Source organism: Medicago sativa, chromosome 4 (assembly GCF_051527215.1).
Source record: "Medicago sativa cultivar Bolivia chromosome 4, Bolivia_mono, whole genome shotgun sequence".
NCBI lineage: Eukaryota > Viridiplantae > Streptophyta > Magnoliopsida > Fabales > Fabaceae > Medicago > Medicago sativa.
The window spans coordinates 8,036,895-8,173,229 of NC_140752.1; the positions used below are offsets into that span (position 1 = coordinate 8,036,895).

At 34.1% G+C, this 136,335-nt stretch overlaps 10 protein-coding genes and 1 long non-coding RNA gene across 24 annotated transcripts; 1 reads left to right on the forward strand and 10 right to left on the reverse strand.

Moving 5' to 3' along the window:
• Positions 1-33,765: 33,765 nt before the first annotated feature.
• LOC146925977 (uncharacterized) lies at positions 33,766-37,640 on the reverse strand. Of its 13 annotated transcripts, none has more exons than XR_015033997.1 (6): positions 37,266-37,628; positions 36,317-36,462; positions 36,128-36,200; positions 35,472-35,521; positions 35,303-35,318; positions 34,567-35,191 (listed from the first exon to the last, which is right to left on the reverse strand). XR_015033997.1 is itself a non-coding variant. In XM_085758416.1 (5 exons), exons 1-3 carry the CDS (start codon positions 37,348-37,350, stop codon positions 36,129-36,131), a joined length of 303 nt encoding a protein of 100 aa, XP_085614542.1. In that variant the 5' UTR covers positions 37,351-37,628; the 3' UTR covers positions 34,567-35,191; positions 35,303-35,315; position 36,128. The 13 variants fall into 13 exon arrangements, 7 of the variants coding, with proteins under 7 accessions (XP_085614536.1, XP_085614542.1, XP_085614543.1 ...); XR_015033996.1 differs by having other exon boundaries at positions 34,567-35,196; XR_015033994.1 differs by having other exon boundaries at positions 34,567-35,318.
• Positions 37,641-38,274: 634 nt separating this feature from the next.
• LOC146925978 (DEAD-box ATP-dependent RNA helicase 15) lies at positions 38,275-45,592 on the forward strand. Of its 2 annotated transcripts, none has more exons than XM_085758420.1 (12): positions 38,275-38,353; positions 38,443-38,562; positions 40,111-40,211; positions 41,067-41,370; positions 41,527-41,758; positions 41,857-41,975; positions 42,665-42,721; positions 42,807-42,991; positions 44,331-44,475; positions 44,620-44,703; positions 44,817-44,880; positions 45,170-45,592. In XM_085758420.1, the coding sequence occupies exons 4-12, from the start codon at positions 41,233-41,235 to the stop codon at positions 45,178-45,180; spliced, it is 1,035 nt and encodes a 344-aa protein (XP_085614546.1). In that variant the 5' UTR covers positions 38,275-38,353; positions 38,443-38,562; positions 40,111-40,211; positions 41,067-41,232; the 3' UTR covers positions 45,181-45,592. The 2 variants fall into 2 exon arrangements, with proteins under 2 accessions (XP_085614546.1, XP_085614545.1); XM_085758419.1 differs by having other exon boundaries at positions 41,198-41,370.
• A 767-nt stretch (positions 45,593-46,359) lies between these two features.
• LOC146925979 (uncharacterized) lies at positions 46,360-46,810 on the reverse strand. Its single transcript, XR_015008100.1, has 3 exons — positions 46,773-46,810; positions 46,599-46,676; positions 46,360-46,437 (listed from the first exon to the last, which is right to left on the reverse strand). It is a non-coding gene; the product is annotated as an uncharacterized LOC146925979 (long non-coding RNA).
• Positions 46,811-51,317: 4,507 nt separating this feature from the next.
• LOC146925980 (uncharacterized) lies at positions 51,318-52,268 on the reverse strand. Its single transcript, XM_085705381.1, has one exon. It carries the CDS (start codon positions 52,266-52,268, stop codon positions 51,444-51,446), a length of 825 nt encoding a protein of 274 aa, XP_085561507.1. The 3' UTR covers positions 51,318-51,443.
• Positions 52,269-55,859: 3,591 nt separating this feature from the next.
• Positions 55,860-56,889, reverse strand: LOC146925981 (uncharacterized). Its single transcript, XM_085708061.1, has one exon. It carries the CDS (start codon positions 56,837-56,839, stop codon positions 56,018-56,020), a length of 822 nt encoding a protein of 273 aa, XP_085564187.1. The 5' UTR covers positions 56,840-56,889; the 3' UTR covers positions 55,860-56,017.
• Positions 56,890-59,309: 2,420 nt separating this feature from the next.
• LOC146925982 (uncharacterized) lies at positions 59,310-61,216 on the reverse strand. The gene is made up of 8 exons (XM_085758418.1): positions 61,063-61,216; positions 60,544-60,766; positions 60,367-60,454; positions 60,221-60,256; positions 60,011-60,115; positions 59,865-59,900; positions 59,723-59,770; positions 59,310-59,629 (listed from the first exon to the last, which is right to left on the reverse strand). Exons 2-8 carry the CDS (start codon positions 60,747-60,749, stop codon positions 59,531-59,533), a joined length of 618 nt encoding a protein of 205 aa, XP_085614544.1. The 5' UTR covers positions 60,750-60,766; positions 61,063-61,216; the 3' UTR covers positions 59,310-59,530.
• An 8,007-nt stretch (positions 61,217-69,223) lies between these two features.
• LOC146925983 (F-box/LRR-repeat protein 16-like) lies at positions 69,224-69,907 on the reverse strand. Its single transcript, XM_085705434.1, has one exon. It carries the CDS (start codon positions 69,905-69,907, stop codon positions 69,224-69,226), a length of 684 nt encoding a protein of 227 aa, XP_085561560.1.
• A 4,711-nt stretch (positions 69,908-74,618) lies between these two features.
• On the reverse strand, positions 74,619-75,532 carry LOC146925984 (uncharacterized). Its single transcript, XM_085705478.1, has 2 exons — positions 74,738-75,532; positions 74,619-74,648 (listed from the first exon to the last, which is right to left on the reverse strand). The coding sequence occupies exons 1-2, from the start codon at positions 75,530-75,532 to the stop codon at positions 74,619-74,621; spliced, it is 825 nt and encodes a 274-aa protein (XP_085561604.1).
• A 12,863-nt stretch (positions 75,533-88,395) lies between these two features.
• LOC146925985 (uncharacterized) lies at positions 88,396-89,582 on the reverse strand. The gene has a single exon (XM_085708062.1). The coding sequence runs from the start codon at positions 89,569-89,571 to the stop codon at positions 88,735-88,737; it is 837 nt and encodes a 278-aa protein (XP_085564188.1). The 5' UTR covers positions 89,572-89,582; the 3' UTR covers positions 88,396-88,734.
• A 30,291-nt stretch (positions 89,583-119,873) lies between these two features.
• LOC146925986 (uncharacterized) lies at positions 119,874-120,875 on the reverse strand. The gene has a single exon (XM_085705659.1). It carries the CDS (start codon positions 120,873-120,875, stop codon positions 119,982-119,984), a length of 894 nt encoding a protein of 297 aa, XP_085561785.1. The 3' UTR covers positions 119,874-119,981.
• A 6,269-nt stretch (positions 120,876-127,144) lies between these two features.
• Positions 127,145-128,143, reverse strand: LOC146925987 (uncharacterized). The gene has a single exon (XM_085708063.1). The coding sequence runs from the start codon at positions 128,079-128,081 to the stop codon at positions 127,266-127,268; it is 816 nt and encodes a 271-aa protein (XP_085564189.1). The 5' UTR covers positions 128,082-128,143; the 3' UTR covers positions 127,145-127,265.
• Positions 128,144-136,335: the final 8,192 nt, after the last annotated feature.

The window sequence follows — 136,335 nt, forward strand, 5'->3', positions numbered from 1 at the left end:
AAAAAAGAGCAAGTGAAAGAAATAGAAGGCGTATATTTTCTACCCTCCAAATTGAAAGCCCTCTTATCTCCTCTAAACTCTCAAACAAAGTCTAAAGGAATAAGTTCAAATCCCTATTTACGAATGTATGGCCTAGGAATGTCAATAGGTACATATGAGGATGGAATGTATGCCTGTCTCATATTTGTGTGCATAATCTTAGTAGAGTTTTAAACTTATTTAGTGATATCACTTGGTATTACCTCACAATTAAAACACAATTGGGGATTTCAATGGATCCCTCGTTGTCATCCTTAGGAAAAAAAATTCTCATCAAGGATCTCAAAAAGAGCAGTCTTGTGGCGATCCCAAACTTTTTTTTAATTGACATCTCTTTGATTTGAACTTTTTTTTACATGAAAAAATTATATTCACTTATTTAAATTGATAGTATATAGAATACAACCACAAATTCAACATGTAAGCGATTCACATGTGTCAGCATGTGTTTGTCACACGCATGCGCCTTCCCTTCCATAGTCAAACTCTCAATCCGCGTGCTCCATAATGAGGGAAGATTTTCAAAATTAAGAATAGTCTTAAGAGTATAGTTACTTCGATAATTTTTCTCCCTTCAGAATTAAGAGTATTCTTAAGACCATAAATCCCTTCTGAAATATATTGTCCCTTCAGAACTAAGAATAGTCTCTTTTGATATTTTCTTCCCTTAGAAGTTAAAGGTTAGCATGGTGGTATAAGCATATTTGAGTGGTCACGGTACCATTGTAGAATGGTCATAGTACCACATTCGAGTGTTTTGAATTTGAGTGGTCTTGGTATCATATTGAAGACGCATTTCTAGAATGGGTCCTAGTATATTGTAATACAACTATGTATATTGTAATTGAACTATTTTATATTGGGAACGTCGTAGTTGATAGTTTGCTTGCACAATTTTAGATAATAACACAAAACTTACGACTTAATTCGCGACTCATCTCAATAACCTCTTCGATGACTGAAAAATATTTTGAAATTGTTTTTAGCTATTGTTACAACAACATCATTGAGTTTTCGAATATAAGTAATTCATTCACTTTTTTGTTTGTTTGAATCCTTCCACAAATTCTAAGTACTTTACTATATAGCAAGAGATTGAACTTTTCACTCCAACTTAAAACTCACTCTACTTTTATCACTTAAATTAACCATTTTATTTAAGTAACCCTGCTATATATGTAGATGGCAACTGTGCTTCTTTGTGACCTCATGATAACGTGAGTAGCATTAATTTTGAATTTATGAAGAGTACTAGTAACTCTCAAGTGATAAACACAGAGGCTGAAAATCCGAGAGGTAAAATAAATCTTCTGAACAAAAAAGTGAAAAACAGTCATCCATGTTGGTAGACATAACTATATGCAAAGTGTATAATAGGTTGGCGACTGTCCTTTTCCATTGGCTCAGTTCACAGTTATTTGGAAGTGAATGTCACATAAATCGAGGTGGCAGCCGTTAGAAGAATACTATCAATGTATCCTTTATTCTATATACCAGACTGGTAAAGCTACAGTCTACAATCCTCATGAAAATGGTAACAAAAAACTAGTACAACCAATTTTAATATATAACTCATATAGACCGACCCTATTTAGATTTTTGCTATTAGCGTTTATCATATAAGAACTTTATGTATGGTCTTGCTAACCAGTGCCCTAAGGGCATTGGTTAAGGAATCCATAAGTAGAAGTTTTCTCTTGGAAATGTAGGCTGCAACATTTGACCAAGTAATGATTGCACTATTTTTTTATTAAAAACTTACTTGATTTAGTTGCTTAACCAATGCCCCTAACTGGTTAGCATTCTCCAAGTTAGTTTTATTACAAAAGATAAAGTTAAGTCAAAATGTTTTCATAAGCTATGGTGGATAGTTTATGGAGGAAAGCTTAAAACAACTAATGGATATGTCATATTTAAGTTATTTTTATAAGTCATTTAAACAGTTTTACAAGAAATTAGCTTCGAGGGGTCAACAAGAGCAAACCCTAATTTCTACTATTTCCCTTCTCATGAGAGATACAAAAACGACGAACAAATCGTCCGCAATTTTTCACTAAGAACAATCCCCGGTTTCTCTCATTTCCTCTCTCAAACCACTTTCTTTATAATCACTCAAGAACTCACTAGAGAAAGCTTTAAATATTTTCCCTAATGATTTCTAACTAATCAAGGTATTTAAAATGTGTTTCCCAACTTTATAATCCTACTCCAAAAGTTTCCTCCTAAAATAATAGAATCCACGCCAAAAAAAAACTAATGTTTGTGTTTTATTTGTTAAGTATTTGATATTTTAATTATTGTTCCCATAAACTGAAAATTTATATCATAAGAAGAGTTTCTCTCATGAATTTTAAAGAAATAAATGTGCAAATGCATTTGAGATGAAATTTTGAATGATTTTTTTCACATGCAAATAGATATATTTTTTATAGTGTTGAAAATGAATAAAATTCTACGAAACTTTTTCAAATATAAAGACACATAAAGAGCAATTTTAATTTATAGCTATTAAGAAATCTTTAATTTTTCTAATATATAATAGTATAAAGTTTATAATCTCAAGTATTTTTCTCGACGATAATGATGCTATCATTTTATCACTAAATATGCTATATAAGGTCTGCAGAGGCTAAATAGATAATATATCCAAAAAAAAATTAAAATTGTGGGGGACAATACTCATATAAGGTCTTTTTCTTTGAGGTCATATATAAGGTCTATTGAGCACTAATATTACACAGCTAATATGTGAAGAATGTACATAATATTGAAAAATATCAAAATCCGAGTAAGGGCAAATTTGCCATCAACGTGGTGATAACAAATCCATGTATTTTTTTTAATTTATTTTTTAACTATGTTATCGGTGTGAAGTAAATACTAATATAGTATTTTCTCCAACACGTTTCTTCTATCTACAAAGTTAAAATTCGATACCTTAATTGATGGATCCGAGCAATCCAGAAATTTTAACTTGTAGGGGCATAAATTTATATAACAAATATTTATATAAAATTTTACAAATGTGTAAGTGATAAAATAATAGCATCATCTTATATAGCATATTTAGTGCATTATGAAAAAAGATAAAATAAAATAATCTTAAGCATGGAATTTCTTAAGGCTGCATTATCTCCCAAAACACTATGTATAAAAGGGCATACAAAGATGCATGACTGACCCCATTATAAATCCTTGATGCAAAAAGCAGAATTTCCATGTGTTTTTTAAGTCTGCAATTGGCTCTGTTTGGTAAAATTAGCTGATAGCTGATAGCTTTTAGCTGATAAGCTAGTTGAAGTGTTTGGTAAAATTAGCTGATAGTTTTTGCTTTGAATAATAAGGGTAAATATGGAAGAAAAAATGAGAAGCTAAAAGTTATAAGCTCAAAAGCTACTTGAAGTAGCTTCTGAAAAATAGCTTATAAGCTCCTGAAATAAGCTATAAGCTCGTTGTACCAAACAGAGCTAAAGTGTTACCAAACAGAGCTTTTTTTGTCAAATGAGCTTATAAGCTAAAAGCTAAGAGCTAAAAGCTCTTTTTTTGGGTTTACCAAACAGAGCCCACGTTCTATTGAAAAGCTATTTTCATTCTACATCAATTAGATCTTACTCCCTCCGTCTCTTAATGTAACCCTCTTTGCATTTTTCACATTTCTTAAGAAAAATTGTCAGTGTAATTAATGTGTCTGTTTTGTGTATTAATATTACCAAATTGTCCTTTGTTTGTATGTGTATTAAATTTGACTATTCATATTTAAAGACAAGTTAGTAGTATTAATTAGGGGTATGTTTAGGAAAAAAGTAATAAATGCATCTAGTAATTTGAAAAGGGGGTTACATTTAGGGACAAAAATAAAATCAAATGGGTGGTTACATTAAGGGACGGAGGGAGTATTAATTATTAAACTTAGATGTTACTATGCTTGACATTGAACTAATTTAGTTTCACCTTTTCAGTCATCAGTACACAAATTTTTCTTGCTTTCTTGTAAAAGAAAATGAAGTCCACAGAAAGCAATGCAGAGACATGAAAACTTGTTTGTTTTTTCTTGGGAAAATCCAGTACAAATACTCACAATAGTAGACAATGAGATTATAGCATGTGAATATGTCATGAAATTAATTCCAATGTGATTTTGATGCAAATTTGAAGATGGTATGATTTTGATGCATTAGTATTAGTAATTAAAATCAATGTCAATAATAAAGAGGACCCTTCAATTTTGGAAGTATATATCGACTAGTAGATTACATTGCTACAAATATTGAATTTATTTAAAATTTTGTGAGTTTAATTATTTATATAATACAACATTAATTAACGATAGATTGGTGAAATTCAATATTTATAATAAGATAATAAGCTGAATAGTTCAGCTTAAAATTATTCTTAAAAGTAACTTGGTCCACACACTTAATTGTAAAATGCTCAAACAGTAGAAATAGAACAGTTTCACTTATGAAAATTATTGAACATGTTTGCAAATATTCTCAATTTTTGTCTTTTTACGCTCATTTTGTCTTGTAATAGAACAAAACAGTGGTCCTGTTACATAAAACTAGCATGTTATGTAGCAAGGTTAGTATCCTCAAAATGTGTAAATACCTAACTAAGTTGAAAGCATTGTGTGACTGTTTTTCATGGTAATAGAAAATCTAACAGCTCATTTGATGTAACTATGGACTCACCAAAGTACAAATTAGTATTACATTTCCTTGTGGTATCGTTATTTTAGCTAGAGGGGTATAGAACATCTCTAATGTAACGTGTATGGTTCCTAAAAGCTACCATGCTATGTGCAATGAATTTATTACAGGTTGGGTTAACATTACACATTTGCACATTTTGCACATGTTTGTGGAGGACTTTACTTGAATAAAGAGTATACTCCTTCCATTTTAAATAAAAGCAATAAAAAGTCTAACTTTGGATTCATGTAACAATTTATTCTCATGAAACAAATTTAGATGAAGGATAATGTTTTTGTTTTAAGAGAGATGATGATGTAGAGAATGTAGTTATTATAATTTAAGGAAATCAAAAAATTAAATGATGCTAATTATTTTTTAAAGGTTGAGATAGTTTTTTGTTTATGAAAAACTATTCAATTAATTTAGAACTTAAGATTCTAGTAACAATTTATTCTCACAAAATAAATTTAGATGAAGGATAATGTAGAGTCTGTAGTTATTATTTTTTAGTGAAATCAACAACTTAAATTATGCTAACTATTTTTTAAAGATTGAGGTAGTTTTTTTTGTTTATATTCAAGATCAAAGAGAGTACGGAGTAACCCAAAAGAGCTTAGATGAGATTGTGCGGGTCTTTTATCTTAACCAAGATCTTGCGTTTGAATTTAGTCTTGGACATGCAGCAACGTTACAATTTTTAGGGAGAGTTTACCGCTCATTTGGATCCTACAAGACTCGAGTAATTAATTTCTGCAGTTGCACGCAGAGGATACTTCATTTACGTCCAAAAAAGAGAGTACGGAGTACAAATTGTATGGTAATAAAACATTGAGCAAAACTTATGAATGCTTATAAAGAATGGTGACTATGTAAGCACTTTCTCTATTAATTTTTTCGTATTCCCTGCTTAATAAATAATATTACAAAAATATTAGTTTTGTTGAAATATAATAATGTAAAGTTATTAATAAAATTCATCTAATAATCTTTTTTGAGGTGTTGGGCTAGAGAAGTTAAGGGCTTGTCAAACTAAAATTATTAAATGACTAATATGTACATATATCAATCTCAATTAAGCACTTTGAGCTTCATTGTTGATATAGGATGTATTTTTTACCAATCAAAACAACATCCGTTTACCTCCAAGCTTAATTGATACTTTCAATTTAAATAACATTAGCAACACATTCTTTCACATATACTCCCTCCGGTCACATTTATAAGCAAAAAATGACTTTTTAGATACATTGAATAAATAATGTATTCAGTCACATTTATGGGTTAGATATATTAATTATTAGATGTACCTAAAAAATTGTTTTTTGCTTATAAATGTGACCGGAGGGAGTATTATTTTATATTATGGGCAAAAATTACACAGGATCCGTTAAATCATGTGGATCTCATGTAAATTGAGTAGACTACTTGTGAATTTTAACAAATTTGAAGAAAGTGTGTTAAAAAGTCTATTACACCTCAATCTCATCCATTTTTGAAAAAAAAAAAACACCTCCTTCCATTTATCTATGAGGTGAGAAGGTTATTCACGTTCTCTATCAACCACCTAGACACATACCCTGTCATTTTACTTATTAAGCACACCATACAAATACAAAGTATGTATAGTAAATGAAGAGTTAAGAATTAATTGTTTAGGGTCATTGCTTGGGTGGACAATCTTTGCCAAACACTTTGCCTTGTCTAAATTTTGATGGATGACTCGGACAGGTATCTTCCACTACCCACTTGATCTTAACAATCTCAAGTGGAAAAAAAATTCTATTAAATTACACCATGCCAATTCTTCACCCCCTTTGTTTTTATAACTTTGGAAAAGTTACTTGGCAGTACTAATATAGGACATGGATAAAAAAGTTGTCCTATTCAATTTCTAACATCAGTCTTGTTTGATCATTGTGAATTGGCTATGACATCATGTCCTTTCCACTAATACGTGCATTGCCACTCGATGAAAATGACTAGAGTTTGGGTAGAGTAGTACCACAATTTTTACTTGAATCCATATCAAGCATGTGTAGCAAATTTAATATTTGTATTATCAATTGTTAAGAAAGTTCCAACACGAACTCAAATTATAGCAACAACATGTTCTTGTGAAGGGGGAGCCCACAGTGATGATTTGAGTCAAGTTGAATTATGATGGTAGGTCATTGGCTAATCCAAGTCTATTCGGGTTTGGCAATGTCTTAAGGTTGGCTAAATATTGACATAAAAGTAGATGTAGTTCATTCTATTTATAAATTGCCAATAAATATAATTTTTTTATCACATTGTTTGATTGTATCAAAAATGGTGATTATTAGTGAACTTAAAAGTTAAGGGTTGGCGTCATATGGGAGAGAGGTTAAAAATCATCAAAAGATGAGATCCATTGAAAACTTTAAAGACTAAGCTCCTCTTTGCTTTTACGGTGGATACAACATTAACGTGTGTTTTTCTCTAAAGCTATAAAATATACTCCCTCCGATCACATTTATAAGCAAAAAAACATTTTTTTAGATTCATTCAATGCTTAATGTATTTGGTCAATATAGAGACCAAATACATTATGTATTCAATGAATCTAGAAAGTACATTTTTGCTTATAAATGTGACCGAATGGAGTAGCTTCTTCATTTTCATGTTAAATATGCTTCGGGACGCGAGAAATACTAGTCTACCCCTATTTCAAACAAGCAATTAGGGTGGGTGTCTTTTTGAAGATAGACCAAGAATCGTTAAATAGATGAAACTTTTAGGAAAACTTAACCACTAAGGGTGTAAAGCTTTTGGAGTGAGAATTTGGGGTTGAAAGATACATCTAAATATCTTGGGTTGGGAGTTTTATAAATAGGAGGGATTTAGGCTTTTTCTCTCTTGTCTTCTTGGAAGATTTTTTGTGGGTTGAGAGAAGAATATAAAGGGTAGAAATTGTTGTTTATTGTTGAATTTAATTTCTTGTAATTTATTTGTATCTTTTGTAAAGACTCATTAAAGATGGATTGAAGAGTTGCTCTCTCACTCAAATATTAAACCGAACTGGGTAAATAATCTTGGTGTGTTTGTTCCTTAATCTTTTTATCTTTACTATATGCTTAGAGTGTTCCTCTACCCTCTCCCACAACCATTCGATTTAATCAAGCACATCAACACACCAATATCAATAGAACAGTAATTCAATTTTAATAAATCATAACAACCTATGATCGTATCTAAACACATTTTAATTCTTAAGAATTAATCAATTAATTACTAAAAAGGCTAAAACATTTGCAAGCCCGAGACAAAAGTGAGAAACATGACATTCTTGTTTGTCCTACACAAAAGTGAGATACATCCCTTAACTTAATTACTGATAAAATCTACACAAAAAAGAAATCTTTGGTCTGACATTTTTTTAGGGAAGTTTTTGGTCTGACTTATTACCATCATTACTCTTTGCATTGATAAACTAATTTTAAAACTTATCATATTATGTCTCTATGATAAGTTTCAAAATTAATTTACGATATATATCATGATGTCTTATTAGAAACTGAAATTAGTATGATACAAGATATGATACGATTATCGTATCATGTCTCTTATCATGTTTTTTTTTTTTAGTCAACGAAGAAATATATTAAAATAATACAGAGATACATAGACTAGGGTATAGATCTGACTCAGGTACAAAAGAATCATGTGGATCAAACTTAACAAAAACCAACTCATCACGTGCGCAACTTAGAGATTGAAACAACCCCAAGGGGGTGTGGACGTGGCGCGGAGGAGGAGCCTCATCGCACCACCATCTGTCGAATCTACATCGGAAGCGAAAGGATTTGGATATGGTGAGGGAGAGCTACAACAGTGATGGAGTTTTGGAGAGAGGTTATTGAAGATTTTTTTTTCTTAGAGAGAGAAGGCGTTCGGTCTACCTGGTTAGTCTCTTATCATGATAAACATAGATACTAATAAAGATATGGAATGGAGGAAGTAGTTGTACCATAACTCTTGAGACTTTTAGCCGCATAGTTTTTTGGGTTAGTTAAGTAAATGATCTCTATAAATATTTAAAAATTTGTTTTAAGTCCCTACAAAACAAAATCATGGATTACAAACGAAAATGCACGATTTGTTTTTTGTAGGGATTACAATCGAAATCCTGGATTGAGACTAACACTAGTTTAATTCAGTATAGTGTTAATGAATTTTACTAAAAGGGAAATGTTAACGAGTACCCCCAGGGCACTCTTTAAGCACCTAAAGTAGTAAGATTTTATGAAAGTTTGTGCATTCATTGCATTGGAAATTGAAGTCTTTAATTTTTTGAAAGAATAATTTCTTCATAAGGAATGCTTAAAGAGTGCCCCAGGGGCACTCGTTAACAATATCATTACTAAAAAGTGTGATTATATCCCTTACTTAATTAACTCTAGTTTTTTTCGGTCGTAAAGCAGGCTAGTGCTAGAATTTCTCTTTTAAGATGAATAAGTGGAGAATTTGATATTAAAACCTCGACCCTTACATATATAATATAATGTCTTTGTCAATTGAGTTATGCTCACATGTCACGATGAATAAGCTGCATAGTTTTGATTTCATTAAGAAAAAAACAATTTAAGTTTATAATTCTTTACTCCTAAAAAAGCTTATAAATCTACTCCCTCCGGTCACATTTATAACCAAAAAAGCACTTATTAGATTCATTCAATACTTAATGTATTTGGTCAATATATAGACCAAATACATTATGTATTCAATGAACCTAAAAAGAACATTTTTGCTTATAAATGTGAACAGGGGGAGTATAATTTATCGCGTCATATTTTTTAAGTCCTCGATTATTATTTTAATATAATTAGTAGTATTAATTTTATTGAAATTAATAAATTTATGTCACATTCCCTCAAAAAAAAATTATGTCACATAGTATAAATTTACTCGTTAATTTTTTTGTAATTGATATTATAAAAATAATCAATTTTGTGAATATATTTCATATTTAATTATAAGAAAAAATATTTAATATTTTATCTTGTGTTGTTTAACATTTTATTTTAAAAAGTAATTAAACTTAAAAATGTATCAAATTTTAATGTTGTTAGTTTTCAATGGCCTAATTTCAAATTTTGTCTTAGGCCTCAAATTTTTGTGTGCCAACTGCCAACCGTGATTGATGTTTCATGGTTTTAAGATAATAATTAAACGTGTTTAGATCTCAATTTACTAGCTAGTCATAAACATTTATTTTTAATTCATTAATATATATATATATATATATATATATATATATATATATATATATATATATATATATATATAGGGTTTGCTAGGATACACCCACTAGTTTTTATTAAGGTGTGTTCTAGTAAAGATATAACTAAAAAGTTGTTAAATACTCTCTCCGTCCCATATTACTTGACCTATTTAGAATATTTGCACTATTCATGTAACATGTTTTGACTCTATTTTTCTACTAATATATAAAAACAAAATATAGCATATAAGATGTTGTTAGATTCGTCTCGATTAATATTTTCAAAATATCAAGTTTTCGTAATTTTTTCTACTAGATTATTAAAGAAATTTAAGTTTAAAATTGTGCATTGGCATACATGACAGAGTCAACTAGGTCAAGTAATATGGGACAGAGGGAGTACACCTTAAGGTGAATGTTGTTAAAACACTCCTTCTAAAAAATTAGTGGGTGTATGTTAGCAACTCCTATAGGCATTTGCGAGAATACACCCACTTATTTTTTAGAATGTGTGTTTTAGCAAGTTATAACTAAAAAGTAGTTAAATACATCCTAATGTATAGTTTGCTAAAACACTCCGACATAAAAACTAGTGGGTGTGTTCTAGCAAATCCCATATAATATATATATTAATATTAATACACATAAAGGCTATTATATCTAGACCCATGACTATAACTAGCTAGTAGCACCAAGTTTCCCTAAATACCCAAAGTTATTTTTTTTACAAGCATTAGCACCAAAGTTAATCATATAACTTGTCAAAATTAAAGAAACAATTGTTTTATCTTGGTTTTTCGGGTGTCAAACATTTATTACGTTTGAACCTTTTTAACCTTTGATATCTCATTTTTTCTTGGGAAGGGAAAAAATAAGCAAAACCCTTGAGAATCGAGGTCCGGGAGTTGTTTTCGCTACGGGAAGGTGTTAGGCACCCATAACGACTATAGTATCCTATAGGAACCATCTTTATTTTCTACGCGCGCGCTTTATTTTTAAATGCTATTTGAAAAATGATATTTACACCTAAGAGTTTACTAAGTGAAGAATTGGAGGGAGAAGAAAGCGTTTGAATTTTTATTTTAATTGAATTGAAGGTATTTTGATTCCTTGCCTACGTACCCTTTTAAGGGATCAAATCCACCGTAGTTCTCTTCCAAAAAATGTTTTTGTTTTTGTTGGTTGATTTTAAGTTTGAAATTTGGAATTTTGAAGAATGAGGGAGAGAGGCCTCAAGGGCTTAAGATTGTGAAATTGTGAGGTTGAATTAGTTATTTTGCAAAAGAAAGTCTAAGTATTATTAAGATTCATTAAAATTTTATTTAAGAAAAGAAAAGGAAAATACAATGGGATTTTGATCCCAAGGTTTATTTAGAGAATGATTTGAGTGATGTTGTTCATATTTTTTGGAAAAGAGAATTTTTCTAAGTATCGCGATTCCTAAGCATACATCTAAACATACATTCCCTAGGCATACATCTAAAGTAACCATGTGGTGTGTGTGCATGTGTCGGTGTTTGTGTCGGTGTACATCATTAGAGTCCATTGTCCTTTACATCATTGGCCTAAATACAAACTACTTCCCTTGTGAGAACTTAATCTCACATAAAATGAATAAATTGCAACAAAGGAAAAAAACAAGAGAAAGGAAAAAGAGAGAGAAAAGAAGGTGATGAAGTATGCTTATGAAACAATGAACAAATGGTTAGTGATAAAAGGCATAGTATAGTAGAAAAATTGGCAAAGAAATAAGGCATAATAACATGGTAAAATGGCAAGAAAAAGTGGCAAAAATGCACTTAATAGAATACCAAAATCCCAAAGCAAGCAAGAGACCCATAACTCTCACATTTTGACATTTTTCAAAGGGTTTTATGTTCAGCCCCAATGTGAGAGTTATGAGAAACACAAGTCAAGGACTATGACATTTTATTAAGCCTATTTTGCACTAATTCACATGTTAAAGAATCAAGTAACTTGCCATATAAGGAATCAATTATCACATATCACAAACCAGCACCAAAACACCAAATCAATCAACAAACAATACTCCAAAATTATTCAACAAACCACAATTATTATGAACCAAACAATTGGAATTAAAACATGCGAAAAACTTCACAAAATTGGACAAAATAACACAAAATTCAAACAATTTCTCCATGTATTTTCTCTAACAATTTTCAGCATACAAAATTAACAAGAAACAATCCTAAATCATTCAACAAAAATGCAATACAATTCACAAGATTTTTACAAGTTTTCTTAGCAAGATTCTTCAACAAAAAAGTAAAAGAAAAAGCATTAAACCAAGGCAAAATAATTTTCTAGTATTTCTTGATCAATCTTGACATGCAATATATCAAAATTGATCAAAATATACTAGAAAAATTATAGGAATTTTCTTAGAATTTTTCAAAGAGATTTTAGGCATGCAAAGGTGTATTCAGCAAGAAATAGTGTAGTAAACAGCAAGAAAATAAGGAGAAAGTAGTAACAAAAGTCTAGGCCCAAACGCACAAGATCCACATCCAAACAGAAAGCATCAGGGACCGTAGGATTGATCCAATTGGATCAACCCTTGATCCAACGATCAAGAAGGCAAAGGAACATGGAATGAATGTGGTCATGCATGCATAGGATAAAACAACACAACAAGTAGTGACTAGAAAATGCTTTTCACGTGAAACAACAAGCACAACACCAAAAACTTTCTCTCTCTAAAGCCAAAGCCTACATAAACTCTCTCTTCTCTCTCTTAAATGTTCATCTTCAACCTCATGAATGTCACCGGAAAGTTCAACAAACTCGCCAGAATCTTCAAAGGTTCGCTGGAAAATTCATAACTCCGGCGACACTTCCGGATTCCGGCGAGCTCCGATTCGAATTTTTTTTACACTTTTAAAACCGGATCGTTATCCTCTTTTCGAATATGAACTCGGAAACATTCAAAACACAATAAATCCACCTACATCTAACACATGCAGCCTCGCAAATTGGAGGAAAAAGAGTGGAATAAAAAGCTTGGATCAAGAACAATACCTTGATGCTTGATGAAGCTTTGAATGGCTCCGGATTCTTCTTATGTATTCGAATTTGGTGTTGTTTCTCTTCTTCCTTTGCTTCGATTGGATTCCTTTCCTTCGTCCGATTCCGGTTCATCGTTAATGGAATTGATTGAAGGTTGTTGTTTATGGATGTGATTTTTGTGGAATTGAAGGTTTGTGATGATGAGTGTTCTTGATGAATCCGTGAATTTGGTAATGGATTTGTGGAGGTTTGAAGTTAATTGTGGTAGTTGAAGTTTGTTAGAGATGAAGATTGTGGTGGTTATGGAGGTTTTGTGGTGAGTTTTAATGGTGGATGTTGTTGATGATGATGGTGGAGGAAGAAGATTGTGGTGGTTAGAGAGAGGTTGAAGAAGAAGTTGTGGTGGTAGAAGTTAGTTAGGGTGGTTAGAGGTGGTGAAAAGAGTTTGTTATGGAGGTTGTTGTGGTGGAAAAAGTTTGTTATGGGGGTTGTGGTTGATGCTTGCGATTTGGAGAAGAAAGAGGGAAAAGAAAATTGATTTTTTGTGATTTTTGTGTATTTGTGAAAAATGATTAGTGTGTTGACTCATTGACCATGGGACCCATTATATAGGTGATGTGTGAATCTTTGGACCAATGGGAGTAGGACATGTGGCGTAACTAACTTCTTGGACAAAAAATGAATTAAAATGCAATTTTAATAACTTGAGGACTAAAATGCAAAAATTAACTAAAGTTGTATTTAAAAAGTAATTTGAAAATTAACGTAAAGCGAAACGATTAAAAATAACAAAACGGGCTAAAATGAATCGACTACTAAATGAGGTACTTTAAAGTAACCTCTCTCCGTCAAAATTTTGTGTGAAATGACCAAAATGCCCCTAGGGACTAAAATGACTCGAAATGACCCCTATGCAATTTTAAAATGGTTTTTTAACAGGGAATTAAAGCAAGAATTTATACAAGCAAATTAAAAGACTCAGAGACAATTTTTTTAGGAATTAAAAAGAATTTTAACACATGAAATGACTAAAATGCCCCTAGGGGCTAAACTGACTCAAAGACTTCAAATGTGATTTTTGAAATGGATTTTAACATGGAATTAAACAAAAATTCATTCAAACCAATTGAAAGGACTCAGGGACAACTTTTCAAAGATTGAAAGAAATTTTATCATAGGAAATGACTAAAATGCCCCTAGGGGCTAAACTGACTCAAAATGACTTCGAATGTAATTTTTTGAAATGGATTTTAACATGAGAGTGAAACAAGGACTTATACAAACCAAATGAAAAGACACAAACAATTTTCAAGGACTAAAATGAATTTGAACGCAGGAAATGACTAAAATACCCTTTTTCATAAATTTTGCAAATAATATTGAAATAAAATGCAGAGAAATATGCAATTGATCAGAGACAATCCAAATGACTTGGAATGCAAGAAAAATATTTTTGGATGACTTGAAATGCAAGAAAACATAGACAAATACACAGTTGAAAGTATTTTTCAAACATAGACAGCAGAAATATACAAATACAGCTGAGTAAAATATCAGGGTAAACAGTAACAATTAGGCAATCTTTCAAAGGTCCAAAGACACAAATCAGAGATAAAAAACATCTTGAGAAAATATTTTTAGGTCCAAAATTAGGGTATAACAACAATATTGCTAAGCACTTCCCCCAACAACAAAAAAAATATATTGCCAAGCACTTAAGCACAAATAGCAAAAACATATACTAATTTTGCTGATTATGACAGAATTTCGATCCTACATGGTACTTTGTAATTGTATAGCTTGTAATGAGTGATTCGTCGATAAATGATTTTTTTTTTAACCATTCTGATTTTAAGGGATGGTGATTTTGATAATTTGAAGTTCGGTTGCGAGATAAATGTTGTGTAGTAAATGTATGTTAGAAGTCTCACATTGCTTAGAAAATTGGAGGTTAAACACTTTATAATTAAGAAGTCTCATAAACTTAATGCCTTGAAGTTTTAGGTTAAATTGTGGTGTTCAAACTCACTTATGTGGTTGCTCTGAGTCGATGTAGATGATCCTTCGACACCCCTTGCAATTTAACAGTGGTATCTGAATCGTGGTTCGACAAGGTTATCTACCAACAACCCCCTTATCCTCACCCTCACTCCACTAAAACCCATCCAACAGCCCCATAAGGTTATCTACCAAAACCAACTCCCATACAAACAACCTTCTACACCAAAAAACCATCCACCTTCACATCGACCTCCAATATCATTCCTTATCCCTTACACAGAAATCTAACAAAATAGCATCTTTTTGATTCGAGACAGAATACAACCTAGGAAATTGATTTCTCATAGGAGCATTACTCAACCAACAATTAGATAAAAAAAAAATAGTCTGACCTCCATTCTCAATTTTATGGATTGATTCCCCCATTGAACCAATTAGAACCCACCGCATCTTCTAAGGCAACAACATCCTTTCACCATCTTGAAGAAAAAGTCGATCACTGCATACAACTCCAATCTATGAACACTTTAACCCTAACTTTGTATTTGGCTATGAAGATCACCTTCTACAAATGCATGTCAGTTTGGAGCAACCACCACCTCCGTTTTACTAAAAGGCTCAATTTTATCGCTCTAACGTCTCTCACCCCAAGGCCACCATTTTGCTTAGGACGACGAACGATTTTGTACTTGACACAACTAATCTTTCGGCCTGCATTCACACCTTCCTATTGGAACTCCCTTTGAATGTCCATTATTTTCTTCCACACCCAAACAAACAACTTCGTAAAAGAAAGATAAAAAAAACCCAAAAAAAGGATCACATTCAATATTTAATTGATCAAAATGATACGACCCCCAAAACTAACATACCTGTTACCCCAAGTCTCGAACTTCGTTGAATTTTCTCCCATCGGAAGTCCCAGGTAAATAAACAGTAAAACATCTTCACTACAATTTAGAAAATCACAAGCCATTGTCATGAAATCCCTTGGAACATTAACTCATATCAAGTAACTTTTTCCAACATTCATCTTCAACCCCGAAGGCATCTCAAAATTGCCTTCAAGGTGCAAAAATATCCACCGTCGCTTCGCCTAAACACAAAGTATCATCTGTATATTAAAGATGCGATATAACCAACACTTCAATACCCACCTCAAACCGCTTGAACAAATTTAACCTCAATGCATTTCAACCAACTAAAACCTTTCACAAATATTAGAAATAAAAACGGCACCAATGTGGATCTCCCTACTATAACCCTTTCTTGATGCTAATCTCTTGTGTAGGAGAGTTATTCACAAGGATCAACATACTTCCACCACAAAGACAAGCCTTCATCCAATCTCTCCACTCGGGACTAAAATCTAACCCTTGAGCATTTAATCAAGAAAACTTCAATCCACTGAGTCATAAACTTTCTCAAAATTCGCTTTTAAAACCACTAATTGAGTAACTTGACGACCTAATTTCTATGCCAAATCAACGACTTCATTAACCAACAACACCCCATCAACTAAATTCCTCCCGTTAGAAATGTCGATTGCTCCGATGATACAATCAAATTCATCTCTCTCGCTAACCTTGCCGCTGACACTTTTGCCAACAACTTGTATAAACATCTAAGAAGGGAAATTGGTCTAAAATCCCCTAAAGTGAACCGTAAGGACACTTCTGGAATCAAAGCCACAAAGTATGACAATAAATAACTCAACACACACTCATTTTGATGAAATTGATCAAACATAATTCACACATCCTTCTGTAAAAGGTACCAATAATCTTTCACAAGAGCAAAATTGAACTCATTTGATCCCGATCCTTTGTTTAAATCACTTTCCTTTGAAAACATCTCAATTTCAGACAAAATAACGAGCCACCAAATGGCTATTTTCTTCTTTTTCCCGAAGAGGAAACATAACCCCATCCAATTTAGGCCACTCCCAAGTTTCACTCGCCACATGCTTCCTAAAATAAGCCATTGCCTCTCTAATTTAGATTGGTGATTCTTTCCAAACTCTCTGCACCTTTAGAGTCCTAATGAAATCCTCCTTGATCTAGCTTTAACACGTCTATGAAAATACTTAGAGTTTTCATCCCCTTCAAGAAGCCATTATCTATTGGAAAACGCTAGCTTCTTTACACCTTAGCAACTTCCACAACTCACAAAGTTTACCTCTCTAGAGCTCTGCCCAAGGACGGACCCAAGAACAAAGTTTTAGTGTGGCTAAGCAAATAGCAACCGAAATAACGACCGATTTTTAAAATTGTATACTATAGCAATCAAATTTTCGTCGCCAATCAAGTTTATGACTGATTTTTTATTGTTTATGCATTAGTGACATGCATTTTTAATGGTTTACACTTTAGTGACCGAAGTTCGGTCGCTAAAGTAAAAACTTCTTTTCTTTTTATTAATTCTAATGTGACTATAGCCACACCAAGACTTACGAAGGTCCGCCCTTGGCTCCGCCTCTTTTGTCTTTACTTATGCACTATAGAATTGATCCATCTTTATAAACAAAACTTTATATAGGATAGGGGACATGATTCACGCGTTTTCCTTCTTAGTTAAAGGCATTCCCTCATTGACATTGATGGGGTGAATCAGAACCAATTGGCAAAGGAAAAGGAATACATCTGTATTCTATAAATGGTGAATTGAAACTTCCCATCCTTATATTTCAAATTAATGAATTTTGGGGTAACAAACTCCATGTGGTAGATTTAATCCAAAAAAATAAAAATAAACTCCATGTGGTAGAGATTACTATAGGTTATGTAGGTTCTTTATGTATCTAACATGGAAGATTAAATTCACTTCAATTGAGGACTAGTGTGCAGAAATGCATGATGCAGCTTCTATATTGTGTGAGCTGTTTTCCATATGATAATGGTGAGAGGTAGTTAGCAATTTAATTGTAAGTTGATATATTTTTTTTAGAGAATTTGTACGTTGATATTTCAATATTAAGTACGGATTCGATGTACATGCAGTAATAAATGCTATGTCTATTTATTTATTATACGGAGTACTTTAGAGATTTTATCAGCCTTCTAACTAGGTGTTGATTTTTTTGTAAAAAAAAAAAAAAAAACAAGTGTTGATTTTAGGCCGTTTACACAAACAGAAAAACAATACAGTAAAATATTTTTGTTTCTTTTAGGAATTATACTTTTCTGTTATATATTTAACTGTTGTGTATCTGATAATATTTCCTGTAAAAAAATATGCATCTCATAATAGTATGATGAGTTCTAGTTACTCAAGAACTATTGGTTGACTTACATTTGCGATCTAGCGGGGTATATTGAATTAAGATTTTTTAAAAATTTATTATAATAATAAAGTTTAGCGTATTCAATCAATATTGTATATAAATAGCTTCTACAGGAGTATTTGTTTTCTAAACCAATAAATTATCAATTGTAAAGAAAATATGAGCAGTGTATATGTTTATGGTAACAAGATGAAGTATATGAAGGAGTAGGAATGCATCAAAGTGGGACTATGTGTTTGAGAGAGCGGCTGAAGTAATTTATCGTGGTATCGTTTTACTTAGAGAGTAGAAGGACGGACGTCAAGAAATTGGACAGGCAGCCCATCTACAATCGCTTTTTATGAATGGTCAGATGTGACAGGTTCATTAGGTGCAATATCGATGCATCTTTCATGGGCAACACAATAAGTTTGAAATCGATATTTGCTTAAACGACGTGTATGAGATGTTTATGAAAGCAAAGACTTTGTGCTTGCAACCTATGTTGAATGTTAAGGAGGGTAAGTCGTCATGCTTATTAGCAATTATCAAGTGGGTGCGAAAATTAGAGTTCAAGCAAGTTATCTTTATTCTAGATTCTAAAAGGGTCGTCAACTCTTTTAACTTGACAATCATGATAGATTCGAGGTATGTTCCATTTTGAGTATATGTGGTAGTATTTTACAATTGTTTGTAACAACTCTTACGTCAAGTTTTCTACGAGATAGACTAATATGGTTGCTCATAATCTTGCTAAGATTGTCATATACAACGCTAGTTCTTAGCTTTATTTTGACAATTTCCCTTTGTATTAATCCTTTGATTTTTAACAGAATGCATTAGTTTTCTCTAGTAAAAAAAATCTTAAAAAATTCAACAAATTAATAATTGTTTTTATGAATCAAGGAGCTATTTGTCATCTTTTGTATTTTTGGAAAGATTGTTGAGGAATGCTAGCAACACACATTCTAACACACACTTTCCAACACACTCTTTTTGATTGGTTAAAATTTACATGGGTCCCACCAAATCATGTGGGTCCCAGGGACGGCCCCACGTGTAGGGTCCGGGCATGGGCCCTCACTAGTTTTAAAGAACCAAAATAAATACTAGTATACTACCCATACACTTCCTAATGATGAGATAGTAGTGTGATCAACAACTTTGATAAGGCAATAATGACTCACACCAAGTTATTAACTAAATAAACCAATTAATAATAAGACTACTTTTTACCAAATCCCCAAATTGAAATAAACATGAAAGCATCTCTAATTTTATACCGTGAGAGCGAGAAGAAGCATTAACAACAGGAACAAGCATAGAAAAATTAGAAAGTGAGAAAATAAGAGATATTTTAATTGACATTCAAAATGAGAAAATAATTCAACGTTTTAAAAAATAGAGATATTTTAATTGACAATCAAAATGAGAAAATAATTCAATGTTTTCAAAATATGAGAAAACTGTAGAGAAAAATTGTGATGTACTTCCTCCTGTCACATTTATAAATAAAGAATAACTTTTTAGATTCATTAAATAATCAATGTATCGGGTCTATAAATGTGACGAGATACATTAATTATTCAATAAACATAAAAAGTTTTTACTTATAATTGTGATCGGATGGAGTAATAAAGTCTTAGGTTTCTTTCTTTCTGATGATGTCTTCGTCTATTCCCCCTTTTTTTATACTTGATTTTTTTATTGAATATATTTTGGAATATGTAGCTTCGTTGCTACCTCTCGGTTGGCCTACACTGCTAAAAATTCCTGGGTCCGTCCCTGGTGGGTCCCATGTGTATTTTAATCAATCAAAGAGAGTGTGTTGAAATATGTGTGTTAAATGTGTGTTGCTAGCATTTCTCAAGATTGTTTCAAAAGAAAGAACATCATCTCATTTTTTTTATAAGCATATGACTAATCTTTTACATTTTATCATAAAAATATGGGAAAATTACACTGACCTCCCCTGAGGTCTCTTCAAACGACACAAACAAACATCCTCTCTAGTTTTAAACTTGAAACTAACCTCCTCCAAGATATCTTAAAATGGATAGATACACCCCTTATAACTTAACACCGTGATTATTCTGTCAAAGCTAAAAACATCTTTATGCATCAATATGAATTTGGCTTCGTATGATCATTTGATTCAATGACCGAACTCTAGCTTCTCTTTTTGCAACCATTTTCAGACTATCTTGCTATGCATGCGATAGAATGATACAAAATTTGTAGAATTGATTGTAAAATGGTAATATAGAGAAGCCCTCGATCAATTTCTGGTAAACAGTGTCAGTGAGATGAGCTTGAAACAAAAACAAGGGTTAACTAGCTCATATACAAATATTTTTGAGTAAGGAATTCACACATATTTTTGTAATAATTTACTCCAATTATTTGTGGGTTATTTTTCCCATATACAAATCAAGTGTAGCCCATGATTGTTTATAGAATTTTTTTTTTGTCTAGTAGCCTAGTGGCTAGAGCTCACACAATTTAATTGTGGAGAAGTGGAGTGTCCGGGGTTCGAACTCTGGCCCTTGATTGTTTATAGAATTATCCAATTCATTTGTGAGAAACTTTAGATCCAATAAAACACGTACAGGTAAATCTAAGAGGTAATCAATTTGTTCGAGACATAAAAAAAAATGCAACGAAATATAAATTAGGGTCTTGTTAATCGGTGCCCCCGGGGCACTGGTTAAGGAATCCAAAAAATGAAAGTTTAAAATTAAAAGTAATATTTTTTAAACTTTTAATGAGTTGATTGCATAAGTTCCAACGCGATGTTACTATATTTGTTTCCTTAACCAGTGCCTCAGGGGCACCGGTTAATATTTCCCTATAAATTATGATCCATGGACTTGTTGTGGCCTCTTCCATGCCTCTATGATTTTCTGGGCTTTTAATTTACTTATTTTATGTAGGAGCTGTGAATTGATGTTAAAAAGATAAAGCGTGTAATTTTAACAGAAGGTGGATGAGAGTTTAACATCAAGGGGTGTTGTTGTTAAGTGAACAAATAGAGGGGAGGTGGGGTATATTAACATAAACTTCAGGGGAGGTTAATGTAATTTCCTCTAAAAATATTCAATGTTCCCTGTGGTGAAAAATAAAAATTCAGAAAAAAAATATCTAAAAAAATAAAATAAAATATATATAAATTGTATTGTTATGATGCTTTTTGGGTAAATAAAATTTAGATATTAGTAGAATTTTAAATGGTATGAAATATTTAAAAAAAACTCATTTAGCTATTAATTTAAAGAGCAAATGTACATGTACATGTCGAATTGTCGAATTTACCATGGAAATTGTCGTGTATCTGATTAAAATAATTCTTGTGGTGTTCAATCATAACGATCAATATTTTTTTTTATATTGTGGAGTATTCAACAAAGACTTCGCATCACTTACAAAAGGTTGAGTGTTAGAACCCGATTCCAACATTTTTACCCTCGAAGATGTCTTTGTAAAAGATAAAGATGTTGATTTAACAATTGTGAAGTTTAAAGAAGAAACTTTTGATGGAATTTATCCCAAGGCTGGAGATACTTTAAAGGAGTTTTTACATAAGACATGCAGTTCAAGTCAAGAAGCAATGCTTTGCCCTAGATGTAGCTCCCTTTTTGACAAGGATGCTACCAAATCACTCGAAAGTTCAAAAATAAAGATCGAAATCGACAAGCAAAGAGACTGTTGGAACACTAGTTAATTCTAGTGAGAAAATTGGAAAGAAAACACTATGAGAAACTAGTGTGTGGGTATGTGACTTAAAAATGTCCCACATTGGAGAGTCACCCCAACTAGTAAGTGTTTATATAGGGGTGGGGTGACCTCCAAGGGTGTGCCCTTTGGGGTACCCATTTTTGTGAACGGGTGAACGCTTACAAAATATATATATCACGCGCGCGACGACGACGCCGCCGTCCGACCGGCCGGGCCGGCTTGGGTCATGGGTTAAAAATTGATATATATTTTTTTTGTCACTTGAAAATGTTAAATTAATTAATTAATTAATCTTTCATTATACGAAAGCGTTACGCGTAACAAATTAATGTGTTACAATCCGACCCGATCCAAAACGCGTATCCAGAAAATTCCGGATATTTCCAATTAAGAAACAAAACGCGTTTGCTTAAGGATTAAACAGACTTAATCCCCAAGTCACGCGTAAAACGCGTTTGCTTAAGGATTAAGCAGACTTAATCCCCAAGTAACACCTTTTTTTCTTACGAACTCTGCCTATAAGAGGAGAGCTCGCCCCACTCATTCTTCACACCGAAAATTCACAGTTGATGCTTCCTGTGCTTTTTCCTCTCTTCTCCCTCCGACTTGTTTTAACAAGTTTCTTCTGCTTCTACTCCTTTCTGTCCCGTTGTTTTATCTTGGTTTTCGGGTGTCAAACATTGATTACGTTTGAACCTTTTAAACCGGTGATATCTTATTTTTTCTTGGGAAGGGAAAAAGTAAGCAAAACCCTTGAGAATCGAGGTCCGGGAGTTGTTTTCGCTACGGGAAGGTGTTAGGCACCCATAACGACTATAGTAACCTATAGGAACCGTCTTTAATTTCTACGCGCGCGCTTTATTTTTAAATGCTATTTGAAAATGTTATTTACACCTAAAATTTGCTAAGTGAAGAATTGGAGGGAGAAGAAAGTGTTTGAATTTTTATTTTAGTTGAATTGAAGGAATTTTGTTCCTTGCCTACGTACCCGTTTAAGGGATCAAATCCACCGTAGTTCTCTTTCAAAAAATGTTTTTGTTTTTGTTGGTTGATTTTAAGTTTGAAAATGGATTTTGGAAGAATAGAAAGAGGCCTCAAGGGCATGAGATTAGGAAATAGTGAGGTTGGATTAGTGAATTGCAAAAGAAGTCAAAGTTTGATTATTTTCATTGAAATTTGATTAAGAAAATGGAAAAGAAAATACAATGGGATATTGGATCCCAAGGTTTATTTGGAAAAGGTTTGAGTGAAGTTGTTCACATTTGTTTGGAAAATTGGATTTTTTTCTAAGTATAAGTCCTAGGCATTCATCTAAACATACAATCCTAAGCATACATCTAAACATGCATATTCTAGCTATATAGTGGTGTGTGTGCATGTGTCGGTGCTTGTGTCGGTGTACATCATTAGAGTCCATTGTCCTTTACATCATACCCTAGATACATTCTATGGCCTCTTTGCCAAGAAATTAAAAGTGGCATAAAAGTAAAATATTACAAGAACTCCTAAATGTTTACATTCTAACTTTGGTACAAGTTAAAACTTAAAGTGCAAGAAATCAAAGTGAAGAAAGAGATGGGATGTGAAATGAAATGGTAAATGCTTATGGATGAATATGAAACATGAAATGAAAAGGTTAGTAGCATAAGGCAATATCAAAAGAAATAAAGCAAGAGAAATGCTAGAATATAAAGGATAGGGAATAAAGGCAAAATGAGTGCAAATATGTCTAAAATTTATTCATAGAATGCAAGAACCATATGTCCCATAATTCTCACATTCCAATGCATTTTTAAAAGTTTAGAAACAAGTCTTGGAATGGGAATTAAGGCAACATGAGTTACTTGGCATTTTAGAACAAATTTTAAGCATATTTACATTATTTAACTACACAACTAACTTGTAAGCTAAGCCACTAACTAAATTCCACACACAAGTATTAAAATCATGTTCAAACAGTGGCTAATGGTTCATAAGAACCCATATCATATACCACAAGTGCACATCATGGATTAGAAACAAAAACTAGGTCAATTTTCACCAATTTTAACATGATATTCAAGAAATAACACTAGAAATTGCCTCAATATTTTTTGATAAGTTTTTCAGTATGAAATCAATACAAAACATCACAAAAATACTAAAAAAAACTCTATAAATTTTCTTAGAATTTCCTAAAATATTCCAAGCATGCCAGGGGTGCAGGGATCAAAGCCAGTGAAGGAAATAGCAAAAAATAAGGACAAAATGAAAACTGCAACAAAATCAAGCCCAGGCCCAAGGGAAGAACGGATCCTGGATCATCCAAGTGCCTCAGGGGCGTTGGATTGATCCAGCTCGCTCAAAACCCTAAATCTGACGGTTTAGGACGCGCAGCGCATGGTAAACCGGCTTAGGCACACAGAAGCAAAGAATCACAAGCGTACACGTGTTCAACCCTAGATCAGACGGTGCGGATTGAAGATTATGCTAGACCGGTGTGAGCCGAACTGATTCACCTGAACCGGTTCAATTCACACACTATAAAACAAAAGGGACCGGTCCAGGTCTCATAATCCTCAATCTCTTCTCTCTCTAACATTTCTCTCTCTAAGAGCTCTGCAACTGAACTCGTCGGAGAGGATGAAGAACGGTCGGAAACTTCATCTTCTCCGCCGTCACTTCCAGATTCCGATGAACATGAGACTTAGCTATTTTTGATGAAACGAAACGCCATAACACTCGTCTTTTCATTCTCTTTTCGAATCTCTTCTTATTTCTTTCAGAAAACTCGTAGATCTTTCTAGATCTACACTTTTAGGGTTCGGTCATGTTGAGACTTAAAGAGAACGATCTGAAACGAGGCTATGGCATTCGTTTTTACGATGTGAATCTTCGTCTCTTCCTCTGTTTATGATGTTTTCAAAGAAAGATGAGAAAAAATACGAAGATCCACACCGTTTACCATTAAATTAACTTCACTGATGAATTTGTTAAAGGAACAGCTGAGAAGTTTGAATGTTTTACCTGTTGATGCCTGGAAAAGGAGAGAAGACGATGGAATACTTCGGTTTTCCTTTCGCCTCTTGATTCTTGAACCCTAACCGTTTCGATTGGAACCTTCTTCACTATTTGTTCTTCGATTTGGTGCTGGATTCGAAACCCTAGGGTTTTGGACTCGATCGAATCGAACTCTGAACTGTTTTTTGTTGCAGATTTCTCTTCGTATCTTCTGATCTTTCGATTTCCCTTCTTCTCTTCTTCAACCTTCTTCCTGTGATCGCGTTCTACGCTTGGATTGCAGGAAGATGATTTCTGGTTCGATGATGAAGATTACGCAAGTAATCTCTGAGAACTTCAACTGAACTTGAACATTTTTGCTGAATTTGCTTCGACCTTTGTAACTTTCACTGATTTTTTGTGTTTTTGTGATGAATTTGGTGCAATTGTGTGTATTTCTGGTGAATTGGAAACGGTTACGGTGGTTTCAGTGGCGGAGAGAGTTTGTTAGAGCTCTGTTGTGGTGGCGCGTGAAAAAAACGATGACTGTGTAGTTTGATGAGTTGGCTTCTCTGGAATGGTGAAAATCTGACCCTTTGACCTGAGTTGGCACCCTTTTATAGGTGCCAAGTGTTATTCTTGCCCAATGAGGTTCTGACACGTGCCCTGGACCATGTTTAGACTAAAAAAATGACTAAGGACTAATTTGCAAATTGTTGAAGTTAAAGGACTGGACTGCAATTAAAAAAAAGGACTTAAAACGAAAGAGAAAATTGACTTAAAGGACTAAAGGACTAAAAAAATAAAACCTAAAAAGAAATAAGGTGGGACCAAAGTGCAATTTCTAAAAGTTTAAGGACTAAAATGAAAATAACAATAAAATTGGAATAAAAATGGTAATTTGACTAAACGTAAAGTGAAACGTCTAAAATTTGACAAAACGGACTTAAAACGAACCAATGGCCTAAATGAGGTACTTTAAAGTACCTCTCTGCCGAAATTTCGTGTGAAATGACCAAAATGCCCCTGGGGGCTAAAACGACTAAAAATGACTCAGATGCAATTGGAGAAAATGGATTTTTAACAGAAATTGAATCAAAGACTCCTACAAGCAGAATTAAAAAGACTCAGAGACAGTTTTTTAGGATTTAAACAGTACTTTGTCACTTGAAAAGACTAAAATGCCCCTAGGGGCAAAACTGACTCAAAAATGACTTCAAATGCAATTTTTTAAAATGGATTTTGACATAGAATGAAACAGAGACTTATTCCACCTATTTGAAAGGACTCAAACAAAATTTTGAAAGACTGAGAGAAATTTGACACAGGAAATGACTAAAATACCCTTACATGTGAATTTTGCAAATAACATTGAAATAGAATGCAGAGAAAGATGCAGTTGATCAGAGACATTTCAAATAGCTTGTAATGCAAGAAAAGAAGAATTGACTAGTATTTTTAGGTCCAAAATTAGGGTATAACACCCGTCGGTTTTGAATAGAGCGGTTACGTACCGTATCGAGTGGCTTCGATCGAACGATTGAACCATACGGTTTCGAATAGAGCGGTTACGTACCATATCGAGTGGCTTCGATCGAACGATTGAACCATACGGTTTCGAATAGAGCGGTTACGTACCATATCGAGTGGCTTCGATCAAACGATTGAACCATACTTTGAGGTGTAATTCTCTAGCGACTATATACTGTGCAGTATATACTCGTAACAGTGATCTGGGCTGTTTTATCCTGGAGACGGCGTGGTTGTTAGTCTACCTTGCACAAACTAGGGTAGTGCCGCGAAACGTCTTAAAGAAAGCGACCTGGTCGTGACTCACCCAGTAATTTCGTTCGGTATATTTTAAATCGAAAAATAACAATTTTAAGACGTTTCTAAAACCATGAGTACCAATAACAAAATTACTGTATCTGGAACAGCTGTCAATTTCAACAAACCGTTTAAGTTTCACGGTAGTAACTTCAAGCGTTGGCAAACAAAGATGATGTTTTTTCTACATACTAAAAAGATTGCCCACGTCTTGAAGAATAACGTACCTATGATACCATCGATGTCGGTTCCTATGGAAACGACTAGTAACGGTAAGACAGAAGTGGCTACAGATGCTTCTGTATCTGCGACAAATGCTGAATTGGAAAGGCTTACTGCCGAACATGCTGAAAAGGTGAAACAGGCTGAAAAGGATATACTCCTCTGGCAAGATGATGATTGCATGTGCAAGAATTATATTTTGAACTGTCTTGCGGATCATCTATATGATCTGCATCTTATTCATAAGACAGCTAAGGATGTTTGGGATGCTCTTCAGAATAAATATAACACTGAAGAGGTTGGCTCAAAGAAATTTGTTGTGAGTCGGTACCTAAACTATAAGATGAACGACGAGAAATCTGTTGAAGAACAATCTCAGGAGCTTCAGAATATAGCTCATGAGATTTTTGTTGAAGGGATTCAATTACCTGAGCAGTTTCAGATTGCTGTGATAATTGATAAACTGCCTCCTGCTTGGAAGGACTTCAAGAATGCCCTTAGGCATAAGACTAAGGAGTCTTCTCTTGAAAGTCTGATTACTCGACTTCGTATTGAAGAAGAGGCAAGAAAACATGAACCGAATGAAGAGGTGTTTGCTGTCTCGAACAGCAACACTAAAAAGAAATTTGTGGGTGCTGTTCTGAAGCCTACTGGCAAACAATTTAAGAATCAGAACCGCCCTGCAAATAAGAATTCCAATCGAAATAAGAATGGGAACCCACCAAAGGTCCCAAGAGCTCAACCATCAAAGAATGACCCTGCTCAACCGGTTAATTGCTACAATTGCGGACAACCAGGTCATATGGCACGAAAGTGTAGAAACCCATCCACTAGACCGGCTCAAGCTCAGACTCACTTGACAACAAATGAGGAGCAGCCGTATACTGCAATGACAACTGAAGTCAACATGGTGGGTGGATCTGATGATTGGTGGATCAACATGGTGTGTGAATATGATGGTTGGTTCTTATTTGGCATGCACGACTATGTCACGTTAATAAACGAATCATTTCTAATATGAGCAACATCGGTTTAATTCCTAAGTTATCTTTGTATGAATGTTAGTTTTTTCTTTGAATGAATTTGAAAAATGTCAGTTTTGTAGTCAAGCAAAAATAACAAAAGGATCTCATAAATCTGTAATAAGAGAAACCGGACCATTTGAATTAGTACATTCTGATATATGTGAACTTGATGGTAATCTGACTAAAAACGGGCAAAGATATTTTATAACTTCTATTTATGATTGCTCTGATTACACTTATGTGTATTTAATGAAAAAAAAACAAAAGTGAAGAGCTTGATATGTTTAAAATATTTGTTAAAGAAATTGAAAATCAATTCAATAATAGAATCAAGCGTTATCGTAGTGACAGAGGCACCAAATATTTATCACACACATCCAATGAGTATTATAAAGAACACGGAATAACTTATGAAACAACTGCATCTTGCTCTCCTGAGATGAACGGTAAAGCGGAAAGGAAAAAATAGAACCTTTACCAAATTAGTAGTTACTATCATGCTTAATTCTGGTGCAGCGCCTCATTGGTGGGAAGAAATTTTACTGACTGTTAGCTATGTGCTAAACAGAGTACCTAAAACTAAGAACAAAATTTCTCCTTATGAAATTTTGAAGAAAAGACAACCAAACTTGTCTTATTTCCGAACATGGGGCTGTTTAGCCTATGTTAGAATTCCCAATCCCAAGAGAGTCAAACTAGCCAGTAGAGCCTATGAATGTGTATTCATTGGGTATGTCTTAAACAGTAAAGCATATAGGTTTTATGACCTAAAGGCTAAAGTGATCATAGAATCAAATGACGTCGATTTCTATGAAACGAAATTTCCCTTTCTATCAAGAGATAGTGGGGGTAATAGTGGGGGCGCAAATATGAACACTACACCTGATCACACTCCGGTGATTAGGGATAGTGATAAGAACATCATAACTGATGCAACAGAACTTCGAAGAAGTAAGAGAGCAAGAACTGCTAAAGAGTATGGACCTGAATATGTGGTCAATACATTAGAAGAGGATCCATCAAATCTCAAAGAAGCTTTGTCTTCCTTGGATGCAGACTTATGGCAAGAAGCCATAAATGATGAAATGGATTCTCTACAGTCTAACGAAACTTGGCACTTGATTGAACTGCCTCCAGGCTGCAAACCAATAGGTTGTAAATGGATTTTGAAAAAGAAACTGAAACCTGATGGAACTGTTGATAAATACAAGGCACGCCTTGTAGCCAAAGGTTTCAGACAAAGAGAAAATATAGATTTTTTCGATACATACTCACCAGTTACTCGAATCACATCCATAAGGGTACTAATTTCCATGGCTGCTGTTTATAACTTGATAGTGCACCAAATGGATGTGAAAACTTTTTTTTTTGAATGGTGAGTTGGAAGAAGAAATCTATATGGAACAACCTGAAGGTTTTGTAGTTCATGGACAGGAAAGCAAAGTCTGTAAGTTAGAAATCTATACCCGACATTGCTTGTGTCGTGGGACTCTTATGCAGATTTACAAGTAGGCCAAGCAAGGAGCATTGGCATGCTATTGAGAGAGTCATGAGATACCTGAAAGTGGTAGAACATGCTATGAGAGAAAGAATATAGAAAGCATGATCCTGCATCGAAAGAAGGATGAGGTAATAGTAACTCTTAATGAGATCTATACTCTATGTTGAGTGGGGTACACAGCTACAGGAGTACCCTTGATAGACTCACCTATACGAATGTGGAACTTAGGCCGGTCCTATGGAATTTCGAGGCAGAATTCCTAGAGCATTCGTTAAAACTGGGATACACGTGCAGGGCCTTAAAATGCACGGGCTTTTAGAATACACCTATGAAAAGGTTTGTGTGTGGACTCTATGTCTGATGATAGAGTTCAATGCTGTAAGCAACTCTTGTTAAATCAGAATACCTTCCACTATGCAAAGGTTCAAGTTGTTGGCAACACCTTTGTATATTAGCAAATCTTATGGAAACGTTTTACGTTATTTCTCGAAACCATTTTGAAGTCAAGTGGGGGATTGTTGGAACACTAGTTAATTCTAGTGAGAAAATTGAAAAGAAAACACTACGAGAAACTAGTGTGTGGGTATGTGACTTAAAAATGTCCCACATTGGAGAGTCACCCCAAGTAGTAAGTGTTTATATAGGGGTGGGTGACCTCCAAGGGTGTGCCCTTGGGGTACCCATTTTTGTGAACGGGTGAACGCTTACAAAATATATATATATATATATATATATATCACGCGCGCGACGACGACGCCGGCGTCCGTCCGACCGGCCGGGCCGGCTTGGGTCGTGGGTTAAAAATTGATATATATTTTTTTTGTCACTTGAAAATGTTAAATTAATTAATTAATTAATCTTTCATTATACGAAAGCGTTACGCGTAACAAATTGATGTGTTAGAATCCGACCCGATCCAAAACGCGTATCCAGAAAATTCTGGATATTTCCAATTAAGAAACAAAACGCATTTGCTTAAGGATTAAGCAGACTTAATCCCTAAGTCACGCGTAAAACGCGTTTGCTTAAGGATTAAGCAGACTTAATCCCCAAGTAACCCGTTTTTTTGTTACGAACTCTGCCTATAAAAGGAGAGCTCGCCCCACTCATTCTTCACACCGAAAATTCACAGTCGATGCTTCCTGTGCTTTTTCCTCTCTTCTCCCTCCGACTTGTTTTAACAAGTTTCTTCTGCTTCTACTCCTTTCTGTCCCGTCGGTTTTGAATAGAGCGGTTACGTACCGTATCGAGTGGCTTCGATCGAACGATTGAACCATACGGTTTCGAATAGAGCGGTTACGTACCGTATCGAGTGGCTTCGATCGAACGATTGAACCATACAGTTTCGAATAGAGGGTTACGTACCGTATCGAGTGGCTTCGATCAAACGATTGAACCATACTTTCAGGTGTAATTCTCGAGCGACTATATACTGTGCAGTATATACTCTTAACAGTGATCTGGGCTGTTTTATCCTGGAGACGGCGTGGTTGTTAGTCTACCTTGCACAAACTAGGGTAGTGCCGCGAAACGTCTTAAAGAAAGCGACCTGGTCGTGACTCACCCAGTAATTTCGTTCGGTATATTTTAAATCGAAAAATAACAGAGACAAAGAGGAAATGAAGAAGCGTGAAGCACAAACCAATGTTGTAAGTTGTAAGGGCCAGTCTTGGCCTTCTTACCAACAAAATGCTTGTTTGCCTTCCCGTGGAAAGAGTCTCCACATTTGAAGATAAATTATGTTCCTCCTTAAATTTTCGTTTCTACTCGGCAATAAACTTTACTTAATAAAAACCAATAAAATGTGGCAAGAATACACCAAAGGCTATTCCAATCACATTGCATAAAGTTGAATGCCGAAGACTAATCAGTTCGTTAGAATCTTGAGGTGAATTTCTTGCTGAATATTCTTTCAAGTGATAACGATCTCGTATATGAGGTGCAATAAGCACATTTGTCACCATCGAATCAACATCCACAAGATAATATTTTTTGATTGTAAAGGTAATAATTTTTTTGATAGTTTGAAATATATAATGCAAATATTTATAAGTGTTTGTTGATTCTTATATTACCTCGAGAAATTTTAAATTTATCATCTCATGTTAATTCATCCTTTATTGTTCTAGTCAGAGTAGATCCTTTCCATCCCACAAGCACATACGCTAGCTTTAAATCAAGGGTTAATTATGTTTTTGGTCCCTACAAAATTGCGACCTAGTAAGTTTAGTCCTTACTTAATTTTAATAGCATTTTTAATCCCTACAAAAAATTTCTGCACTCAATATTAGTCCTTACTCAATCCAAATTTGTTTAATTTATGCTTAAACTCTTAAGTTTTTCAACAATTTTTTACAAGCGTGTTAAGAACATTATTAAAAGGTCCTCCGAAAAAAATATCGCAAAAATTTGATTTCTACGTCCATATTTTTGTTACTTATATCTTAAACTTTTGTCGTTTTAAAAAATTCATATTTAATTTATTTCATGTTAAAAAAATTATAGATTTTAGTAAATGAACCTTTCATAGTGTTCTAAAGTTGTATAAAAAGAATCGTTAAAAAATTTAAGAGTTTAATGATAATTAAACAAAATTTATTTTAGCAGGGACTAAAATTATAAGTAAATTTTTTTTTTGTAGGGATTAAAAATGCTATTAAAATTAAGTAAGGACTAAACTTACAAGGTCGCAATTTTGTAGGGACGAAAAACATAATTAACCCTTAAATCAAAAGTACTTGTTGCTAAAATATTGTGTTGGGTAGTCTTTGCTACCATGATATCGAAGGGTATCTTTTGAAGATACTATGTGACTCATATGTACTCCACATATAGCACCAACACAACCATGACACAATATATAATTTTTTTTTGAGAGAATGACACAATATATATATATATATATATATATATATATATATATATATATATATATATATATATTATCAACACATATAATTTATATGGCGCGCTCGTAACGAGGTTCATAAAACATTTAATGTTTCTACAACATGCAGGGCAACAACCGATGCAGTCCAAGACTTCCGTTGGTGTACTCAAGCCATCCAACACTCTCAAGATCATACGTCTACACCACCACCTATAATATCTTGGGAGAAACCTGCCCCAAATTGGCTTAAGTGTAACGTGGATTGTGCCCTTTTCACAGACAAAGGTTGTTTTGGAGTTGGCATTTGTTTCCGTGATAGCTCGGGACATTTGGTTCAAGCATATACAGAGTGTTTTTCTTATACTATCCCGGTTATCGAATGTGAGGCTACAACTCTCCTCATTGCTATGAAGGTAGCTGTTGACAAAGGCTTTGAACGCGTTGTGTATGAGAGTGATAATCAATCCGTAGTTCATTCTGTGCTTAGTGGTTATATCTACGAAAATGAACTAGGTACTATTGTTACTAGTTGCAGGTCATATCTCTCTGCTCATGCTAGCTTTAAACTAGCTTTTATTCGTAGGCAAGCTAATAGAGCCGCTCACAATCTTGCTAGATCATCTGTATTTCAGTCTAGCCCAAGTATATTTCTCTCCCCTCCTCATTGTATTGACAATATTATTTTAAATGAAATGCTATGAGTTTACTTTTCCTCAAAAAAAAAAAAACATAAAACTTATGGTTAAATAAGTTTTTGGTTCTTATAAAATTTAGAAATTTCAAATTTTAGTCTCCCAAATATTTGTCAACGCTTTTAGTCTTCTTCTTAAGTAAAATCATGTGTATCTTTAAAAATTTTAATTTTTTTTTGCAGTCACGTTTAGTGCATTGTAGTATATCTCTTGTAAAAGTTTAAATTTTTTAACAAAAGAAGAATTAAATATGAATTTTAAAGTTATTAACGTTTAAAAATTCATATTTTAACAAGGGCTAAGAATTTGGTGCTTACTAGACCTTGCACCCGTGCTGCCGCACGGGTCATGATTATTGGCAACAAAATATTCAAATAATACAGAAAATAATGTTCTTATGATGCAGATAAAGTGAAAAGTAATAAAATTACAGTACGGGTCATGTATATGACAACTATTTCCTATCAAAAAATAAAAATTCCATAAATTAACATAAACTTTATTTATTTTTTTCATAAAATATTAGATTAAAAATATTTTTATTATGAAGTGAACGCTAATAATAACAATAGTTTAAAATTTTTCCCTAACAAAATTACTTTAGTTAAAATTTAAATACTCAAGAGTTAGAAAATATTTATTTTAGATCAATAAACATTTTGCTTATATAAGTACCCCTAAAGGAGAAATCATGATTTCTATGATAGCTTTCAACTGCTTTCGTCAACATTATAGAATAAAATAAAATGTTTCTGATTCCAATTGAGAAAATGTACAGTTTTTTTTATTTGCAATTTCTATATCTTCACATAACTACTCTTATATAGCTTTAACTTTCCTTAGCATCTTGTTTTCAATCTTCATTTTTTCATTTCCCATGAATCTTGCTAACCTTCCCTGCATCCAATCAGACACGTACAACAAAAATAATCTGTGACAAAAAACAGAAAAACAATAAGAATAGTTATTATGTGTTGAAGATAAGCTATATGGAAAAAAACTGTGATCTATAAAAATTGATTTACCTTGGATGTGTGACATATAATGACAGTTACACTATGTAAACTATCATTCTCGCTTACAAATAAACAAACACTCAGACTTATCATAATGAAAATAAACAAACACTCACGATATTGCAATTTTTTCAATCCTAAATTACTACCACTTTTTTTTGAAGGAATTATTACTACCATTTCTGATCTATTTTTTCTTTTGAGAAATAATTGAGATACTAAATTACCACCATTTCTAAGCTGCATCCATTCTAAATTACAAATAACAATGCTTTTCAATAGTCTTGCTTTATGGCTGCTCCATAATTTGATATCTTTCATTTACTATCACAAATCCAATCAAAATGAACAAACAAACAATTACACTTCTTGGCAGTTGCACCTAAAATTTAAATTTCATAGGATATTAAATGAATTAAATTCAGGAGTTGAAATTACGCAATTGCAGCTTATCAGAAAGAAGAAAAACAAATACAGAACAAAACCTACCAGAATATAACAATTGAAGACTTGATCCAACAACACTTATAAATATAAAACAGAAAAGTTCAAATGAAATATTGAAATATCTTTTCATTTTTAAATGGCAAATATTATTGAAACCAGCACTCTTAGCAAGAGGCCGAAAAGAAACTACAAAGATGCCGCATATAGACATAACATCGACCAAACAAAATGCCAAACGGTGACGCCCCACCAGTAGAGAAAACAACGAAGAGTTATGACACTGAAATCTACTTAACAACAACAAATTTCAGTTCCATATCCCCTCCCCAACAGTCAAAACACGAAACCGAAGCCGAACACACCAAAAACCCACCACGGCCACACCAGAAAGGACACAACACAATGCAGCAGCCACTGCAACCTGCTGAAACAACAGCAGACAGCAGGAAACAGCAGCAGAGAACAGACAGCATGAGGCCCAAGCTTTGAACACACAGCCCGCACCAATGCCGAACTGAACAGCAGATGAAACCAACAATTGGTTAATTCATAACTCAATGATATAGTGGTGTCTTTGATCTCATGGAACCTGTCCTAAGATGCAATCCAAGTGTACTAAGTCAATCCCAAAATGTCACTAAATGAGTAATTTCAAAACCAATTTATAATCTGCTGAAGCATTCCATAGCAGACCACCAACCTCATTCCATAGTCTGCTGAAGCATTCCATAACAGACCACCAACCAACACTCAGTTGAGATACATCAGATATCATAAACACAAATAAAGCCGAGGAATGTTGAATGTGACTTGCAAACCATTGTAAAAACACAAATTCTACTTGAATTAACCCAAAAGTGAAAACATACCAGTAGCTGAAAATTAAAACTAACATATGTGACTTGCGCCCCCTATAGATCTGTAACATTCCACTTAAAAATGAGGCTAAGGTATACATTAAATAAGACACCATTGAGCTATAAACAACAGCAGAACCCTATAAAACACAAACCAAACGCATACCCCTGCCTCATGATTACGTAAACAAAACAAAACAAAAAGGCTAGGCACAAAACAAAAGAGGTGCAACCTCTAAAATACCAAACAGCACAACGATTCCTAGTGACAAAACCAAAAACCTGCTACCTAAAATAGCAGCAGCCTCACGCAGCCAACACAGAGGCACTACACAGCCTGCTGCCCTCTAGAGCACACCACAAAAAACAGAAACCACCTCGACAAAATCCACCAAAACAATCACTATTTTTCTCAAATGACAGACTTTATCAATATATGTAAAGTTTATTTATTTGCACACTATTTTATAATAGTTGTTGGGAAAATTTAGATCACTATTTTTATCACTATCTTTATCACACTTGTGCAAATTTAGGTTTCCAACACTTACTAACAGACCTGAATCAAACACATAAATAAAACAAAGGTGGGGTCGGAAATTAGTTTTCCAACACTTACTAACAGACCTGAATCGAAGAAGATATCTAACAGGAAGAAACGAAAGTACCTCAAGATGATATCACATTCCCATTTTTAGCTGGGGTCTTCTTTGAAGGAGCGGGAGCTTTTGCAACAGGTTTCTGAGCCCACATAAAATTAACATGACATAAATCAATAACATAAAAATAACAAATAAATGCATGATAAGTACACACTATTTGAAATGCATTAAAGCATATGCAGTGAAATATAATACCTCATCCTCAGACTCATCAGAGGATTCCTCCGAACTACTTTCCTCCTTCTTGACTACCTTCAAGGCCTTTTGCTTGGCGGCAACCTCTTCTACCTTTTGCTTCTTTGTACTCACTGCCTTGACTTCTTCCTCAGTCTGCCTCTTGCCTGTATGCATGTGAAAATAGCCCAATAAAAAAAACCAACATCAGAACATCAAAAAATAATCAAAAAAATAATCAGATAAAAAAATTCACTTTTCATAAAATCAGTTCAACCAATCAACAACTCTGTAACATAGCATATCATGATCAACATCAGAACATCAAATAAAATTGAAGGAGAACCAAGCTTCTAGTTTTTGGTAAAATCAGTTCGACCCTATATAATCAACATCAGCCCAACTCTATAACATAACAATACAACATAATCAACATCAGACTATAAAAAATTGGGGGAGAACCAAGCTTCATCTTTTCGAGAAATCAGTTTGACCAATCAACAGCTATATTAACATTGACACACAATACATGTAGAACCTAACTTCATAACATAAAACACCAGTAAATCATATAAATGTCTCAATGGACAGAAAAAATAATCGACACTCAAAACTCATGAATCAAAACTAATGAAATTCAACTAAAACAAAGTAAAAATAATATCTTCAAAAAACCAAGTTTCAAAAATCAATTAAAAATCATATGGATGAAACTATGAGCTAAAAAAATTAATCAACACTTGAAATATTAAAACCCATGAATCAAAAACAATAAAATTCAAATTAAACCAAGTAAAAATATCATCTCTAATTAAAATCAACCCTACTAAATTGAGTGAAAGAAAGATATAGATCTAATTCTCACACTCAAATCATTTCAATTTCGCCGAATTTCGATTGTTCGAAATTCCACCAAGTTTCTGGAGAAAGATGGAGCTATGCGCACAACAGAATGGGTTTTAAGACTTACAATCCAACCGGCGGAACCTAATCAACAGCAAGCAAGACTTGACGCAGGCGAGGGATAAATCAGAGGAGTAAATGGTGGCGGGCATTCAGGGAGGAGATGATCCAGAAAGGAGGGGATGAGGAAGGAAGAAGAGAGATGAAGAAAAATCAGAGAAAGACTGATGGAATGGTAAATAAAAGATGGACTTGAATAGATGACAGAGAAAAATTCTGCTTTGTTGGAAAATGAAGAGAAAGCAACGTGGGAGACAAAATAATTTGTTATTTCCGATGCAAAAAATAAGTTGAAGGGAATTTGAAATTCAAATTTGTAAGAGGGAGGGCGCCAAATTTTTAGGGTTAGGGTTATGCATAGTGAACCTTTGGATTAGATATAAAGATACTGACCTCAATGATTTGACTCAGTGATTTCAAACCCTAAAATCTAACTCAAAAAATACTCAATTCATAGTTTTTGAACTCGTGATAATTTCTCCTTTTGACAAACTCTAGATTGCCTCACGCCTATACCCTAAAAAATTGTCCTGAAAAGTGCATTTTATAAACATGTGCACATTTTATAAACTCTAGTGAACTGAATTTTTTCCCTCGATTCCATTTGTAAAATAAAATGAAACCCACTCTCTAGAATGAATCCTTTATTAGGGACTTTGTTAATTATAATATAATCAAGCCATCTTCATTGAGATTCAAACATGAATCTTATAGTTTTGTGCAAGTTTTCAATGATACTTGTCATTTTGTACTATAGTGTACCATAGAATTTTCCTCCAAGGACAATTTCAACCATGGTAAAAACAAAATCCAACAATGTACTGTGGTAAAAAAGAGAGAGAAAGAATATACGTATATAACTATGTACTACCATGGAATTTCCTCCAAGGGCAATTTTAAGAATGTGGTACACACCGTACACATGCTTACGACAAGTGAAATCCAAAGGGTATTTTCGTCCATTACACTACGCTCTATTTTCTTATTTATCTCTCACAGTTGTTTCAATCGTTCCTAAAACCCAACCCAAAATTCAGATCTAGGGTTTTTCTTCCTCCAAGAACCAGAAGCCGCAAATTCTTCACGTTTTCAAAGGTAACCCTAACCCTAATCAATTCGATTTTCACTATATTCAATTCAATTAGCACTATCTGAAGCCTGAAAACCCTAACCCTTATCAACAGGGAAGAGAATATGGGTGAATTGAAAGATACTGAAGTTTACGAGGAAGAGCTTATCGATTACGAAGAAGAAGATGAAAAAGCTCTTGATTCTACTAAACCCACTACTGAATCCGTCAAAAAGTTAGTTTTTTTTTCCTTCTTCTTTTTATGGAATCAAATTTTTTGTTTTTTTTGTTCATAATTGTCAATAATTGTGATTTGTCGTTTTGTTATGCTTCATTCATTCATTTATGCGTTTTTGTTTAGTAAAGTTTCGTGCTTGAAAGTGGTTTACGAGAATATTACAATTTTTTTATTTTATTTTATAAGATAATTAATATATAATGATTTTAATTTGATTTTGATATTGTTCAAAATTTTAATAGATTATAGACATAATAAATAGAGAAATATCCAATGGAAGTATGATAATAATATAGTTCTTATGTTGTTGCAATCGATGTTAACTGGTTCTGTCTAAGGGAGAGTAGATGTTGATTGACCTGGATTTGGTGCACTCAAAAATTTAGTAGTGAATTTAGTAAAGATTTTGATTCAATTTGTGTAATTGAATGGGATAAGGCTTGATTGTGGTTGTTGTAGTTGAGTCATTGGATAATGACCGGACAACTTACGTCAGACTTTAGTAAATTGGATTTGTATAAACTTTGAATGTTAGTTGTCGGGTCTTTATCTATTGGCGGCTATTTGCGGACTGCAGTGAGCTAGTGATGATTTAATTTTTTTAACTGTTGCAGATTTGGGTCCTTTGGTGATTTAGTTATATCTTTATGTTGTTTTTTTTTATTTGTAGTAATTAGTATACTGGTTTTGGCTAGAGAACAAGTATTTATTACACATTTCATTAATAAATATGGTTTAAGTAAGGCACAGTGTGATAATGAATGGCAAGTTGTAAAAACAAATTTTATTTGTGAGTAGTAAAGTTATGAAAAGAGTGAAATTGTGGTAGAGTGGCCTTTGGCTGTACTACATAAGGTCACTCTTATGGACACAGACAATCATGGCCATTACAATCTCACACTGGCTAAAACACATCTTTACCTGTCCCACCTTCGCAGTATACCAAACTATACAACAACCAAGCCTTATCCCACTATTACTAACATGTATGTCTGAATGGCTTGAAAGCAGGAAGTGGTGTGCCTTTAGCTGTTTATTTACGCGATTGAGTGCTATTTTGATATTTTCCTGATTTGCACCTCAAAAGTAATATTAGGTTTTCATTTGAGGTAAAATGAACATAATGTCCATTCATTTCCGTCTCACTGCTCTCCAATTTTAAGCATCATAGCATTAACTGGTCTCTATTCTTTTCTCTCTGACCCCATTCACATAAAGCTCAACCTATTTGTTGTTGTCATTCACCTTTCCTAGTCCATATCAAGATTTGATTTACTTGGTCGTTGTTCCCCGGTCTATAGTCATTTTAGCATTAATTATGGTTAGGGTTTATTTTTTATATGCCTGTGAGTGATTGTGTGTCTATGTCAAATTATAAACTGATATATATCTTGCATTTATAATCTTTGAGTGTAACAATCATCCAACTATCCACTATATTGTTAGATTGATTTAATCTTCATTATCAAACAATTGATTTGATAACGCTCTCAAGCCACTTTTTGAGTTTCTCTTCCTCACACTGTATTTTCTTTTGTTGTGCAGGGGCTACGTTGGGATTCATAGTTCGGGATTTCGAGACTTCCTGTTGAAACCAGAGCTTCTCCGAGCCATTGTAGATTCAGGGTTTGAGCATCCTTCAGAAGGCAAGTTTTACTATATGCTGCCATTACATGATTCAGTATAGTCAAATAAGTTCTACAGACTTCTTATGTTTTGGGCTTTGATTAAATTGTCCTTTTCTTTCTAGCATGCCCTTGTTTATATGTACTCTCATGTCATTCTATTTCCATTGTATTGATGTCGTCTACTTTCTGTTACCGTTCTCAATATATTTTACACTAATTGAATCTTGTCAATCAACATAAAGAACATCTGACACTAACTGAATCTTGCTCATAAACATAAAGAACAGCTGACACATGAACAGAAAAGAAAATAACCACATAACACCAAGTCTATTAACTCTACCAAGGGCTTTCTTAACTCTTACTTCAGTTCAACAAACAATTTACTAAATAACTCTTCTCTTTTCCTCTTATCTTATAAATTCTCATACAATCATTAGTACAATCATTAGTTCCTTAGCTCCCTATTCTGTCTTCTAGAGTACCTTTTGATAACAGGCATTGTCTCTAATAGTCAAGTTCCCTCGGATAAATTTTTCAGTGATTTCTTAAGGCTGTCTCTTGCTTATTTGTGGGGTGGCTTATTGATCATTGTATGATTTTGTTCTTTTATCACAACTCTATTAAATTATCATTATTATTACAATGAAGATGAATTTCACATTTTCACCTATGACCAAACACATGTTTTGTTGCTTGTTAATCTCCTTAGTTCTCATCTATCTTTGTTTTTGTTTCATTATTATTATTATTGTTGTTGTTGTTGTTGTTGTTGTTGTTCACTATTCTCTAATCTTGTTTTTTTTCTTTCATTTAATCAGGTAATCATTACTAGCATTCTCTAATCTTGTTTTTTTTCTTTCATTTAATCAGGTAATCATTACTAGCATATTATGAATACATCACAAAAATTGGTTGGTAAACCTTTACATTAAAAGGATCTGGCAGATCATATATACTTACTGAGGATTCGTCCACTACAATTTTCTTTGCTTCTTCATTAGTGCAACACGAATGCATCCCCCAAGCAATTTTAGGAATGGACGTCATTTGCCAAGCAAAATCTGGGATGGGAAAGACTGCTGTTTTTGTTCTGTCAACACTGCAGCAAATTGATCCTGTTCCTGGTCAGGTTGCAGCACTTGTTCTTTGCCACACAAGAGAACTAGCTTATCAGGTATTTCTGCATTAATTTGAATGTAATATATCTCGAATGTTTTGCAAAAGCTATATGTTTGCTAATTGCTAATCTCGAATTACCTTTGTTTCCAATACACTATCACAAACGTATATATTCGCATGTGCATACTCAGCAAATGCTTCATTTGTCCAGATTTGCCACGAAGTTGAGAGGTTCAGCACATATCTTCCAGATATAAAAGTTGCTGTTTTCTATGGTGGTGTCAACATCAAGGTTCACAAAGATTTGCTCAAGAATGAGTGCCCACACATTGTTGTTGGAACACCTGGGAGGATTCTTGCCCTGACTAGAGATAAGGACCTTGGTTTGAAGAATGTGAGGCATTTTATACTTGATGAATGTGACAAGATGCTGGAATCACTTGGTCTATTTCTTCCTCCTTGTCTCCTTAATTGCGGGTTTTGTCGAGTTTGTATATGCGATTTCTTATTTCTTAATATATTTGCCATTTGACCTTTGCAGACATGAGAAAAGATGTGCAAGAGATTTTTAAATTGACTCCCCATGATAAACAAGTGATGATGTTTTCAGCTACACTCAGCAAGGAAATCCGACCTGTTTGCAAGAAATTCATGCAAGATGTAATTTTCTACTCCCAACTGTCTCAATCATAAGGAAAACAAACTAACTGCACACCTATTATGAATAGTAGTTAACCTCATTTAATTTTCTTGATGTAATAAAAATGATTGCATTTCCAAAATTACCCCTCATATTCATTTAATTTTGTATGGAATTAAATATTATTTTGAGAGCATTTAATAAGGCGAAGTTGATTAGGTTTTCCTTATATTTTAGACTACCAAATATGATTTTTTTTGCTTATATTTGAGACCAGCGTAGTGTTTATGTGGCAGTTTTTGGACCATATATGCAAGAACTGTTTTGTCATCCTTCTTATTGTTCCAACTCCTGTTATTTTCGCATCACATTATTGCCATATTTTGTTTAAATGCATTTTGTTGGTTTTGTGCGGTCCTATTTGTGATGTGTTTTGAATTTTTGATCCTTTTTTCTGTATTAATTTGTAAATAATGTCTCATGTTATTTTGGAATCACATCATTGCCATTTTTGTTGAATGTCATTAGTTTTTTTTCTTGTTGTAATGCATTTCGTTGATTTTGTGTGGTCATATTTGTGATAAGTTTTGACTTTTTGATCCTTATTTGTATTAATTTGCAAATATGTTTTATATACCAAAATAACTGAGTTTTTATTTTTTTAATGTATGTCATCATTATATTCTCATTCATAATCTTTTTCCTCCAGCCCATGGAAATTTATGTAGATGATGAGGCCAAATTGACTCTTCATGGTCTTGTTCAGGTGCGTTTTGTGGGCTTTATTTATTCCCTATTATTGTTGATATCTTTCTGTCTTCTAATTTTTACTTAATTGTCACCTTTTTCAGCACTACATTAAATTACAAGAGCCAGAGAAGAATCGTAAGCTGAATGATCTTCTTGATGCTCTTGACTTCAACCAAGTTGTTATTTTTGTCAAAAGTGTTAGCAGAGCAGCAGAATTGAATAAGTTGCTTGTTGAGTGTAACTTCCCATCAATTTGCATACATTCTGGAATGTCACAAGAAGAAAGGTATTTACACGTTCTTTTGAAATTAATGCCACATGCGTAGTCTTATGTACTCTCAATGCTTTAAGCTGATTTAGGATTTGATAGCATTGTAGCGTTCTAAGATGTTTTGTTCCGGGTATATGTTTTATATGCTGGATGTCTGTAAAATGGGACATGGTTGGTTTTTGCCTATGTTACTATATTTTTAGCATTGGTAAACATCGTGTTAAAACCAAAATATTGACTATTCGTGCATTATATTATGCAAGATTATCTCTTGGGCAGTTTTGAAAGCTGATGTAATTACCATAGTATTAAGTAAGAGATTGCGTTTTTTATATTGGTGTCATGCACATCACAGTTCTCTGCCGAATTTTGTAGGATTGATAGTAAAATGGACTTATGTCTGATTAGGTCTCTGCATTGTTGACTTTAATTTTTATGGTTGTAGCTTTATAAACCCAATCCCTTTCCTGTAAGTTAACCTCCCTCCTGTGCATGTTTGCATAGTGGCTTGCATGATCTTGTGCTTTAAGTAGGTTGGTCCTAATCTCATCAGCAATTTGTCTCTTTGCTTAGCAAGTCTGTTGACTACTTCCAGCTTAGAAGGTATAGTGGTGACCTTCAATTATAATGGGGGGACCGGACTGGATATGTTTAGGTATTTTGTTAAACAACTGTGACAACCCTTCCAGAAGTTTCAAGATCTTGTAAATTGGGAAAGATAGATATCCATTTCCTGTTTGAAGAGGGTGTTGTTTCTAGGCATAGTTATCAATTGTGGATTGTGGCACAGTAACTGGATCCAACAATTTTATAATGGGGTGACTACTGTTCTAATTTATTTTAATACATATAAATCAGTCTTAATAAACCAAGATGGCTAGTTGAGCCAGTAATCCGACATATGGCCTGTCCAAGCCCCACTTCAGATCTGACAAGCAAATAAACCAGAGCAACTAGTTAGACTCCATTTAGAATAGTTACCAGCCACCGCTACCCTGCCATTGATAAATATGATTTTAGAAAGATCTCTTGTTTCTTTTATTAGCATATTCATTGAGAAAAGTTACCAGGCACCACTCCCCTGCCATTGATAACTATGATTATAGGAAGATCTTCTCTTATTTCTTTTATTAGCATAGATTTATTTTCTCTTATTTGTACAAATCATTTTTATTGTTTTACTATTAAGACAGATTCTTTCTATTAATTTAAGGGTAAAAACTAATAGATTTTTTTTTGGTGAAAAATTAAGGGAATCTATGATAGCTGTGTCCTCGTACAAATAAAGTTCAGTAATTTTTCTCTTTTCAAGTTGCAGTCTTAATATTTTTCCATGACGACATGTCTGTTTCAGATTGAAGCGATACAAGGGCTTCAAAGAGGGGAAGCAGAGAATTCTCGTGGCAACCGATTTAGTAGGGAGGGGGATTGATATAGAGCGTGTCAATATAGTCATCAACTACGACATGCCTGATTCTGCTGATACCTATCTTCACAGGGTAAGTGCTTGATTGAACAAATTTTTATCAATCTAGTTTAAATATAGTTTTTGGCTTGTAGTATGGTATGCTTACTTGCTACCTCCTTGTAAAAGACCTCTGTCCTTTCTATCTTTATATGCTTATCGACATCTGAACTGGTAGGTGGGTAGAGCTGGTAGATTTGGCACCAAGGGGCTTGCAATTACTTTTGTGTCTTCTGCTGGTGACTCTGAAGTTCTTAATCAGGTTAGTTAGGAACTTAATTTTTTTTTCTATCATTTTCATTGAAACTGGAGGGGAATAGGACCCTTTTTGGCCATTGATACTTTTATTAACCAATAGCTAAACTTTATTTTCAGGTGCAATCTAGGTTTGAGGTTGATATAAAGGAGCTTCCTGAACAAATTGACACCTCCACATACAGTAAGATACTTTTTCGTAGTAGTTTATGGTTTTAATAGTTTGAGTAGATGCACAAAGTTTATTAGAACTGGAAGCATTGCATAAATGAAGTTTATCGCAACTGCAAGTGTGATGTTTGTATATAATAAAGTTGATCAGAACTGCAAATAGTGTTTGCATATAATAATACTTGAACATACATGAAATTGAAGCAGAAAATGTTGATTTCATTAATATTTTTCACAAGTGTGATGCTTTATAAAGGTTTTATCTTGGTCACAAATGTAACATCCTTTTGTTTTTACTGCAGTGCCTAATTGATCAAGTTTTGTGACACGGTTTGGAGCATAATACAAATGATCTGTTGCCGACTGGGGATGGATTTGTTGTCAGTCATAAATTTCAGTGTTTTGATAGAGAATATTTAACGAAAGATATTCTTTAAACTGTAATGAAAAATAGGGAATTCAAATGGCTCCTGAGTTTTTGGGAGAAGACTGTATCAATTATTCCATGTTTTGTGTGCTCCTGCATCCGTTTTTTATCCAGATAGACAAATACAATGTAGGGTCGGTGTAGCTTATTTGTATTTTTATCGACTTTTTTAGTAGTTGCACACCGTTGTTCACGTTGTTAATGTTTACATTAAAATTACTTTTATCCCTCCTAAAGTATAGTACTTTGTTCGTGATGGGATATTTTGTAGATGAATATATTATCACTGCTTGTTTAAGGCTCGAGTGCATATTCCATTGGTTTTAGAAAGGTTTCTCAATGCAAATGCGTTATTATAATTATACTGTAGCAGTTACTGCCCTGTAAGAAAAAAATTGTAAGTTTTTCTCTGCTTGTTGTTTTGATCCCTTTTTAGAATTAAGGGTCAACTTCACATTTGCAGAACTTTTAAATATTTCCAAACAATATGTTACTGTTATAAAGATGAGGACCTCTAGTCAATGCCACACATAATCTGGCCTCCTCAACATTTTACACATTCATTAATTTTTTTTTTTATTCAGATTTCTTCTCTATTCTCCCTACAGAATTAGGCCAATGTGATGGTGGATTTTGTTTTTCTTGTTTACCCATTTATTGGTTCCTTCTTTATTCCCTTCTCCCAAAGTTACTTCCCCACCCCCTCCCCCACCCCTGCTATGTCCATCCTTTCCATTACTAGATTTGCAATGCAACCTCTGTTGTTGGGTGGTCGTGGCATGTTTCGGCCTCTGATTCTAGCTTTGTTGAAACAATGAAGGTATTTTTTTTTTTGAAGGAATGAAGGTATGTTTTTTAATTCTTTTGCAAGATGAACATTGTTGCTGAGTTTGGTGAAGGTGAGAGAAATAAATTCTGTAAAAGAAAAATGGTGGGGCAAACGACCAATACTTTTTCACAGCAAATAGAAGCTTCTCTCTCTCAAGTGGTCCATCTTCATGGTCAACAATAGAAGTGTCCCATTCCAATCCATTTGCAATGTTCTTTACTTTCAATGACACATCAACATCATCTCTTATTATTACTGCTCCTTCAGGTCTAAGAATTCTATCCATTTCTAGCATAATGTCTTCCAATTCACATCTATTGAAACACACAAAGAGCACATTGGTAACAATTTACATAATCTAAATGTCACAAAACTATATAACCTATACATTAAAAATACACAAGGAGCTGAACCTAAATTTATCCTATATAAAATTACTTGAAACATTAGTCTTGTAAAATAAAACATGTATTACCTGCCACTGTAAAGGCTGAATAGTGAATCAGCATGAATTAAATCATAGGTTCTTGGATAAGTAGACATTGCTTCACACCTAAGAAAGAAAATTAAACCATTCATTAGAGATAAAAACATAGAGAGAACTTGATCAAATTAAACAAGGCACAAATGGAATATTAATTGTGCTAACCAATCATGATATGTTCCAATGAGTCCCCTTTCATATATGCGTGTGAGAATGTCTAGATGATCTAATTTTTAAATCACAAACAAATCTGAACAATCAATAAAATTCAATGGTAATTTTTTTGGGTTCCACCGATATATTTGAAAAATAATATAATATATTGATAGTATGTTTATTTTAATACTAGTTTCTTCTCTAAATACTTCTCTCAATACAATACTTTTGATTTAAAAATAAATCAAGACAATTAATATGGAATGTTTACGTAATTTTTTTTAACATTATATTATCAAGAATACAAAGTTTTCAGTCGATGCCCATACATAAAAGTGGGCTCGACCACCAATTATGAGTACCAAAACTAAAAACAACATTACTAGCTTTTAACCACCACAAAGAAGATGATTTTACTTTGTCTAACATTTGTGGTAAAGAGCTCTGCCTGTTTCTAAAAGTTCTATTATTCCGATCATTCCATAGGACCCAAACACACTGAAGGCAAATCAAATAGAAAAGAGATCTTTGCATTATTTGTGACACGGTTGACTAGGAGCATAATACAAACCGGACAAATGCTCCAAACCGTCTCCTAGTCAATGTATTATTTGTGATAGTAAAAATATATATTTACATCGAAGGGGGATGGATTATGTCCACTACAAAAATTGAGAGTGATGGTAACCCAACATAGATTGTGAAAATTCGCAAGGCTATGTTCATATGGGTAAAAACAAGTCGCTTGTCAATTTGATGAGACACTATCCAACTTATTTTTTAGAGTTCATCCCTATGGTGTAGGATAGTGTATTCTACGGCGTTGAAGGTTGAGTTCATACTCTTAATAAATCTATAGCTCATACATTTGAGTGGTGTGCTTGACTGTGGTGTACACTTGATAGATTTACCTATATGAGTGTTGGAGGTGGGGCCGCCTCTATGAAAGCTTGGGCAGACTTTCTAGAGCCACTCATGAAATCCAGGCATAGGTGCAAGGCCAAAATGCACCACACCGCGTTGAACAAACTTTGGAGGAGAGATCAATGTGAGTGATGAGGTCACTGATTCACATACGGAATGAGGTTCATAGAGGTTATAATCTCCCCGACATTCTAGTGGATCAAATTTCATTTGCTCTATGTGCTAGTTCATAGTCTAAAAGACACTAGTGCTTATGCATTGATTTTTCACGCTCTTGGGAACACCTAAAACTTTAAAATAAATTGTGGGGGATTGTTGGATATTTTAGTTTATAATTTATTTCAAAGTTATTTATTATTTATTTAAAATGTAATTACTATATCTAATTAAGGTTTTGACTTGGTCATGATATTTTAAGGTTACTTGATGGTGCCTGCACGTTTTTCTTTTATGCCTAAACTAACTTTACATTACCAAGTCAATACTATTTTATAGCTTTTATGGTTTTGCTTTGAGGAAAAGTTGGAACGGTTATTCTCACATTTATTTGATATTGGGTTATATATATGGATAGTAAATTGGCTGAGAGAGACACGAAAATGTAATAGCACTCAGCAACATAGTTTTGGCTACTTGTTTTTTTCTAATAACAAAGTCACACATCACAAGTTATTATAAGTTTCCATGAGCATCCAAAAGAGTTCCTGAGTCCTTGCTAATTCAGGTGCGGTGCTAGCAAGATGTGACTGTTGTATCCTGGGGAGTATTAGCTATGAGACCTATCGCATCGGGTAACCTATCCGAGGTGGCGAAATACTCTTAATAACTTGTGTTCTCTATTCTATTGTATTTAGTGTTCTATTATTTTGTGTTCTATTGTCAATAATCGATAACTTTACTTATTCTCTATTCTATTGTCAATAATCGATAACTTTACTTATTCTCTATTCTATTGTATTTAGTGTTCTATTATTTTGATGTTAATATTTCTTGTTGTTTATTACCTTATAATAATTCTATGTCTAATTTTTCCTACATACGATACGACACCACTACGTCGATACGAATTTTTTTTAAAATTCAAGATACAATACGGCCGGGATACTTTAATATAAAAATAAATTTAAACTACAAATTAAAACTCAAAAGCAAAAAAACAGACGCAAAACCCAGTCCCACATGGTGACCAAACAAACAAAACAACAAGACACGACAATGAATTTGTCTTCACATGACAATTAACAACAACATTCTCAAAACAATAGTATTCATTTGCACAAAGAACATCGTTAGCTATAAATCTATGTCCCGAAAAGAACATCATTGCCTAATATTCATTACTTAAGAGTTAAGTGTTATTTGAGTTAACACTAATATTCATTTCTTTCCTCTTTTCCTTTTTAATTTTAAGAAAAAACAAAAGAAAAAAACAAAAGAAAAATCATGTATACGTGCGTATCGGTTTTCCACCACCGTATCTCTCGTATATTCGAAGTATCTCAAAAGTATCGGATAAATTTTTTTTTTAAAAATAAAATTTAATTGCCGGATACTCCCCTGGTACATCGGACAGGTATCAGTGCAGAATACGTATTTGGATACGATGAGGGTGAAAATGTCAAAGTATCACAGAGTAAAGCTGAGGTAATATGAAGTTAATTTTGCAGGATGTGTGCTTTTGTTTATTAACAAGTTTATTTTAACTTCTTTTCATTAGTGATGGTTTTGCAGACTTATTAATGTTGGTTGTTTATGCAATTTATAAGATAAGATGTTATTAAAATTTTGTTGTGTACGAAACTGATTTGAGAGATGCACTGGTCATATTTGAAATTTGTACTCATAAAGGTATCCAAAATGTAGAGAATAATTATATTGGTAATATGCAAGAGATGGTGAACTCAAGTATGACACAATAGTATAGTTTTAAACTTGTGAAATCAAATTTACTGACAGTACCTTGTTAAACAAGTTAACAATTTAATGCAAGCTTCATTAACATTTAGTCACACGATTACTATGGTGTGTGAATAATAGATTAACATAGCCTATAGGAGCTAGTTATTGACACAGTTTCTTCTTTGTTTAATTTTCTCTTCTTTCTCTCTAATCTTCTGCATTTTCTTCATCTTTTATCATCATTGTGATGAACTTCATGATGAGCTCTGCCGCACATTGTAAATGGTTTTTACTCTAACGGAGCCTAAATACAAGGAAGAATCATTAAAGGGAAGCATTCAATCAAAAGGTAAAACACTTTGAGTAATTATTGGCATTCTAAATGTTGGTGATTTCCAAAATAATGGAATCACTTTAGATCAAGAGTTGTAAATCTTCATGAGAAGCTTTCATATACATTAGAACCTTTGGCAAAGGGGTGCTTAATGAACCTTAGCATTGGTTCAAGTGTAAATGATCATAACCTTTGCAAAATGGTGCTTAATGAACCATAACATTGATTCAAGTCAAAGGGGTGCTTTCTTTCATGTGAAGGGTCATATAATGCACTATAAATACTTGGCATTTGGGCATTAATTAGACACAGAATTTTGGACAGAATTTTGTTACATTAACAACATAATTCTTCATCATTCTCTTACTCTAAATCATCCATCAATTCTCTAATGCATGAGTGAATTGTTGGAACCATAAATCTGTAAAATACTATTATGAGATACGCTTGATGTGGTTGTGCAATACACGTCAAGGAACTCATAATATCCTGAAGGGGATTCACCGGTCATTCCTTATTGCATCCAATATACAGTTATTGGTGGGGGCGAATCGAACCTAAAGGTTAGTGTGGCAACCCCATACGCTTTGAGTTTTACATGCATAATCATTAAACATTTCAGGTTTCAAGTGCAGCAACCTCTTCCCAACAAACAAGATATATAACACTAAACACAAAGTAAGAAACCCAAGTCTGGTAGATACAACGTTAAATAGGATATCCTTAAGAATATAATATCCTTAAGAATGAGAGATATGAAACATTAACATTGGCATTTGCCTTTACTATTTAACAGGAATTGTAGTAAGTATCTTATGTTAAGAATCAAACAATTCAATTAAATGCAAATATGATCGGTTGAACCATAATCTACTATACATGCTTGACTACTACAAGAAAATACAAGATCGATTGAACCAGTTCCGCTAACAATAGCTTTCTGCAGAACCTGTTGTGTATCGTGCAAATCAGCAGCTAACTTGTGCAGATTCATTTTCTGCAGAAGGTTGTGCAAAAAATCCTGCATTCATCTCTAGTGAGGCACGTTTATCTCTTTCTTCTTCCCCATTCCTTGCAAATGGTACCTCTTTTTTACTACTATTCATTTTCTCATCACAATCTTCTTCACCAATTATATCCAATTTGCATCTAAGAAGCTATTTTTAAATTTTATGCTTCTGCCTAATATCTGGAGTTATGGAAAACTATAACTGTGGAAGTTATTGAATATTGATGAAAAAATCATAACAACCAATATTCAGAAGCAGAAGCCAATAAAATGAAGGAATGTGTTTTCAACTTTAGTTAGGATGGGGATATACAAAACAAAACATTGCAGCAAGTAAAAGAAAGAACTAAAAGTTGGATAAATAATTATGTCTAACTCAATACATAAGTTTTGCTTTGCAAAAACAACCAAATCGAGAATAAAATTCTAATTTAATTATACATTTATCATAAAACTCCAACTATATCACCTATTGATTATTATCGTAACATTCATGATGACATCTTGAAGATGCTCACCGTAGTGGCGGATTTCGTAGAAACAAATGATGTGGTGGAGGAAACGTAATGACTTTGACCTCTTGAAGAAGGCCACAGTTCCTGCAGAGATAGTTAATTGATTGGCGACCAATAAAATTACGAGATAAAGCAATCTTGCGGAGTTTCGGAAGTTCCAACAATTGATCATCGTCATCATGCGCAAAACAAGTATCCTCATCACCGTCAAGCACTAAATAAGTAGGATAATCATTGTCCGTAAGGACGAGCTCTTCAAGTAAAGGGAAACAATCAGCAATGAAGAAAAGATCATTCTTGTCGATATCCAAAGTAATTTGGTAACAAGTGAGAGATGTCAAATTTTTCATCTCTTTGGAGAAAGCTCGCAACCCTTCTGCAGGAACCGTTATGGGGTAGTAGAGAGTGAGTGATTTGAGGTCTAAAGGGAAAGTGGAGATTTTGGTAAGAAGTGTGTCGAGGACACTTTCTACAGAGAGAGTGATGTCAACTGATGTAATATTGGGGAACCTTTCAAAGAGACGATGGAGTAAAGGGATGGTTCCATCGGAAATTGTGACCGAGAATCGAAGACGGTTGGTGATGGACAAAAACTGTTTTGAGACAACGGAGAGAGACTTGAAACTGTCACGTAGAGAGACAACAGAGAGGTTAGAAGCTAGCATCCCATATTCATCAATATTGTTGAACATGTTGTCGCCGTCGTGGTTGAGGAATTTGAAGATGCGCTCCCATAACTCCGTTGGTAAATATGAACATGTTGCTGCGGCAGCCACCCTTCTTTTTGGAACATTGAACTTAGATGATGATGCTGCTGCCGCCATTGTTAAAGAGTCAGTGATGGAAATACGTTATGCTTTGTAACCTAATTCAACAATGCTTTATAACCCCTTAAAAAAAAGCTTTATCAATCAATGGCTAAATTAGATATTTGGTCCCCTAACTTATTTATGATTTTCATTTTGGTCCCATAATTAATTGTTGTTACATTTTTGTCCTTAACGTTACTTCCGTAAACCATTAGCCGAATTGGTCCACTTCCGTTAAATTTTAACAACTTCAACGTCTAAGATGGAATAACTTTATAGGTGGTCCACCATAGACCTCACAAATCATCCTAATTTCAACCAATTGATCTTTTTGTCAAAAGTGAAACCATTTGATCATGAAGGTCCATTAAAATTAACAGTAACCACAACACTTAATTTATTTGTCTTTCTTCATCTACTTTCCCCATCTCTTCTTCATCACTTTCATCATTATCTTCATCAACTCCATCAAACAAACCCAGACATTGCATTATCTAATGGTTGTCATTGGTGAACCACTTACAATGTGTACCCACCTTAGACATTGAGTTAACAGTTTTGACGGAAATGATTTATTTAGTTGACGGAGGATAGTTTGAGGGACCAAAATGTAACAACAATTAGTTAGGGGACCAATATTAAAACAACAAATAAGTTAAGGGACTAAATATGCAATTTAGCCTAAATCAATTCTCTAAAGCCGGTTAATGTCATGTTTTAAGCCTCCCAATCATACTTTATCAATAGGGTTTGTGTGTGTGTGCGTGTGTGTGTGTGTGTGTGTATATATATATATATATTACCATGTTTTCGGTAGGAAGTTTCCACAGCCGTTTGCGTAAAACACAAGGTGAATTCTATACTCCCAACTAAATATTTTCCACAGATAAAAGTCAAGATCGAACCCTAACCACTTGCTTAAGAAGTTCAAGTCCTTTCCCCCTTATAGCAATACAATGTTTTTTTTTTAAAGGACCAATCCATGGTTGATAATGGGTTTTATAATTTTACAAAGTTAAGAAATCATTGTAAAAAATCGCAGAAAATAATGTTGGGTTGATTGTCCTGAAAATTTCCTCCTTTGTTATAACGTGCATCAAAAGCTTTGTTATAAACTTGCTCATGGGAGTGCCATAATTCAAAAAATCCATAAAGAATTTATTCATGCTTTCACTCCTTTGAGCATATGACATTCCATCACAAAAATTGTTACTATATAAGTAAGATCCATTTTGTTCCAAAAGAGTATATCTTTTGAAGTTGTTGATTTTCTTGCAATCAATATTTATTAATCATTGCTTCTCAATTAAATCTTCAGTGGTGATTGATCTATGAACGTCAAGGTACTAGAAACACATGAAAATGGTGGTTTGATTTGAGTTGATTTTGAAATGACAACTTTACAGTGTTGTAATGAATTAGTGTAGCAAAACCTGTAGCTCTTTTCCTAAGTGCAAACCAATTTCAAAATAGTTTAAACTTCTAAGTGCTTGAGGTAGACGACGAATGCATCTAATTGTTCCCATGGCGAATTGTGTAAGAAACTTATCATATGAAATATTGTTTAGTAATTGTTTTCTATGCTAACTTTTTTATGATAAACTAATTTTATGCCTTTTAATTTTCTTTTTATTTGTTATATTTTCAGAATAATGGATATGCCATGGTGGAGTTCTATTGATATGAACCAATGTATTCATGTTGAAGGCCTAACAAAATTAAGGACTTGTCGGAGTACATCTTTCTACATATTCTATCATCTATGGAAACAAAAGAAGCCATACAACGGATGTGCGACAGATCACAAAATTGGAAGGATAATTGGAAAATGATTCGTTATTTGAACTTCAACAATAGTTTATTTCGTAGAACGAAAAATTTCGACAATTTTGTCAGGTGCGTTTTATCCGAACACGGTTCTTCTCCCATTAGAGTTCTCATATACCACCGTTACAGAGTTAACAAAACAAATCATATTTTATTGAAAGAGGTCATACTTGAGAGATTTGCTGGTCATATTTGAAATTTGTACTCATAATGGTATCCAAAATGTAGAATAATTATATTGGTAATATGCAAGAGATGCTGAACTCAAGTATGACACAATACTAGAGTGTTAAACTTGTGAAATCAAATTAAGTGACAGTTAAATTGTTCAACAAGTAAACAACTCAGTGCAAACTTCATTGACATTTAGTCACATGATTACTATGGTGTGTGAATAAGAAATTAGCATGACAAATGTTAATTGATTGACACAATCTAAGATTTAGATAGATTCTAATCTTCTATATACAGAATCCTTGTAACAAACTCAATTATCAATCAATAAGCAATTTCTTCTTTGTTTAATTTTCTCTTCTTTCTCTCTAATCTTCTGAATTTTCTTCGTCTTTTATCATCATTGTGATGAACTTCATGGTGATATCAGAGCTCTTCTGAGCTCTGCCACACATCGTAAAAGGTTTTTACCCAAACAGAGCCTAAATACAAGGAAGAATCGTTAAAAGGCAGCATTCACAAAAAAAGTAAAAGACTTTGAGTAATTATTGGCATTCTAAACACATAAAGGCATCCTTAACAATAGAATATCCTTTAAGAGATGTGAAACATTAACATTGCCATTTGCCCTTACTATTACAGGAATAGGTTGTAAGTATCTTATGTTAAGAATCAAACAATTCAATTAAATGCAAATCTGATCCGATGCACCATAATCTACTATCCATGCTTGACTACCTGTATTTGTACTACAAGAAAATACATGATTTATACCTTCAATCTGCTTCACAGAACCTGTTGTGTATCGTGCAAATCAGCATCTAACTTGTGCAGATTCATTTTCTGCCACAGATTGTTCAAAAAATCCGGCATTCATCTCTGGTTAGGCACGTTCAGCTCTTTCATCTTTCTCATTTCTTGCAACTGGTACCTCTTGTTTAGTACTGTCCATTTTCTCATCATTCTTCTTCACCAATGACATTATTCACAGCTGAAGTATTTTCCCTTTGGGTTCGATCTAGGAGTGAAACCGTGCTCTTCTTAGAACAAGTTTCTATAGCGTGATACTCAAACAAAAAGCCAAGAATTATTTGATCAAAATAAATTAATCTTCACCAAATGCATTCAAATGAAGTTCATTTTAAATATATATCCAACGTGTTCATGTTTGTTATAGACTTGGAACTTTGAATTCTGTTTTACATCCAATTTACATCTAAGGAGCTCATTTTTACTTTCTATGCTCTTCAAGCTTAACAAATAATAAATGGTATAACGCCGCTGCTTATATCTGGTTTTATGGAAAACTAGAATTGTGAAAGTTATTGAGTATTGATGAAAAAATTATAACAAACAATACTCAAAAGCAGAAGCTAGTAAACCAGTGGAAGTTGACGTCGTTAGAAAAAAATGTTTGAATGAATTTATTTCTGCTGGACAAAAAGAATGTCCACATGAGAAGGCCTTTGGGGGCTCATAAAACTTTCATTTAAAGCTTACAAATATAATATTCATAAAAAGAAGGGGGCATATACAAAACAAAATATTGCAGCAAGTAAAAGAAAGAACTGAAATTGACCAAAAAAAAAAGAAAAAGAAAGAACTGAAAGTTGGATAAATAATTATGTCTAACTCAATACATAAGTTTTCTTTGCAGAAACAACCAAATTGAGAATAAAATTCTAATTTAATTATACATTTATATCGTAATAATTATAATAATTATGATGACATCTTGAAGAAGCTCACGGTGGTGACGGATTTCATGAAAGACAACGACCAATCTTTGCCATCTGATATCGTGGAGAAAACTTAATGACTTTGACGTCTTGAAGAAGGCCACAGTTCCTGCAGAGATAGTTAATAGATTGGCAACCAATAAAATTACGAGATAAAGCAATCTTGCGGAGTTTTGGAAGTTCCAACAGTTGATGATCCTCATGTGCAAAACGGGTATCCTCATCACCATCAAGCACAAAATAAGTATGATAATCAAGGTCCGTAAGGATGAGCTCTTCGAGTAAAGGGAAACATTTAGCAATGAAGAAAAGATGGTTCTTGTTGATATCGAAAGCAATTCGGTAACAAGTGAGAGATGTCAAATTTTTCATCTCTTTGGAGAAAGCTCGCAACCCTTCTTCAGGAACCGCTATTGGGTGGTAGAGAGTGAGGGATTTGAGGTCTAAAGGTAAAGTGGAGATTTTGGTAAGAAGTGCGTCGAGGTCACTTTCTACAGAGAGAGTGCTATCAACTGATGTGATATTGGGGAACCTTTCAAAGAGACGACGAAGAAAAGGGATGGTTCCATCGGAAATTGAGACCGAGAATCGAAGACTGTTGGTGACGGACAAAAACTGTTTTGAGACAACGGAGAGAGACTTGAAATTGTCACGTAGAGAGACAGCGGAGAGGTTAGAAGCAAGCATCCCATATTCATCAATATTATTGAACATGTTGTCGCCATCGTCGTTGAGGAATTTGAAGATGCGCTCCCATAACTCCTTTGGTAAATATGAACATGTTGCCGCAGCCGCCGCCCTTCTTTTTGGAACATTGAACTTAGATGATGATGCTGCTGCCGCCATTGTTAAAGGGTTAGGGATGGAAATACGTTATGCTTTGTAACCTAATTTAAAAATGCTTTATAACCCTTAAAAAAAAGCTTTATCAATCAATGGCTAAATTAGATATTTGGTCCCTAACTTATTTATGATTTTCATTTTGGTCCTATAATTAATTGTTACGTTTATGTCCTTAACTTTACTTCCGATAGCCGAATTGGTCCACTTCCGTTAACTTTTAACTTCAAAGTCTAAGACGAAATAACTTTATAGGTGGTCCACCATAGACCTCACAAATCTTTCTAATTTCAACCAATTGTTCATTTTGTCAAAAGTGAATCCGTTTGATCTTGAAGGTCCATTAAAATTAACAATAAACCACCAACACCTAATTTATTTTTCTTTCTTCATCTAAATTAACTCAAATCCAGAATTTTCATCATTATTTTCATCAACACCATCAAACAAACCCAGAATTTTAATTTCCCAAAAAATAGATAAAAATAAAATTGACTCAAATCATCAAACGAATTACTGAAAAAAACCTCTATTTCTCGATCTTTATCCCTAAATTCAAAGAACCCATAAAAAAAATATCTTCTAAAAAAAATGTTAAGAAGAAACGCACATGGAATAAATAGAGAGGGAACAAATAACATACAGATCAAGCAAAATAGAAGATAAAAAGAGATTGATCACCATTGATGAAGAAAGAAAAGGATAAAAAGAAAGGAATCGGCGTGCCAAGGTCCATCCGTGGCGAAAACTGAGTTTCCTTCAAATTCAACCTATATATTATATGCTTTTTTCCAAACATGTGGTTCCTTCAATATCAACTAATATATTTGTTTTTCATTTTTTTATATAAATACTATGTCTTTTACGTAGTTTTTCATTTTACTATGTCTGTATGTTAATTTTGATTTCTGGGTTTTTTTTGTGCTTGTTGCTAAAGGTGTGGTTGGGTAACAATATAATATTTACATGTGTGTAATCTAGGTTTAAGGTTGATATAAAAGAGCTTCCTGAACAAATTGACACCTCCACATACAGTAAGATACTTTTTCTTAGTAGTTTATGGTTTTAATAAATTGAGTAGATGCATACAGTTTATTAAAACTGGATGGATGCTGTTGTGAATTCGGATTCAAAATCACACCAATAAAACTATGATATCAATATCAAAGTAACCAAAAGCATACAAACAACAACAATAACAAAACCTAGATCTAATCTAGGAATCAAAGTGAAAAACACATAACCGTAACCAAAAGATACAGAGAGAAGAGAAACAAACACACCAAGAAATGTTTACACAGTTTGGTCGAACTTGACCTACTCTGGTGGAGAGATTGATATCTCCAATTCACTGTCAATGAGTTCTTACAAAGAGATACAAAAAGGTTACAAGAAATTAGCTTCAACAAGCTCACAAAGAACAAACCTTAAATTCTACAATTTTCCCAATCTCACCAAAGAACAAAACACTCAATGATTTTCACTCACCCAAGGTGTTTACAAATGTTTCCCAACCCAAGAGAACCTCTATCAAAAGAACACTAATCAAAGACCCTCAACCCTAAAGTTACCTCCTTTGATTTCCCAAGTTTCTCTAAACCCGGGTTCATGTCCTGTATTATGTCTCCCAATCATACTTTTTAAATAGGGTTTTTACATATGGTCAAATTACACTAGGAGTCCTTGAAGTTTTAGGTTTGTAGCACAGAGGTTCTTTTAGTTATTAGTTATTTTAATTTCATATTCATCCTTTCAACTCTTCAACCACTTGCACTCTTATCCTTGTGGTTGTTAATTGATGACATGGAAAGTACACATCAGTAGAAAAAGTAATTTTTTATTCAAATCCAGCAAACTCATCCATCTTCATCCTCTCACTTTCATCTTCAAATTCAGAAAATTATCATCTCCATATTCAAACAAAAAATTAAGAGTTTCCTAGTTGAACTTTCAAGTTCCAACATCAATGAAAACTACTTTGCGAAAACATTTTCTATTTGTGTGCTTGTTTTCAAAAATAATGAAAATGCCAAAAAGTTTGTTTCACCTAACATAAAGAGAACTTTGAGTCCTTTCAAAGAAATAAAAATAAAGAGAACTTTGAGGTAGTTATGAAGAGAATGAGGATAGTTGTATACTCACTGAAAACTAGCTTAACAGTTATTAGTGTTCTGTTATATAGTTGGTTAGAGAACTTTTGAGGTAGTTACAAACTATGCGAGCAATCAACTCAGTAAATTACTAATAGAATAGTACAATTTCAGTGGTACAGAAGGGAAGCAAACCACTTCATATACAAATGCACAAAGAAAGGGAACAAGTCTAATAGAATAGAACATCCTTAAGGTTTAGACCATCTGAAATTTAACGTTTCCTACTAGCTCTGTCATCCTTGTATTACCGTTTGGTAAGCTAACAGGAATAGGTATTAAGTATCTTATGATAAGAATCAAACCAATTCAATGAATTTTAAATATGATCGGTCACAAAAGAATCTATTATCCATGTTTGAGTTAGAAAATAATGTAACAGGCATTAGCAATATTCCAAGGTCAGTGCGAAAAGATATTGTACAGAAACTTCAAACTCATTAAAACAGTAAACATAACTGAGACATGTTCCAAACTATACAGCTTTAGCCTAAATCAAGCCGGTTCAATAGAGAAATCAAGTTTGAAGAGCACCAAAATGCTACCACTACTCCTCATCTGTTAACTCTTCCACCTCTCCTGGTGCAGGGGCTTCCTTAACATCAGATTGGCCTTCCTTATCTTCCTTATCATATCCCTCCTGATCCTAAACATAAATATAGCACCAGCTTCAGAAAAGAGAGCAAAATAAACAAAAGCATATTATGAAACAAACTTAGAAGCCCGGAAGAAAACATACTTCATTTTCAGCAGTAGCAGCATTATATAAATCCATGGCCTTCTTCTCCTAAACAATCATACCATTAGATCAGCATCACATAAACATAACATTTTTCATCAAATCCAATCAAAACAGAACAAAACATTGTAATCAAACTTACTTCCTCAATCAAAGACATCCACTTCTCAGCAGCTTCCTAACCAACATAATTTTTTCAATGCATGTAACATGAACAATAATTAATCCTTAGATAAGTTAATCAAACAATACCAAACACAATTCATAGAAGCCCAAAAGAAAACATACTTTAGCAGCAGCAGCCGCAGCAGCAGCAGCAGCAGCATACAATTCCATGGCCTTCGTATATTCTGGCCTGCGTTCAAAAACTCTAACCAAAGAATGATTCTTCTCCTAAACAATTTTAACCATGTCATACCATTATATCAGCATCACATAAACATAACATTTTGCACTAAATCCAATCAAAACAGAACCAAACATTGTAATCAAACTTACTTTCTCAATCAAAGACATCCACTTCACAGCAGCTTCCTAACCAACATAATTTTTTCAATGCATGTAACATGATCAATAATTAATCCTTAGATAAGTTAATCAAACAATACCAAACACAATTCATAGAAGCCCAAAAGAAAACATACTTCATTTTCAGCATTAGATTCATTAACATTTTTCCCTTTCCCAACTTTAGCCCTTTTCGCAGTTGGTTCTTTTGAATTTGGTTTCTTCCTACAAAATTCCAAAAAAAATAAATAAATAAACCTAAATACTAACAAAAAAAACCAGAGTCCAACAATATTCACAGACTAAAATTTCACCTCTCAGGTTTCTTCACTTCAGAAGCTTGCTCAGAATCTAAACAAAGATTTTGTTCATCTTTTTCCAATTTAGCTGCGCGAAGCTCTTCAAAAAGAGCCACATCAAATTTAGCGTCCACCATATCTTCGTACTTATATAACTCCAAGCGTGCCTCGTCCGAAAAAATCTTTAGTAAGCGACGGTCCTTCGGCAACTCGAAGTCCATGGTGGCGGCAAGGGTTTCTGAGAGAGAGAGAGAGAGAGAGAGAGAGAGAGAGAGAGAGAGAGAGAGAGAGAGAGAGAGAGAGAGATCAAATATAAATAAGAAGCTTAGAAACACGATGATAATACATACATATTAATAATACTAATACCAATACAAAGAATAACCGTTTTTCGACATAAATTGATTCGTTTACAACCTTAGGTTTTTCGAAATATGAAATAGAACCGATGCAGAATGAAATAGGTAAATCAAACAGAAAATATACATATGATTAAAGATTAAGCGATTGAAATTGAAGAATCAATGAAAGTACCGTAGTCCTGGCTGAATATTGTGGATGATTCGATGAGAAAGAAGCCAAAGCACTTGTGTGTGTGTGTATTTGAATTTTGAAGTCTTATTAACAAGGTCGTATATTCGACCCAAATATAATTGAAGGATGACAACAAAGTTTGTGTTAATTGTTTAAAATTTTTTTTTGAGAGGAATAAACTTATTGCATTTCATTTATCAATATGTGTTCAATACAATGTGGTATTGTTACCAATAATTGGGAACTAGCTGACAACAAGGCCGCTTTAGCTAAATTATGAGCGACCTCGTTTGCTTGTCTCCGCACAAACTCAACACTTGAGTTTTCATATAAATTACTAAGGAGAGTTTTACAATTATTAATGATATTCCCAAACTCAGTAGCATCACTATTCTGGGACTTGAAGCTATCAACAACTCTCTTAGCATCCAATTCGAAGTCAACATGTCCTAAGTTAAGCAAATGAACCCATTCTAATGCAGATAAAAGTCCTAGAGCTTCTCCAACATGAACTTCACACATGGGGCTGAAACATTCTGTTCTGGCCAAAACAAAAGCACCATGTTCGTCTCTAATACACATCCCTATTCCAACCATATTAGAATTTTGAGAAAAGGATGCATCAATATTACACTTAAAGTGACCTGCAGGAGGCTTCACCCATTTAACATTACGATTTGGCTGATTGTGATTAGGTGAATTTTCCCGTATGGCTCTTGCTATCTTCCAATCTTCTAACATGCTCTTTGCACGGTCAAAAACAAACACTTGCGGATCAGTCACCCCATTCCAAATTTTGTTATTTCTTTGCTTCCATATGCTCCAAATAACATGACAGAACAAGGCTGCCTCATCACTTGTCAACAGCTGCAAACACATGAAAATAATGCTACTTACATCTTGGTTTTGTGTGAAAATATTGCTAACAGTAGGGAAAGCACTCCATTTATCCCAAACATTCATGCTACTCTGACATCTAAACAGTAGATGCAAACTATCTTCCTCATTTGTATTACACAGCGAGCAGACATCATCACAGTTCACCCCTTTATCTCGAAGCCTTACGCGAGTCGGTAGACACTTTCTACATATCCGCCAAACCAGATTCTTTATTTTAGGGGGTACTTTAAGCTTCCAAATCAAACTCCATTCACCTTGTACTTTAAAATGGGAGGTATCCAACAATTCATTCATACATAAACGATATGCACTTCGAACTGAATATTCCCCATCATTTTCCTTTCTCCATATTAGTCTGTCCTCACGCACAGAAGGGTACAAAGGAGTATTAACAATATGCTCCACAATCTGGTTATTAAATATTGAGTGTAAAAAAGGAAGATTCCAAGATTTGTTATTCGGTGACAAGCAATCTGACACACGCAAATTAGCAAGCGTGGAAGCAACATCTTCAAGTGGGTAAAGTGTGACATTATCCTTCATCCAATAATTATTCCACACCGGAATAGTCGTGCCATCCCCTATTTTCCACCTACTTCCTGCTTTAAGAATAAATTTAGCATTGCATAAGCTCCTCCAAACAAAACTCGGGTTATGGCCAAGACTTGATTCAAGAAAATTGCACCGAGGAAAGTATTTTGCTTTGTAAATTCTAGCAATAAGAGTGTCTGGATTCGTCATAATTCTCCACCCTTGTTTACCTAACATAGCCAGATTAAAAGTACCAAGACTTTTGAAGCTCATACCTCCATCGTTTTTATGCATTGATAATTTATCCCAAGACATCCAATGTATACCTCTCCTACTTGAACCAGAGTGACCCCACCAAAAGGAGTTCATCATTTTTTCAATTTCATCACATAGAGACGAGGGAAGAGTGAATAAGCTCATGAAATAGGTTGGTATAGACTGAAGGACAGACTTAATCAACACTTCTCTTCCTGCTTTGGAAAGACTTTTGCTACTCCAAGAATTAATCTTTTTCCAAATTCTATCCTTGATGAAGTTAAAGGTTGCTTTCTTACTTCGGCCTATCATGGAGGGGAGACCTAAATATTTACCTGTACCCAAAACAGCCTGAACACCAAGAATATTCGCTATATTATTATGATCAGCCCTTGAAACATTCCTGCTACAAAAAATTTCCGACTTCTGGAGATTAACCGCTTGGCCCGACGCTTTCTCATAAATGGATAAAATACTTCTCATCTTTAGTGCTTGATTTGAAGTAGCACGGAAGAATAAAAAACAATCATCTGCGAAGAGAAGATGCGAAATGATTGGAGCATTGCTGCAGATTTTTACTCCATTGATATCACCTCTAGCTTCTGCTTTCCGAATCAATGCAGATAGCCCTTCTGCACAAATAATGAACAAATATGGTGACAGAGGGTCACCTTGCCTCAAACCTCTACCCGGAATGATGGGTCCCGTAGCTTCACCATTTACAAGAACAGAATAGTCGACAGTTTCGACACATAACATAATCCATTTAATCCATTGTGGAGAAAACCCCATTTTTTCCATGATTTCTCGAAGGTAGTTCCACTCAATTCTGTCGTAAGCTTTACTAATATCAAGCTTAAGAGCCACTTCTCCCACTTTTCCTTTAACCTTAGACTTCATATGATGGATAATTTCTATTGCTGCCATTGCATTATCCAAGATAGAACGCCCCGGCACAAACGCAGACTGTGTATCTGATATACATTTATCCAACACCACTTTCAGCCTATTTGCAAGTACCTTAGCTACAACTTTGTAAATTACGTTGCACAAGGATATTGGCCTCCAATCTTTCATTGATGTTTGAGAGTCTCCCTTCGGAATGAGTGCAATATTTGTTGAGTTTAAAGATGAAGGGAAAGTACCAGACAACAACCACGAACAGCATTGGTTGAATAACTCTTCGCCACATGTCGACCAAAACTTCTGAAAAAAACCTGGGTTATAGCCATCCGGCCCTGGACACTTATCAGGTTTCATTGAAAAAACTGCAGCTTTAAATTCCTCTATGTCAAAAGGTGCTAACAGTAAGTTATTATCTTCCAATGTAATAGACTCATTAACAACTTCTATTACAGGTGCTGTGTCACTGGTTTGCGGCTGGAATAAATTAGAAAAATAATCTTTGGCCACAACACTAAGTTGTTCTTCATCTGTGACTCGAATATTGTTGCTATCTATCAAAGATGTAATTCTGTTCACTTTTCTTCTTGATGACGCCGCAGCATGGAAGAACTTGGTATTGAGATCACCGTCCCTAAGCCAGTGGGTTTTTGCTCTTTGTCTCCAAAAAGCATCTTCTTGGATTAGCAACCGGTTCATGCGGTTTCTCAAATTATTGAAACAAGTAATATTCTCACTATCCACCTGCACACGCATTGCTTCCAATTGATTTCGACATTTGTCTATATCTCTCTTAAGGTGATGAAAGTGATTCCTGCTCCAGGTAGATAAATCCGCAGCACATAATTCAAGTTTATCAACAATAGGGGAATTGCCATACGAATTCCAAGTACTGTTAACAAAACTTTTAAAGTCTGGATCAATCAGCCATGCGTTTTCAAATTTAAACCTGGAATGATTGCGCGTCTGTCTCACGCACGGTTCACACAAAAGCATTATAGGGTAATGATCCGAAGAGGGTGCTGGCAAATTTTCCAGAACTGCACCAGGGAAATGATTCTGCCACGCATCAGTTGCTAAAGCACGGTCTAACCTTTCTTCAACAGCCCTATCAGTTCCCAAACATTTGAACCACGTATATGAATACCCTACAGAATAAACATCAGATAAACCTGCGTCACTAATGAATATACATTTAAAATTGAAGGTATAGATATGTAACGAAATAATAAATTGGATTGTTATGTGATATTAGGTAACTTGAGAATTGTGGGTAAATACATCCAAGTATGTTGCATAATTGTATATCACGTATGAAATTGATAATGAATATACATTTAAATGCATGTTGTAGAATTTGTAATTTATATTGAAGGTATAGATATGTAACGAAATAATAAATTGGATTGTTATGTGATATTAGGTAACTTGAGAATTGTGGGTAAATACATCCAAGTATGTTGCATAATTGTATATCACGTATGAAATTGATAATGAATATACATTTAAATGCATGTTGTAGAATTTGTAATTTATATAAATGTCTATCTATCTATCTATTATTCTTCAAGTTACAAAATATATCGGATTTTTAACAATATACAAATATCATTTAAATAGTTTATAATGGACATCTTGAATGTATTAAAATAAATGGTTAATTAAATAAATGGTTCCTAAAAATATCCAGAATTTTGTTGTTAGTCCTATACCATCTTTCTTTCCATTTTCAAGGTCTAAAAACGCTGACGGAAGTTATATACAAGGACTAAAAATGTTGATGAAAATTTTTCCCGGGTCAAAATATTGTCGAAAAATTTCACATGCGATTTTTTTTTGGTAGGGCCATTTACTTAATTAATCATAAATAATTTCATTGCTTTAATAGGCTAGGAGTAGCAAATGCAAGCAGTGAAGTTTTAGAAAAACTCATTGCTGTATTGACCTGCATAATCAAATATATCTATCTACATTTAGTCAATTGTTAAGTTACTTTTAAAAAAAGAGGGTAGCATATGAGCAGTAGGTGATCTCAGTTATTATTTTACCCATGGAATGTGATCCAAATGCTGCCAAATTGAATACTATGCATCCCAACATACATATAAACAATACGTGCCTAATTTTAGATTACATGAAACATACAAAAGTTACAGTTACTACATATTAGTCAAAGGGATATTAAAAATTGAACAATGGTATATGAGTCAAGGTTGTCAAAATCCGCATTTTGCTTCAAGTTGAAAGGCAATTGGCAAAATCAAAAATCGTAAAATCGCAATCAAAATCGGAAGTATTTTAGTCAACTATTTTTGTAAAATCGATATAGGATAGCAAAATCGAATTTTACTCAAATACTTATGTTGAATTGATATAGGATGACAAAACAAAAATAATGCTAAGTATATGTTATAAATTGCATACAGTCATAAACGACTCAAATTTTAAAGTCTACAAAATACTTATAGATAAATGACTCAAAGCCTATATGTCAAATATTCTTTAGTGGTCATAATAATGCTAAACAAACTAGACAAAAATTGGTCTTTTATCTATTTATAGACCGAATACAAACCGGGTCAAAATTGACTCGTATAAAAAAAACTTCAAAATCCTGCGATTATGCATGGATTTCACAATTTTGTGTGAATTTACTAGGAATTTGCCAGTTTTGAGATTCTACAATGGATTTGAATCTTTGAAGGTGAGTAAAATCGCAAAATTTTAGATTTTGGGATTTAAGTCGGGATTTTGACAACAATGATTTGAGTGAGATGAAAAGTTGCAATTTTAAAGTAAAAGAAATCGAGAAGCGTAATAGCTTGATATAGAACCGCCAGGCGCCAGTTATGATCCATGGTGTGTTCCGATGCACGACACATATCAATGTCCGACAATGACACGATACAACACCGACACATGTACTTATATTTGTTTATGTAATTTTCTCAAAATTACATCTGTGTCAGCGTGTAAGTGTTTGTGTGTCTGGGCTTCATTCTTTGGGAGAGGTTATACAATACTAATAATCCCTCAAGCTCTCATTGATATTGATAAATATAATGTTGGTAAAAAAAAATTCAAAAAAAAATATGATTTTTTTTTAAATCCCGAAATCATATAACAAAGAGTTTAAAACCCAAAATCAAAATTCCAAATAATGGTATTTTTAAGTGCAATAACCAGTATATGAAGATACAACATGAGATTATATAGGGTTAATTAAGTAAATGATCCCCATAAATATTCAGAATTTTGTTTTTAGTCCATACAAAATAAAATCACACTTTTTAGTCCCTATAAAATTTTCCATCAACATTTTTAGTCCCTATAAAATTTTCCATCAGCATTTTTAGTCCCTATAAAAAATTTCCATCAGCATTTTTAGTCCCTATAAAAATTTTCCATCAGTATTTTTAGTCCCTAAAATGCTTAAGAAAAATGTCACAAGGACTAAAAAGTATGATTTTATTTTGTAGGGACTAAAAACAAAACTGTGAATATTTATAGGGACTAAAAACTTAATTAACCAGATTATATGATATGGTTTTGGTTAAATAAATAGTTTAATTTATACAGATCTAATAAAAACATAAAGTGCTCAAGTTATAACCAGAAGAAGCAATATAAAAAGGACGAAAAAAAGAAATATTTTTTTCTTGCCGAAAAGAAACGATATCGTTACGACTTACGTTGTGTAATCTAGAATGGAAAACAAATAGAATATATGATTATAAAACGAAAGCTATGAACAAAAATCAACAATGATAAAAAGTGATATTGTTACCTGCTGCAATCTGATCGGATAACCATAATAATTTGTCTCCCACACCTCATAACTATTTCTCATTATTGAAATCTGATCGGATATATGTGATTATTATTAATTAGGGATTTTGACTCAACAATAGAGATATGTGATAAAATGCCTCAAACAAACACATGTTTGGACCCTCCCAAGCTTCAAACACCTGATCAATGTTGAGGCAAAATCCCTAATTAATTTTAAAGATAACAAAACTTGATGCAATGCTTCAGCAACACACAAAATTTTCTGTCAGCAACATTAAAGGTAAAACAAGTGTTGACATAAAGCAAAGGAGAAGAAAATTACTGCCAAACAAATCATTCGGAGCCAATTTGAAGGAGAATATTTAATTTAAGGATTGTTCATGTTCTTGTGAAACTTGTTCCAGACCACATGTAGCTAAATCTCATATCATTAACTCAATTCAATATATTTAATGAAACCATTTTCAATAGTTGAATAGAACCATAATAAATGAAAACACTATATCTCTTTGTCGAAGTGTAGATGCACTAGGTTCAAAAGATGAATTGAACCACTGTAATTAAAAAAATCCATGAAATGACACCGTCTAGTTTTATAACGCAAATTGGAAGGGCAATGTGCACAACAAAATACGAAAGACAGCAAGTTTATCTATTGAAACCATTATCAATAGTTGAATAGAACCATAATAAGTGAAAACACTATATCTCTTCGTGGAAGTGTAGAAGCACTAGGTCTATAACTCTATCAAAAGATGAATTGAACCGCTGTAAACAACATCCATGAAATGACACCGTCTAGTTTTACAACACAAATTGGGAGGGCAATGTGTACAACAAAATATGAAAGACAGCAAGTTAGTATCACACTTACAAAGACTATAGACCGAAATTTTTGTACAAACTAAGGTGTCGCTAGCTGTTGAGAGTCATGAACAGTTGCACCAAAATCCGCATTCGCCACTATAGTGGCGCATGTTCAGCTTTTTCTTCTCCATTCCCACTGAACTGGTACCTCTTTTTCAGAACGATTGCTTGTTTGCCACCATCCATTTTCTCATCATTATCTCCTTCGTCGATGACATTATTCACAGCTAAAGTATTTTCAGGTTAGATTAGATACAAGAGTGAAACTCAAACAAACTGCTAAGAATCGTTTAACCAAAATAAATTAATCTTCATCAAATGCATTCGGATGATGTTCAATTAAAATATACATCCAATGAGTTTAACTTGAATTCTGTTTTACATCTAAGGAGCACAATTTAAAGACTCTTGCATCATTTTTACTTTTTATGCTCTTCAAGCTTAAATAAATAATAAATGGATTATATTGGCTAATGTCTGGCTTTATTGAAATTATAATTGTGAAAGTTATTAAGTATTGATGAAGAAACCATAACAAACAAAACTCAAAAGCTAGAAGCGATCAGTGGAAGTTCATATATAGTGTTAGAAAAGTTATTTGAATTTCTTTTTTACTGCTGGAAATAAAGATTGTCAACAGAAGTTGTTTGAGAAGTCATAAACCTTTCATTTATAATACAATATTCTTGTATTATAGTTAGATTAAAGAGAAGCTAGCTTCATTACCAAAATTCATTCAGTATGAATGCATAAAAGAAGGAATGTATTTATAACTTTAATTAAGATGGGAACTTACAAAACAAAACATTGCAACAAATAAAAGAGAAAAACTGAAAGTTTGATAAATGTGCTTTTAATGAACAACCAAATTGAGAATCAAAAATTATAATTCAACTATAAATCTATCATGGCTTTATTGAAATCTATATGATACCCTCTTCCAGTATGGAAGATAGTCAATCACTTTGACCTCTTGAAGAAGGTCACAATTCTTGCAGAGATCGATAATAGATTGGCGATCCATCACTTTATTACCATATAAATGAATCTTGCGGAGTTTGGGAAGTTCCAACAATTGATCTTCAAAATCATCTTTCCTTGTAAAAAGGGGACAACGGAAGACGGATTCTGTGAGGATGAGTTCTTCGAGTAATGGAAAACAATCAGCAATTAAGAAGAGATGATTCTTGTCCATATATTTAACATTTGTACAATTGAGAAATGTCAATTTTTTCATCTTTTTGGACAGAGCTCGCAATCCATCTTCAGAAATATCGTAGCCATAGTCGGTGAGACTGAGAGATTTGATATCTGATAAATTAGGGAAAGTGGAGATCTCGGCAAGATGGTCAATTTTCATGTAGCAGATAGAGATGTCGAGAGAGGTGAGGTTAGGGAACCTTTGAAAGATGAGTCGAAGGAAAGGAATTGCTTCACTGGTTTTGATTTTGAGAGAGAATCGGAGACGATTGGTGATGGAGAGGAACTGTTTGGAGACCATGGAGAGAGATTTGAAAGTGTGGTTGTTGTCGTCGAGGAATTTGAAGATGCTCTCCCATATTTCCTCTGGCAAATGTGAACATGATGCGGCCTTCATTTTTGTTGTTCGTTTCTTAGGTTTTTTCCTGCTGCCACCATTGTTGAAGTTCTCTTAACTCATTCATTCCTTCCCGAAGGCTTTTATATATAGGTTAAAACTAAGTGGATTCTAGGGTGAGGGCTGAATTAAGTCCCTCACCAGTGGACCATGAATAAAATAACGTTAGATTTAATTAGTGGTTAGATTTTGTTGAAAATTAAAAATGAGAACAACTTTATATTGCTACACACAATCATGGGGAGTATCTGGTGAATACTCACTGTGAGAAATGAGAACTATTGATTAGAACCACATGATTTAATTCAACGGTGAGGATTAAAATAGTACCTATTGTGTTTGCTACCACCCAATCATCCCTCGTTCCGTCACTTTCCCAAATTCATCATTCATTAAAACCATTCACAATCACATATCCAATCCAAATGTGCAAACTTGCTAACTAAGACATTCATATTTTTATGTTGGTTTAAGTTAGCATAATTTGGACTGGAAAATTTACTATGTACCCCTAACCTTTACATATTTCACCCCAACAAACAATTAAAAATGTTAATTTCACCCTTTTGTTATTTAACTTTTTACACATTCTTTTACTCGCACTTTCATTCTTACCGGATTTTGCATGATTTCACCCCACTTCTAAATCTTTCTAGAAAACTTCATTAAAATCTGGTAATTTGCTCAGAATACATGATTTTCGATTTGGTTAAATTTCCCAAAAATTTATATAACTTTTCCTTGTGTATTTTTTTCCGACTCATTCGGCCCTCTCATGACCGGCAACCCAGCTGTGTCTTCCCCTGCCATCAACCACTCCGTATCTCACTCAGGCCTGTTTTAGAGATATTATTGGTCTTGGGTGAACCTACAATCTGGTCTTAACTAATAAGTATATAGTACAAAATTTGAATTTCCGAAGTGTGGAAATAATTTCCAAGTAAGGAATGTCTGTATACAACATCAACAAAAAGGTGTTGGTGTTACCATTAATGACCACAAAATCTGAGAGAGAACACCAAGCAAATCACTAGTATTTATGTCAGATAATCATAGACAGGGAATCCACCCTATGGATGTGGAAGCACAACCACATCCTAGGACACCATTAGTACTGCATCAACATGTCACTATTATATATGTAAATGTGGTTCTGAAATCTTCATTGAGAATGCTAGACTTAGTAAATATGTTAGTATGGATAGGTTGAAATTGAAGTATTATTAAAGCTGTCTCATTCGCCAATTTGATTGCTAGTTTGCTACTGTTAATTTTCTCATCACAGTGTTCATCACCAACGACATTTTTCACAAATGCATTTAACAAGAGGGAAACAAAATACTAAGAAAAGTTAAACCAAAATAAACTACTCTTCATCAAATGCATTCAAATTAAGTCCATTTAAAATATACATCAAACGTGATTATGTTTGTTACAGACTTGAATTCAGTTTTATTCAGTTTTACATTCTTTTTTTTTTTTTTGAAGTGAAAACAACTTTCATTAAACAAAAGCTGAAACACAGCCATCATGAATACAAGGCGCGGCATTAACAGCCAAACTAACAGATAACAGAGAGCTACTAGGAGCTATTCCATTCCAGGATCTATCACCCACAATCTTAGCCAAAGCAGCCAAATTATGGGCATCACAGTTGTGATTTCTACTGACATACATAACAGAAGCATATAACATATTAGACATAAGGTCCCTACAATCTTGGACTATGAAATTAATAGCTGCAAAGGTTGATATTCCATTGATCGAATTTACCACATTGCTTGCATCAGAGAAAAAGGAGGCATAGGTAATGCCTTGTTCACTAGCAACTTGGATGGCCCATCTAACCCCCAATGCTTCAGCCGTAAGGGGATCAACTGTTATGTTATCTCTTTTACACATGCTTAGCACAATTCCACCTTCCTGATTTTTCACAATCAACCCCCACACTGTTATTCATGCATGACCACAGCCAGCATCCACAAAGATAGAGTACAAGGTTGTAATTGTTGGAGTTGGGGGGTTAAACTCAGCTCTTCTAGTGCCTCTTCTAGGGTTGGCCTCATTATACTCATGGACAAAACTCATAGCATCAGCAGCCAACCGAGAAGGATCCAGGGGAAGCCCTTTGAAAACGGATGAATTCCTCGCATCCCAGAATTTCCACAGGAGAGTGCAGAAAAACTGAACACCCAAGGGGTCTTTGCACGTGAGCCATTTCAACAGCCAGTCATGTAATTCAATCTGCCCCGGAATGTGGGAACCAAGATGTGAAGCAAGCAGCGAGAGTTTAAAAAGATCACAATTTAGGAACAGGTGCCTTGTAGATTCATCCTCACTGTGACACAGTGGGCATTGGAGGTCAAGAATAATACCTTTCTTTTGGAGATTTGTTCTGGTTGGCAGAATGTCTTTTGCAAGGCGCCACATGAAGTTTTTAATTTTGTTAGGAATAGGTGCACGCCAAATCTCTTTCCAAAGCTGATTTCTTCGCGGACAAGAAGGCCCTGGTTGCAATCTGGACTTTTCATCGCAAAGAAGATGGTATGCCGATCGGACCGAGTACATTCCATCTTTCTCACACTTCCATACCATGGAATCTGTAGGGAGCCTAAAGGACAAAGGAATACTTACAATCTGTTGAGCCACATTCCTATCAAAACAAGAGGATATTAAATCCCTGTTCCATTGCTTCGTATCCTTATCAATTAGCTCTGACACAAGGGAATCTTCATTTAGTGGGAAGTCTGGATTATCAAACTCAATACGGTGCTGATCCGGAATCCATTTGTCTCCCCATATCCGCACTTTCCTGCCGTTGCCAATCTTCCATAAACCCCCTTTATCAACCAATTCACGGGCACTCAGGATACTTCTCCACGCAAAGCTCGGTTGATATCCTTCCTTTGCTGTCAAAAAGTTACCGTTCGGGTAGTATCTGCTCTTAAAGACTTTTTCCAGCAAGGATGTTTCTCCTGAAACTAATCTCCAGCAATGTTTCCCTAAAAGGGCTTTGTTGAACTCGCCCATGCCTCTGAAGCCCATGCCACCATCCACCTTGGCTTTGGAGAGTCTCTCCCAACTCATCCAATGAATTTTCCTTTGCTCCGCATTTGATCCCCACCAGAACTTTGCAAGCATAGAGTCAATTTCCTTGCAGCATCCCACCGGCAGCCGGTAACAACTAAGGATGTAGTTTGGGATTGCTTGAGCTACCGCCTTGATGAGAGTTTCCTTGCCAGCTCTAGATAAAAACCTCTCCTTCCAGCCCTTCACTTTCTTCCAAACCCGGTCCATGACAACGGAAAAGATTACCTTCTTAGATCTCCCAAAAGGAATAGGAAACCCAAGGTATCTCGACTGAGCCTCTACTGCCTTTGCTCCCATCATATTGCAGATCATGTTTTTATCTTCTGAATGCACGTTTCGGCTAAAGGAGGCTTCAGACTTGTCAAGGTTCACAACCTGTCCCGAGGCTTGTTGGTAAGTTGCAAGGATGTTAAGAATTTTGGATGCTTCAAGGGAATTTGCTCTAGAGAAAAGGAGGCTGTCATCTGCAAAGAACAAATGGGACAACTGTGGGGCTGTTCTCGCCACTTTAATACCGTGAATCTCCTTTGTGGAAGCTGCCTTGTGAATTAAACCTGAAAGCACATCAGCACACACAATAAACAAATAAGGTGAGAGTGGATCGCCTTGTCGCAACCCTCTTTCAGGTGTAAAAGATTTGCTAGGCTGACCATTAATCAAAATCTGGTAGGACACAGATGATATGCATTTCAAAATAAGATCCACCATCTTCACAGGATACCCCATAGAGATGAGAGCTTGATTCACAAAATTCCATTCTACCCGGTCGTAGGCCTTGGACATATCTAGCTTGAGAGCCATAACACCCTTCTTTCCTTTTCTCTTCTTCTTCAACCAGTGAAAACACTCCATCGCTATAAGAGCATTATCAGTTATCAACCTCCCTTGAACGAAGGCACTTTGCTCGATATCAATGACATCTCCCAGCGTGTGTTTCAGCCTATTTGCAATAGTTTTCGTCACAATCTTCATTACCACATTACAGAGACTTATTGGCCTGAAGTCTTTTGGAGTTGACGGATTTTTGCCTTTGGGGATCAGAACCAAAAAAGTCTTGTTTATGTCATGGGGCTGCTCACCGGTGTTTAGAATACTGAGGGCTAAATCCTGGACCTCTCTCCCCACAATATGCCAGTATTTTTGGAAGAAAAGGGCGGGTAAACCATCTGGGCCTGGAGCCTTCAAGGGGTGCATCTGGTTAATGGCTTCTGTAATCTCCTCCCTGGTAAAGTCTCTTTCGCACCAATGTCTGTGGTCAGCAGAGAGCTTCCCTTTAACCACTTCGCATGTCTCTTCTATGTTTGACGGATTTGAAGAGGAGAAAAGATCATCAAAGTAATTTATGAGTACTCTTTCAACTTGTTCTTCTCCCTTCCACCAGACTCCATTCTCATCCTTGATCTTCTTGATGTTATTCACCTTAGCCCTTTGGTTCGCTTTGTTGTGGAAGAACTTTGTGTTGCGGTCCCCATCTTTCAACCACACAGCCCTGCTTCTTTGTCTCCACATGGTTTCTTGTTTCTTGAGAAGTTCCTCATATTCCTTTTCAAGCACTTTGTAGCGTCTATGGTCTTCAATAGATTCAGACCACAAAGTTTGATCCTGTAATTTTTCCTCAATCCTAATAATGTCCTTCTTTATCTTCCCCAGGCTGTGGTCACCAAAAGCACTCCCTAAGTATTTAATGCTGTCTAGTTTCTGGATGCAAGGAGAAAGACTGCGCCCCCAATTCTGTCTCACCAGGTCTTCACACTTTGTTTCTTTGGTCCAGCTCTCTTCAAAACGAAATATTCTTCTTCTTCTGTTATTCTTTGGAGGAGAGTGCTCTAAACAGATGAGAATGGCTGCATGATCCGACCCAAACCTCGGCAGATGGCACACTTTGATAGGGGAAAACCGGTTCACAAATTCCTCATTTCCAAGAGCCCTATCAAGCCTGCATTGGACATTTTCCTCTTCTTCACGCCCATTTGACCATGTGAATTGGTAGCCTTCAAAACCCAGATCAGATAAGTTCCATTCTGCCACCACTTGTCTTCCCAACGCTAACTGGGATTGGCTTCTAGCGTTTCCTCCTATCTTCTCATGCGAAGCTAGTATGTCATTAAGATCCCCACAGCAAAACCACTTTCCGGTAACTTGTCTTGCCAACGAATCAATTAAGAGCCAAGTTTTCCTTTTGTGATGTTCCTCCGGAAATCCATAAATACAAGACAGCCCCCAAGGTACTCCAGTTTCCTCATCCTCACACATCCCATGAATATGATTCAAAGAATAAGAGCTGATAGCAAGTTGAACGTGCTCCATCCACATCAGAGATAAACCCCCTGCTCTTTCACGGCCCGTACCTCTACAATCAACGGACAGGCAATTTTTGAAACCCATCTTTATTCTAATACTTTCAACTTCAGTAGCCTTTAAGCGAGTCTCCATTAAGAAGACTATTTGGGGGTTTTCAATACGGGTGAGCCTTAACAAGGCTCGAACTGCCTGGGGACTCCCTAACCCCCGACAGTTCCAACTAAGGATTTTCATGGTTCTTGGCGGTGTTGGTCATCCAACACCACCGTTCCTGATGATACAATTGGGTCCTCCATTGTTACATCCCTTCTGTTCCTTTTATCCACTCCCCAACCTACCTCAAACTTCCCTTCGGTCACCACTACCTCCACAAGTGAGCGTTTCCCCAATTCTTTAATCACAGTTTTTGCAGCTTGGCATTTCCGAGGCTTGGTACTCTTCTGTCGCACCCACTTCTTACCATTCCCTTCCTTGCTTTTTTGTCCTGCAGCACCTATTTTTGAAAGAGGAGAAATGGACACCGCCCCAAGAGACTCTGCAACACCTTCAATTTCATTTGGTACTTCCTGTGCACCCCCCACCTCCTTAATTGTAGCTTCTGTAGTCCTCACAACAGTCAGTTGCTTCTGAATTGGAGCTTCAATAGGTTTCCTCTGCTGCTCAACTTCTTCCTCCCTTTCCATTGCGGTTCCAGAATTCTGACCTTTACTATTGCTGTGTGAGGGAAAGAGATTTTTGCTGCAAGCACTAGAGCTTGATTCCCTGCTCGGCTCATAAGTCGTTTTTGGGAGAGGTGAGGCCCTAAGCCAAGGGCCATAAGCTTGGTCTTTTTCCTCCAGTTCACTGAATCCGTCAGCATCAGGATTTTCACCCTCTTCACAGTCTCGCATCTGGTGTCCAATCCTCCCACAAGCAAAACAAAAATTTGGCAATCTTTCATACTTGTAGTCAACCCATATGTCCTGTCAGCAGCGGCACTACAAGGTAAAAAAAGACAAGTCCAAAAGAAGTGTTGATATAAAGCAAAGAACTCATCCAACTACACTGTCTGCAATGATTCCCCCACAGGCTACAACCACAAGCAAAGAAAAATAAATTTACTACCAAAAAAATCATTCGAAGCCAATTTGTTGGAAAATATTCAATTTAAGGATTGTTCATGTTCTTGTGAAACTTGTTCCAAACCACATGTAGCACAACCTCGTATCATTAACTAAATTCAATATATTTAATTAAACCATTATCAATAGTTGAATAGAGCCATAAAAAGTGGAAACACTATATCTCTTGGTGGAAGTGTAGAGGCACTAGGTCTATAACTCTATCAAAAGATGAATATAACTACTATAAGTCTATAACTACATCCATGAAATAACACCGTCTAGTTTTACAACACACATTGGAAGGGAAATTTGAACAACAAAATACGAAAGACAGCAAGTCAGTATTACCTCAAACTTAAAAATACAATTGACAGAAATTTATGTATAAACTGAGCTGTCTCTGTTTACCAAAATTCATTCAAATGCATAAAAGGAGTGTATTTACAACTTTAATTAAGATGGGAACTTACAAAACAAAACATTGCAACAAATAAAAAAAAAATTGAAATTTGGATAAATATGTTTTAATGAACAACCAAATTGAGAATCAAATTATAATTCAACTAGAAATCCATCAAAACTGCCCTCGTCCATGAATGTTAGTCAATCACTTTGACCTGTTGAAGGTCACAATTCTGGCAGAGATCGATAATAGATTGGCTATTCATCAATTTACCATACAAATAAATCTTGCGGAGTTTAGGAAGTTCCAACAATTGACCATCAAAATCATCGTTCCTTGTAATCTGGGGATGACGGAAGCCGGATTCTGTGAGGGTGAGTTCTTCGAGTAAAGGAAAACAATCAGCTATCAAGAAGAGATGATTCTTGTCGATATAATTAACTTTGGAACAAGTGAGAGATGTCAATTTTTTAATTTTTTTGGACAGAGCTCGCAATCCATCTTCAGGAATATTGATGGCACGGTTGGAGCGACGGAGAGATTTGATGTCTGATAACGTAGGGAAAGTAGAGAGACGGAGAGATTTGATGTCTGATAAATTAGGGAAAGTGGAGATTTCAACCAGAAGGGCGTCGAGGTCAATTCTTTTGGAGGAGATAGAGATGTCGAGAGAGGTGAGCTTAGGGAACCTTTGGAAGAGGTGAGGAAGGAAAGGGATTGTTTCACTGTAGATTGTTAGAGAGAATTGGAGACGATTGGTGATGGAGAAAAACAGTTTGGAGACCATGGAGAGAGATTTGAAAGTCTGGTTGTTGCCGGCAAGGAATTTGAAGATACCCTCCCATATTTCCTCTGGTAAACATGAACATGATGCAGCCTTCATTTTTCTTCTTCGTTTCTTAGGGTTTTTTCCTGTCGCAACCATTGTTGAAGTTCTCTTAACTCATTCATTCATTCGTTTCCCGAAGGCTATTATATATAGGTCAAAACTAAAGTCTTCTCAATCCTTTTTTTTTTTTTTTTTGTGGTCTTCTCAATCTGTTTTATTATCTTATTATTATTTATTATAATCTTTTTAGGTAGATTTATTATCATATTATTACTTATAACAATTTTATTTTTGTAGCGTTTTTATTGGGTTTAAATATGTTTTTGGTTTGTATAAATATACAAACTTTTCATTTTTGTCCTTCTAAAATTTTTCTTCGACTTTTAGTTCCTATCAAATTTTCAATCACCACTTGTGGTCCCTATTTTTAAGATAAATCATGTGTAGCCTTTGTATTTTTAGTGAAATTGTGTAAAATGTAAAAATCTCTCCCATTAAAAATTGATATTTTTAACAAAACATGAATTAAATATTAATTTCTAACCGGGAAAAATATAAAAATTCATATTTAATTTATGTTTTGTTCAAAATTCTATTTTTTTGGGAGAGATTCTTATAGTTGAAAAGAGAGACCAAAAGTAAAGATGGAAAAATTTTGAGGGACTAAAAGTCGAAGAAATTTTTTAGAGGGACTAAAATGAAAAGTTGTTATATTTATAGGGATTAGAAACATATTTAAAGTTTTTTTTTCTAAACTATTTTGTTTTTATCGCTTTATCATATTTATGGAGACTTTTTTTTTCCGACAAAATGTATGGAGACTTTTGTAACAGACTGAGGATAACAGGAAAATTTCTTGGATCGCTTGGAGCTCTATATGTTTACGAAAGGAGTATGGGGGTTTGGGGGTGTGGCAGTTGAGGGAATTTAATCTTGCTTTGTTAGGAAAGTGGTGTTGGCGGATAGAGGAGGGTTGTGGTATAGGGTCTTGGTGACGAGGTATGGTGTGACACCCTATTTTTTTTATGCATTATTTAGTGTGTTTTTGCGGTATTTTACTCTGAATTAACTGATAATTAAATTCTTTTCTAGAGAGTGAATTTAGGAAAAATAATTTTATATATTAGTACTATAATATCATAACAAGCTATGATAAAAATTTCAGCTTAAAATTCTACCAAATTTCGGACAGCGATTTGCTCGACTGTATAAATTTTATTACTGAAATAAATAAATAAATATATTTTTGAAACCAGAAAAATATATATGATAGGATTATATGATTAATTATATTATTTATGATTTTTAAAAAAAAACAATATTGGATAAGAATGTACAGTATACTGATAAGAATTAGCTTATCCATTGGCGTGGCATATTCATGAACGTTACTAAAGTATAAACTTGAGTATATCTCTTACAGTGACTAAACTAAAGACGTGTTATATTTGCACCATAATAGACTACACTTTGTTTACTTATAAATAGGCACTTTGTGCTTCTTATAAAATCACAAAACCTGCACACTATCTATAGCAGAACAAAAACTAAGGTAAACTCTTAGTTCTCTCTTACTCTTTCTAACTACTTTGTTTAATAGTCCAAAAACAAACTAGTTCTTTTATTCCTTTGTTTTGTTTGTATTATTTTTGTCTAAAAAGTTCTTTCTTGTAACTTAGCTAACCACTATAAAATAATTTGGCCTTTCAATAAACTTTTGTTGAAATTAATATTTTACTTATGCCTTAGAGAACCAAAACTATAAATCTCATTAGATCTTCACAATTTAACAAAAATAATGAGTTATGTTTTAACTTAGCCATATTTTAGTGATGGAGCTGATTAAAATGGAATAGTAATTTTCTTTAAAGATTAGTAACATGAATTTATTTATTAAATTCTTACTACACATTTAGGAGTTTAAACACTTGACTATATTAATTATGTAAATTTAATTAAGTTGTATCTATTGATATATATAAATAAAATTGTAGATATTAGAATTTATTTTTAAAAGTTTTGATAACTCATAATTATTTTTGGAAGATTTGGTTAAAACTAGTAGAAATCCATCATGTTAAAATTCTAAAGTTATTCTAAGTAAGAAAGAATAACCATTACTGACACCACTTGAATAAACTAGTTAATTGTAGCTATTGGAAAATTGTCTTTAGAATTTTTTCAATGTTAATGTTGTTACGTTCCAAATTTATGGTCAACTCTATAATTCTTAAAATTACTTTAACATTTAGCATTTAATAATTTTTATTACAATGATAGTTAGTTAAGAGATAATTATTTTGATGAGTAATTAGGTGTTGAAGAAGGTCATTACTCAAGTTTTGAAAAGCTGAAAGGTAAGGGGATATACTTTAGAGAACGCCCATATATATGTATATTATCACATGAGATTAAGAAAATTTGTGTATTTAATTGTAGTATTAATCTGTTTTAAATATATATTATTAATGAGCAAATTTGATTATTTATATTATTTATTGAAATGGACAGTAAGTAAAAAGAAGAAATTCTAGAAAACATTCTAAATATTATGCATACATATATATATGATAAGTAATCAGTTAAACGTGGTATTGTAAGTATATATAATATATTTTTCTTAATTTATTTATCTTATAACTAACTCACAATTATTATTATTAATTTTATTTGAAGAAATTTCTCTTAAGGTACATATATGACTTTTGACAATTAAATTGTTAAGTTGATTGTTGATGAAAATAGTTGTGTTGAAGATTTACATAACTAATAAATTTTGTAAAGAGTAATACAGGTTGTTTCTTATAATACGATAACGTATATAAGACTGAGGATAGGTTCGGTTGGGTCGACTACAGACGTTTTGAACTCCTACCAATAGGTAGTGATAACTTCTCTAACTGGAGGAAATCATATAATACCCGACACAGTGATACCTGACTGTGCAGGACTATCTATAATAAGGTGCAGCGATCGGGCCAGAATGGTTGGAGTAGAGATTATATATCTACTCATTGCAAACAATCATGTTATGGCAGTTGAGATGGCCTTACACTCATAATAGAGGTCTCCATGGAGTAGGTTTAACCAAGATGCTACTAACAAGTCAAAACTATAACCTTGGTATTGATTATGATAAAGTGTTAAGTGATCTTTGTTTTGACTAACTTTGATGTGTGTGGTTGCCATAAATTATTGTGTGCTCAATTGATATATATTTCCTTGTGATTATTTAATTTCTACAGGATTTAATGGTGAAAGAAATTACATGTATAATGGTGTTATATATTTCTTTATTTAAAAAAATATTACATGTAACTATAAAATATTATGTATCAACATGTAATATTATTAACATTTAGTTAACCTTGTGTGCGAGTATTTCACCCTTACAATTTGCAGATAATGTCGGGGAAGTCATTGAGTCACTCGGGGAACCGAAGGATTGAGTGTTTGGAGGAAATAGGAGATGCAGTTTGGGAATTGGATATGGTGTCCCAAACACTGATATGCACAGGAATAAGTAGGACAACCATAGGAATCGAAAAACTAGTTATCTCTCCTTATGTTTAATTAGTTTGACACTTAAGTATGACGTACTTTAACTTGCAGGTGATTGTAAAATATTTAACTACCCTGACAAGCCTGAATATGTAAGCCTAAGGGCAAGATAATTAACGTCGTGTACAATATATCAATGCATATTTTATATCCTTGTGTTTTATTTATTTTTATGTTTTACGATCAAGAGCTAATACTTTTACTTAAAAAAAAAATATACGCAAGAAAGATATTTATTTTAAATTAAATTTTTAGTAACCTAATTAATTTACTAGTAAAAGTAAGACTTAAGAACTTAATCTGTATTAGACATTTAAGTATTAAGACGTAACACCATTTTCTATCGTTACAGAAAATGGGGCGTGGTGCAGGGACCGATGGGGGGGGGGGGGGGGGCTAGTTTGCTGACAGGGTGTCGAGAAAGGTAGGGGAAGAAACGAATAATTTATTTTGGCATGATAGGTTGTTAGGAGATGTTCCTTTGAGTAGGCGGTTTAGTCGTTTATTTGATTTATCCTTGAATCAAATGAGCACTGTGGCTGATATGTTCTCTCTAGGGTGGGAGGTAGGGGGCAGCGTGGAGTTGGACGGGACGGTTGTGGGCGTGGGAGGAGGAGATGTTAAGCGAGTGTTGCCTTTTTCTTAACAATTTTGTTGTGCAGACTGATGTTTCTGACAGGTGGCAGTGGCTCCTGACATTGTGGGGGGTTATACTATGTCCGGAGCTTATCACATTCTTACTACCCAGGTTGCTCCTTCAAGAGACATCACAGGAGATCTTGTTTGGCATAAGCAGGTATCATTGAAGGTCTCTATTCTAGCATGGAGATTGTTGCGGGATAGGTTGCCAACAAAGCTTAATTAATCTTTTACGGCGTGGTATAATCCAACCCGTGGCCAAATATTGTGTGGTGGGGTGTGGGAGTGACGAATCATCTCAACATTTGTTTATTAATTGTGATATCTTTGGAACACTATGGCAGCATATAAGGAATTGGCTTGGCGTTCCCGGAGCTGATCCTTATAATACTCGGGATCACTTTATTCAGTTTACTAACGCTTTTGGAACTTCGAGGACAAGCCGTTTTTTTATGTAGCTTCTCTGGCTTCTGTGCGTTTGATATTATGGAACGAGCGAAATAACAGGTTATTCAATATTAATGTCCAAAATTTCATGATGGACTTGCTGGAAAAAGTTAAATATAATTCTTTGTGGTGGCTAAAAGCAAGCAACGCCACTTTTGCTTATGGTTCTCAAAGTTGGTGGTCGGACCCGTTACTTTGTTTGGGTATCGACTGACCTTTGTTTGTTGTATATTCTACACTGACTTGTAAAATTTGGGGTGGCCTCTTTAGTACACCTTGTGCTTTAGAGGATTTACCGCTGTTGTTAATATATTCCATTTTTGATTCTTAAAAAAAAAAAGGACTCTGCAACATTATGGTAATTATATAATAATAAATTATATTCGTAATATTATAAAAATTTTAAAGATATTAAATGAAAATTATCAGTATTAATGTAATGTTTCTATAATTTTTTTGGGTGTCCCCGTGAGCATAACTAAGTTGGCAGAGACAATGCATTGTTATATGCGAGGGTGGAGTTCGAACCCAGACACCCCAATTATTCATCTAAAAGGTGCTTTCTAACCACTAGACTATTTGACAAAATTATATGCAAAAATCAGTTAAATATTAGCACTGCATCCGTTGCGGATTTTATTTGTTTATATTTGCGAAGCTGCATCCATTGTGGATTTTATTTGTTTGCATATGCGGAAGAAAATTTATTGTTTTTTTTAATAAGAAACTAAAACGGAATATATCACCAACGAAAAAGAGTTTTACCTAACACAATGTTACGCAACTAAAAATAGAAGCAAAAAATAAGTATTACCAAACTCTCATGTAACACCCATACCAGACGTATCTAGAAAGTCTAGCATGTGCATTAGTTTAGTACTGGATACATTAAAATATACAACATTAAAATTTTCCAAAATGAATAATGTTTAGAACAAATGCGTTCGTACAATAAGATTATAAGTCAACTTTTCTAAAATGTAATAAAGACATCCTTGAATATCCATATCCTGCTGCAGCTGATACGAACGAACACTTGCTGTAACATCCATCTGGCTACTAGCTTGCTAATCCATCTTGATATCTGAAACAAATAAGGATTGGGATGAGACATAATGTCTCAGTGAGTTCCACCTAACCCTAGGCTATAGGCAACCACGGGGAAAACCTACGGTCACCACGTGTCTACAATACAACCTGCCGGTTGATTATACGTGTGTGGGGACTTGCTTTCTTAGACGACGGTGCTTGCTAGTGCCGTCTTAATATTCTTAACTTGTTATAGGCTTCTCTTCTTATACGTGCCATGGCGGTTAAGGGAATCTAAGACCGCATTGCCAAGATACGATCTACGCATCAAGGCCTTCACTTGCTAAAATCATGACACGACTCTAACCGGACGATTAGGGGAAACCTAAGATCGTCGACGGTATAACTCTCTTAACTTGCTTACTTACTTACTTGGATAAGATGTATTAATAAACTTTCTTAATCTTGCCACAAAAGTGACTCTTTCTAGCTTGCTAGCTCTTGACTTTCTACTTCTATATTCTTTCTAGTTCTTGACAGCCTATGCCAAGGCTCTATGACATAATACACATAAATGTATGATGAATATGCATTGTCAGCTTCATTGATTAAGTTAGCGTGTAACAAACAATTATCTTGAATTCATTTTATGTATTAGTCCCGAGTGGAGTAACCCCGGAAGTTAATCCCTTACTACCGGTGAAGTGCTTAGCAAGAGCGCACCGGACTCCCTTAGTGAACGTGCGGGTCCCTTACGGCTTACCCCATTCCCCTTGGAGAACCTTTTGTACCCATCCTTGGAAGGAATACAAAAGACACGACACCTTAACTTAGTGAAATGTGGCTCCCTTGCGGCTTAACCATTCCCCCTTGGGGAACCCCTTGAATCCAACCTTGGAAGGATTACAAGAGACATAACACTCTTTCTTTCTTATAAGTCTTAGTCTTATGCATGAAAATTATCTTGAACATGCTAACTCTCTTTTACCTCGGACCCCTAGACGATCCCACTAGAGGTAACTATACGCTTGCTTAACTTACTATGTGAATGGATATAAAATCGATTCACGTCTTGCCATACTCGTATGGCACTTGCTTCTATGCGAAGATAATACTCTCATTACCTCGCGTCTATCAAGCATATTAATAATGCAAAGCATTTTATTCTTTCTAACTATTCTAGTTCTCGATAACTATATCGAGGCTCTAGTTTAATCCCTTTCTTAATTCATTGCTACCCGAGTAATATCGGCTTAAACTCTCTTAATTCACTCTTGCCATTCATGTTAAGATTGCCATGATTTTCATTTCAAGAATCGTTTGATGTTATGTGCATTGCCTAGATGTTGTTTTGGGTTATAAAGTTGTATAACGTTGAAAGAAAAGCTTCGGAATGCACCACGGACCCTGAACTGGGCCAACAGGCCAAAGCAAGTTGGCCAAGTCCAGAGAGCTGCGCTAATAGCTCAGCTGGGGCGTGGCTCATCCTGAGAATTTCGCTATTAGCGTAGATTTCGCTAATAGCGTAGCTCTTCGGGTCTGTGGTACCAAATTTCCAATTTTTGACCCAAAACTCATCCTAATGGTTCCTGCAATGCACCAAAACATCTAGCAACATATATATACATTTATAAACATCTTTCATGGCAAACTAACAAGTAATCAACAAGAATTTATCAAAAGTACATTAAGGTTCTAAACCTCTCATAAACATAAATCACTACTTTCTAGCATGAATTTACACAACCAAAGGTAGGTAAACTATCTATGGAACTCACCTAATCATGTTTTCTTGCTTTCCTTCAAGATCCAAGCTCAAACCCTAGCTTTTGCTTCAATCTTGATCCTTAGCTTTCTATCCAAACCATGCCTTAATACTTTCCTTTATGTGTTTCTTGCTTGCTAAGCTGCCTTAATCCATGCTTGATCATGATTTGGAAGAAGTTTGGATGATTATGATGGAGAGGGGAAGGCGCAAGTCTAGAGAGAAGGAGGAGAGAAATGTTTTGCCAAAACCTAGAGAGAGAAAGTGTTGGTAGAAATGAAGGAAAATGGCCCTTGTGGCCTTATATAGTCACTTGCGACGTTTTACCACTTTGCCCTTCACCTTAGTCGTGTTTACCTGACTTTGACACATAAGTCCACTCTTGACTAATATTTCATAAAATATCATCCGTCGTATTTAACATTCTTCACCATAATCACCGTCCTTGAATCTGAGTCCTCTGTTACATTTAACAGATAAAATTTCCATTAGCTGACGAGCTGGATATTACATCTCAAACAAGTAAAAGGTCTAGACCCTCAATTCTGATACCGAAAAGCAAAAGAAGTATTCTTTGTCTTTAGCCACTAATAATAAATACGTTTTTTTATTGTCTTGGATCTAATAAATCGTGTCTTCCTTATTGTTAAAAAGTCTATTATTCCTTTCTTTCCAAATTTCCCAAACATCAGAGAACCAAATTAGCTGCAAAAACGAACGCATAGATTTAGAGTTGCTTGCTGATTGACCAAACTGAATAAAATGATCAGATACTTGAATATGATTCACAGAAGAAGAACCAATCCCTTGACTAACTTGATGCCAAATAGTGCCGAAAAAATTACAACCAAAAATTAGATGGTGAACAGTTTCAATAGCACCACAGCTAGACACACAAAGCTGGGAACTATGAAAAACCTTTGTAGAAAGCTGGGCGAAGTAGACGCCAAGCAATTAACGACACATTCAAATGAACCTTCTTATCCCAAATTAAGACCGAAAAAATAGAACAATAGAACGATCATGATGTTCAATATTTGTCAAAAACTGATAATCGCCTCTAACAGAATAGCCTGAATAACATGATACGTCAACCTGCAAAGACACATTGAGAAGAAGACCACGACTCTCTGCTACCAACTCTTCTTCCCAAGAAAACAAGATCCTCCGCCATTTTCAAGCCTCTCTCCCCCTCACCCCAACATAAAGAAAACATGTTCGTCACCATTATCTAAGGAACATTGACAAATTTTTATGTACTGGTGTGAAGAAGTTGATATGATATTATTTCAAAAAATCATGACTATTTTACATATGAACGTTAATATAGTGCTTCTATTAAATATTTTTTTTAAGTAAAATAGCGTTAAATATTTGTGAAAGAAAATTTTTATGTACCAATAAAAGAAAATCGATGTGATAAAATTTTTAAAACTGGTTAATATTTTTAAAATATTAACTTTAATGTAGTGCTCTATTAATTTGTTATTTTATATATTAAACACCATCAAATATTTGTATCACACCATTTGCGGATTTTATTTTCTTATATCCGCAGATTTTTTATTTATTTATCTATATGATAGTTTTTTACAAGAAGGAATCATATTAAACTAATTAAATACAACAAGAGTAAAGATTAAATTTTATCACTTTCATTGCTCAAAAATAAAAATAATCACTTTCAATTTGCTTGAGGATCAATTTAACCGAGAATTATGTTCATTAGTGGCATGTTTTATCTCAATTTAGGAACCCAGATTGTAGTATGTGATCCCACTACTACGTTGATATTTTGTCAGGTATAAGTTATTCTGAAGTTAGTCAGAGCCAAATCATAAGTTGTATCTTGATGACACTCGGAAATTTTGATAGCAATCATCTTACCTTGTCTGGTTTGTTGTCTTCATTGAGAAGAACTTCATGAGTTCTCAATGTTCCAATCGTTCCATCCATTTCCATGATTTTGAGATCTTTGGATTGAGTTATGGCAATAACCATAGATCTTCAAGAGTTGGATTGAGCTATGGAACCATGGTACCTCTTCTTTCACAATAATACGTCTTCTTTTTTCGTCTCTTACACCGTGAAAACCAGCCAATTACCATATGACCTCCTGAAGAAGCTCAAAGTTTCTGGCAGAGATGGTTAATAGATTGGTGAGCGAAGAGAATACCAAATAAATAAATCTCGTGGAGTTTGGGAAGTCCCAAAAATTGAACATCATCATCTTCATCCAGTATAAAATCAAAGTAAGTAGAAATCCTAGGATAAGTGAGGTTGAGTTCTTCGAGCAAAGGAAAACAATTAGCTATAAAGAAGAGATCATCCTTGTGGATATAATTCTTTTTGTAAGAAGTGAGAGATGTCAAATTTTTCTGACCAAGCTTAGGTATTGCCAAGCCTAACTCGGCTCGGTCTATATACCGATATTACGCAGGAATCTTTGCCTCAAACAAAAGAATATATTTTAAGTCAACATAGTTGCCATATTTGGCTGAACTACCACTATCTTTCTGAGATTTACACTCGGTTTGTAGGTAAGGAAGGTAACCATATACCAAAGTACCTCTAGTCGAACCAACCGATCCACCACAACAATATTTTCATGATTGCAAGTAAAATAAGGAATGTCTGTATACAACATCCACAAAATGGTGTTGGTGGTACCATTAATGACCACAAAATCTGAGAGAGAACACCAAGCAAATCACTATTATTAATTTCAGATAATCATAGATAGGGAATCCACCCTACGGATGTGGAAGCACAACCACATCCTAGGACACCGTTAGTACTGCATCAACATTCTATACCAGAAATAAACAATTCACAATCAAAGAGAATGCTAGACTTAGTAAATATGTTAGTGTGAATAGGAAGAGATTGAAGTATTATTAAAGTGTCTCATTCGCCTGTAGTGAGGCATGTTCAGCTCTTCTCCATTGCAACTGCTACCTCTTCTTCACAATCTTTGGTTGCTAGTTTGTTACTGTTAATTTTCTCATCACAATCTTCATCACCAATGACATCATTCACAAATGCATTCAGATGAAGTCCAATTAAAATATACATCAAACATGATTATGTTTGTTACAGACTTGAATTTTTACTTTTTATGCTCTTCAAGCTTAAATAAATAAAAAATCGTATTATGCTTCCAACGTCTGGTCAATTGAAAACTATATAATAGTGAAAGTTATTCAATATTAATTATGAAACCATAACAAACAAAACTCAAAAGTTAGAAGCCAATAAATCAGTGGAAGTTTATATGTAGTGTTAAAAAAATTGTTTGAATTTATCTTTTGCTGCTAGAGAAAAAGAATGTCAACAGAAGATCTTTTAGGAGTCATACAACTTTCATTTATAAGCTTTCAAATGAAAACTTTACATCTCTTATATTTAAAGGGCTAGATTCATTACAAACGATGATTCAGCGTGGATGCATAAAAATGACGAATGTGTTTTCAACTTTAGTCAAGAAAACAAATATTCATTACAGAAGAAAACATTGCAGCCAGCAAAAGAAACAACTGGAAGTCGGATGAATCATTATGTCTAATAACTCAATACGAAAAAAAAAAAATCAAAATTTGAATCAAATTATAATTGAATTATTATTTGATCATAAAACTCCGACTATATCACTATGGAATATCATCCATGATATGCACCACACACACAATAGTCGTCGTCGTCGTCGTCGATATCAAGGAGAGGTGATGGAAGATCCTCAATGACTGTGACCTCCTGAAGAAGGTCACAGTTCTTGCAGAGATAGTTAATAGATTGTCGACCCATGAAATTACGAGATAAAGCAATCTTGCGGAGTTTGGGAAGGGCCAACAATTGATAATCATCTTCATCATCATCTTCATCAAGAAACCAAATAAACTGGGAATAACCCTTGTCTGTAAGGATGAGTTCTTCTAGTGAAGGGAAACAATTAGCAATGAAGAAGAGATCATTCTTGTTGATCTTCGAAGCAAATTGGTAACCAGTAAAAGATGTTAAATTTTTCATCTTTTTTGACAAAGCTTGCAACCCGTTTACAGGAACCGTGGCGGGGTGGTAGAGAGCTAGCGATCTGAGGTCAATAGGTAAAGTGGATATTTGAGTAAGAAGCTCATCAAGGTTACTTTCTCTGAGAGTGATGTTTAGGGATGTGATGTTAGGGAACCTTTGAAAGAGAGGATGAAGGGAAGGGATTGTTTGATCGGAAATTGCCACCGAGAATCGGAGACGGTTGGTTATGGACAGAAACTCTTTTGAGACAACCGAGAGGGACTCGAAACTGTCACGGAGAGAGACAGCAGAGAGGTTAGAAGATAGCCTCCCATATTCATCAATATTGCTGTAGAAGTTGTTGTCGCCGTCGTTGAGGAGTTTGAAGATACGCTCCCATAACTCCTCTGGTAAATAAGAACATGTTGCCGCCACTGCCCTCTTCTTTGCAATATTGGTTTTGGATGATCGTGATGCCGCCGTCGCCATTGATAAGGAATCGGGAATCAATTTCTCTAATTCATTCGCTCCCTCCACGCAAATATGTTATATATACATACAACAACATTTTAACCTAAAACCAAAGATGCTTATAAATCAATTCTAAAATTGGGCTCAGCAGCCCATGTCTGCCAATATTTGATAACACTCCTATTAGAGTAAGGGGTGTGAGTGATCCGCATAATAAAAATAACTCCAATTATTTTTGTTATACAAACTAGCAAAAAGATGTGTTTTTTGCTCTTTTTATTGCGCTAACGTTTGAAAATTATGAACACTCTTTTTTTTTTATTATGAAATTTTAATTTTGATTAAAAATATAAATATAAATGTTTGTTGTTTTCAAGTTATAACAAATCAAACTAAACATGATTATCTATTTCAATGATACCAACAATATAACAAAAAAATAATCTAATTTTTTTTAATGACACTAACAACAATCTTTATTATAGAAAACGTTGTTCAAGGGTATAATTGAGATAATGAAAAAGTAAGTATAAAAATATTTATCTAGTTTGTTACGCTTTTTAAATGATAAAGGAAAAAACTTGACATATATATACTCATATCATGTTTGTTACAATTTTATTTTAATATTTGAATTGACTCTTATCTATACGTTGTTCAAGGGTATAATTGAGATAATGAAAAAGTAAGTATAAAAATATTTATCTAGTTTGTTACGCTTTTTAAATGATAAAGGAAAAAAACTTGACATATATATACTCATATCATGTTTGTTACAATTTTATTTTAATATTTGAATTGACTCTTATCTATTTGTTACATGTGTTATTTGTATTGAAAATTGAGGGCATTTTTGAAAAGAGGAAAAGTTAGTCCAAAAAAGTTTTTTTTTTGTTGAAACAATCAGTCTAAAAGAGTTGAAATGAGTTATTTCCTTTATATATAGTATAGATAATTTATAGATAAACACAGAAACAAGAACTAATATAAGAAAAAAAGTACCTATATAAGAACTGTCAAAACTAAAATTCAATTCGTGACCAACATACAAATTAGTACATCCTAGTTTGGCAAGTCTTTTGACAAAACTTGACAAATAATAAAGGGTTAAATACGTTTTTCGTTCCAATAAATATATTTAATTTTGATCTTATTCCCTGAAAATTAAAATGAGATGTTTTCATCCACACAAATTTTTTTGGTTTGTTTTTGGTCCCTAATGGATATAATTTTAACATGTTTTTAACATTTTTTGAACATAATATGAATATATAAAAGTTGAACATAATAAGCAGATATAACATGGATACAATTTGAACATAAAACAGTTATAATCTTGACATTCATATGAACATAAAGTGATCATTAAGGACCAAAAACAAAATAATTGTTTTTGTGAGGATGAAAACATAAGTTTAATTTTTTTTTTTTGAAGGATTAAGTTTAATTTTTTAGAGACTAAAATCAAAATTCGCTATATTTATAAGGACGAAAAACTTATATAACCCAACAATAAATAAGCAATTTTTAAACTAACTTCATTCAAAAATAATACTTACTGAATTTCGACAGAACAACTTCTGTGTTTTCAACATTTTCAAAATCAGAATCAAGTTTATAAACATGTATCATGAGCAAGAATCTCAAAATGACATAATTAGATGTTTGTACAACACAAAATAAGTATATTTTTAGACTACCAATAGTTGCAAATACATCATCCATCGAATTAGTACATATTGTAAACCAATCAAAAGAGTGCCGGTAATAGATCTTTAACTCTGCTAGAAGCTTTCTATTTAATTGACCTTGAATCTGAAGAAAAAAAAATATAAGATGAAGGGATAAGTCACAAAGACTTAATGAGAAGATAACCACCATCAACTAGAAGGAAAACACACAAGGGCACACATATTTGTTTTTCTCAAATCAAATTTCAATTTACAAAGCTAGTAACGATGTAAAAATATAATTAATACATAATCAAGTGTACACATAAATTTTTTTAAATTTTTAAATTTATTGGATCGAATAAGACTAGTTCAAAGTTCCAATGTCGTAAAGAGGTCAAAACTAAATCAACAACTTTAAAGGAAATATAGAAACAAGTTATAAAATAAAAGGAATCAAAATAATTAACTTTAAAAAGAAAACATACAAATCAAACTTTAGTGAAAATGAATTACAATCAAAGAACTGAGAGACAACTCCATATCGTTGATAACTTTTTCCTCCCTAAGAGTGGTCCTTTTCCTTTGTTCATATTCTTGTGCAACTTGTTCCAAACCGCATGTAGCTTAACCATGAAACCTAAACTAAAGGAACGAATTAGGTTCATATCATTAACTAAATTCAATATATATAACGAAACCATTTTCAAAGGTTGAATTGTACCATAATTATTAGAAGTTAGAACCACTGTATATCTTCATGGAAGATTTGAAGTTTAGAAGCAGTATAACTCTATCGAAAGATGAATCAAACCACCGAAACATTCATGAATGACACTGTCTACCATCAATAATTAATAGCAAAGACCATCAATAACTTAGAGAAGAGGTGCTAAGTAAGCATATAAATGAATAATTTCTTATTTGAGCTTTATACAGAATAACTGAATATATAATTCAATGGGATGCTGCTCCAGATTCTGAGATGGCATTGGTGCTCTCTGCTGCTGTTAAACATTATTCTTATCCAAGGGCCATAATTAAAATGAAATCGAGAGTTACGATCTGATGATGGGGAACGACCTCAAAAACTGTAACGTACTCAAGTACTTGGGCGCATGGACTTCGCTTATCAAGACGCGTGCTTCACACACTGGGACACATGGAAAGTAAAACTAAATAAACGTCTCATCCATTCGTTTCAAGTCACATCTTTTATTGCCAACTAACCCCACTCATGAAGGGAATACCGCGAAGAGGTTGTGAGCGGAACGGTCAAGCATGGCACTTAGCAACAAACACCTTAAAGGCGCCGAGCAACAAACTTCACAAAGGCAGAGATCCTTCACGGATGACTAAATCCATTCTTGAAAAACAGTCTTCGCAAGGAATATGTTCTACACCGGCCTCTAGAAACAAGTCTATTACATCATATAGACAATAATGAACTTATGGGGCAACTTATTCGGACCGACTAGAAGCCCAACAACACGAGGCCCAATAAGCCAAGACCCGGGATAAACAAAGCTTAAAACGGTGGAGAAGCATGGTAAAACCCGGTGCGGATCACTATATAGGAGTACTCCCTGACTCTATCTCTACCGTCAACATCATCTCCAACGACACCTTAAGATGACGCCTCATTACACGGCAGGCGTTAGCATTCTTCGCATGTAACACCCTGATTTTCAAAGAGGGAGTTCATTTATTTCTTTTTTAAAACAACTCAAAACCTTGCGTGCGCTAAATGATTTTCAATTTTTTTCTCCGCGTGTAATTCATTTGTTTTGGGAGAATCATATTGATTTTCAATTTTTTTTTATGCCTCAACACTTATTTCGTTAGTTTTCAACCTATCTCGTATATTTTTTAGTGTTATGCTAGAAAGTTGTTCACAACAATTTAACATGATATATATCCGTTTGCTAGCAGTAATTTAAGATGATATTGGAAGGTGATATTTTTGCTTCATTATCAAATCCGAAGGCTGACTAAAGATGTCAACTAAGAAAGCATGTGTCAACTTAATGGGAATATAAATGTTCCAGCAATCACATGTAAAACTATCTTTATATCAGAAGTTTAAAAGTGAAATACTCTTTATTTATAGGTTTTATAAATTTGCAATCAAGAAGGAATTGAAAATGCACTGGATGTTTAAGGATTGTATCAATTAGAATATGAGATTGCCATGGAATTGACTGTAATTTGATAAATTTTTTAGGTTTAGCCAAGGATCAGTAGATACAAATTATAGCATATCATCAACAATAAAAAGAATGAATAAAGAAATTGTGTACCTTGAATTAGGTTGACGAAGGATAACTGTCAGAAGGAGAAGGATGAGAGGGATGACTACCCTCATTCCGTTTAGCACAGAATGTTCAGAAATAGTCAACAGTGTTTAATCGTCTGATGGGATGACGTTTAAATAGCTAAACGGCTGAGGGCAGAGACCTCTCATTGGGCTTAGCTAAATGGTCCAACCCATCACGGTCCATTTAGAAAAGAATAGCCCAATCAGACATATTCATCAACTAATTAGTGCTCATCACAATAGACCATAATTTATATTATAATATTAACTTATAATAATTGATTATTGTCAATCCATAATTGATTAATTAAATAATTAATCTAACATTCTCCCACTTGGATGACAATACTCAATTACTAAAAGAATATAAAATTTCACTTGTCATAAAGAATTTAACTTTTAAAATTATATGTATGGTCAAAGCACTAATCATTTAAAAGAGAAGTAAGCTTTAATGCTGCAGAAATTGAATCCGATAGGGAAAACAAATCATACAGATCAAAGACTCACTTTTCTAACAAATGATGAATTTATAGTGACACTTTGAATTGAAGAGAATGTGTCATTAAAGAATGGCCCAAGCATTTTAAAAATGCTATAACAAACTCCCACTAACCCAAAATATCATAGACTTAATCAAATCATTATGAGTTACAATACTCATTTATATAAATATAAGTCTGTGGTTAGTGGTTCTGCCAATGAGTTTTCAATTCCATAAAAGTCATATATAAGAATAGTAATTACTTATAGGGATAGCCTATAAAGAGAGAGTAATTACATTTAATCAAAATCGATAAATGCTCTTTGACATTCAATTAATCCAAGTTTTAGAAAAAATGTGACTATGAAAATTCATAAAGAAATAGGAAATTCAAGAATCTCCAAAATGGATTAACATAGACACTTAATTTAAAGAAAAAAAAACGAGATGTGGATTAATGTGGCCACTAAAATGTCAATACTGAACGAACATTTATGATTACGTCAGATTATAAGTACTACAAGAACACAATATCATACTCGATAGGAGTATTGATATTATACATTGTACTTATTATTTATGACCTCATAAAATGTGGAATGTTGGTAAAAGAGAAGCACAATATTTATTTGCATGCTAAGAGGTTATTGTGCATATTCCAACAAAATTGACTTTAGCATCTAATTATGATGCTTATTGAGATTAAAAGAATTTTAATATATATCTCAATATAATATAATGAGACAAAAGTTTAAAGTCTCTTAAAATATGCCATATTTTATAGTGTGCACAAGAGTATATGGCAATGACGAAAATTTTAAATTTCATGTATATAATATTGTGTACACATTTCTCTTGATCTCACGTATATACAAACAAGAGTGAGATTTCTCATTTGAGCTCGTAGTATATAGTGTGGTGTACACACTCCCACTAATCTCACATATATATAAACAAGATTAAGTGAGATTCTTATTAGTGATCACTGATATATATATAAATATTTTAATAATGTAATATTCAATAGTGGGATACTTGATTACTAGTGCAAGATTATCAACATAAGTGGTTATATAATTTTGACTAATAGAGTTTCATGAAATCAACCACATATTTTGCACATGAGTATAGCAGAATTATTAACACAAGTGGTAACTCAAGGATAATATGAAACCCCCATAAATACATATTTTATCAATGGCAGATATTATCAAGAATTGGGTTTCGTAGTTAACCACATATTCTGCATTTAGAATTAAGGATAATGTAAATTTTCAATTAAGAATTTTATAACACAAGATCTCCATTTCACAATTAAAATTCCAAAGAATTTTATAAATATAGTAATATAGTAACCTTTATATGACAGAGTATGATGATTATATAAAAGGTTTAGCATCATATGAGTGAGATGAGTCTCTATTATTATAAAATAGGATATGAGACTCTATTCACAATTTTAATAACTCACCCAAAGCTCAAATGCTACAATTATACTTCCACACATTTGAGAAAATATCAGGTTACACGCAGCGGAAATACACGAGACTTATATTTTATTATTGTTGAGGATATAAGAGAAAATAGTCATAAACTTCCATAAGCATTAAAGAAAAGCAATAATATAGAATATGTCAAAATATAGTAAAATGGTAAAATAAAATATCCCAAATATATCATTTATAATTATTTAGAATAGTGGTATAAATAAATTTTTCTCAACAGAGTTGTTAAGAATTTTAGGATTTTGACATATAATTGCTTTAACAAAATAAGTTTACAATAATATAAAAGGATATGGAAGTGTAATAATTTATGAGAATAATAATTTATGAGAAAAGACTATAATTAATATCCTCAATATAAGTCTCTACAATAATTTTATATTTAGAGTTATGAAACAAATAATTTGTTTATAAGATATGTTATACCCTAATTTTGGACCTAAAAATACTTGATCAATTCTTCTTTTCTGGCATTACAAGCCATTTGAACTGTCTCTGATCAATTGCATCTTTCTCTGCATGTTATTTCAATTTTATTTGCAAAATTCACATAGAAGGGCATTTTAGTCATTTCCCAGGTCAAAATTTCTCTCAGTCTTTCAAAATTTTGTTTGAAGTCCTTTCAAGGAGTTTGAATAAGTCTCTATTTCATTCTATGTCAAAATCCAGTCCAAAAACTGCATTTGAAGTCATTTTAAGTCAGTTTTGCCCCTAGGGGCATTTTGGTCTTTTCACATGTTAAAACCTTGTTTAAATCTTAAAAATTGTCTCTGAGTCTTTTAATTTCGCTCGTATAAGCTCTTGCTTTAATTCTCTGTTAAAAATCCAATTTTAAATTGCGTCTGAGTCATTTTTAGTCGTTTTAAGCCCTAGGGGCATTTTGGTCATTTCACGCGAAATTTCGGCAGAGAGAGGTTACTTTAAAGTACCTCATTTAGGCCATTGGTTCGTTTTAGTCCGTTTTGTGTTTTTTATTTGTTTCACTTTACGTTTAGTCAAGTTTACCAATTTTATTCCAATTTTATTAATTTTCCTTTTTAGTCCTCAAATTCTTAGTAATTGCGTTTTCGTCCCTCTATCTCATTTTTATTTCTTTTTTAAGTTTTTTATTCGAATTTTAGTCCTCCAAGTCAAGTTTTTTTTGTTTTAGTTTTTTTTAGTCAATTGCAAATTGGTCCTTTGATGTTTAGGAATTGCAGATCAGTCCCTCAAGGCCAAAAGTCCAGGTTTCAGTCCAAACAAGTCCAGAAACACGTGGCAGCTTGCCACTGGCTCACAAGTACACATGTCAGCTATAAATACAACACATCATCATCACAGAGCCACACATTCATTGCCAACTCACCAAAAAACAGTCACCATTCACTTCCACGCGCCCCACGCGCCACCCTAACAGAACCCTAACAAACTTTTCAGCCATTGAAACCACCGTAACAAACACCAAATCACACCAATTCTTCACAAATTCGAACCAGAACCATCACAAATTCACCAATTCATTGCCAAATACATGAAAATCAATACAAGTTTCCAAGAATCAAGATCAAAAGCTTGCAATTCATCAAAAATGTTTTCGGATTTAACAAACTCTCAGTGATTACTTGCGTAATCCTCATCATCGAGCTTGTTTCCCTGCAATTCAAGCACGGATTCATCGCTGGAGTGACGAACCATGTGATCACAGGGATAAAGGAAGAGAGAAGAAGGGAAATCGAAGCAAAATCAGACCAGTTCGAAGAAGAAGAAGATCAAACACCGATTTATTTCCGGTTTCGAAGCTTACCAGAGGAATCAGAAGCTCGCAAGGATCCACTTGTTCAAATCTCCAAGTAATTCAGGTAAAAACACAAAGAAACCTTCTCATATTCATCATCGAAGCTTTGTATTGAAAGATGAACGGTGAATCCAATTGAAAAGCTTGAAAAATTCGAACAAGTTGAAAACTGAAACCCTAAAACACAAAATCATGAAGATTCGCCGTTTACCTTTCAATTCAGAATGCAAATTCATCATTAACAAATCAAATTAGGGTTTCAGCTCCAAAAAGCTTCAGAAATCCGAAACGTTTCGAATTTGTGAGAGTTTGAGATTAAATCCGTTCGAATCAAGTGCAGTTCGAATCATTTCTAACGATTTTCCATCAAGAACAACAAGTTCAAATCATTTCGAACAATTTTCCGTCAAAGATATCAAAATCGAAGCAGTTCGAACAGTTTCTTTCAAGAAACATCAAGATCGAAGTGTTCCGAACATTTTTCTTCAAAAAAGATTAGAATCGAAACGTTTCACGCATCTTTCTGCGAAAAAATCACAAGTTCGAAACGGTTTGAACAACATCCTTCAAAAATCACAAGATCGAAACGTTCTGTGTCCGATCTATGCTAGTTTGTGGTTTAGTTCATAGTTTACAATCTAAAATCATGAGGATGAATGAAAACGATGAGAGGGAACGAGAGAGTATGAGAGAGTCTGAGAAGTGAGAGAGAAAACTAGGGTTAGAATGATTCTGAACCGGTCTTCCTGATTTTATACTGGAGTGAACCGGATTGGTTCAGTCAGACCGGTCTGGTTCACTCCTAAAACCTGAGTGTCCACCGTTTGATCTAGGATTGGGGCCCTGGGTCAATCTGACGGTCTGTGTTGCTCCCTGTGACCCAGGGTCCATCAGTGAGTGGGTTTGGGCTTTTGGTACACTGGATTTCGTTGCCTTTCTTTTTTTCCTTGCTACCTGAACACTACTTGTTGATGTTTGCACCCCTTATCTTGCCTAAAAGTCTTTTAAAAATTCCAAATAAATTCCCATGAAGTGCTTGATAACGTCCTTGTCTTTTTATGATATTTTTGCTTAGTAAAATTTGATGAAAAACACGTGTATTAGTTCTTGTTACTTGATCACTCTTTTTGTTATTTTTTTTTGAAGAATTTTGTCATGATTTTGTGTATGATACATTGGTATATGATGTGGATACTTAGCATGTGATTTTGTGATAGATAGGCCCCTGAATTTGTGATTGTTCTACTGTCTTGTGAAATGGTTTATGGTTCTCTCGTGCTACAAGTTATGTAGTTACTTTAGTGTATGAATAAAGTGCCAAATATGCCTAAGACCTATCATAATCCATGACTTGAGTGTGCACTTCTAGATCCTCATATTATGTGGTGTGATAAACTCTTTAGGAAAATTAACATGATGTGAGGGTCATAGATCATACTTTTGTCTTAACATTATGATGAGTTCTTAGGAACATTTTGGCCATTTCTAGGCTAGAAATTTCATTACTTTAGTCTAATTTTTAGTATTTTTGTGCTTATGATTACAATCCCTATCCTTCCCTATGCTACTAACATTTTCATTTCATGTTTCATCATGTTTCATTCAATCATGAGCATTACATACTTCATCTCCTCCTTCACTCTTATTTCTTACCTTTTAAGTTTCACCAAAATTAGAATGTACAATTTAGGAATTTTGTAATATGTTGCTTCATGTTTTTAATTTCTTGCAAGACCATAGAATGTACCCTAGGCCAATGATGTAAAGGACAATGGACTCTCATAATGTACACCGACACAAGCACCGACACATGCACACACACCACTTTAGGTATATAGTTAGAATATGCATGTTTAGATGTATGTTTAGGATTGTATGTTTAGATGAATGTTTAGGCTTTACACTTAGAAAAATCTTCTTTCCAAAAAAATGTGAACAACATCACTCAAACCATTTTCTTAATAAACCTTGGGATCCAAAGTCCCATTGTAATTTTCCCTTTTATTTTCTTAATCAAATTTCAATGAAAAATAATCATACTTGACTTCCTTTTGCAAAATGACTAATCAAACCTCACTCTTTTCATAATTTCTCATGCCTTTAAGGCCTCTCAATCTCCATTCTTTAAACTCCAATTTTCAAACTTAAAATCAACCAACAAAAAACAAAAACATTTTTGGAAGAGAACTACGGTGGATTTGATCCCTTAAACGGGTACGTAGGCAAGGAACAAAATTCCTTCAATTCAACTAAAATAAAAATCCAAAAACATTCTTCTCCCTCCAATTCTTGACTTAGTAAACTCTTAGGTTTAAATAAACACTTTCAAAATAGCATTTAAAAATAAAGCGCGCGCGTAGAAATTAAAGACGGTTCCTATAGGATACTATAGTCGTTATGGGTGCCTAACACCTTCCCGTAGCGAAAACAACTCCCGGACCTCGATTCTCAAGGGTTTTGCTTACTTTTTCCCTTCCCAAGAAAAAATAAGATATCACCGGTTTAAAAGGTTCAAACGTAATCAATGTTTGACACCCGAAAACCAAGATAAAACTAGATATAGTTAATTAACATGTAGAATTTTCCTTGCTTGTTGAAGAACGATATTTAAACTAACAAGGTATTTTTCTTACCCACAAAAGGATGATTATGTTAAGTAATGTCATACCGATAGGGTATGTCCATCACGTTACACAATACATAGCAAGGATTCTCCCACTTGATAGAGAATAGATAATGATAGTTGAATTAAAAGGTTTGAAAGATATTTTAAATGAAATATTCAACTATTTCTCTATCACAAAATGATCATGTTAAGTAACGTCACACCGATAGGGTATGTCCGTCACTCACATAACAAAGGGATAGTAGCATTCCAAAATATTTATATATATAAAAAATAACATTTAAGTAGAAATTTAATTTAAAATTAGAATAATATTGGATTGCAAAATCTATATAGTTTTCTACATGACTTTTAACAGAGTAACTTACTTATTGTAATCACATTCAAGGATCTTAAGGATAATAAGTAAGAGTTATATCATCACAATGTACAATTCTTATGTCTCAAAAAAAAATGTAAATATTGATAGGGTACTCTAATTATATTTGATATAAGCATAAAAAATTAAGGTACATTAAATAATAACAATTATATTAATAACAAAACACCGATAGGGTATGACTGTTACCAATATAATGCTAATCTATTTAACAAAATTCGCATAATTGTACCCACAATAGGTGAGATTACAATTATACAAATCAATAATGTTTATGCTTAAGAGAATTTGATACAATAATATCATGCATAAACAATTGTACTTAATTTACTCAACTTCAGTCATATTCAAATTCAAATAATAGAAAGACATGCTTAACAATATTTTAAATTAGCATGTCATAAATATGACTTTAGAATTTATTTATATGAAATAGTATAATAACAAGAGTTATTATTTAGAATACAAGTGTGTCAATTAGTTTTCTATTTTATCCAGAGTAGAACTCTTAGAATATTTTTTTTTTCTTCAATACTCCCACTATAAATTAGAATTAGAATATAAATACAAGATGGAGTATTATAGTAAAAATATATAAGAATAATAGAGTTCTATTTAGAATATTCTGGAAAAAGGATTTCACTTCTATATATGATATCATAATTGCACAACAAAAGAGAAGAATGAATAAATGTTTTCATATGTGCAATAATATACGATAAGTCACAAGAGGATAAAATAATTAAATAACGACTTACCTCGCAGTGTGTGACATTCATCCTTATGCTTAGAGCCAATGACTTTTGATGACTTAACGAAAATATCTTATAATATTGTTATCTCAAAATAATCATGAATAGAGAATAAGTCATTATAGCTAAACATATACGAGACTCTAATTATAAATCATCATGATTTATACAAGTGTTCAGTTGTAAGGATGATTTAAAATTGCATGAATTTTTAATATGTTTTGATAAATTTAACGGATAAACAACAAAGAGGTGTGCAAATTTTAATTCATAATTAGAATTTTAACATAAAAAATGCAACAATGCATTATTCACTATGTATAATTTAATATTATTGTGATCCAAACATTTAATTACGACAAGACACATAATTAGATAGCTAATAGTAATTGTCACACTAATTAGAGTAATAAATTACAGGTCTGAGTTAGAGAGTATAGTAGAAACTATAAGAATGTATATTAAAGAGAAATATGTCAATTTTAGATTCAATTAATATAAATGACATATATAATATACAACTCACTATACTCAATTTTGAAAACAAAATATTATTAGGACCCTTTAAATCAATTTGTGACAAGAATCAGATACAAGTGTCTAAGTTTAAATATGTCGCCAAAAGAATGATCAAGTACTAAACTTTGGATCTTTATGCTAAAAAAATATAATTTAAAAAATAGATTATATTAGAATATTTATGATGCCAAAAATATTTAAAATACTAAAATTTAAATTAATTATATTTGACATTAAAGTTAATAAATTTGAGCCTTCTATAAATTCACAATAGTAACATTTTAATTGATTAGATAGTTAGTGTTACTAATATAAGAGAGAATTTTCAAAACAGTTTAGGCTCATATATTGAGAATATATGATTTGAAATAAATTATTCTCAATTTAATTTATATATGATCTTTTCAAGATTTGACAAAATTTTGAAACCCATAAATCAAGAATATATATAGTATACGTTATTCTTGACAAGACAAATAATTTTGAGGGTATCAACAAATCACAAAATATATTAATTTATACAGGATATTTGAGACAAAAACATAAGACTGAGTCTAAAATTCTTCACAATAATAACACTTTAAAAGAATACTTTACATAAGTGTTATTTCTTTAAAATTTACTTTCACACATGATATTTTAGACTCAAATAGATAATATATAATTTAGAAGGATATATGATTTTCATATTAATCTACATCAAATATTTAGAGATTATTTAATTAAATCACAAACTTTAAGGATATAGAATAAATCAAATCTTCTAATAATTTATCCCAAATATAAATATTTAAACATGCCAAAATTTCCAAGTATTCTACCAAAATGTTAGTAAATATTAATTATTTTCCTTCAAAAAAAAGTAAATATAAATTATTTGGTAAAATAAAAAATATAAAATTAAATTTGGAATTTTGAAGTGTTGGCACGCGCCTGGTGCGCAAGTGGGCATTATGGGCAATTTCTTCTAATTGACCCAGAAACGGGTCGTAACGACCCGCGAATGACCCGAATCGATCTAGCACTACAGAATTCAGAAAATAACGATCAATCATGGGTTAGGATCGGAATGGATCGATTAAGATAAGACCTCTTTCAATTTCACAAATGATTAATCCATTCGGGAGAGATCATAGATCGAAAATAGGGCGTGTTTTGAGAAAATTCCGATGTCAAAGAAATTGGGGTTTTATCCGTTTCAGACTTTGAGATTTATTTGATTATTAATTCGGTTAATACAGATTCACGCGAATGCTGATGAATCCTACAAATAGAAACGATAAAATTGACCCAAAATAACCTATACATAATTTTTCCAGAAAATTGGATTCAAGCATGTATACAAATTAACAATGGAACTAATGAATAAATGGCTTTACCGTTTCGCTACTGTATCAAGAGGAGTGTTTGACTTTATATTCTTTTAAGTGTAAATCAAAAGTGATTCAATAAAATAGGGCAAGAGCAATGCATCGATAGACTATCGATATTCATATTCAACATAGAGATAGCCATAAATTGTATCTAATTTGGCTCTGATACCAATTGATAAATTTTTTAGGTTTAGCCAAGGATCAGTACATACAAATTATAGCATATCATCAACAATAAAAAGAATGAATAAAGAAATTGTGTACCTTGAATTAGGTTGACGAAGGATAAATGTTCCAGCAATCACATGTAAAACTATCTTTATATCAGAAGTTTAAAAGTGAAATACTCTTTATTTATAGGTTTTATAAATTTGCAATCAAGAAGGAATTGAAAATGCACTGGATGTTTAAGGATTGTATCAATTAGAATATAAGATTGCCATGGAATTGACTGTAATTTACATGGTTTGATAGGATTCCTTGTTAAAAACATCAAAAGAAATATATTGCTATGAGACCTCTATCAAAACTTGGAAAATATAATAGCTTAGTTACATGACTTGTCTAAGTTTTGCTAAGAAAAGTAAAAGCAACATAATATCTATTTTATATAGTGTCATTTGGTCCTAAATTGGTCCTCCCTGTAATGAAATATCTACCTATACAAGGACTACATGTATCAAAACAAACCCATGGTAGAACAAAATGCCATCACACAACTTAAAAAGAGACAAAAAAGGAGTTGGGAAACAAACTGAATACTTTAGTATCCTTAAGATGTAACAAAATTTCAGTGGACAGGAAATGAAATTAAACTCCACAAATTTCACATGGCCAAATGAAAGTGAAACATAACCTCTATTTGATGGAACAAATAGTCTGCACAAATGTATATTCCTTGCAAAAAACAAATTGAATGAATTCGTTAGTTTTTTGTTTTTTTCTTAGACAATATATTGATTAAGATATAAAAGAGTACCAAGTTGGATGATCATGTATTCTTCCAAGTCTAAAATTTATGTTCATTTTAAATTGCTAACAAGGAAATGACAAACTCATGCGGTATGTGTGATCGAGAAGGGAAAAAGTAAACCCAGAAGAATGCATTTCCAAAACTAACCATAATAATGATTTGAGAATTACAAAATGCTATTGTTTCTAATGAAAATGAAAACAAGAAATATGAGAATTAAACATACCCTATTGTTTCTAATGCAAAGCAGGTCACAACATAATCAAAGGCATGAAATCCACTATTCATACCCAATAATCTCTGTATTTAACTAGATTATATAGCACAGCACAGCATGCAACATTACCAATGACAACCTTGTTTTACAGTTGAAAGGTCAAAGTTAGTTGAATAAAAAACAAACTAGGGAAATTCTATGCGAAATTACCAGCAATATATCATGTTAATAAGAACTCTAAATATGAGTTTACTTTAGACTGGGGACCAAAAGTGAAAATGAAATTTTTTTGAGGAACTAAAACGAATAGTTGACATATTTATAGGGACTAAAAACATATTTAACCCAAAAGTAAATTAACAACTCTAGAGCTCCAAGCTTTTGTAGTTGCGACGTACAATACCATTTGTTGAATGTAACATTTATGAAATGGAAGTCAAAACGATATAAAGATCCTGCCTTACATGTGCATTGACATCATATTGACTGAAGCAATTGCAGGAACAAGAGCTAAAGGTCACTGAACTTGCTTGCTCCTTGGTTAGAGTAAAAATAGAAGAAGTGGCATCAGGGTGAGTAGATTAAATGTTGTTGATAGATTTCTTGGATCAATATCCAATGGAAAACCATAAAGAAAGAATTCTTTGTCAATTGTATTGGTTTTCTTGTAATGAGTACACAATTTAGGGATGGAAGGTTTCCATCTTTTGGTTTAAAATTGGGTTTTGATTTTCGTAGAATAGATATTGAAGAATCAACAGCTAAGACAATGGGATCAGGCAAAAGACCATTATGTAACCAAACATTTATTCTTTGGAAAAGATCGTGCATTCAAAGAATCGTGTTGTGCTTGTAGAAACTGTGACTTGCACTATGAAAATATGAGTGTTGGTACATTTGTGTGAAGAAAATATCTATTACCAAACTGCATGTTAATATGTTCAGAGTAGAGTTAAGTCATAAACTATTCTTGAATCTGCCTTACAGAATCAATTCTTTTAACACAAGCTTGATAGACCTGTTGTGTTCCCTGCAAATCAGAATCTTACTTCTGCAAATTCGTTTTTTGTAGCAGGTTAATGGAAATCCTACATTCATCACTAGTGAGGCATGTTCAGCTCTTATTTTCAATTTCCTGCAACTGGTATCTCTTTTTCCCAATGATTTCTATATATATATTTTGGCTAAAGACAAATTTACCACAACAAAACTCAAACAATATGCTAAGAATCGCTTAACCAATGTAAACCAATCCTCGCCAAATGCATTCATGTTTGTTATAAACTTGAACTTGAATTCTGTTTTGCATAAAAGGAGCATGATTAAAGACTAACTTGATGAAAAAAAAAACCATAACAAACAATATTCAAAAGTCAGAAGCCAATAAGTTGGTGAAAGTTTATACGTAGAGTTAAGATTTAATCGAATTTCATTTTTCCTGCTGGACAAAAAAGAATGTGGACAGAGGAGCATTACAATTTCCCTTTGTAAGCTTTCAAATGAAAGCTTTATATCTCACAAATCTGAACCCCTCTTGCATTTGGCTATCATGATTGGAGGCGTTACCCTTTATTATGCATGTGTAATGATACAGCCTAACTATGAAGAGGGACTAAATGAGGAAGGCATGAATGAGACTGTACCAGAGATAAGGCCCAAGAGGAATACTACAAGGCCCAAATGGCTAAAGGACTTTGTGGTACCTACTGTGAAGAAACAACCACCTAATGAGAAAACCTAGAATACTCTATTGCTGAGTCATATATTTCTGTTATTGTAAGAATCCCTGTCACATGCCAATTAGCTAGAATTGTGGATCTTTCGTAACAAACATTGGCTATATATGTACTTGACTGATGAATGAATGAAATCACCGAGGATTATTGAAGAAAGTTAGCAGTAGAATTTAGCTCTTATTCTCTTTTTATTCTCTTTAGCTTCTTACACTAAAACTTGATCATAACATTGGTGCTTTCATTCGTTTGGCAACATGAGCTCACCATCTCACTCCGATTCCAACGACTTCTCCACCACCTTGCAACAAATTTTACAGACCCAAAATCAGTTTATCCAAAACCAACAAAACTTCCAAAACAACCTTTCCACCATCAACACTGAACTCCATCAGCTCCGGAACCGCCTCGGTCCACCCGGTTTCCAACCACAGCCGAACGAGATCTTTCACGCACCAACAACCACTATTAAGATGGACATACCACGCTTCGACGGCACGGACCCGATGGGATGGATTTTCAAAATTAACCAATTTTTTTATTTTCATCTCACCTCAGAAGACCAACGTCTCCGTATTGCAGAGTTTTACATGGAGGGAGAAGCTCTCACTTGGTTCCAATGGATGTTTTCCAATGGTCAAATCATCACACGGCCTGGTTTCCTTCACGCTCTGGAATCATGTTTTGCTCCGTCGATGTATGAAGATCCCAAAGGTGCATTGTTTAAGCTTTGTCAAACCACCACTGTCAAAGATTAACAAAGCCAGTTTGAATCTTCGTTCATGAGGAGTTAAATTGTTCATTGATGTGCCCTCAAACCCCGATTCTTTTAGGCTCGCATGAGTTTCAAGTGGATTTGTTTGTTCTATCGTTAAGTGGAGCGGAATTGGTTTTAGGTGTTCAATGGCTCAAAACATTGGGTCCAGTCCTCACTGATTATGAGTCTCTTACTATGACGTTTTGGATTGAGGGACAACCCATTCTGTTGGTAGGTCAACCAAGACCTATTCCTGAAGAAGCTTCTTTCCATCAGTTCCAATGCCTTATGGCCACGAACGCCATTGATACATTTCTGAAAGTCACCATCACACCGGAATCGGGCACTTCTCTTGAGGCGGAACCTCCTTCTGACCCACGAATTCTTCATTTGCTTGAGAATTATTCCTCACTTTTTGCAGTACAAACGTCCCTTCCACCTCACCGGTTAGTTGATCACCATATTCCGCTACTTGATGGGGCGGATCCAGTCAATGTCAGGCCTTATAGATACCCTCATTTCCAGAAACAAGAGATAGAGAACCAAGTTCGTGAGATGTTAAAAAATGGCATCATTCATCACAGTTCTAGTGCTTTTTCCTCCTCGTTGCTACTAGTCCGCAAGAAAGATGGATCTTGGCGCTTTTGCGTGGACTATAGAGCTATGAATGCTATTACAGTGAAAGATCGATTTCCTATTCCGGCGATTGAAGAGTTATTGGATGAGCTATATGGAACGAAGTGGTTTTCCAAACTTGACCTTCGTTCCGGGTATCACCAAGTCTGAATGCACCCCGATGACATTCCAAAGACAGCGTTTCGTACACACCAAGGCCACTACGAATTCTTGGTAATGCCCTTTGGTCTTTGTAGCGCTCCTTCAACTTTTCAATCTACAATGAATCTGATTTTTGAGCCGTATTTGCGAAGATTTGTGATCGTATTCTTTGATGATATCCTGGTTTATAGTCCTTCATTGGAAACTCATCTGGATCACCTTAATATTGTTTTTAAGTGCTTGCTGGATAATGAGTTTTTTCTGAAACAATCTAAGTGTTCGTTAGTGCAACCTTCAATTGAGTATCTTGGTCACATAGTGTCAGCTTCTGGGGTGGGACCTGACCCTGAGAAGATTACAGCCATGACCACTTGGCCAACTCCAAAAACAGTCAAGCAATTATGGGGGTTTCTTGGGTTGACAGGGTTCTATCGTAAGTTTGTCAGAAACTATGCACAGATTGCTGCTCCACTCACAGAGCTCCTCAAAAAGGGCGCATTCATATGGACTGATAAGGCACATGCCGCATTTTATTTCTTAAAGTTAGCTATGACGAAGGCACCGGTATTGGCTCTTCCTAATTTTGAAGAAGATTTTACATTAGAAACAGATGCATCTGGCACCGGAATGGGAGCGGTATTGATTCAAAATGGGCATCCTATATGTTATTTCAGCAAACAGTTTTGTCCCAAGCTCCTTAATGCATCCACATATGTGCGTGAACTGTGTGCTATCCCATCTGCTGTTAAGAAATGGAAAACATATTTGTTGGGAAGGAAATTCATCATTCACACAGATCAGAAAAGCCTTAGAGAGCTTATGACTCAAATCATACAAACCCTGGAACAACAATTTTACTTAGCCAAACTCCTTGGTTATTCCTATGAAATCCACTATAAGCCAGGTGCACAAAACCGGGTTGCAGATGCGCTTTCTCGCGCCCATTGCTTGCTGATCACTATACACATTGGGAGTTTCTTCATAAACTCAAAGAAGAATTGCACAGCACTGCTGAGATACAAAAGTTAGTCGATGAAGTCAAAAAAGATCCCTCCTCACACCCCCATTTCCAAATTTTCGAGGAGTTACTCTTCTTTAAAGGGCGACTTTACATTCCACCCATGTCCTCTTTCAAGCAGGTTCTCCTTGATGAGTTTCATTCTTCACCCTTAGGGGGGCATAATGGAATAGCCAAGACATATGGACGACTTAAGGAAAATGTTTTCTGGCCAAATATGAAACAAGATGTCACTGAGTTTGTTAACTCTTGCTCTGTCTATTAGCAAACAAAACACCTTTCGACTGCACCTTATGGTTTGCTGAAGCCTCTGCCAATACTAGAGAGGGTTTGGGAAGATATCTGTTTGGATTTTGTCGTTGGGCTCCCTTCTTTCCAAAACTTCACAGTAATTCTCGTAGTGGTGGATCGCTTGCCAAAGGCATCACACTTTGGCATGCTGAAGACTGAGTTCACTGCGATAACAGTCGCATATTTATTTGCAAAAATGGTTTGCAAGCTGCATGGAATGCCAAGATGTATGGTTTCTGATCGTGACCCTATATTCTTGAGTCACTTCTGGCAAGAATTGTTCCGCCTCAATGGCACCAAACTCAGAATGACAACAACGTACCACCCTCAAAGCGACGGTTAGACCGAAATTGTGAACAAAACAATGCAGCAGTGCTTATGCTGTTTCGTTCATAAGGAACCAAGGCGTTGGGGAAAATTTCTTCACTGGCAGAATGACATTATAACACAGCCATCCATTCTGCAATAGGGTTCTCTCCATTTGAGATTGTCTATGGCCGCTCCCCACCATCTCTGCCTACTTATATTGCAGGGTCCAGCCACATTCAAGCAGTGGATGACGACCTTTCTACTCGTGATAATATCCTGGCTATGGTCAAGAAGATGCTTCTGAAAGCCCAAGCAACCATGAAGGAATACGCAAACCAGAAACGAAGCCCCCACTCCTTCAAAGTAGGGGATTTTGTGTATGTGAAACTACGCCCGTATCGTCAGATAAGTGTGGGTAAAACTGGAAGTCACAAGTTGACAAAACGTTTCATTGGTCCTTTCAAAATAATTCAGCAGATTGATGATGTTGCTTTCAAGTTAGAACTCCCTGCTACTAGTCGTATCCATCCGGTTTTCCATACATCAAAACTCAATCCCTGTCGTGGTTCAACTGATTCTGGCCTGCAGTTACCACCAGATAATGTTCATAACATGCCTGCTGTGCAACCTCTTGCTGTATTGGATTGGAAGGTGACTGCTGGCAACCGCTTGATTCCGGTCCAATGGGAAGGGTTGTTCCCTGAAGATGCTACTTGGGAAGACTTTGAGGAAATGCTGAAAACTTACCCCAGCCTGCACCTTGAGGACAAGGTGTGTTTTGATGATCCGAGGGATGTAGTGATACAACCTAACTATGAAGAGGGACTAAATGAGGAAGGCATGAATGAGACTGTACCAGAGATAAGGCCCAAGAGGAATACTATAAGGCCCAAATGGCTAAAGGACTTTGTGGTACCTACTGTGAAGAAACAACCACCTAATGAGAAAGCCTAGAATACTCTATTGCTGAGTCATATATTTCTGTTATTGTAAGAATCCCAGTCACATGCCAATTAGCTAGAATTGTGGATCTTTCGTAACAAACATTGGCTATATATGTACTTGACTGATGAATGAATGAAATCACTGAGGATTATTGAAGAAAGTTAGCAGTAGAATTTAGCTCTTATTCTCTTTTTATTCTCTTTAGCTTCTTACACTAAAACGTGATCACAACAGCATGGGTGTTTTCGTGTAATTATCTCTTGATTGTTTTTCTGTTTTAGTGGTGCTTTCTTGTTTTGGCACCGATGACTTGACTTTGTACAAACTTCAGGCGGTTCACTTTTGCACGCCTTGTGCGAGGTGAATCACTTTTGATGTTCGTCATATAATTCATTTTGGCTTGTTCAAAAAAATAAATTCCTAAATACATCTTGGTGTCCTTTATGTTTAAGATTTGTATAAGATTAGTCTTTTTAATTATTTTTTTAATTTCAAATGAATCATTTATGTTATAAAAATGTGCACGTATATATACTCTAAGTCATAGAATATATACACAATTACCATATTTCCATTAAGGTAATTTTAAAAGTGCTTATATTAACCTTTATTGCTAAGTTGGCTGAAATATTACCCAATCTTGGTCTTTTTTTTGAAGCAACCCAATCTTGGTTTGAAACAAAATTGATCGATCAGTGCTTGAATTATAATGTTATTAATGGAATACTTATCTTTAAAATTAGTACTCCCTCCGGTCCTATTTATAAGAAACATTTGACTTTTTTGGTTCATTGTATAGATGATGTATTTGGTCTACATACTAGACAAGATACATCAATTACTCAATGAATCTAAAAAGTCAACTTTTTCTTATAAATAGGACCGGAGGGAGTATTAAATTGAGAAACAATAATAAGAAAATGTATGTAAATAACCATGTTCGGTGTCACAAACACTTTTTGCACCTTCCAACTCAATATTATTTTTAACAATAAATTAATTTAATTAACCGCCACCACTATAAGAAGTGAAAAATGGGCACATGGAAAACAATACACATAATACACCAAGGGCATGTCATAGAGGCTACCCGTAAAAACCAGAAAAGGTATAGCAATACAACCCAACAAAACACAAACAAAAGCAAAAAAAGAAACACACATGCCCCATTAGAAGGCTCAACTGCAAAACAGAGAGACAACTAACACAACCAGAAAGTATTGCTGCGACTAAACAGCCTCAATTAATTTAGAGGCCTAAGCTCCTTTGACCACTACACCACTACAAATATGGCTTTTAATAGTTTTACAAACGCTAATAATGACCCCGCTATTATAGGTTGGAATCCTATAATGGTGTTTTAAAAACGCTATTAACTAACAATGTTTCAATAGCGTTTTCAAGAAAAGCGCTAATATAGCATGCTTTTCGTGCTATTAAAGTGGATTTTTAAATAGGTGTTGTTTATCGTTTAACAGAAAGCTCTATCATAATGAACCCCCTTTAATAGAGCTCCCGTGCAAGAGACAATAAAAGTCCCTATTTATATTTTAAAAATATACCTACAAATACTTATAATAACGCCCTACCAAAAGCGCTATAATAAGATACATTTTATTTAAACCTACTACCAAAAGATCAATATTGTAGCCATAACTAAAGATAAATTACAATTTGCGAACAAATCTCATTGAATTCATGAGTAATCCATTGATTAGAAATAAAGACTGGTGTTGTATTCATTACAAACTTAATTGCAAATGTCATAATATTAATCAATATTCAAAATGGACATGTAATGTACACTTGCATAAAAATGCAAAGGCAGTGCACATTATAGGAAAAGCACCGCAACCACCTAAAAATCACCCAACTTTGTGAGGACTAATGACAAGCGATCCAACATTTAGTTGATAATTATTCTAATTCCACATCTTCTCTTCCCAAAAAAGGTACAAGTAATAACATTGACCTCTTGAAGAAGCTCACAGTTCTGGCAGAGATAGTTAACATATTGTTGATCTAAGACGGTGCCATGTAAATTAATCTTGCGAAGTTTGGGAAGTGCCAACAATTGATTACGATAATCTTCCTCATCATCTCCTTTTACTAGAGTCTCAAAGTCATTTTTTACCCACGTGAGGTTGAGCTCTTCTAGTAAAGGGAAGCAATCAGCAACGAGAAAGATGTCATATTTATCCTAAAATTATGCATTTGAGTCAAGGTAATCAATTAAAACAAATTTTCTATAAATAAAAAATTAAATATCGTATGCTTTTCTTGACCAACGTGTGTGTACACACTATGCTATTAAATTTATACTTGCATTCTTGACCAAAAAATAAACATTATGCATTTATTTGAGTCAAGGAAATAAACTAAAAACTATATATACACACACACTAAAGCTGATTTTCAATAAATAAATAATTAAATATCCTCGTATGCATTCTTGACCAAAAAAAATATTATGCATTTACTTGAGTCAAGACAATGAATTAAAACAGATTTTATTCCTCAAGACAATGTGTGTGTGTGAGAAATGATCAAATTACACCGATGTAATGTTACACCAATGTTACACAACTCATTATCGTTTTACTCGTTGCATATTTTTTAAAATTGACCGTTGGATTGTAAGCTTATATCACATAGATCATTCATGTAAATTTTTATTAAAATCTAAAATCATTTGATACGTTATTGTGATACATTAAGATTAACAGTTTATGCACTTTTATAGAACACCGTTAATCTTTGTGTATGTCAATATGGTATCAAATGATTTTACATTTTTATAAAAATTTACATGAATGATCTATGTGATATAAACTTACAATCCAACGGTCAATTTTAAAAAATATGCATCGAATAAAACGATATTGAGCGGTATAACATTGATGTAACATTACATCGGTGTAATTTGATCCCTTCTAAAAACATGAAGGAGTAAGTTAGCAAAACTACTCCCACTTGTTTTTGACCAAAAACTCAAATCTTTCTTTTTAATAACGACTTTAATATGAGGGTACTAGTGTAATTTACATTTCTCATAATAATTACTATCTCCTTATCCCCATTCAAAAAAAAAATTTGACGGAATTTAAATTTTGTACAAAAAAAAAAATATTTGTCCATTTTCTCACATTAGTAGTGTTGATTGGTCTGATTAAGAAAATCTATTTTTTTATAATAAAAAAAATGGGGTAATCTTCGGTTTATTTTGATTTTTTTTTACAATCAAAATTTCATTCTAATTGTTCACGTAAATGCTTGAAATCATTTTAATAAAATATAGAATATGCTTAACTTACTCCCACCCAAAAACATGAAGGAATAAGGTACCAAATCTACTCCCACTTATTTTTATTAAAAAAAAAAACCTTCTATACTCGTTTGAGTTTGTTTTTCATAAGTGACATTTTAGTCAATTTCATTTAATTTGTTAAAAGTGAAACACATCGTAAACATTTGTTTTCCTCATATGGGTGTATGTAGGGATGTCAATGGGTATCCGTAGGTACGGGTAGTATGATATCTGTCCCCGCCCCGTTGGATAAGTATGGTACCCGTACCCGTCCCCATACCCGTGTGGGTATCTCTATACGGGTAATCCACGGGTATTTAAATACCCACGGATATCCGCGGGTACCCATGGATTTTTTATTTTTTTTTTGTACAAAGAACAATTCAACTTTTAATTACCCACAAAATTCAACTTTTAAAAATCCATACATAACATGTTCCATTCAAATTTCATAATCCATACCATAATCCAAGAAAAATAAGGATTCTTACATAATCCCAAGCAAATTCATCATACCAAAAAAAATTAAATCAATTCAAATCTATAAAACAATTAGAAAGCCCTAAAATTAGTTTATTCCTCTAAAATTAGAAAGCCCTAAATTCTAAAATCATAAACAAGTAATCATTCTAAGGAGAAGAAGAAAAGAAAAGAGATGAAGAGAAATTTTTGACGCTCTTGAGAGAAAGAACAGAGAAAACTAAAAAGACGTACTGTAAACTGGGTTTTTTTTTTAGACACCACATTTATACACACACACACACACACATATGAATATTTTAGTAATTTACGTAATTTATAAACGGGTACGGATACCCGCGGGCACGGGTATCATCAAATCCGTGTCCGTGTCCATAAAGTAACGGGTAGTTAAATACCCGTTTAATATACCCGCGGGTACCCGTTTAGCTACCCGCCCCGTGCCCATGACGGATTTTATCCGCGGATACCCGCGGGCACGGATTTTTTTGCCACCCTTAGGTGTATGTCGACTGCTAAATGCTAATAATCATTTTCTATTTACTAAACTTTACACTATTTTTTTTGGTAGAACTAAATTTTACACTGATAATCAATAATTCAAAATTCAAAAGTAGAAAAAGAAAAAAGTTTTGCATGATTAATTTATAATATACAGGAAGCTGATAAGATTGAACTGGCTAATTCAACAAGGTTAATCCAGAAGCAATTTATTTTTTGTGGTGGTCAGGGTTTGAACCTCAGACCTTACATAAATTATGCATTGTCCCTACCAACTAAGCTAAGCTCACGAGGACAATCCAGAAGCAAATTAACAATTGGTTTATTAACCTTTAAATAAAAAAAACCAGTTGTTTTTTTTTTTGTTGGTCAAGTAGTCTAGTGGCTAGAATTCACCTTTTCCAAGGTGAATAAGTGGGTTGTCCGGGGTTCGAACCTCAACCCCTGCATATAACTATGGTTGTCCATGCCAATTGAGCTATGCTCATCGGCACAAAACCAATTGTTTTATTAATCAAAGAAAACGTAATTGGAAATAATAGAATATGCAGTTTTCTTTGGAGTTACGGAATCGATCTTATTCCTAATATTTCAGTAAAGGATTTTCGTACATTACTCAATTTATATGGGAAAAAAAGACCGAGTGCTAATTGGATAAAAGGAATAATTATGAGTTTATAAAAAATAAAAAAGCGTCTTGTAAATAAAAGTCAAATTAGAATAATACCCATTTATAAGAGTAGTGTTTTTAAAAGAGATAATGTGATTTTAGTCGTAAACAAGTGTGAGTAGGCTTGCTACCTTACTCCTTCATGTTTTTAGGTGAAAGTAAGTTAGCAGCCTACTCCCACTAAAAAACATTAATGTGTAAGTTAGCAACTCGTACGAGGAAATTAACTCAAATGAAATTAACTTAGTCTTTCATGTTTTTAAGTAGGAGTGCAGTGTCTCCGTGAGCTTAGATAAGTTGTTAGGGACATTGCATAATATATGCAGGGGTCGGGGTTCTAACCTCATACACCTCACCTCTAGTCACTAGGCTACTTGACAAAAAAATATCATTCATGCATTTGGGTCAAGACAATATATATCGATTCACAACTTAACAAAAGATTCTTTAAAAAAAAAAGTTAACAAAAGAAAAGAAGCTTCTTCCTACGGAAAAGAAGGCAAGATTCTTGTGAGAAAATAAACTCACAAGGTTGGGAAAATTGCTCTTCATGCTTTAAAAATTGTTCTTTCGCACCCTAGAATTACCATAATATCCCCAATAGAATTTAGATCTCGTTGCGTTCTGCAATTATTCTAGAACAACAACAACAGTTAACACTTTTGTTAGAAACACAAAACACAGTTCCCTCCCTCCAATCTCACTCAAACAAGTCTCATCCAGTCATCAACAATTATGGAAGTAAGTATTAATAAATCCCTTGTACTGACATTGTTAGTTTTATATATGATATCGTTTTTCAAAACTTGGTGGAAATGTTAGTGTTTCAGAATCCTATATATGCCTGTTTTTACTGTAACTGTTGTGTAGACTAGGTTTCAGTTCAATGTCGTAGTTTAAAGGTTAAAATAACACAATGAATCAATGTTGTAAATTTTGCGCTACAAATGTTTGAGAACCCACATAAGTGTGGCTCGGGAAGGAGATGATGACCTATGCCACCAGCAGGGAGAGGCTGGCTGAAAACGCTACACAGGATCAATACCAATTGACTTAGGAACATACATATGATCCAACCGAGCAGGAGTACTGTGATGATACTCACGATTACTATTACCAGTCTGAGCATGATGTGTAGGTTCAACCTCCGAAGAAATCTCTCTCCATCTTGACACAGAGAACCACTACTACAGAAATGCCATTTCACATCGGTTGAAATTGACTTTTCACATTAGGTGCCAACTGATGTAACTAAAGGTAAGGTTGTATGTCATTCACTTTTCACATCGGGTACTGAACCGTTGTGAGATTTCGTAATCCACATCGGTCAACAAGTCACTGATTCGATATGTGAGCCAGAAAGTACATTTTATAGGCAGAGGTTGTGAAACCCCAAACGCTGGAAACAACTCAAATGATGAAATCCTAAAATTTATTCCATGAAATTGGGGAAGGATATATTAGAATCTCGAACAATAAGAAAAATACACAAGTTTTTAAAGTAGAGAGCCTTTTGAAAAACATGAGCAAAACAGAGCAAATGAGTTGCAAAGAGTAAAAAGGAGAGTTTATTTCCCACATTTTATAGGCTTTGAAAATTTGAGCCAAGGGCCAGAATTAAAATGAAGTCGAGAGTTATGATTTGACGGTGGAGAACAACCTCGAAAACTGTAATGTACTCAACTACTTGGGTGCATGGATTTCGCTTATCAAGACGTGTGCTTCACACGCTAGGACACATGGAAAGTAAAACTAAATAGATGTCTCGTCCAGTCGTTTCAAGTCACATCATTTATTTCCAACTCCGACTCATGAAGGGAATACCACGAAGAGGTTGTGAGCGGAACGGTCAAGCATGGCACTTAGCAACAAAAACCTTAAAGGCGCCTAACAACAAACTTCACAAAGGCGGCGATCCTTCGTGATGACTAAATCCATTCTTGAAAAACAGTCTACGCAAGGAATATCTTCTACACTGGCTTCTAGAAACAAGTTTATTTCGTCATATAAACAATACTGACTTAGGGGGCAACTGTTTCGGACCGACTAGAAGCCCAACAACATGAGGCCCAATAAACCAAGAGCCACGATAAACAAAGCTGAAAACGTTGGAGGAGCATGTGAAACCCGGAGCGGATCACCGCATAGTAGTACTCCTTGATTCTATCTCCATTGTCCACATCATCTCCAATGACACCTTAAGATGAATCTTCATTTCACGGAAGGCGTTAGCGTTCTCCACGTGTAACAACCAGATTTTCAAAGAGGGGGTTCATTTTTTTTTCTTTTTAAAACAACTCAAAACCTTGCACTAAATGATTTTCAATTTTTTTTCTCTGCATGTAATTCATTTCTTATGGGAGAATCATATTGATTTTGAATTTTTTTTTATGCCTCAACACTTATTTCGTTAGTTTTCGACCTTTCTCGTATATTTTTTGTGGGTTATGATAGAAAGTTGTTCACAACAATTTAACATGATATATATCAGTTTGCTAGCAGTAATTTAAGATGATATTTTTCTTCATTATCATATGCGAAGGCTGATTAAAGATGTCAACTGAGAAAAAATGTGTCAACTTCATGGGAATACAAATGTTCCAGCAATCACATGTAAAGGTATCTTTATATAAGAAGTTTAAAAGTGAAATACTCTTTATTTATGGGTCTTATAAATTTGCAATCAAGAAGGAATTGAAAATGCACCGGATGCTTAAAGGATTGTATCAATTAGAATATAAGATTGCCATGGAATTGACTGTAATTTGCATGGTTTGATAATATTTTTTGTTAAAAACATGGAAAAATATAAAAACCTAGTAACATGACTTGTCGGAGTTTTACTAAGAAAAATAAAAACAGCATAATATCTATCTATATAGTGTCATTTGGTCCTAAATTGGCCCTCTCTGTAATGAAATATCTCTCTTTACATGACTACATGTATCAAAACAAATCTCTATTTGATGGAACAAACTGAATACTTTAGTATCCTTAAGATGTAACAAAATTTCAGTAGACAGGAAATGAAATTAAACTCCACAAATTTCACATGGCCAAAAGAAAGTGAAACATAACCTCTATTTGATGGAGCAAATAGTCTGCACAAATGTATATTCCTTGCAAAAAAACAAATTGAATGAATTCGTTAGTTTTGTTTTTTTATATAAAGATTGATTAAGATATAAAAGAGTACCAAGTATGATGATCACGTATTCTTCCAAGTCTAAAATTTAAAACAAGTGGCATCAGGGTGTGTAGATTAAGTGTTGTTGATAGATTTCTTTGATCGATATCCAAGTGGAAAACCATAAAGAAAGAAATATTTGTCAATTGTATTGTTTTTCTTGTAATCATGGGTACACAAAACTTATTTAGGTATGGAAGGTTTCCGTCTTTTGGTTTAAAATTGGGTTTTGATTTTCGTAGAATAGGTTTTGAAGAATCAACAACTAAGACAATGGGATCAGGCAAAAGACTATTATTTAACCAAACATTTATTCTTCGGAAAAGATTGTGCATTCAAAGAATCGAGTTGTGCTTGTAGAAATTGTGACTTGCACTGTGAAAATAAGAGTGTGTTGGAACATTTGTGTGAAGAAAATATAGAATAGAACCAAAACTTATTCCAATATTTAGTTATAGTTGTGAAAGTATTGATTGCAGCAACCATTGGGAGCATATGTGGATCATTTGTAAAATATCTGGTAGCATAGGAATCCCCTTGCTTAGGAAAATATCTGGTAGCATAGGAATCCCATTGAAAGATATCACAGGTAACACGGGAAATTTGAACAATATCACCTTGTGAAAAACTGTGTTTGATTTCTAGAGAAATTAATGGTAGGTTCAAGAAATGATCAACGTGTTTATACAAGACTGAAAAAATAGAATCATCAGAGGCTGGTTTCATGATTGTAAGAAATCCACATATTATAATGAATAAAAAGTAATCTCTTTAATTTAAAAGATATCCATGGCTGTTTATACAAGATGAGTTTAATCCTTACTGAAAGGTTAATTGAACAAACAGAAATCTACAGAAAGTGTTTTGTAATCCTTATTGTAACCCTTTGCCTCTCAAGATTACAAATACAAAAGATGATAGTAGCGAATGGAAAAAAGATAACACAAAATTTCTAATACGAAACCACATGTTAATATGTTCACGAGTAGAGTTAAGTTATGAACAATTCTTCAATCTGCTTCACGTGTTAATTTGGTTGAACAATTTTTATATCTTCAATCTGCTTCACAGAATCAATTCTTTTAACACGCTTGATAGACTTGTTGGGTTCCCTGCAAATCAGAATCTTACTTGTGCAAATTCGTTTTTTGTAGCAGGTTAATGGAAATCCTACATTCATCACTAGTGAGGCATGTTCAGCTCTTATTTTCAATTTCCTGCAACTGGTATCTCTTTTTCCCAATGATTTCTATATATTGGCTAAGACAAATTTACCACAACAATACTCAAACAAAATGCTAAGAATCGCTTAACCAATGTAAACCAATCCTCGTCAAATGCATTCATATGTTTGTTATAAACTTGAACTCGAATTTTGTTTTGCATAAAAGGAGCATGATTTAAAAACTAACTAGATGGAAAAAACCATAACAAACAATATTCAAATGTCAGCAGCCAATAAATCAGTCGTAGTTTATATGTAGCCTTAAGAACGTGGACAGAGGAGCCATACAGCTTCCCTTTATAAGCTTTCAAATGAAAGCTTTATATCTCACAAATCCGAACCCCTCTTGATTTAAAGTTATAGGACTATGAGCCATTATGCTTTTAACAAAAGACTAAAGCGAACACAAAATTCATTCTGTATGAATTTACAAAAAGAAGATATGTGTTTTGAACAGGTAAATATGCAACTTTATAATCAAATTGAAAAATAAAATAAAAAATCAAACTTGAATACATAATATCCAACCCAATACATATGTTTTCTGTGCACGAATAACCAAATTGAGAATCAAATTCTAAATGAAACTATATTACTGTGGAGAGTATCATCATAATAATTATGACCACATCTTGAAGCTCATTGATATTTTCGACGACGACTTTTTGGTCGTGGACATGTACCATAAGAAAATCGTGCACAACAACCACCAACAACTTTGACCTCTTGAAGAAGATCACAGTTCTTGCAGAGATTCTTAACTGAGTGCTTACCGACGATATTATGAGTTAAAGCAATCTTGCGGAGTTTGGGAAGCGCCAAGAATTGATCATTACGATCTATCACACTATTACGAAAAAAACCGTTGTCGGTAAGGATGAGTTCTTCAAGTAAAGGAAAACAATCAGCAATGAAGAAGAGATCATTCTTGTTGATAAATCTCATTTGATAACAATTGATAGATGTCAAATTTTTCATCTTTTTGGACAAAGCTTGCAACTCATTTGCAGGAAGCCTGATGGGCTGGTAGAGAGTAAGCGATTTGAGGTCTAAAGGGAAAGTGGAGATTTGTGTAAGAAGCTCACCGAGGTTACTTTCTCGGTTCCTGTCTTGGGAAGAGAGAGTGATATTGTGGGATGTAACATTAGGGAACCTATAAAAGAGACGATGAAGGAAAGGGATTGTTTTCTCAGAGATTGTCACAGAGAATCGGAGACGGTTGGTGATGGACAGAAACTGTTTTGAGACGAGGGAGATAGACCTAAAACAGCGGTGGTGATGGGAAAAATCTATATCCCCATTTGGACGAAGAATGTTGAAGATGTTGTCCTCGTCGTTGAGGAATTTGAAGATTCGCTCCCATATCTCCTCTGGGAAATACGAGCATGTTGCTTCTGTTGCTGTTACCGTTTCTGTTCTTGTTCGTTTCATAGGGTTTTCTGCTGCTGCTGTCTTTGTCGCCAATTTTCTTTTTGTTACTCTTGCCTTTGTTTTTGAAACATTGGATTTGGATGATTCTTTCCCAGCTGCCATTGTGTCGAACAAGATGCTATTCTTGATGGGGTAGGCGGTGCTGATGGAATCGAACTTGGAAGACATAATAATTAGGGTTACCAATTTCTTAAATATTAGGCAATAGTTATACAGGGTTATTTATCTTATTTATTTGTAATATTTTGGTCTTTTATTTTTTCTGTTTAGGACTTTTATCTCTCATAAAACACATGTAAATCCTTTTTCTCCTTTTTTATTAAAAGAAATACATAATTTTATTTTTTAAAATATATTATTATTGACAATAAAAAGAAATCAAGAAATAAGATGAACATGTTCATCAACTTCATCTTCTTCCTTTGAATCGTCGTTTTCTTCATTTGAATCTTCATGATCTTCCTTGAATAAAAATAATTCGACAAATATCATGAATCTATGTTATATTTACCTCAAATATTCTTCTAAACACAAAAATCAAAACTCTTAAATTCACAATAAATTCAATTATTTCCATTCCATTCAATCAGAATCCTCCTTCTTCGCACCCTAGTCAAACTATAAATGAAGAATTTTTAGGGCTTAAGGTGCACATTGTAATGTCAAAACAATCTTCATCATGCATTGGCACCTTATGGTAAAGCCAAAGGTCTTTATTTCAAGGGAAAATTACTCTCACCTCTCCTGAGTTATGTTGAAATGACACAAACAATCCCTTTAGTTTTAAAACTTACACCAACCTCCCTTAAGTTCTCATCAAATACACAAACACCTCCCTTCCATATCAACACAGTTAGTTTTCCATATCAACACAAACACCTCCCGGCCAACGCCAAACAGAAAACCACCGACGGTGAAAACAAACTTTAGTTGTGCTTTCGGTGCTTCGTCCTTTCCATCAATAAACGCAGATGCTAATACCTTTGAGTCATAATTACAATATGTTCGTAAGATGTATAGTGGCTCCTCATTTAACTTAGGGTTAATAGTGTTTTACCCCCTGTAATATAAGTCATTTTCGGTTTTCCCCCTGTAATTTTTTTTATTTACCTGATAAATGTCATAAAAGTGTTAAATTCATGTTATATTTTAAAGCACTTTTTGTTACTTGTTCTGCAAGTTATTGTAGGAAAAGCCGAGAAATAAGCGTTAAATGCCTTATTACGCTTTATATATCTTACTCTATCCTTTTGTGCAGGAATTAGCCTCAAGACACTGAGCAAAGACCAAAAATCATGAAAAAGTGCAAATTAGCAAAAGCTGGTTTTGAAGAATTCGCTATTAGCGTGTTCCACGCTATTAGCGTAATTGGTCCAGAGAGGTACGCCATTAGCGTACCTGGAGCGAAGCAGAATCTGGGTTTGAAGAAATACGCTATTAGCGTAAATTACGCTAGTAGCGTAAATGCTCCAGAGGACTACGCTATTAGCGTACCAAGGGTGAAGAACAGGGCCAAGGACCAACGTGGCACACTCCAATTGGCCAGAGCTTAGGCCGACCTACCACGCTAATAGCGTATTTTACGCTATTAGCGTAGGTGTAAAAACTCAGCCCTTTAAAATAAAAGTTTACCTCTCTTTTAGATATTTACTATTCCATTAGATATTATGTTAGATATTATTTAGATATTATGTTAGATATTATTTTAGATATTTACTATTCCATTAGATATTATTTAGATATTATGTTAGATATTTTGGGCTTGATATATTATATATACTAGTAGTTCATTAGGAGAAATTAGATAGTAACTTAGTTAGTTTTTCATAAGTTTTTCTCTAGCTTTTCACTTGTAATATCTAAGAGAGAAATAAGGCTAGATCATATAGAGTGAGAGTGATTTTGGAAGTTGGATTCTTATTCCTTTGTTGAGACATCACAAGTGTAATGGATCCTTCCTTTTCAATCCATCCTTGCAAGGCTTCCATGATGATGTGTAGCTAAATACCCTTTGTTGGGATGTGAGGTACTTGATACTTGCTAACATGTAATCTTTTGATCTAAGCTTATATATGGTTCTAGCATATTTTATATCCAATATTGTTGTTATTCTTGTTCTTAATACTTTCAATGAGATTCAAGATGATTTGGACACAAACTCTTGAATCTAGAGCTAGAATATCAATCTATCTTAGGTTGTCTTACTTGACACCTTTGTTAAATCTTGGATAATCACCATCAATCAAGAACTCAATGCTTTCGGACATTTAGTCAGGCTGGACACGGTCGATTAAGTTATCCGATCGTCTTTGTGATCGTTTAAATGATTTGGTTACGAACGTTTAAAAGATAGGTTATAAAAATACATATCGTTTTATGACACGATCGATTATGTTATCTTTTAAATGATATTGACACAATTGTTTAAACGATACCTTAGAACTAATAATATCACTTTGGACACGAAGGATATTGTAGAAATGATTGTGATAATGTTGGTTATGAAGCTAGAATTCGTATTGATCATTAGGTTATGTGTGACGCTTGGTTAAGAAACTCTACTCCTAACAAGTTTAAATCCTTATTAATCTCCTCTTTTACTTTTGCAATATAGTTAGTTTAGTTAGAATTAAACCAAACTTTGCACCCTTTTTACTTAGAATGATATTTGATGTTAAACTATCCGTGATGTCACACTAATCCCTGTGGAGACGATACAAATACTTATCTTGTTTTTGATGCAAAATTACTACATCATTACCCCCTGTAAAAAAAATTGTTTTGGAATACCCCCTAATAGGTCATTCAAAAACCAACTTTTTTTTTTTTTTTTTGCAGAAATTTTCGTAGGCTGCTAGCTCTTGATTCTCATAGTGCATTTATTGTTCATGTTCCTTCAGTGACATATGTTTGGATTCGTAAAAATTATAGTTCTGCGATGTGTTATAATGCACGATTAGTGGCCATGCCGGTTGTGCGTTATGATAAAGCAAGAGCTCTAATTTTTTGTATTTGTGAAGATGAAGACCAATGGAGCTTTGGGTTTCTCTTTCCAATCAACAACTATTGTTGGAGAGTTCTCATAGGGGAGAATGGTGATGGTGGAGAAAGATAATGAAGTACGAATAAATATTGATGGTGATATGGGGATGAAGCAGTGAAAAGAAACGATGAGGTTTGTAATCCCACCACCGTCGATGGTGGTGGTTTTTTTGTTTGACGATGACCGAGAGGTCAAATTGGCCGTGAAAGAAAAAAGGTCAAATACCACTTTTGGTCCTTTTAGTTTGACAGAATTCTCAAGTTAGTCCTTTAAGTTTCGAAAGTTTCAATTGGGTCCTTTTAGTTTGACAGAATTTCCAAGTCATTCCTTTAAGTTTCGAAAGTTTCAATTGGGTCCTTCTAGTTTGACAGAATTTGCAAGTCATTCCTTTAAGTTTCAAATAGGTCCTTTTAGTTTGACAGAATTCCCTAGTTAGTCCTTTCAGTTTCAAAAGTGTCAAACTAAAAGAACCTATTTGAAACTTTTGAAACGGTGACGGTGAAATAGTTTATCAACTAAAAGGACCTATTTGAAACTTTTGAAACTTAAATGACTAACATGCTAATTTTGTCAAACTAAAAGGACCTAATTAAAACTTTCGAAACATAAAGGACTAACTTGGGAATTTTGTCAAACTAAAAGGACTAAAAACGATGTTAGTAAGTAAGGGAGGTGTTTGTATATTTGATGAGAGCTTAAGGGAGGTTAGTATTAGTTTTAAAACTAGAAGGGGTGTCAGTGTCATTTTAATAGACCTTAATGAAGGTCATTGTAATTTTCCCTTATTTCAATAAATTCAATTTCACTTGCTAGGGGACAATACTGGTGTAGATACTCAAAAAAACAAAAAAAAGAGGGGTAAAATACGTGGTAGCATAGGAATCCCCTTGCTTTAGGGAAGAAATATATTACATGGAACTTTGGAATTTGAACAATATCACCTTGTGAAAAACAATGTTCGATTTATGGAGAAAATAAATGGTTGGTTCAAGAGATGATGGGCGTGTTTATACAAGACTGAAAAAATAGAATCATCGGAGGCCGGTTTCTTGATTGTGTCATCCATAAATCAACATATTATAATGAAAAAAAAATCTAAATCTCATTAATTAAAAAAATAGCGAGGGTTGGTTATACAAGACGAGTGTTTAAAATCTGTACATAACTCTATCCCCATTTTTTTTCTTTCCTTCATGAAAATGTCAAATGGTGTTTGGAGACGGATTGTGTGAATTCAACGTCATTTTTTGTGGGTAGTGTCTAAAGGGGCGAGGAAGATTCCTTGGGTTTAATGGACAAATGTTTGTTAGCCTAAGAGCGAATGAGGGTTGGGTATCAGAGATCTAAGATTTGATCACCTTCAAATCTATCGAGTCTTCTTAGTTTTATCTCGATTTAGGTGGATGGAAAAAGGAGATGTTAAGTTTCTTATGAATCTGGCAATATGTTGTGTGGTCCATGTGGAGATCTCAAAATGCTCGCATCTTTTCGGAGAAGGAGACGTATGTGCTCCAGTTGGTGAATTTGGTGAAATTCATCTCTTGGAAGTGGTTTTTAGGTAAACATTCTAGTCACGCATGTTCCTTCTATGAGTGGGATCATGAACCCATTCTGTTTTGGCTTCGTTAGTGTTTTGTAGCGGAATTGTCTTGGGGTTGGTTGACTGAGGGGTTCTGCTCATAATCCTCCTCTTGTTCGGCTATCATTGGGTGTTCTTGTTAGGAGTTTTGTGTTTCTTTTGTGGTTTTAGTTCTTGCTCTTGTTTTTTGTGGGAGGATTTCTTTCATTTTATTATCGCTTGACCTGAGTACTTCTTATACTCAAATTTGTATGTATGTTTGGACTCCTGTAGCATACCTCACCTTTTTATTTTAATTTATAATACATATTTGCCATTATAAAAAAAATAGACGATCGAGTTTAATAGTTAATCCTTATTGTAAGTCTAATAGAAGAAAAAAACTACAAACAGAAAGTAGTTACAAATTAGTATTTTAAAAGAGGGACTTTTGTAATCCTTATTGTAACCCTTCATCTCTCAATATTACAAATACAAAGATGAAAGTAGTTACATAAAGCAGCTGATGGAAAAAAGATAACAAAAAATTTCAATTTCTGAACCACATGTTAATATGTTACATAATGTTAATATGTTGACAGATAGAGTAAAAGTTTTGTTCTCTAAAGTCAATAAACAATACTGCTGCAGCAACACACCGAATTTTCTAGCAGCAGCAGCAGCATTAGAAGGTAAAAGAAGATGAGTGCAAAGACATGAAGTGTTAAGTCATGAACAATGACTATATCACCATGCTTGGAGAAGTTTCTAATTTCATATCAAAATGAATGAAATAGATATTTTGAGATTCAACCAAATTAAAAAGCTTTGTTGAATGGTAAACATAAAACAGGTAAAAGACTAATAATTATCGACATTCTAAGCACATAAATGAAGATTGTGAGTAAGAAACCAAAGTGTAATTGACACAAGGTAATATTAAAATCAGGTAAGAATAGAACATCCATAAAGCTTAGATCATCTGAAGTAGTAAATTTTCATGCAAGTTCTGCCAGAACTTTATAACCATTTGGTAAGCACCATTTGTTAAAAATATATGATTTATACCTTCAATCTGCTTCATAGAATCAGTTCTTTTAACACAAGCTTGATAGACCCGTTTTTGTAGCAGGTTAATCGAAATCCTGCATTCATCACTAGTGAGGTATGTTCAGCTCTTATTCTCCATTCATGAAACTGGTACCTCTTTTTCACAAGATTTCTATAGTTTGTCTAAGCAAAATTTACCACAACAAACCTCAAACAAAATGCTAAGAATCGTTTAACCAAAATAAACCAATCCTCGTCAAATGCATTCATGTTTGTTATAAACTTGAACTCGAATTCTGTTTTGCATATAAGGAGCACGATTTAAAGACTAATTTGAATGCATAACATATGGAATCATGAAAACTAAAATTGTGAATGCCAATTAATATTGGTGAAAAAACCATAACAAACAATATTCAAAAGTCAGAAGCCAATAAATCAGTGAAAGTTTATACGTAGTATTAAACAAATGTTACAAGATTTGTTAGAATTTATATTTTCCTGCTGGACAATAAAGAATGTGGACAGAGGAGTCATACAAATTTTATTTATAAGCTTTCAAATGAAACCTTCACATCTCTTATAAAACATTATAGCTCACAAATCTGAGCCATTATGCTTTTAATAAAAGACTAAAGCGAAGCAAAAATTCATTCAGTATGAATGTTCAGAAAGAAGAAATGTGTTTTCAACAAGCATATGAGAAACTTTATAATCAAATTGAGAAATAAAATAAATAACTCAAACTTGGATAAATAATATCTAACCCAATACATATGTTTTCTTTGCGAGAACAGCCATATTAAGAATCATCAAAATAAATATCATAAAATCTTGAAGCTCAAGGTGCTGGACGGCGACATCTTGAAGCCAGTTGATATTGTGGACCCATCAATGAACTAGCTGTCGCATATCGAGCAGAAGTACCACGGATCACTTTGGCCTCTTGAAGAAGGTCACAGTTCTTGCAGAGATCTTTAACTGAGTGATTACCAATGAAATTAAGAGATAAAGCAATCCTGCGGAGTTTGGGAAGCACCAATAATTGATCATCATTGTCTAGCACATAATTTTGGGGATTACCGTTGTCGGTTAGGATGAGTTGTTCGAGTAAAGGGAAACAATCAGCAATAAAAAAGAGATCATTCTTGTTGATAAACCTCATTCGATAACAAGTGAAAGATGTCAAATTTTTCATCGTCTTGGACAAAGCTCGCAATTCATTTGCGGGAACCCTAATTGGCTCGTAGAGAGCGAGGGATTTGAGGTCCAAAGGGAAAGTGGAGATTTGTGTAAGAAGCTCGCTGAGATCAACTTCTAGGTTCCTGTCTCGGGAAGAGAGGGTAATATTGATTGATGTAATGTTAGGGAACCTTTCAAAGAGACGATTAAGGAAAGGGATTGTTGCATCGGAGATTGTTACCAAGGATCGATGACGGTTGGTGATGCACAAAAACTGTTTTGAGACGAGGGAGAGAGACCTGAAACTGCGGTGGTGATGGGTAACACGTAGCATCCCATTTCTGTGAAAACTGTTGAAGATGTTGTTGTCCTCGTCGTTGAGGAATTTGAAGATGTGTTTCCATAACTTTTCTGGTAAACATGAACGTGTTGCTGCTGTTGTTGCCCTTTTTGATGATGCTTCCCCCGCCGGCATTGTTTTTGAACCACGAAGAGAGAACAAAGATACTATGGTTGATGTGCTAGGCGGCGCGCAGATGGAATGGAAGTTGGAAGAAAGAATAATTAGGGTTACCACTTTCTTAAATCTTATCAGTACGGGTAATAATTTAGGCCCATAGTCGCCCTTTAACCAAAGCATGGGTAGAAAATATATTACTTTGAATATATTCATTAAATAAATAATTTAGTTTTTATTTTTAAATGAGAACAAAAAATATATATTTTATTAAAAATTACCGAAAATAGGAGGGTCCATCTTTGTACGAGGTCAATATATTAAACAATCCTAGAAAATATATCTTCAAACCTATACAATGTTTTTTTTGTAAAAAAAAAAAAAAAAAACCTATACAATGTTTTTATTCAATCTTCAAACCTATACAATGTTTTTATTCAAGTTCTAGAGAGAATTAATAAGCAATCTGGCTCAGGGACAAAAGGAAATGTAGAGAAAATAGAGAAACTCTCTAATATTCTCAAAGAAAGTTGTTATTATTGGAATTCTTCAATGCTTGATGATGCCAACACACTAGGTGGTGAGCCTTATTTATACTACTCTAGGTAGACTCTCCATTACAAACTAGAAATATCTAGAAACAAAGAAAAGTCTAGAGATATGGATACTCTAGTACATAAGACTAGAATGATCTAGAAAAGTTAAGACTTCCCTAGTGCTTATTTAGTAGTGTCTAGTAGCTTCCTTATTATTCCCTAATATTCTAGAGACTTCTATATTATTCTTTAGTCTTCTAGAGACTTCCACATTATTCTCTAGTATTCTAGAGTCTTCCATATTATTCTTCATCATTCTCTATCATTCTCCATAATTCTTTATCATTCTCCCCGGGTTGGAAGAGACTCGTCCTCGAGTCAAGAGTTTCTTCTTCATCCTTACGGCAACAACTATAACATTTTCCCAGGGTGGCTTAGGAACCGGACGAAGTAGACATGAATTTGTTTTATCCTTGAATGGTTCCTTTGTGAGTGAAAGTCCAAGTAGCTTGAATACTTCTTCTCCATCATTGAATTCATTGACTGGTAGAGGTGCCAACTTGATTTCAATCACATCTTTCACAAAAAAGCAAGTATTGACATAACCATCGTATAATGCGTGACGATCATATTGACAAGGCCTCCCAAGATTAATGTGGCAAGTATCCATTGGAATAACATCACACCATACATTTTCTTTATAATTGTTGTCAATGGAAAATGAAACAGCTGAGTGTTGAGATACTTTTACCTCATTATCCTTGTTGAGCCATTGCAAATTGTATGGATGTGGGTGCTCCTTTGTCGGCATCTTCAATTTTTCCACCATATAATTGGATTCAACATTCTCACAACTTTTGTTATCGATGATGACATTACAAACCATGTCATTCGTTATTGTTGTTTGCAAGCTTCTTTCAACCTCCATAGATTCACCATATTCAACAAGAGGATATTCTTCGTCATATATTGCTTCGTCATTCTCCTCTTTTTCAATCACTTCATGAATGTCATCAGGACCATATTCATCATCATATATTGGATCTCCTTTTCCCTCTTCTTCAAACACTTCACAAATATCAGCACCAACATATTCTTCATCATAGATTGGTTCTGCCATTATATCTTCTTCAAATAATTCATGGATGTCTTCTCTTTCTTCTTCAAAAATATTGTTTATCTCCCCATTGACAATGGTGATTACTTTACGATTGACACAATCTAAGGCTATGTGTCCATAACCTTGACAAATGAAACATTTAGGTATCTTGGTATTTCTCTTTGTGATTGTGTTATGTTGGGGTCTAAATGAGGAAATAGGTTGATGGGTTAGGGGTTTGTGATAATTGATATGATTTTTGGTGGAGGAAAGTGGTTTGTATGAATATTTTTTGGTTAATTGTTTTTGAGTAAAATTGTTTTGATAATAATTAGGAGGTAAATACTTACGGGTTAGTTTCCGACGCATTTTGTCCCACGTCTTGATCTTGCTTTTCCCTTCACACTTACGTCTCCTTTTAAGATTTTCCCACCAAATTAAAGCATGTTTCTTTAGCTTTACTGCAACAATCTTTACCTTGAATATGGTTCTGTTGATCTTGGTAATTTTATCTTTTATTGTGCTATGATGGGGTTTAAATATAGGTTGATGGGTTAGTGGTATAGGAGAGTCAATTTGATTTTTTGTGTAGGAAAAAGGTTTGTATGAAGAATTTTTTGATAATTGTTTTTGAGTAAAATTGGCTTGATAATAATGAGGAGGTAAATACTTACGGATTAATTTCCGACGCATTTTGTCCCACGTCATGATCTTGCTTTTTCCTTCACACTTACGTCTCCTTTTAAGATTTTCCCACCAAATTAAAGCATGTTTCTTTAGCTTTACTGCAACAATCTTTACCTTGTGCTCCTCTGGTATCTCCTTGTACTCAAATACACGTTCAATAACCTGGAGCCAATCAACAAACTCGTCTGGTTGCAGTTCTCCTTCGAAATCTGGAATGTCGACCTTAATATCATTCATCCGAGGTTGACATCTGTGCGAGCGGCTGCTTCTAGATAATGAAGAGTCACTACCGGAGCCATTATCATCATCAAATCTTCTTTGGTGTGCTTCCAATAAGGCTTGTTGGACTTTGACAGTCTCCTGTAGTAGTTGAATTTGTCGCCTCATTTCTTCCATTTCAATTTTATGAAAAGAACGTGGCGGTGCGTGGTTGTTTTGTTTGTGGTGTTAGCTTCGCGAACAAATGGCCGCAAAGTGAAGTTTTTCGAAAGCAACTCCTTGCTCTCCCTTGAAAACTCACTTTCCGTTGATTTCTTCGCTCAAACTCAAACAAAATGACGGTGTTAGTTTCGCGAACAAAATGGCCGCAAAGTGAAGTTTTGAGAAAGCAACTCCTTGCTCTCACTTGAAAACTCACTTTCCGTTGATTTCTTCGCTCGAACAAAATGAAGGTGTTAGTTTCGCGAACAAAATGGCCGCAAAGTGAAGTTTTTCAAAGGAACTCCTTGCTCACTTGAAAACTCACTTTCCGTTGATTTTTTCGCACAAACTCAACTCCTAGGTATCGTAACCAGCTCTGATGCCAAATCTGGCTCAGAGTCAAAGGGAACATATTCTTTGTCGTATAGTGGTTCGCCACAATCTTCACCCAAAAAACAAACAAAAAAAAAATCATCGCCCACCATTGTCAAAATGCCACCTAGAAGACAAAACGAAAGATCTTTTCATGAAATTGAAATGGAAGAAATGAGGCGACAAATTCAACAACTACAAGAGACCGTCAATGCCCAACAAGCCCTTTTGGAAGCACAACAAAGGAGATTCGAAGATGATATCTCCGGTAGTGACTCTTCTTCATCTAGAAGTAGTCGCTCACACCGATGTCAACCTCGGATGAATGATATCAAGGTCGACATTCCCGATTTCGAAGGAGAACTACAACCAGATGAGTTTGTTGATTGGCTCCAGGCTATTGAATGCTTATTTAAGTACAAGGAGATACCAGAGGAGCATAAGGTAAAGATTGTTGCAGTAAAGCTAAAGAAACAAGCTTTAATTTGGTGGGAAAATCTTAAAAGGAGACGTAAGTGTGAAGGAAAAAGCAAGATCAAGACGTGGGATAAAATGCGTCAGAAACTAATCCGTAAGTATTTACCTCCTCATTATTATCAAGCCAATTTTAATCAAAAACAATTGCCTAAAAAATCTTCCTACCGACCTCTTTTCCCCACCAAAAATCATATCGATTCTCAAAAACCATTAACCCACCAACCTATTTCCTCATTCAAACCCCAACATAATACATTCATAGAGAGAAATACCAAGATACCTAAATGTTTCATGTGTCAAGGGCATGGACACATAGCCTTAGACTGTGTCAATCGTAAAGTAATCACCATCATTAATGGAGAAATAAACAATATTGTTGAAGAAGAAAAAGAAGAGAGAAATGGAGATCCAATATATGATGGTGTTGACTTTTGTGAAGTGTTTGAAGAAAAGGGAAACATAGATCCAGTATATTATGATGAGTATGGTCCTGAAGATATTCTTGAGGTGTTTAAAAAAGAGGAGCATGATGAACCAATATATGACGAAGAATATCTTCCAGTTGAATATGGTGAATCTTTGGAGGTTGAAAGAAGCTTGCAAACATCAACAAACAAAGACAGGGTTTGTAATGTCATCATCGATAACAAAAGTGGTGAAAACGTTGCATCAAACTATATAGAAGAAGAGTTAAAGTTCCCAATGATTAATCACCCAGATCCATACAAGCTGCAATGGCTCAACAAGGACAATGAGGTAAGAGTATCTCAACACTCCATTGTCTCATTTTCCATTGACAAGAGATATAAAGAAAATGTATGGTGTGATGTTATCCCAATGGATACTTGCCACATTCATCTTCGAAGGCCTTGGCAATATAATCGTCATGCATTATTTGATGGTTATGCCAACATTTACACTTTTGTGAAGGATGAGATTAAAACAAAGTTGGCACGTATACCACTCAATGAATTCAATGAAGGAAATAATGGATGCAAGTCACTAGAACTTTCGCTCACAAAGGAACCATTCATGGAAAAAATAAAGTTATGTCTACTTCGTCCAGTTCCTAAGCCACCTTGGGAAAATGTTCGAACTGATTTTGTCCTTGGAATACTTTGGACTCTGCAGCAAAAGTATTATGTAGTCTTGACTCGAGGATGAACAAGGAAATCATGACTCGAGGACGAGTCTCTTCCAACCCGGGGAGAATGATGAAGAATAATAATATGGAAGTCTCTAGAATAATAAAGAATAATGTGGAAGTCTCTAGAACACCAAAGAATAAAATAGAAGTCTCCAGAATACTAGGGAATAATAAGGAAGCTACTAGACACTACTAAATAAGCTCTAGGGAAGTCTTAACTTTTCTAGATCCTTCTAGGCTTATGTACTAGAGTATCCATATCTCTAGACTTTTCTTTGTTTCTAGATATTTCTAATTTGTAATAGAGAGCCTTCCTAGAGTAGTATAAATAAGGCTCACCATCAAGTGTTTAGACACATTCAAATCATCAAGCATTCAAGCATTCAAATAATAACAACTTTCTTTGAGAACATTAGAGAGTTTTCTCTATTTTCTCTACCTTTCCTTTTGTCCCTGAGCCAGATTTGGCATCAGAGCTGGTTACGATACCTCGGAGTTGAGTTTTAGCGAAGAAATCAACGGAAAGTGATTTTTCAAGTGAGCAAGGAGTTGCTTTCTTAAAACTTCACTTTGCGGCCATTTGTTCGCAAAACTACCTCGGAGTTGAGTTTGAGCGAAAAAATCAACGAAAAGTGAGTTTTCAAGTGAGCAAAGAGTTGCCTTTGTGAAACTTCACTTTGCGGCCATTTTGTTTGCAAAACTAACACCGCCATTTTGGGAAGTGAAGAAAATTGTTGGTTAACAAGTCTTCACCACCAACAAAACCACCACTCACCATCACAATCTTCAGCAAAAAAAGATCACCAACCACCATTGTCAAAATGTCACCTACGAAACAAAATGAAAGATCTTTGCATGAAATTGTGATAGATGAAATTTTTGAAGAAGAAAGAGAAGATATCCATGAATTATTTGAAGAAGAGATAATGGGAGAACCAATCTATGATAAAGAATATGTTGGTTCTGACAATTGTGAAGTGTTTGAAGAAGAGGGAAATGGAGATCCAATATATGATGATGAATATGTTCCCAATGACATTCATGAAGTGTTTGAGAAAGAGGAGAATGACGAACCACTATACGACAAAGAATATGTTCCTTTCGACTCTAGTGAACCGCTTAAAATGAGAAGAATCTCACACACAACAACAACAAAAGAAGAATCATGTCTAAAACACAATATCATCCACACCAACACCTCACAAGGTAAGGTTTTTGATATCATCATGGATAGTAAATTTTTTGAAAATGTTGTATCAAACAATATGGTAGAAAAATCAAAGTTGCCGACAAAGGAGCACCCACATCCGTACAATCTACAATTTCTCAACAAGGATAATGAAGATGTGATTGAAATTAAGTTGGCACCTTTACTACTCAATGAATTCAATGAAGGAAAAGATGAATGCAAGTCACTAGAACTTTTAGTCACGAAGGAAAAATTGAAGCATACATCAAAGTTATGTATGTCCCGTCCAATTCCTAAGCCACCTTGGGAAGTTGTTAGTATGGATTTTTCCCTTGGATTACTACGGAGTCTCTGCTATCTTCAATGTTGTTGATCTTCCACCATACTTTGGCGATGAAGAAGACTTTTGACTCGAGGACGAGTCTCCTCCAACCCGGGGAGAATGATCAAGAATAATATGGAACTCTCTAAAATAATAAAGAATAATGTAGAAGTCTCTAGAATACTTAAGAATAATAAGGAAGCTACTAGATACTCTACTAAATAAAATAGAATTAAGCACTAGGAAAATCTTGATGTTTCTAGGTCCTTCTAGTCATATGAACTAGGATATCCATATCTCTAGACTTTTCTTGTAATAAATGCTTCTAGATCTTTCTACTTTGCAATGGAGAGCCTTCCTAGAGTAGTATAAATAAGGCTCACCATCAAATGTGTAGGCATAATCAAATCATCAAGCATTCAACCATTCAAGTAATATAACTTTCTTTGAGAACATTAGAGAGTTTTCTCTATTTTCTCTACCTTTCCTTTTGTCCCTGAGCCAGATTTGGCATCAGAGCTGGTTACGATACCACGGAGTTGAGTTTGTGCGAAAAAATCAACGGAAAGTGAGTTTTCAATTGAGCAAGGAGTTGCCTTTGTGAAACTTCACTTTGCGGCCATTTTGTTCGCGAAACTTACACCGTCATTTTGTTTGGGAAGTGAAGAAAATCCTTGGTTAACGAGTCTTCACCGCCAACAAAACCGCCACTCACGACCACAATCTTCAGCAAAAAAGATCACCAACCACCATTATCAAAATGGCACCTCGAAGACAAAATGAAAGAAGTTTGCAAGAGATGGAAGAAATGAGGCAACAAATTCAACAACTACAAGAGACCGTCAATGCCCAACAAGCCCTTTTGGAAGCACAACAAAGGAGATTCGAAGATGATATCTCCGGTAGTGACTCTTCATTATCTAGAAGCAGTCGCTCACACAGATGTCAACCTCGGATGAATGATATCAAGATCGACATTCCAGATTTCGAAGGAGAACTGCAACCAGACGAGTTTGTTGATTGGCTCCAGGCTATTGAATGTGTATTTGAGTACAAGGAGATACCAGAGGAGCACAAGGTAAAGATTGTTGCAGTAAAGCTAAAGAAACATGCTTTAATTTGGTGGGAAAATCTTAAAAGGAGACGTAAGTGTGAAGGGAAAAGCAAGATCAAGACGTGGGACAAAATGCGTCGGAAACTAACCCGTAAGTATTTACCTCCTAATTATTATCAAAACAATTTTACTCAAAAACAATTAACCAAAAAATATTCATACAAACCACTTTCCTCCACCAAAAATCATATCAATTATCACAAACCCCTAACCCATCAACCTATTTCCTCATTTAGACCCCAACATAACACAATCACAAAGAGAAATACCAAGATACCTAAATGTTTCATTTGTCAAGGTTATGGACACATAGCCTTAGATTGTGTCAATCGTAAAGTAATCACCATTGTCAATGGGGAGATAAACAATATTTTTGAAGAAGAAAGAGAAGACATCCATGAATTATTTGAAGAAGATATAATGGCAGAACCAATCTATGATGAAGAATATGTTGGTGCTGATATTTGTGAAGTGTTTGAAGAAGAGGGAAAAGGAGATCCAATATATGATGATGAATATGGTCCTGATGACATTCATGAAGTGATTGAAAAAGAGGAGAATGACGAAGCAATATATGACGAAGAATATCCTCTTGTTGAATATGGTGAATCTATGGAGGTTGAAAGAAGCTTGCAAACAACAATAACGAATGACATGGTTTGTAATGTCATCATCGATAACAAAAGTTGTGAGAATGTTGAATCCAATTATATGGTGGAAAAATTGAAGATGCCGACAAAGGAGCACCCACATCCATACAATTTGCAATGGCTCAACAAGGATAATGAGGTAAAAGTATCTCAACACTCAGCTGTTTCATTTTCCATTGACAACAATTATAAAGAAAATGTATGGTGTGATGTTATTCCAATGGATACTTGCCACATTAATCTTGGGAGGCCTTGTCAA

Coding starts and splice junctions, on each gene's coding strand:
- LOC146925978 (XM_085758419.1), top strand. CDS start 38,453: ATGGGTGAATTGAAAGATACTGAAGTTTACGAGGAAGAGCTTATCGAT. Junction 41,976..42,664: donor GCAAGAAATTCATGCAAGAT/GTAATTTTCTAC, acceptor TTTTTCCTCCAG/CCCATGGAAATTTATGTAGA. Junction 44,704..44,816: donor ACTCTGAAGTTCTTAATCAG/GTTAGTTAGGAA, acceptor CTTTATTTTCAG/GTGCAATCTAGGTTTGAGGT.
- LOC146925987 (XM_085708063.1), bottom strand. CDS start 128,081: ATGCCGGCGGGGGAAGCATCATCAAAAAGGGCAACAACAGCAGCAACA.
- LOC146925984 (XM_085705478.1), bottom strand. CDS start 75,532: ATGAAAATCCTTAGTTGGAACTGTCGGGGGTTAGGGAGTCCCCAGGCA. Junction 74,649..74,737: donor AAACAAAGTGTGAAGACCTG/GTGAGACAGAAT, acceptor TGGTGACCACAG/CCTGGGGAAGATAAAGAAGG.
- LOC146925977 (XM_085758410.1), bottom strand. CDS start 37,350: ATGCCCGCCACCATTTACTCCTCTGATTTATCCCTCGCCTGCGTCAAG. Junction 36,463..37,265: donor TAGGTTCCGCCGGTTGGATT/GTAAGTCTTAAA, acceptor ACATGCATACAG/GCAAGAGGCAGACTGAGGAA. Junction 36,201..36,316: donor CTGATGAGTCTGAGGATGAG/GTATTATATTTC, acceptor ATGTGGGCTCAG/AAACCTGTTGCAAAAGCTCC.
- LOC146925982 (XM_085758418.1), bottom strand. CDS start 60,749: ATGGACTTCGAGTTGCCGAAGGACCGTCGCTTACTAAAGATTTTTTCG. Junction 60,257..60,366: donor AATCTAATGCTGAAAATGAA/GTATGTTTTCTT, acceptor TATGTTGGTTAG/GAAGCTGCTGTGAAGTGGAT. Junction 59,901..60,010: donor CTGCGGCTGCTGCTGCTAAA/GTATGTTTTCTT, acceptor TATGTTGGTTAG/GAAGCTGCTGAGAAGTGGAT.
- LOC146925981 (XM_085708061.1), bottom strand. CDS start 56,839: ATGGCGGCAGCAGCATCATCATCTAAGTTCAATGTTCCAAAAAGAAGG.
- LOC146925980 (XM_085705381.1), bottom strand. CDS start 52,268: ATGGCGGCAGCAGCATCATCATCTAAGTTCAATGTTCCAAAAAGAAGG.
- LOC146925985 (XM_085708062.1), bottom strand. CDS start 89,571: ATGGCGACGGCGGCATCACGATCATCCAAAACCAATATTGCAAAGAAG.
- LOC146925983 (XM_085705434.1), bottom strand. CDS start 69,907: ATGAAGGCCGCATCATGTTCACATTTGCCAGAGGAAATATGGGAGAGC.
- LOC146925986 (XM_085705659.1), bottom strand. CDS start 120,875: ATGGCAGCTGGGAAAGAATCATCCAAATCCAATGTTTCAAAAACAAAG.